Genomic DNA, 139,181 nt, shown 5'->3' with positions numbered 1-139,181 from the left:
GCCTGATGGGATGCATATTTACTCAGGAACAAGCCCCTTTCATTTCAATGGGCTTAATACTTCCGAGTACAACTTAGCTGGCATCAACCCACTCTACTCGATGAGACACAAATAGCCAAACAATTGTGTCCCTTCCTGGCTTTACACATGCCCCTCTGCCTGGCCATTGGCTTTTCCTGACTCCTTAAGGTCTGCTCCTGCATCTCTGTATTTATTTATTTATTGCTTTATTTGCACTTCAGTCTGGATTTTAATGTGTACAATTTTTACGGGTGGGGAGAGCACACAACTTTGTGTCTAATTCTGTTATGTTATGTTTGTATCTAAAATGGTATGCAAGCTTGGGTCTTCTCTAATTTTGTGCTTAATTGTGTTATGTTTTCATCTAAAATCGTATGCAAGCTTAGGTCTTCTCTAATGTTAATTGGTTTAGAGATTTGGTTTTTTTTTTTACAAATGAATGGATAAATCGAACGATGCGCATGATACATTTCGAACTTTAAATGTGCTGTAGAAATGCTTGATGTTGTTATATACCTCAAAGTGTTGGCTTGCTTTTTTGTTTTTGTTTTTAATTAAAATTAAATACTGTCCAAGGTGCTGGGCTGTAACACAAAACTCTATTTATGCTCTCTAACTTGGAGGGAGTTTGGGGGCCGAGGGAGGGGAATAGAGAGATTATTATTTCTCTGTAACAGAAATGTACTCCCTACGACCTCAGAAGCACTCTCTCCACTATTACTGTTATGCTTATGCATGTTATAAAGATGTTCTTTGGTGGGTAGTGGTGGTGTTTGGAGGGGGGGTTCAGTGTTCTGGAATTAGAGATGCTTTGTTTGTTTGTTTGTTTGTTTGTTTGTTATTTAATGTGTTTATACCCTGCCTTTCTCCCAGGCTGGGATTTGAGGTGGCTTCCAACATCTAAAAACATAATTATAATTTCTTTCTTTTTCTTTTTCTTTTTCCTCCTTTTTTCTTTCCCCAATATAAAAGGATGTGGTAAAAGGTAATAGGTCCAGAAGGATGAAAATATGACACAAACAACCATTAAGTATTGTATTTAATTTTATTAAAACTTTGTATTGGTTTGAGCTGGTTTGATAAATCACTGGATAAGATACTCATTTACATTTGATATGCATTTGCTATTTTGTTAATTTGAAATTTATGCGGGAACAAAGTTATGCTTTTGTTGTTCGTTAACTTGAATTTTCTTGTAAAATAAAACTATGCAATAAAAATTAAAAAAATAAAATAAAAACAAAAACATAATTATAAAACAATAAAAGTAATAAAAGCAAACTGGTTAAGAGCAATAGTTGAAACACTTGTAAAACCAACAATTAAAGTACAGTTCCCCCTGAAGGCAGCCCAGTTGTCAGCATCAATGCACCTTAGTTCTCAAAGGTTCCAGGTGCCGTACTAACCATCCTTTCTCTTTCCACCACCCCCACCCCAGGTTAACTGGGACTAAGCTTGCAATTGGCAATAGGTTGTGCTAGATTCAGAGGACCGGTTTTCGTTCTGTGCAATGAATGCTAACAACCTGAAGGCTTCTGGTTAGGACGAAGCCCCCCCCCACCTGTCTGCAGGACAGAAATTCAACAGGTGCAGATTGCCTCTCATCTCATATAGAGATGGGGAGGGACAGTTTCACCGGTTGGATTTCTGCCTGAGAATCAGAGAGAAGAGGAACGCAGCTTGAAGTGGTGGATGTAGAAGCCACCTGGGGCATCAACATCACTCCAATATCTGGTTTGATGAACACATGCCTTCAGAGCTAGGAATTAGATAGATACAACTGCAGCCGCTGGTTGCCATGCTTCCGTGTCCTCTGGGAAAGGATGTCACCTTAAGCCTGCCAGCTTCCTTACAGCCTCCTGCTTCTCTGTGCACCAGCGAAGATAATTAGCAACAGATTGTGCTGCAGGCCAGGTCAGGATGCCCAGCCCTCTTCCATCATCTGGCCCACCTTGCTGAATTTTAAGGGCATCCAAAGCTACATGAAGCAGGTTTTACTTGTACTAGTGGATTCAAATTACAAGGGAAGAGATTCCAACTAAATATTAGGAAGAACTATCTGAGCTGTTCCGCAGTGGAAGGGACTCCCTCAGAAGATGATGCGCTCTCCTTCATCAAAATCGTGTACCAAATCGTAAGGGAGACAGCCTTGCTAGAAAAGCTAACCAATAAACTGAAACTGACACGAGGGACAAATAGAAGAGGGCGCCTTCACCCCAGTACGGCTCCCCTTTATCACATACACAGCCCAACAAAGCAACAACAAGAACCCACCAACAGCATACAAGTCAATCTGGCTTACTTGACCCAACAAGACTCGCCTCCCCCCCCCCACTCACAAATGCAAACAAACCCCATTGTTGCAGCCAAACACAGACAACCAACCATACCCTGGGCCCCCAACCTCTCTCACTACCAAGGAAAGGTAACAAGCGAATAGAAAGGGAACCTGTCTAGTGGATGCCGACATGAAACCCCCACAAGTACACTGCAAAGAAATATAAATTTCGCCGCCACCACTCCTCTTTCCCCCCGACCTTATAGTGTACACAGCACTAAAGTCTCATAGCAAATGTAACGGATCTGTAGAAAAGACTGTAAAACTTGAAAAAAAGAGACAAGACATGTACTTTTGTAAATCAAGGGGGGTGTGTGTGTGATTTTTTTTTTAAGTCAAAGGTTGGGTGGCCATCTGTCAGGAATGCTTTAGCTGTGATTCCTGCATTATAAGGGATTGGGTGAGATGACCCTTGGGAGTCTACAATCCTATGATTCTAAGAGAGTTCTGCCTGATGTTGCCTTTGGAACCATCCCTCCTCCTGTGGCCCCGGTTAGATCCCATTCTGTTTAGAAAAAGGGAGTGCTTGGCTCTCTTCTTTTCACCCCACCGAATGCCAAAAGTGAGGCAGGAGAGCCTGGGGCTGGTTAATACAAGACCAGCTTTGCAGCCTCCTGTTTAATTACCTTCCACGGCTCCACCAAGTGGGCTTTTGGTCCTTTGGCTGGGCCTGCCGAAAGGGGCATCAACATAACAAGGCTTATTGGGTTGCTAATAGAGGATCCCTTTTGAGAAAGCCTTTTTTTTCAGGGGGAGGGAGAACCATGGGGGCTTTATGGCAAGGAAACAGATCATTAGCCAACAAATTGCTCCCGGAGAGGCAGGAGGTGTCCCTAACAAAGGCAGGCGCTGGCTAAGCCTCACCCTGCTGTCCTTTTCAGCCGGGCACCTCCGCCCACCATCCCAGCACATGCGGTCTCTCATAGAATCGTAGAGTCGGGAGGCACCCCCAGAGCTCATCTAGGCCAACCCCCTGCAATGCAAAGGTTCCTTCGCCATGTTCATACATGTGTATCTCCAGGACAGCAGAGGGTGGAGAAAACCAGTACAAAATCCCTGGGCCCCCGTCTATTTGGCATCCGTTTTATGCCGTTCTTAACAATATTTCAAGCTCAAACTCACGCACAATTATGACCACGAAGTGAGTATTTCCAACTGCCTACGGACATCCGCACCTGCCCTTTGCCTGTATGTGCCAACACAGCCTCATCTGTGTTTGTATGTTTTCAGCAGCAAACCCGGGACGCATAACAACAAAGCTGTCTCGTGAACCACATCACGTTGTGTTGCATGTACGAGTTTAATGTTTAATGTGTGTGTTGAGTTTAGCAACAGTCGTGTGGGTGCTTCTTTTATTGCTGTTCATCATTAGGATGGTAAGAGTCTGCACAGCTGCGAATATTACAATACAATACAACACCTTTATTCGCATAAATAAAACAACAAACATAAACCCTCTGTATATGCTAAAATTCTAAGACATGCGATGTAAAATAAGGGGAGGGGGAGAGGGGAAGGGGGAGAGGGAGGGGGAGAGGGAAAGGGGGAGAGATCTTCGACAACCGCTATTATTCAGGCCAGAGCACCCCAGATTTTACTTCAAAAATCCTGGTCAGAAAATGTGCCATAACTCTAGTGACTTCAGGAGAATCATCCCTCAACAAGAACTGGACTACGAGTTGTTTATTAGAGGGGGGCCCTGAGCCATAGAGGGTGTGAAGATTGCAAGCAAGGCAGGAGTAGGAAGGGCCTCGGCTCAGTGGCAGAACACCTGCTTGGAATGCAGAAGGTCCCAGGTTTCATCCCCAACAGCATCTCTCTGTAGGCCTTGGAGAGACCCTTGCCTGAAAGTCTGAAGAGCCCTTGCTGCCAGTCAGTGTGGGCAACACTGAGCTATATCAGCCAAGAATCTGACTCAGTGTAAGGCAGCTTACTCTGCTCCCAGAAAAAGGAGTTGAAATGATTTCTCCTTTTACTCTGTACCTAGATCATCCTGGGGTTTTCCACTATATGTTAACCCTCCCCCTTTTATATTTTGTGTCTCCCTTCTTATTTTAGGCAAACCTGTCTCGGATCAAAGAAATCAGACTTAACAGATTTGCTAACAAAGCAGTTTGGGGGTACAGACGCACCCACCAGGGTATGCCTCAGATTTGGGGAAGGGGTGCTGCAAGGGGTATTCTATGGGATCCTACCCTAAGCTGCTTCAGACTCCCCCCCTCCCCAGACTCTTCGCAGCAATTGAGCGGGGGGGGGGGGGCTGAATAACCATCCTCTCCACCCCACTTCACCCCACATTTGCTTTCTAGTTCACAGGCCCTTTATACAATACACCAACTGCCTCCCTCCTACTTTTTACCCAAGACCCTCCAAGAGGACGTCTGTGCAAGGAGGGTTGAAACCAAGCCCACTCACCCCCCAGTAGAGTGCCCGGTTTTTGGAGGGGGGGGTCTCTCAACTCACAACACTGAAAGACTGTGGGGCGGGCCACGATTTTCCACGGTGTAAAATGCTGTCCTTCCTGAGAACACATCAATATTCCCCAATGAAAGGGGCAGACAGGCTACCGGGGCGGGTGGGAGAGAAGCCCCCCCAATCTGTTTGGAGGAACACAGACAAGCCTCATCTAACCCCCCCCCCCCAAATCTCCCCAGGCACAGGCTGACTCTGGACTACACAGAGCAATCAGGGAGACTCCGGGTGGAGAGATTTTTTGGGGGGAGTGGGGACATGCCTTCTTCCTGATCCTCATCCTGCTCCAATACAGAGAAAAACAGGGTTCCTCCTGAAACTTCAAGGTCCATTTGGACAAGTAGGATGCAGAGTTTTCTGTCCAGTCCCCCCCCCCAAATAAAACCCCCAAAGAGGGTATGAGGTAGAGAGGTCTTGGAGAAACAGCCCTAGGCTGCGAGGGGAGCTTATAAATTGGAGAAATCTATCAATGGCTACTAGCCAAGATGACTATGCTATCCCTCCAGGGATGGAGGCAGTAAATGCTTCTGAATGCCAGTTTTGGAAGCCACAGGAAGGGACGGTGCTGTTGTACTCAGTCAGATCCTGCTCCCAAGTTTTCCCCGCAAGAGTCAGGTTGGCCGCTGTGAGACAAGGATGCTGAGCAAGATGGGCCATTGGCCTGACACAGAATGGCTCTTCTTATAGAATCATAGAGTTGGAAGGGACCCGGCCTGAGGATCATCTAATGAGGTTTCTAGCTAGCTACTTGTCTGTTCTCATCCACCCCACCATGCCCTGATCTGGTACAGATTCTATGTGTTACCGGGTAGTTGGTGTTTTAACCGCATTGTGCCAGTTTCTGTTGATGGAGGAATCTGCAGGCTTCTGAGAAACGCGGAACACCTTAGCAGGCAGAGGTGTCAACACCTTACAGGGCTGTTCTGAGGATTACAGAGGTGGATATATTTGCATGTCTGTATTCTTCCTCTGTTGCAGATGGAAGCTGACAGTGGTCCTGCCAACCTAGCAGTTTGAAAGCATGTCAAAGTGCAAGTAGATAAATAGGTACCGCTCCAGCGGGAAGGTAAACGGCGTTTCCATGCACTGCTCTGGTTTGCCAGAAGCGGCTTAGTCATGCTGGCCACATGACCCAGAAGCTGTATGCCGGCTCCCTCAGCCAGTAATGCAAGATGAGCGCTGCAACCCCAGAGTCGGACATGACTGGACCTAATGGACACGGGTCCCTTTACCTTTACCTTATTCTTCCTCTGTTGCAGATGGAAGCTGACAGTGGTGTGCTTAAGGCTGCTAGGCGAATAATATTGTGCCTTTCTACTCAGAATTAACCTTGAGATATTTTCAGTTGTGCCCCCTCCAGTTCAGGCTATCATGTACTTTGAGTGCTGATTGTGGAACTGGGAGCCAGGAAGAAGGAGCTGGGACACCAGCAGACCTCAGCTCATGCCATAATAAAATGGGTTAAGTCTTTTTAAAGACCACCAGACTTTTTAAAGACCGCCAGACTTTGTGTTTGTTTCGACACAGCTCAGGGCTGAATAAGGAACTGGGAGGCCCTTCAGCCTGGCTTGGAGGGTCCCACTTGCTGACATTGTTCAGCCGGATTGCAGGGAAAGCAATAAAAGTTCCCTTATTCCTTGTGACACACCCCCCATCCCACTTCCAACTGTAGTGTGTGTGGTTAGCAGACAGTATCCTTAAAAAACTGGAAGGGAGGGAGGACAAATTACAGGCAGGGGGAGACTTCCTTTGGCCACCTCTGGGCCATCCAATGGCCAGGAGGCCCCCACCTCCAGCCATGCCGGCTTCCATTTACAATTTCAGAGCAGGCGTGCCTGCCTTAGCTGGGGTGGGGGCATGCATGTGTGGGTTGCATAGTCATTGGCATTCCCCTCATCTGTTTCCCCCACCAAACCACCAGCAGCAGCAGCCCGGCTCCCACCGCCAGGCCATGCCTGGCAACATCTGGGGTTTTTGTCTGAGGCACCAAAGCGAATCGCCTATTATGGAGGCAGTGGCAGTGAATGGGTTCCTCAACGGGAGACTCAGGCTTCATGGGGCAGGCCTGGGGCGAGGAGAATTAGGGCCACGCCTCCCCCCTCCCCAGCCAAGCTCATTTCCCATGTGCACTTTGAGGCAGGGAAACATCCCAGCCTCCCACCCCCCCCCAAAAAAAATGCAGTCAAAAGGTCCAGGGGCAAGGAACCCCGAGATCATCGTGGCCTGCCTAGGAAAGTGTTATCTTCTTTCGATCTGCAGGGTTTTTCTTCTTCTTCTTGGGATTAAGAACATCGGCGATTATACAGATAAGAGAAAGCATCAAGCAATGTCCAAAATATAGCACTACTATAAAAAAGAGGGGGGATTATTCCAAACGTACACAGTTTCCCAGCTTTGCAAGAAATTAATTTTGTGAACTGCATCACTAGAAGAATGAGAGGTGCTCTGCAATATTGTCCTCCTTCCCTCGCTGTTAGTCACCCATTCTAAACTTCTTGCCTCAGTTATGCTCTCTTGCAAAAGCAAAGAATCAAAACCCTCCCACTATTTAATGTACAGAAAACTTCAGTACAACTATTAGTGCCTAAATAAAAGCATGAAATGCAAGGAAAGAGTGCTGGATCAGGGCCCAAAGGTCACGCTTCCTCACTGTGTAAGACAAGATGTCTCTGGAAAGCCCACAAGCAGGACATTAAGAGATCAGCTTTCCCCTCTAGTTCATCCCACTCCCAAGTATTTGTTGCTTCAAGGTAGACTGCCAGTCAGCATGGAAAATCCATCTTTAGTTAGCATCCTCTACTAAGGCCTGAGTGAAAGCACTCTGCACATGCTCAGAGGCACACATCATGTCTCCTGTGGCTCAGCCCTGGCACAAAGAAGCAGCTCTGATGCCATTCCCTGACCCCAGGGAAGAAAGTGTGGGGTGTGATGGGAAGAAAGAGGGCTCTGCTGTGAGTCTGGAAGCCCCCCCCCCCCCCGTTTCATCTTGCCTCTGCCACAAAGCTCTGAGGTGGTTTTGGGCAAATGACCACATCTCAGGTAACCACTTGCAGCATGGGGTGCTGTCACCCTTACTGGCCTACCTTGCAGGGGTGTCTTAAGCACCAGCAAAAGCAAAGAAGTGTAGAAAACGCTGTAGGAACATAGGAAGCTGCCATACATGGAGTCAGACTGCTGTGTTCCATCTGGCCCAGTAGTGTCACTCTAGACGGACTTGGCTCTTCAATATTTCAAACAGGGAGTCTTTTCCCAGCTCCACTTGGAGACCCTATGGGGAATTGAACCTGGGGCCTTCTAAGTGCAAGACAAGTGCCCTGCCACTGAGCTATGTCTTCCTTGCAGCCATAGAGTGAGTTGAGCAGAGTCCTATCCCCTGGGGGTTCCCTGGGATGAGAAAGGAGGACAGGGGAAAGTGAAGCATTCCTGAACACTTAACAGCAAGCGGTGTGCCTGCCCCCCCTTCCCCTCCTTGCGTCCTCGCTGCCATGCTTTAATGGGACACATGTCCAGGCGGAGCTCAGCGAGAGCGGCTACGCTCTTTTACAGTCACAAAAAGGCAGAAAATTGCTACATTGTCCAGCTCTCCTCCTTCGTCCCCAGCATGAAATGTGCGGATGGATGGCCGCTCAGGGAGACTCCCCTGAGAGGAAGGCTTTGGACCCACCCTGGCTCTTCAACTGCAAGGGAGCCTAAACATTTCTTTTATCGAGGCACTGCGCGCGTGGTTCATCCTTACAACAACCCTGTAAGGAAGGTTAGAGACCCAGAGGCTGTGACCGACCCAAGGTCACCCATTGAGCTTCGGGGCCGAGAGACAGGTTCTTGTCTGACACTCCTCGAACCACAGCACCAGGAGGAGGAAGGGCTGGGGTGAGAACTGGAAGGGAGCATACAACCCCCAAGCCAACATTTTGTGACAACGCAATTCTATATTTCAGGTCATGAGTTAAACGGGCTGCGCTTAGGGCTGAAGCCTGATTCAGCTTTGGGTAGGCTGCTTTGCATAGGATTTGTCCCCCAACCTCAGTCCACTGTATTTGGATTAAGCAAGCGCCAGGATCCAAGTGCCACAATCAACTCACAATTATTTGGCCTGGGCGTTTTTACAGGAGACAAAACAATCCCTACTTTTTAACCTGGAAGGACCCATTAAAGCAGTCGTCCCTGGGGGCAAGCAAGTGCTTAACTGATCAACAAAGAGGTTCTGGGGTCCGTTTGGGCTTCCTTCTTGATCCTAGCTTGTTTGTGGGCTGTGTAGTTATTCCACTAAAATGGGAAAGCGCTTTGTACGTGCTCGAGGGACATTACAACGAGGAACAATTCACCAGGGTCGTGGGGTGGGTGTTGCTGCCTTCCACCAGCAAGCCCCTCTTCCTCGCCCCAAAGGCCTGGATGTTTCTAAGTAGGCAAGGCGCATTATGACAAATCTGTCCTTAAAGCAGGACCTGAAAGCCGTTTGATGCAGCAGGCAGATCCAAATGCCTGTATCCCGCCCTCCATCTCTCTGCAAGCCCCTACCCTCTCCTCCACACCCTCCACCTCTTCCCTCCCCTTTGGGGAGTGGGGAGGTTCCCCAGCCTGAATAGACCCATTGAAATGGAAAACGACTCCGGAGATAAAATGCCACCTCCTTGGTGCAGGGAGGGCAAAGGATGCAGGATGGGTACGGACCACAGACTGCAAGAGAGGAGGGCGCTCAATTCCTTCCGCAAGGTTGGTGGGTCTGATGCTACAGATGGGAGCAAAAGGACAGGGGGCAGCCTACCTGTCCCCCCTCCCCAGGGTGGAGGGAGAAAGGGGTCCCTTTGCCATATGTTTTTGCCCAGGGGTTAATGTGTTCCCAGGATCAGCATGGCACCTGTTTCCAATGCCAGGAATAGCTGGATATTCCCCTGAGCTTATACAGAGTGCAGGGAGAAACTTCAAAAAGCCAGCATATATCACCCAATAGTCAATATCTAGACAAAAAAAAAAAGATTGCTCTGACCTCAAAGCTCTTCACCACCCACCCACAATCTGCAGGTGTCTGGCAACTCTCTGTAGGCAGTAGGGGTCCCAGCAAAAAAATATGGGGGGCACAGAAAGGGGAAAGTTTAATTCTAGGTGGGCAAGTTGTGCCCCACATGTTAAGATCTCTGAAAGATAATTAATAGTCTGTGTTAATGGCAGACGTCCAGCCACAGGAGGCAGACAAGTGGGGAGAGTGAGATCCTTTATGGGGGGTGCTTGCCCCTCTGCCCCCCCCCCCGCACCACCTATGTCTTTATTCTGTGGTGGAAAGAATGCACTCTGTGTACACTCAGGAAGCCCTTCATCTCTTCTTGCTTCAGAAATTGGATACCTTTTTTAAAAATTGCATTTGAGACCAAAAAAAATTGTAGTAAGCAACTAATAATAATATGTAATAATATGGTATTTTGTGATATAATGTGGTTTAAGTTCCAGAGTTAAGCCCAGGTGTTGGATAAGGGATGCCTGGCTGATCCTTGAGAGGCAGTATGGTGTAGTGGTCAGAGTGTTGGACCTCTAAGCATTCTAATTCCCTTCCCTGCCATCAAGCTTGGGGACCAGTCCCTGCCTCTCAGCCTAACCTACCTCACAGAGTTGTTGTTTGTTGTTGTCGTTGTTGTTATCGTTGTTGTTGGGATTAAATTAGGAGGGGGGGAAGTGGGATTGAAATGTAATAAATAAATAAATCTCCCCCCCGGTGCATTTTCTCAGGTCTCCAAACCCCTCATGGAGAAGAGGAGACGAGCTCGTATCAACCTCTCCCTAGAGCAACTCAAAGCTCTGCTGGAAAAGAACTACTCCCACCAGGTGAGGCTCCCCTTTCCCTTGCATTTCCAGGAGAGAGAGGGGGGAGGAGCCAGTTTATCCCCACAGAAGGGGGTTACATTTTACTTTGAAAATGACAGAGGCAGGAGCGCAAAGGACCCCCTGCTCCTCTTCACCCTTCTCCGTCTTTTTACCTTTCTCATCACACCAATTTTGGAAGAACAGAGCAGCTCAGTGGCGGACCACTTGCTCGGCATGCAGAAGGGCCCCGATTTTAATCCCAAAAGGCATCTCCTGGTAGGACTGGGGATGTCTCCTGCCTGAAACCCTGGAGAGCCGCTGCTAGTCAGTGGGGACAATAACACACTAGATGCATCAATGGTCTAGCTTAGTATAGGGCTGACTCTGATGTTCGTAAATGCAGGATGGGGTGGGGGGGGGGTCGGGAGAAGGGAGAAGGGAGGCGCTTGGTACATCAGGGGACAGGTGGTGAGACTCCAGTACCCTTGCTTTGGAACCAGCAACGTTGAAATAGGGGTCCATCTCATCCCCCTGAAGTGTAGAGGTTAGAGTTCCAGACTAAAACCTCGATTCAAATCCCCACTCAGCCATGGAAAATCTACTTGGGTGACCTTGGGGGCTAGCCACTGGCTCTCAGCTTAACCCACCTCGCAGGGCTGCTGTGGGGATTAAATGAGTAGACATGGGATAGAAATGCAATAAATAAGTTACTTCCGTCCTTCGACCCAGCTAAGAGAGAAGACAACAGGGTTATGGGGGGATGTCATTCACTAAGGGCAGGGCAGGCAGAAACGACCCCAGTAACCCCTTGGCTTTCTTTGGTTTGGTGGGGAAATTGCAGATCCGGAAACGCAAGTTGGAGAAGGCAGATATCCTGGAGCTGAGCGTAAAGTACATGAAGAGCCTACAGCCCTCGGCCCAAGGTAAACCACCCAAATGAAACCATGGAACCCAATTAAGGAAGCATTGGTAGATTAACATTTTAGCTGACTGACACAGGGAAAAGCAACACCTCAAAAAAGATGGATTGCTTCAGCTATAATGCTACACACACTTGGGTCTAAGCCCCCTTGAGCTCAATGGAGCCTACTCCTAAGTAGGCATGCACAGGGTTGCCCTGTCCCTTGGGTTTCTAGAATGATGTATCAAAGAAGCCATAGTCTCAGAAGAGGCATTCTCTTTCTGCACACACAGAGGCAGAGGTGCTGCTTGCTGTCCACAGTTAGTAGCCATATTTTTTAAAATAAAAAATAGTTTTTTTTTTCATTTTTAAAAGTCTGCTGACTGATCATTCAAGGACACATTTTCATTAAAAAGACGTAGTTGATTAACTGACTAATTGACCAAACACTACAAGTGCTAGCAAATTGTAACTGATCATCAGACCACCACAGTTCTGAGCAAAAATAAAAAAGGAAGATGAGCTGGAGTCCTGGCAGAGCTGTTTTTACACAATCGGCTCTTGCAGGACACAAATTAATAGCGATCCTGTGGCTCCCCAGGTGTTATTGGGCTACAACTCCCGTCATTCTTGGCTATTAGCCATGTTGTCTTAGGCTACTGGGAGTTGCCTAAGACAGAGACGCCTGAAGGGCCACAGAGACGCCTGAAGGGCCACAGGTGAACCTTCACTGCCTCTAACAAGAACAGCTTCTGATCATTAACCTCTAGTGGTTCCCTAAGTGGGCAAGAACACACTCTATGGGACAGTGGGATTAACTGGGGGAAGGGGCAAGGGAGGGGGGCAGCACTGGAAATGTAAAATACTACCAGATTTTGGAAAGTTGGTATCACTGGATTAAGCTAATTAATTTTGTTGAATTAATGAAACCAATTAGTTTTAATTTGATTTTGAATCGATGCACAATTAATTGCTCCTGTTCTGAATTTTATTCTTCCTCAGTGGGTCGTGCAAACAGATATTCTGAATAATGCTTTGTATAGAGTAGGGGACACTGTGGGTGAGTTTATGGAACCAAGAGGGCGGTAGCCTGAAAAAGTTTGCGAGCCACTGGCTTAAGCCTTAAAGAGTGGCCATCTCCCCTATCTTGACTCCTGGAGCGCGAGTGGGACTGGGAGCGTGAGTGGCTCAGTCTCTATCCAACTTCCTGACTTCTTTCCTCCTCCAGGGGTGCCGCTGACCAAGAGCGCCGACTACCAGGCCGGTTTTCGGAGCTGCCTGCAAGGAGTGCGCCAGTTCCTGCTTCGCTCCGAAGCGGCCAGCGAAGCTTCCTGCTCCTCTTCCTTCCAGCTCCTGCACCAGCTTGCCCGAGTTCTGCCCATGGCCGCCGCCGGAGGCGTCTTCAGCACCACGGACAGCGACCCACAGGCGGCGCTCCCCAAAGCCCGGCTGGCCGCGCCGGGCAGCCCCAGGGGGCCGACGACGACTCCTCTCAGGAAAGCGAGGCCGCTGAAGGGCCGAGGGTGCGAGGCCGCCTTCCCCGCGGCGGGAGGCCGCAGCCAAGCGAGGAGCGACCGGGGCCAGAGCGGGCAGGCGCTCCCTGAGCGGAGCCAAGAGCTGTGGCGGCCTTGGTAAGAAACAGGTGCGCCCTGGCCGTGCGCTCTGGTGCTGCGTCCGCGTGCCAGCCTCCGCCTGCGCGCTAGGTTGGGACTTGCCATCCTATGTATATTTACATGAGAGTAAACCCCACTGATCTCCATGCCGCTTGCTCCCGAGGAAACACGCATGGGCTCCGTGTGTGGCACTCGCCCTAGAACGCTGTTGGCACCACGGTTTGCTTGAGGGACTGGGAGGGGGGCTTTGAAGACTGGCGGAGAGACTATTTCTCGAGTTCTATCAACGCTGTGGACTCACAAGGGATACTTAGCTCTTCCTTAAAATGCATAAACTGGGTGGTTCCGATCCAGACCCCAAAGGCCCAGAGTCCAGGTTCCAACTGAACCAAGCGTTTAGTTCCAACAACGACCTGGTCCTGTCTGAACTGAGCCCCCATTCTATGTTGGGCACCAGATTCTGGCGCTTTAAAAATCCTTCCTAGCCCCGTGCCCCTATTTTGTATTAAAATCGGGCGGGGAGACAACGCAAGAAAAACAAAACCTGTCAGAGAGAAAAAAAACGTTTTCACCATGGACAGAGAGGCAGTGGAAGAGAGGAGGCTTCACCTGTTGGATTCCTGCCCATTGCAAAGCTGTTAGAGGCGCATAGCCCCCTATATTGGGAGCAGGAGTTGATATGACAACCCCGTTTTCAATTTTTTGGAGGGGGAGTCAGGAAAATTGGGAGGGATGAACAGGGCAGTATGAAATTGCCAACTGAGGAGGGGAGTCGGTGGGGGGGACAACAGAAGAACTGGGGCTGGATTAAATTACCCTTGGGGTCCCTTCCAACTCTAGAATTCTATTATTCTATTATTCTTATGCCCTAAGGAGCCACAGGATTCAGCAAGGGACACTTTTACATGAAAGCAGCATTGCCGCCAGATAAGGGCCCGTTGGAGCTAGTTTTTTTTTTTAAAGGTTGGCAACCTCTGCAAAGGATCAGGCCCACCTCCTTTTTTTGTAGCTCTGTGCATTTCCCCTCAGAGGAAGGAAAATGTAGCTTTTACGACCTTGACTTTTATATCAATAGCTTCTGTTTCTTTTTTTAAACTGTTTCTTAATAAAACTAGTGTACAGCTACTTTAAAACAATGTAATAACTTTAATAACAATAATAAAAATAAAACTGCCTTACCCCAAACTTGGTGTGAGTGAGTCTCCTCTTTTCCACAGTTCAGAAGGCTAGAATCAGCTACTGGTGCATCCATCAACTTCCGGCCTAGGTCACTGCTTGGACCCTGCCACCTGTGAGATGTAGTGACAGCCCCCAACTTGGGTGGTTTTCAATGGAGGACCAGGCTATCATTTGCCACTAGCTTCCATGATGTCAGAGGCAGCATCCCAGATGCCAGTTGCTAGGGGGCTCAAGTGGGGAGACAGTTCCTGTTATGCTCAAGTCCTGCTTATGGACCTCCTTGGCCACTGTGAAAACAGGATGCTGGACTAGATGGGCATGATCCATCAGGGCTCTTCTTAAGACTGCGAACCCAGCCCCCAGAGAGGAGGGTGCTTGTTGCAACTCTGCATGAGTCACCATTGTAGGGTTTTCTTGTTTGCGCTTTCTAAAACTAATGTGTGATTTCCCCTGTGCTATCTACTTCTCAGCCTGTGGCCAGTGCCTACAAAATGGAAAGGAGCTCACAGTTTCCCCTGTGAACAGACACCATCGAGTTTAAAGCCTTTTGCAAACTAAGCATACTTGGGATCAGTTGCATTACCCAGAGAGCAATCCTCTCATTTTCTTCCCCCATCCTTCCTTCACCTTACATTGATGAGAAAGAGAGCAATCCCCAGCCTGCACAATTGTCCCCAGTCCTTATTCCAGGCGGAGAAGGAAGAAACCCACCAAAAATTGCTGTGGAACGTGTTGAAATGGCCACATTGAAAGGGTCAGGAGTTAGAGTTGATTCCTTGTCTGTCACAGCAGCCTGAATCATGGGAGGTGAAGCTTATTCCTGAGTGCCAAAAATAAAGGAAGAGAGGAAACCTTCCCTTGCCCATTTGAGGCTCCCTGTGGGGCTTTTTTATATGAGGTGCTAATTACGGTTAAGATTGAGGGGGATTTACAAAGGGCACTTGGAGATGGTTGCTGATTAACTAGGTCATTCAGTCAGCACCTGAAGCCATTAAGGATCATTTGACTCAGAGGGTCTGTTGCATTTCCCATCCTGCTTTCAGAGGCTTCTCTTTGGAGAATATGGCTGGCTGCTGTGAACAAATGCTGTTGAACTAATTGGGCCCTTGGCTTGGTCTAGTTAGGACTCACACGAGGTCCTTAAGAGCTCATATACCAGGGGAGGGGCTGTATCTTCATGCATACGAAAGAACCTCAAGAGTGTTAGACTGCTCAGCCAGGAAGTGGGTTCCTTTACCTTTTGGAAGATTCGTGGGCTTCTGTTAGGCGGGTATTAACACCCCCAACTTTCTATGACTGCCTCAAACTCAAGGAATTTGGTTGGGTGCCTGTGATGCCCTTGCCAACCACTAGGTGGGAGTGACTCCATGCAAAGTTCCAGCTGTTTGCCAAACGAGAAGCACATTAAAAATCAAGGAACCTTTTCCTTCGTTTCCCCAGTCTTAATGCTACTACTAAGCCAGGGGTCAGAAAACTTTTCCAGCAGGGGGCCGGTCCACTGTCGCTCAGACCTTGTGGGGCGGGGGCGGACGATATTTTGGGGGAAAAAGAACGAATTCCTATGCCCCACAAATAACCCAGAGATGCATTTTAAATAAAAACACACATTCTACTCATGAAAAAGCACACTGATTCCCGGACTGTCCGTGGGTTGGATTTAGAAGGTGATTGGGCCGGATCCGGCCCCCAGGCCTTAGTTTTCCTACCCATGTACTAAGCTATGCTTAGCAGCAGCGGCTAAAGCCCCCACTCTTCGCAGCAGCGGCTAAAGCCCCCACTCTTCTCTCCTTCCGTTCTGCTGCTGGGAACCAGATTTCACAACCCTGCAGCTGCAGAAAGGAAAGAGGATCAGAGACTGGGCAATGTGTTTCTTTTACACCAGATGGGGTTGGGCTCCCCGAAGCCCCAGCGTAGCCCTTGGTAAGAGATTATGTGAGTTGCAGTCCAGCAACATCCAGTCCAGCAGTCCAGCAGTCCACAGGCTCTCCACCTTCGATGAAGACGTTTAAACAGCATGGGGGAGCCTCGAGGGACATCCATAGGTTAATGGGCCAATGCATTGGACAGCAGTCCACTGGGCCCCTTCAGGAAAGACCAGAACTAACACCAAGCTTCAGGTAGGTAGCCGTGTTGGTCTGAAGCAGTCTATATATATATGTGTGTGTGTGTGTGTGTGATGTCCAGTAGCACCTTAGAGACTTTAGCACCAAGCTGTGCTCCTCATCCAAATCCTGGTCACATTTGGATAAGGTGAGCCTGAAAAATCTCAAGAGGAAGACAGAAAATCACAGGAGGGGAGAGTGCTCTCGTGCTTAAATCCTGCCTGCTGCTTTCCCTCAGGCATCTGGTCTGCCACTGTGAGAACAGGATGCTGGAATAGATGGGCAATTGGCCTGATCCTGCAGGCTGCTTTTGTGCTCATGAAGCTTTTGTCTTACTGCCAGAATGACTCAATGAAAATCAGGTCCAAGAAAAAGAAAACGTCCAATTCTCAAAAAAAGGAGAAAAAAAGAGGGGCTACTTTGCATTGGTAAATTCAGACAAGCAGGCATTTTTACATATTCGCCAGAATATCCAACTGGAAGGAAAATCTGATAAGGTGGGACCTTTTAATGCTGGATACCATCACAGGAGAGCAAATGGGCCGGTTTAATTTTTGATAATAATTTTGTGCATCATTCCGATGTTCTGCCCCCTGCAACCAACATTTGGGTGGCCTGCAAGTAGGCTGGTTCCCTGGACATAAACCAAAGACTGTCCTTGTGGCAGTTTCACAAATGGTTTCTTAGGTTTTGGAACTCATTGCCACCAGAGATGGTGACTGCCACTAGCTTTGATGGATGTTAAAGAGGATTGGACCATTAGATGAAGGAGATTGGCATGCTGGCATACCCTCCAACGTTATGCTGATGAAAATAGGAATGTCAATAATAATAATTTTATTATTTATACCCCTCCCATCTGACTGGGCTGCCCCAGCCACTCTGGGCAGCTTCAGATGTCTTCTAAAGTTTGTATAGTTACTTATCTCCTTGGCGGGGGAGGGGGGGTGTTCCCTAACTCCACACCCTCCAACATTTCTCTGATGAAAATAGGGACGTCCTAAGGAAAAGTGGGACATTCCGGGATCAAATCAGAAACCAGGATGGCTTCTGTAAACCCGGGACTGTCGCTGGAATATAGGGACACTTGGAGGGTCTGTGCTGATTATGGCTTTTGTTGTCTAGTCCCCCTTCAGTAATTTGAAGAGATGTAGCTTACACACACACACACACACACACACACACACACACACACACACCGGTCTTTTTTCCAAGCTAAAAATCCTCAGGATGTTAGATTAGACCAATATTCACTAACCTACTGTCCTCCCGAGGTTTTGGACCACAAATCCCATCAGCCCCTGCCAGAATGGGGAGGGGCCATAGCTCAATGTTAGAGCATCTGCCAGTGCCTTGCTTTCATAAGGTCTCAAGTTCAATTCCCAAAAGCTCCAGGCAGGGTTGGGCGAGCCTCCCTGCCTGAAATCCTGGAGAGCCACTGCCAATCAGTTTACAGTACTAAGCAAGATGGACCAATTGTCTGACTTGGTAAAATGCACTTCCTATGTATTTCTGTGTGTTCCTTTTTTGGACTACAACTCCCATGAGCCCCAGCCATTTTTGACTACAACTTCATGCTTGCTGAAGGTGATGGGAGATGTAGTCCAAAACATCTGGAGGGCACCAGGTTGGATTAGATACGCTTGCCCTTCGGGTGGTGGTGGTGGGTTTTTTTTTTGTAACCAAAAAGAAGACCAATGAGGTTTAGAGACAAAGAAAATAACAGGCGGGTTTTTGTTTTCATTTTTAATTTGGTCTTTAAGAGAAAGGAACCCTCAAAGTGGTTGGAAAAAAAGAGCAAACTACAAACAGTTTGGAAAAACCCGATGAATAAAACTTTTCTTTTTTTCAAATCTGGTTTCAAGACAAATCCAGACACAAATCAGAAAGTTTGTCTTTGCACAGCGTGGAACGTCACCAAGAGAAAGGGACAGAACACAAAACAGAAATGGGAGTTTTTTTTCAGAGCAGGCCGAGAGAAGCCTCAACGCTGGAATAAACACTCCCCACCCCCACCCAGTGGTCCTCTAGCAGTAGAAAGGTATTGCCTGGTTGGGCCTATGAATTTTAGCAGCCATTATAGTATTCTTTATTAAGGGTGCCAAGGTGGTGGGTTTTTTCTTCTTCTTTAAAAAAAGTATTATTTCCCAAAAGGTCAGTAAAAACATGGGATCTTTTTTTCTGAGATACGGTGACCCTCCCAACAGGTTTGGAAAAGTATTGCCTCGTGACACTACAAAGAGTTAAAAAGATACAGTACGACAAAAGGGTTAAGCATCTCATCTTGCCCACCCTACCTCTTACCTGACTGCTTTTTGCAAAAAAGAAATCCAATAGGCTCATCAACTGGGCTATCGATATTCATCAGATATTACCAGCATCGTTATTGTCAAACCCTTAAAAGGCACAACATCCATAATATATTTGTGGGGAGGTGGAATATCAAGTGGTTGGAATAATAATAATATTAATAAAAACAGCGCCCCAGAAGTCTGTTGGTCACGCCACAGCGACCAAGAAGTCTGTTGGTCACACCACAGAGAGCCACAGCTGGTTTCCTGGCCAACATCTTTTTCCCTGTGGGGGGAGGCAGTTTTGTTCCAAAGGTGCAACCTCTACAAGTAGCCTTCAAATGATTAGTGCTCCTTAGGCCTTTTTTTTCTTCCCTTTTGCCCCAGAGATGGAACAGTCCCTCCTTTGGACATTCAATGGCAGACGCAGCGAAAGAGCCCCTTTCTGGAAACCACAACCCAAACTGACTGATCTCCTCTCAGCAACTGGCATCCTTCTCCCCCTTGCGAACCCACAATGGCGGGGGGGGGGACACCCCACCCTGTGGCCTGTGCGAGAACAAACTGCACTTGAGATGAAGTGAGGGACCATCACAACTCCTACCCTTTTTCGACAACGGGAGCTGCTGCACCGGTTCAGACGCGAGTTAGCAACTGTAAGCATGAGGACTAGAAGCATGCTTTTTCGGCGCTGCTGTTGTTTTTCAATAAAAGGAAGAAAAGCCGGGGGGAAAGATGTGCACTGAGCAGTTCTGGGCCCTGGTACCTGCCTTTTGAGATGTCCTGCCCTGATCCCGACCCCCTCTTTGTGGGTTTCATAGTGATGGGGTGAGGGGAATAAATCTGCTACAATGATTAAAACAGTACACGTTTCAAAGTGCAACCACCCCCACCCCACCCCACCAGATGTTTTCGAACCCTCCACACACCCCCACACCACAAATACAGGCATGCATATGAGGAAAATACTCATCCTGCTAAAGGCCCCATATTTATTCTTAAAAGCGCTGGGGAATAAATTGTGAATGATGCTAACCTACATTTTGGAAAGCTGTCTCCAGATTTGGCACCCAAGACAGGAGACCATCCTAAAACAGACTGGGGTAGGGGGTGGTGGGGTGGGGGCACTTGAACCAATGCATCAACTCTCCACTCCACATTGTTTTCTTTTTCAAGTTGTGGACCATACAATGGCAAGCAGGCAAGCCGTTGTTCATTCCTGTATCTCTCAAACATTTGTATTGTTATATGTAATAGCAACTGCATTGCTGTGTTATGTTTAATTTCAACTTCGTCGCATTGTCTTTCTTTATTTCTTCACTCCTTGTATGTTACTGAAATGTATGTCCTTTCTTAAATAATCAAAAAATCGAAAAGGAAAAAATAAGGAACACCCAACATGTTTCAGTGAGATGAGAATGTTCCTCCACAGCACAGGATTACAGCTCTGATATCAAGGCAGCATCTGCCTCGGATGTGTGGGGATGCTCAAATTTCCGGCATCCTAAAGTGGTACAGCCTGCTCTCCGCCTCTAGACTCTATCATCTCATTCTGCTCTGCTTGCAAAAGGTCCCAGGTCCAATCCTGGCAGCATCTCCAAGTGGGGTGCAGAGAATGTCCCCTATGCCTGAAACCCTGGAAGAACCATTGCTGCCACTCAGTGTGGACAATATACTGAGTGAGATGAACCAGTTTGGTCTCAGCACAAAGCAGCGTCCTAGGTGTAGATCTGCCCAGCGAAGGGATGACAACAGCCATGGACAATGTGGGTTGATTTTCAAAAGCGGTGTGCAAATTTTGAAGAGGGAGGAAAAGGGGAACCTCATATTTCTGCCTGCTCTTCGGCAGCTAAAAGGCACAGATCCCCCCCATTTCTGCTGCTCCAGGGAGTAGGGCCTGCACCATGGGATGATGATGATGATAATAATAATAATAATAATAATAATAATAATAATAATATACCCTGCCCATCTGGCTGGGTTTCCCCAGCCACTCTGGGCGGCTCCCAACAGATTCTTATTAACAATAATAATAAACCTCAAACATTAAAAACTTCCCTAAACAGGGCTGCCTTCAGATGTCTTCTAAAAGTCAGAAAGTTGTTTATTTCCTTGACATCTGATGGGAGGGCATTCCACAGGGCAGGCGCCACTACTGAGAAGGCTCTCTGCCTAGTTCCCTGTAGCTTCACTTTTCGTCATGAGGGAACCGGCAGAAGGCCCTCGGAGCTGGACCTCAGTGTCCAGGCTGAACGATGGGGTTGGAGACGCTCCTTCAAATGACGAGAAAGGAGATTCTGATGAAGAACGTTCTGACGGCAAGAGATGTTTGACAGTGGAATGGACAACCTCAGAAGGTGGTGGACTCTCCTTCCTTGGAGGTTTCTAAGCAGAGGTTGGATGGCTACCTGTCATGGATTCTCTAGCTGTGGTTCCTGCACCGCAGGGGGTTGCACTAGATTGGACTTGAAACGGTGGCAAATCCAGCCATTAGCTGAACGTAAACAAAGCACCGAATCTGGTTTTATCTTAGGTCAGGGAAGCCTCTCTCGTGACTCCATTGGGAGAACCTCCTGCCCCAGAGGGAGACTGTGCAACTGAAGACTGTGCAACTGAAAGCCAAAATGTTGAAGACTCTACAAATACTAACTCCCTCCCTCCCCTCCGTTCTCCACTTGCCCTCATTCCTTTCCCGGGCATCTATTTCCCTAAAGCAAACCTTTTCATCTCCCCTGCTACCAAGACAACATCACACACACAGTCGTGCACACGAGACAGAACTCAAGCAGGAAACTTTGTGCTGACCCTAATGGTCATAACATTCACTTGCCCCATGCTTAACTGGAAAAGTGACAGTGGCCAGGGGTTCAAAGCAGCCTGAAAGAGAGGCCCAGTCTCCCCACCCTGTCATCATATAATGTGCTTTCAAATAAATAACTGGGAGTGAACTCTTGGCGGTTTATTTTTGCTGCTGGGGCCAGCTGAACTTCCACTACCCACCAGTTGATTTTCAGGTTCAAAGAGCAGCATGGGGCTGTTTACAAAGGGGCTTTCAAACAGCCCTGTGCTGCGCTTTGAAGTCCCGACAACCAACTGGGCCTTCAAAGCACAGTGGCATAGTGATGGCAGGTGGGCAGCTGCTCCTGCCAGTCAAATTTGGCCCACCAGGAGGATGGGTTGCAGCTTTGGCCTCCAACCCTGTGCCTGCTGTGCTTTTTCGCCCCTGGAGAAACGCCTATTGCAGGGAGTTGGACTAGATGACCCTAGAATCATAAAGCAGAGTTTCTACCTGCAATCTGCTGCTTCAGATCAGACCAGAGGCAGCAAATCAACCCATGGTGTGGGTGGCAGAGCTTTGGCACTGGAAGGGGGGGAAGCTCCAAATGCCAACATATGCCTAGCAGCCAGTTTAACCAACAGTTTCTTCTCTCTCCTTGCCTATCAGCTGCCAGGCTAGATTCCACAGGGGCCTCATCCTGCAACACCCTACAGCTCAGGGGATGGGGCATATCAGCATGGAGCTTTGCACCTGCCTCAAACCCTTTGCTTGTGCAGTGGTATCATGGACAAATGGAACACAAACACACAGCTCTTGTCCCGCAAACCAGGACTGATGGAGGAAAGGGGAACACAGACTGCTTTGCCACCCTGCCAACAGCCCCCTCCGAGAAATTCGGCGACACCCCACCCCACCCCCACCCCCTCTTGCAAGCCTGTAGCTTTCGTCAGCAGCCTCACCCAGGGGACGCATCGCGGGGTCATTTGATACAGAAAACTCATGCATAACTTTACATTGTCTTAGAAAGTACCAGGTGCGGGGCATGGGATTATTAAAAAAATGGAAAATTCCTGATCGGGCCCAGCTAGCGGCTGCAGCTGGAAGTAAGGAAGGAAGAGGGAAAGGGGAAAGTGCACCCCACCGCCCTTCTACTGCCGAGGTCTGAGGGACATGGGTCTCCAAGCTGCTCCGCTGCAGCTCCCGAGTCCTCAAATTGTCCTGGCCGCCCTCCTCCTCCTCCATCCTCCTGCTTTTTTTGCAAAAGAGGCTGGAGTTTTGGTTTCTTTGGTGCTGTGCCCAGTCCTCTTTAAATAAACAACAAAAACCTGGACCACAAAGAGGAGGAGACTTTTCCCGAGAGAAAGAGAAAACAACGGGAGCCGCCAGTGGCTTCTGGTGCTTTATGCTTCTAGGAGCTTGAACCCATGGAATCCGAGTGGTACGTGGCGTAACCGGAGGAGGCTGAGGGCGTGCTCAGGAAGCTGCTGGTGCTGCCCTTGCTCCCGCCCTTCCGGAGCTCCTCCTGGCCCCCCCAGGAAGGGCTGAGGCCTGTCCGGAAGCCCTCCGGCTCGGAGCAGCAGCTGCTGGCCGGGCGTTCCTCGGGAGCCTCGTACAGCTGGATGCGGATCTGCTCCAGGCATGGCGTGCCGGCGCTGCCTTTAGGGAAGAAGTTCTTGGCATCCTCCTGAGCCAGGAAAGGCCCCGGGACAGTCAGGGAGCACCCCCGGCCTTGGGCCGAGAGGCGCCGAAAGCCCTGAGGTTCCCGCTCGAAAGTGGTCAAGGGGAAGTTGGCGTGGGTGGCTGAGCAGTGCCGGAACGTGTCTGGGATGAGGGAGACGGACGCAGAGCGCAGAGGGCCCTTCCTGTGGCTGGGCAGGGGGCTGGTGTCGATGAAGTTCACCCCTTCCTCCTTGCTGAAGCACCTGTAGCCTCCAGGCCCCCCACCGCCGCCGCCGCCACCGCCCTTGTAGTAGTCTTCCGGAGGGAAAGGCCTGAGGGACAAGGTGCTCTCGGCGGACTTCCGGCGCCTGCGGTGTGGGTGCTGCCCTTCCTCTTGGTAGGACAGGAGGCTGCTGCTGCTCCTCCGGCGCTCGTAGCTGTGGCCCCGCGGGAGGAGGAGCTGGGCCAGGCTGGCGGCCATGTCCCCGCTGGCCCCCCAGTGCTGGAGGTAGGCTGAGATCTGGCTCGTCGTCCAAATGTCCGTTTCGTCGTGGGAGAAGCGCCGGGTGGGGGGGACCTGGGGGAGGAGGAACGGAGAAGCTTCAGAGTGACTGCCGCCTCTGCGCTGGGGTCAAGGGCCCTCAAAGGCCACATTCACACCGTACCATTGAAGCACTGTGATACCACTTAGAACAGTCATGGCTTCTCCCAAGGAATTCTGGGAAAGGGGCAGAGAGTTGTTTGTAGGCCCCTATTCTCCTCACTTTGCTACAACTCCCTGTGGAGAGGGATTGGCCGTTTCACAACTCTGGGAATTGTAGTTCTGTGAGAGGAATGGAAGGGACCTCCTAACAAGCTCTCATCACCTTTTACAAACTACCCTTCACAGAATTCTTCAGGGGAAGTCATGACTGTTTAAAGTGGTATCATAGTGCTTTATATGGAAGGTGTGAATGTGACCCTGGAGCACCCACAGGTTAGCCACCCCTGTTTCACAATTTCTCTGGCAGGTGCCTTAGAAAGAGTTATTGGAGCTGTGCAAGGCAACACATTTGAACCATTATTCCACTTTATAAACAGTCATGTCCTCCCACCAGAGAATTCTGGGAACTGTACATCTCTCAGTCGTTAGAGCATGAGACTCTTAATCTCAGAGTTGTGTGTTCGAGCCCCACATTGGGCAAAAGATTCCTGCATTGCTGGGGTTGGACTAGATGACCCCCGTGGTCCCTTCCTATGTTTCTAGGAAACCCTATCCTATGCATGTTTGCTCTGAAGTAGGTGAATGGAACTTAACTCCGGGACTGAGCAGTCTCAATCCACGAAAAGTAAGCTGTGACGTGACACCTCTAATGTTTCTGGGCTCCTTTTCACACCATCCATAGTTGACAGCAGCTCAGCAGATGGGAACTGGGACTTGGAGATGGATGCATGTTTTTTTTTTAAAGACAGCTGAAAGTGAAAAGCAGCCGGAGGGGAGAAATGGGCCTTGTGTGGGGTGGAAGGAGGGGCAGAGCAGCACCATCCCTTCCAACTTGACAATTATATGATAACCTTCCCCCCATTCTTCTCCCTGGTAGGTGGTAGAAAGCAGTTACACTTTTTACTTCTCCTGTTTGCTGGGCTGCTACTCAAACCCTCTGCAGCTCACTGGTTAGAGCACCTGCTTCCCATCCAGAAGAGCCCAGTAAAGCTGGAAAAGATTCCCTGTCCAAAAGCTCGGAGACCTGCTGCCAGTCAGTGGAGGTGTTACTGATCTAGGTGGGCGTGTGATTTGACTCGGTATTTTAAGGCAGCTCCCTGTATTCCCCTCCCTTACCTGCAGATACTGCATCTTGTCCTCTGGGGGAGGCTTTGTAGGGTAGGCTTGGGGGAGGCCCCTCTCCAGGGCCGAGAGGTCGTATTTGGAAATGTGGTCCAAGGTCAGGGCGTCCCCAGCAAAGTTGTAATCGTAGGGCCGCTCGTACACCAGGTCTGTATGGATCACGCCGTCCAGGCTGTTTTCTGCAGTCCCAGAGGAAGCAAAGCTGCATTAAAAAGGGTGGGGTGGGGTCCACTGCTAAGAACTTTGGATGAAGGGGTCGGGGCCACAGCCATGCAGGACCCACTCCTCCAAGATGTCAAAGCCCACCTCTCCAATTTCTTTTTTTTGGGGGGGGGGGAGTAAACAGCAAGTTTCTCCTCTTTCACATTGTGTGGCAGGACTTTGGAACTCCCTGCCTATTGATACCAGGCAGTCTCCTTCGCCAGACTCTTTCCAGCACCTGTTTTGTTGAGGCAAGCCTGTCCAGTTATGTAGGATGTTGGCATGCGCTCCGATCCATTTTTTAATTGCCGATTTGAATTCTTTTCTGAACGTTTTAAGTAGTGGCTACCTTTATTAAACTGTTTTCACTGGTAATTCTTATTGCTTTCTTCCTTTTCGTAAACCGCTTTGAGGTCTTGGGTTTTTTTTTACACCCAAGTGAAATATATAAATTCCACAAACACCGTAAATAAAACACGTTATGGGGAATACATGGAAGGGTAGGTAGAGTCAGCATTCCACCTGAATGCTCACTAGGACATTAACAGATAGACTATGCTGGAGGGCAGGGATGAATGCGGACAGATATAACTGCACTGCAGGGAGCTGGATTAACTCACCCTTTGAGTCCCTTCCGATTCTACAATTCACTTGGGCCAGGAGGGGCACATGGAATGCATTTGCTGGCTGCCATGGTTTCTTCCTGGTCTCGTCCATCATTTCCTACTGCTCCCAAACATCAGCCTTGCAACTGAGGAGGACTGAGGTTCAACCAAGATACTGTCCTCTGTTCATGTAGGAAGGACACGGTGCCCAGGAGTGGCCTGGCCTGGCCAAATGCCCCCTATCTCCAGAATTCATGGGACTCCCCCCCCCCAAAAAAAACCAATCACCACTCACCTTCCCCGACATCGTCATTGGACATGACAGCCACACACTTCTCCCAGACGGACTTGATGTCTGCTCGGTAGCGGTCACAAGCCCAGAGGAAAAGCGGGAGCAGGAGGGACTGGATCACCGAGCACCAGAGGACGCAGAGGATCATCCAGTTGTAGGCCACGTCTGACTTCAAGCTGGCAAAGCTCACCACCTGCAGGACAAGGCACCAGGTTCATCGGTGGGGGGCTCCTAACAGGCCCTCAAGACTCTCACGGTGGGCAGTGGGCACATTGGCTGGTGGCATATCTAGTGCAGACGCATTGTGGAACCTTAGCTGGTCTCAGGCTGGTCAGGGCTTGGATGGGCGCCTGCCTGCCTGGGACCCCCATAGACCCTGACTTGAGTTTCACAGAAAATAGGAAGGGTATAAGTATAGGTTTGTGGGTTGTTGTTTTTTAAAGTCCTTCACGCAGCACATAGTGGAAATGCAGCACTCCCTCCTGCAGGAGGCAGTGGTGGTTTTACGAGAGAATAAGACCAATTCATGGAGGAGTGGGCTATTGATGGCTACTATGCTCTGCCTAAGTTAGATGCAACAATGCTTCTGAAAAAACCAGTTGCTGGAAACCACTGGAGGGGTTGCTGGTTTCCCTTTGGAGCACCTGCGAGAACAGGAGGATGGACTGGATCAGGCGCCTGATCCAGCAGGCTCTTCTTATGATCTTAAGTGGAGTGCAAGCTGATGGTGGAGCTCCAGAACAGCCTGCATCTGGTGACAGTTTCAAGAGGAAATGTGAAAGAAGGCAGATGACTGAGCAGATTGGCGTAGCAACATAAGGTTTCGGCTGGACCAGGCCAACTTGGGAGGCCCATCTAGTTCAGTATCCTGGTCTAAGTGTGGCCAACCAGATGCCTGTGTGAAACCAACAAGCGGGACCCAAGCACAAGGGCAGCACTTTCTCCTCCTGTGGTTTTCAGCAGCCGGTATTCAGTAACATGACTGCCTCTCACTGTGGTGGCAGAGCATAGCCATTATGGCTAGTAATCATGGATAGCCTCCTCTTCCTCCTCCACGAATCTGTCCAATCCTCTTTGAAAGCCATCCAAGTGGGTGGTCAACCCTGCCTCCTGTGGGAGTGAGCTGCATAGCCTAACAAAGAAGGACTTTCTTTCACCTGTCCTGGATCTTGCAGCTTCATCGGATGTTCACAAGTCCCAGTGCCACGAGAGACGCGACACTTCCCTTTGTACAGAAGGCACATCCTGTGCAAAGGTACGTACCTTCCTGCTGTACAAAAGGAAACAGGTTTCTACACAGGAGCAAACCTCTCTCTTCTCCATCCAAACAAGCAAGAGGCGTCACCAATGACACATGGATGGAGTCTGTCGAGTCGGTCTTGTTCAGCATAGCCTACATGGACTGGCAGGCTCCCTCTAAGACATTCTCTCCCAACTTTTTCTGTGGAGCTGGGAATTGAAGTTGGGAACTTCTGCGTGCAATGCAGATGGCTCTGCTACTGAGCTGTGGCCCTTTCCCAGCTAGGCAGAAGCAGTCAAAGAGGGCGTGGTCAGTAAGGGGGCGTGGCCTGGGCAGAATTCTGAAATCCAGGGAAAGGTTCCTGCCCCAAAGAGCTTACAGTCTCAACTGAGACAGAGGTATGTGGTGGCGACACAATACATAAGGAAGGCATTTAAATTCATTTTTTATTTTATTTTTTATTTATTCCAAAAGGGAAGGGACTCATTCCACCATTTAGCATCGAAGTCTCGCTGCAAAAAGCCTTTTCTTTCCCCAGTGGAGCACATTTCCTTTTTGTCAGCCTCAGCCCTGTCTGGAGACTCATAATCGCTGCACGGACATTCAGCCTGTCCAATGCAAAGCCATCCAATTAATAATATATTTGAATTTAAATTGGGGGCCAGAAGGGTGAGGGTGGTGAGGGTAGATGGGAAGGGAGCCAAAACTGGAACACGTGAACATTTATATCAATCAAGGCTAGAAAACAGAGGTTTCCCCCACTGTTAATCAATGTTTCATTAACACCCCCAGTGCAAGCCAAATTCAAATTAACTTAATTTGATCTTTATAAATTGAGTGCGTAATGTCTCTCAGCAGAACAGAGCCGTGGCAGTGAATCAGGCTTGAAGTACATGAGGGAGGATGTCGGTTTGCGGGTGGGTGAGTGGGAAGGAGGAGAACCTCATTTCCATTTTTATAAACAAAAAGGAACGGAGGAAGGAAGAGCTGCAGAATGATGCTTCCAAGAAGAGCAGCCCCCACTCCCCAATCAGACACATCCTACCCCCCCTCCTGCTGCAGCTGCCATACGTTTGCAAATTTTGCAGCCATGTGGGCGGAGGGAGTATGGCATAGTGGTTAGATTGCTGGAGAGGTGTGGGTGGATGAGGTGTGGAATCCCAGTTTAAATCCCCATCCCACCAGACATTTCACTGGGTGACCATAGCTTAATCTCTGTCTCTCTTATACTGTGGACTACTCTAACATGCTCAATGTGGGGGTGCCTTTGCAAAGGGAGCTTCAGCTGTTCCAGAATGCTGCAGCCAGACTGCTGATGGGAGCCAGTTACAAGGGAACAGAGGCAGCAGTCCCTAGTAGTCTAATAACAACAGCAAGCTCACAGAGATTCCACAGTCCAAAGAGGACTCTTTAAAAAGGCAGGGTTTGTTCTCCATTGACTAAGATGAACCCCTGATGGCTCAGATATCACATCTACACACAGGAAGAGTCCTCTATCCATTTCCATTGCTAGGCCCCGTTCCACTCAACTGATTCGCAAAGTCTCTTCTGAAAGCCCAAAATCAGGATACGGAGAGAAAACCTGCAAACATTCCACTTAGTAATGTTTGCTCAGAGACCCCCTTAAGGTTAACATCTCAGCAACACTCCCTTCACTGTGATGCCCAAGCCAAGAGAGCTCTTCCATGACATCGGAGCAGCTAAGCCAATGGCAGCCCAAGGTGGCTGTGACCTCAGAGCAGGCTGACTGCTTGAGGGTGGACAGCACGGCCATCCGCAGTTGTATGAGTTTTAGAGATGAAAGAGGAGTGATCTGCTGAATTCCACTCTGTCTTTTAGGGTGTAAACTGCAGCAGAGATTCTCCCACCCCAGTTCTTCCCTTGAGGCCCAGCACCTTTTCCAAGCACACACATCAAAGGAACACAGAGTTCTTTCCAGCCGCTCAAACTGTACATCCTTTCCCCCTCCCTCCTGGCCTCCAGGGAATGAGCAATCTGAAAAGAAATTCTGTTGCTGTCCAGCCCCCACCACCTTGGCAGCTAAAATCCGGTCAATCCTGTTAGGTTTAACCCTCTTTTAAAAAAGCACCAGAGATCAGCTAGGGAGGAAGGCAGCTAGTTACTTAGTTTGGGGAAAGTTTGGGCGCCAAAGAAATAAAGTAGACACACATTGGGTTCTCTCTGTTTTATGTCAATGACTTTCCCTTTGCTTTCCAAACAAGGAGAGGAAGTGTGGCTTCTTGGCTAAGAAGCCAAGATGCTGTGGATCCCCAAATCCCCACTTCAAATCTGGGCATACCGGTAGTCCAATGGGGGGGGGGAGCTTAGCAAGCCACTGTTTAGCCAGCCTCCAACTCACTATGTTACGGATTAGTCTTCAGAGGTCTGCCACCTAGCGGGTTATTCAAAGGAATCCTGGCAGACACAAAAGGAAAAAAGAATCCCAGTGGCTGATAGGAACTCATCTGCCTATATTGGGTTTACATTACAACATGAGAAACAGCCTGCTGGATCAGGCCAATGGCCCACCTAGTCCAGTATCCTGTTCCCACCTTGGCTGAGTGGGGAACCAGCAAGCAGGACCCAAGCACAAGAACACCCCCCCCCCGCCCTCCTTTAGCTGCCGGCAACTGGTATTCGGAAGCATTGTTGCACCCAAATGTGGCAGCAGAGCAGAGCCGTCACGGCTAGTAGCCAGTGATAGCCCACCCTTACATGAATCTGTCTGATTCTCTTTTAAAGCCATCCAAGTTGGTGGCCCTCATTGCCTCCTGCAGGAGGGAGTTCCATAGTTTAAAACTGCACACTGAGTGAGTAAGTCCTTTATTTGATCTGTCTTGAATTTTTCAACACTGAGCTTCACTGGACGGCAACGAGTTCTAGTGTTATGGGGGGGGTGCTTTTCCCTGTCCTTGGGGGCCCCTTCCAACTCTGCAGTGATGATTGGCTGGCCCCACATGAGGAAAAACCAGCTCTGCCCTGATCAGCCTATCTCAGTATTGATTCATTGGACTTTGATCTGCCACTGACCTTCCATGGAAAGGACTTGCGTGCTTGGCTACATGCTGCTTCCTGCCATTGTTTGTTCTGTTTCCCCTTGCATGCTCCTGATTTCCAAAGGAATCATATACAAACAGCTTCGCTGCCTGCACCTTGACTGGCAACCATCCTCTAATAAAACGATTCATCTGGATTAATTGGGAGAGCTGGAAGATGCTGCTTATTGTTCTGGAAACTGATTAGAAACTCTTGGCAGGCATCGGGCGTGATGCCAGAGAGATAAGAACAAGCCAGGACATGGGGCACCGGAACATAAGGCTTCTCCTCGTTGGGGTCCAGCCTCCGCGATGCCTTTTCTTGGTTTCCAGCCGATGGCGAGGCAACAGCGGCTATGTTTAGCCAGAGCTGTCTCAGTGGGCTGCAGGGAGGTCCTGGGAAGGGGGACTGTGGGAGGCTTGGAATTCAGTCTTGGCAGGCGGGCTGTTTTCCAAGGGAGTGGAGGAGGAACCACGTGCTCCTCAGGGCTTGCTTTATCAAATAAGGGAGGAAATGAAAGCCCCAGCAATCCAGGGGCCTCGCAATGCTTGCTAACTAGGGTAGATGTGCCTGAAACGTACCTCGGTTTCCAGAGAGGGACACACACAGGTCCCTTGTTGGCACTGGTAAGAGCCATCAGGGGACCCATTTTGTTTGAAAACTCGGGTTCTCTAGCAGAGGGGAAGGTATGGTAACCATTTTGGCATTTCTTGCTTGCAAGTTAGCCTGGTTCTGGGCATCAGCCTATTGATCTGTCACACCAGGTTGCTCTGCCCGGTGCCCTTCAGGTCTCAGGAGGCTCCTCCTGCCTTGGGAGGGTCAGACAATATCATCTGGGGGGACTGCTCAACATTCCCCAACCTAGCGCCCTCCTGATGTTATTGGGGACCAACTCCCATCTTCCCTGATAGTTAAGGATGACGGCCAAAGTTGATGAGAGTTGGGAGACCAAGAACACCTGGAAGTCTCTCTCTCTCTCTCTCTCTCTCTCTCTCTCTCTCTCTCTCTCTCTGTGTGTGTGTGTGTGTGTAGTCCCATCTGCACTGTACATTAAACCTGCATCATACCACTGTAAACAGTCAGGGCTTTCCCCAAAGCATCCTGCATAGTGTAGTTTTCTGAGACTGGTGAGAGTTGTGAGGAGAGCCCCACTCCCTTTACTGAACTGCAATTCCCAAAGTCCCCTGTGATGAGAGTTTGATCATTAAAGCACCCTGAGAATTGTAGGTAGGTGAGGGGGATATGGGGCTCTCCTAACAACTCTCAGCACCATTAAAAACTACATTTCCTTTCTCCTTGATAGTTCTGGTTGCCCTTTCCTGAACCTTTTCCTCTTTGAGGCAAGGCAACCAGAACTGTGCAGGGCATTCCAAACACAGTGCTGCCCTAGGATTGTATACCGTATTCATGGTATACATTATTAATACTGGCTGTTTTCTTTTCAATTCCTTTCCTAATGCTATGTGGAAGGGAATTTGCCTTTTTCACAGCCACTGCACACTGGGTCGACATTTTCATTCAGCTATTTACTACACTCGTGTCTCATGCCTGGTCCATCACCGCCAGTTCAGAACGTATAGATAAAGGTAAGATTTTTTTTCTCCAACGTGCATCAGTTTACACTTGTTTACATGGGATTGCATTTGCCATTTCCCTGCCCTTTCAATTGGTTTGGAAAGAGCTCTTTGCAAGCCCTTTCTGTTGCAGAGACCCTGGAAAACTTAGTACCACTAGCAATTGCAACCACACTCACCAGTATAGGAAAGCCCATGAGGAAGTCGTAGATGAAAACGATCCCCGCGATCAGATAGGTGATCTGCAAAGAAGTCTTAATGGGTTCCGAGCCATCAATGGACGAGCGCCTCTTGCCTTGAGCGTCCTCCACCACAATGGTGGGGACGTTGAATTTGTTCTTGTCGATATTGTTGCCCGCCTGGATGGAGAAAGTTTGGAAGAGGGCGATGGCCACGCATACCACGCCCATGATCACACTCCCGCTGATCAGGAGCAGGAAGCAGACACCAAAGCCCAAGCCAATCTCGGTGACGATGAAGCGGCAGTCCATGTCGTAGAAGCGCTCCGTGGTGTCATGCCAGCCCACGGCCGGCAGCGTGGAGAGGATGAAGGACACCATCCAGATACCCATGATGGTGTGGACCGCTTGCTTCTTGGTGTTGCTTAACCTAGAGAGGGGAGGAAAAAAGACACCTCCCCTTAGGACAAAGCCACATTCTCCGTATCCTTTCGGCTGAAAGTGAAACAGATTATCCCAGGCCTGTTTGGCGATGGCGACCATACAGTGGTGCCCCGCTAGACGAAAATAATTCGTTCTGCGAAAATTTTCGTCTAGCGGGTTTTTCGTCTTGCGGAGCGGCAATGACAGCCGCGCTCCGCAAAACGGAAAAAAAAAGACGAAAATTTTTCGTCTTGCGAGGCAGCCCCATAGACTTTTTCGTCTTGCGGGGCAGCCTTCCGCTAGACGAATGCCTTCGTCTAGCGAGTTTTTCGTCTTGCGAGGCATTCGTCTAGCGGGGTACCACTGTACAATCCTAGAATTGTAGAGTTGGGAGGTACACCAAGGGTCATCTTGTCCAACCCCCCCTGGAGTGCAGGAATCGCAGCAAAAGAACCTCTGGCACAAGGTTTCTCAAGCTTGGGTCTCCAGTTGTTGATGGACTCCCATCATCCCTAGCTAGCAGGATTAGTGGATGATGGGAGTTGTAGTCCAAAAGCAGCTGGAGACCCAAGTTTGGGAAACCTTTTTTTGCGGCAGATGCCCATCCAACCTGTTCAAAAACCTCCAGTGAAGGTGAGTCCACCACCTTCTAAGGTCATCCATTTCACTGCTGAACAGCTCCTGCCGTCAGAAAGCTCTTCCAAATGTTTATAGTCAGAACTTCCTTCCTTGTCATTTGGATCCATTGGTTTGGGTCCTCCTCTCTGGAGCAACAGAAGACAAGCTTGCTGAAGCTTCCATGGTGAAAGCCCTTCCCTAGCTGTAATTCCTACACTGCAGGGGTTGGACCAGATGACCCTTGGGGTGTTCCTCTCCACTCTACAATTCTATGATTCTGCAACCACTGTGGGACTCATCCAGAGACGGGACTTGCCTGTAGTTCACCGGCCAGCGGACCATCCACATCCGGTGGTAGGAGAGGGAGGTGACTGAGAAGCAGGTGACCAGCGTCAAGGTGTAGAAGGTGGAAACGAAGACTTTGCAGAGGCCCTCGCTCCACTGGTAGTCGGAGTTTTGCCGGCGGAGCTGGACGACTGAGTATATGGTGATGGGAATGGCAATGTTAAGGATGTGCGTCCCGGCCAGTGTGCAGATGAGGAACTCCAGGGGCTTCCATTTCTTCTGCTTGGCGCTCACACTGAGGATCCCCCAGGCGTTGGCCAGGACAGAGAGCCCTGAGCAAACCAGCCAAGCCACGGCATTCCTGTTCAAGGTCTGCTCGTCATCCATGGCGGAGGGAGGAGTGGCCATCTGGCGAGGCCAGGTGAGGATGACGTACCAGGAAGAAGGAGGGGAGGAGATGCATCCTACAAGCGGGCCGGGGCCATCAAGGGTGCATCAGGGAAGTGGGGGGATCCCACCCAAGGACCGATGGGGAAGCAGCACCCGCGGTGGTCCTATGGCTCATGGTTCTGGAAGGGAAACAAGAGACAGCTTAGGAAACAAAGAGAGCATTGCCGCATGCAAAAGGTTTGCGTGAAATTCACATTCTGCTGGATTGCAAGGCTCAAACAGAGAAGGAACAAAACACAGGAAGAACCGGCTGGATTAAACCCATCTAGTCCACCATCTTCTTCTTGCAGTGGACCCAGGCATGACAACCATCTCCCCTCCTGTGGTTCCCAGTATTTGAAGGCATAGTTAAACTGTGGAACTCACTTCCACAGCTCTCGGCACCCATGTTTTTGAGGCACGATGCAAAGCCCACTACCCCCATGTTAGACAGCTAGCAGCCGGCAGCCCAATGCTTGGAGTCATGATGGCTGGAAATGGAGTGTGCTGCCCTTATATCGAGCCAAGCTATTAGTCCCCCCCATGCCAGTAGCCTCTACTCTCCTTTTTTATTGGGAGATGCTGGGGACCGAACCAGGGATCTTGGCCTTGCCAAGCAAGATGCTCTGCCCCAGAGCCAGTGCCCACTTCCTGCGGCCTAGGTGAGCGTAAGATAATGGTGGAGTGCTAAATTCTGAAGTGCACCAGCTCAGCCAGGCAGCCTCCTCCACCATGGCCACGGCCCCCAAGGAGCATCCAAATACGCAGGCCACTGAGTCAACCCACTTGAACATTGCTGCCCACTCCCCCAGTACACAGCGCAAGGCCCAATTCATCAGCTGACAGTCCTTGAATACATGCTCCTGAAGTCAAACGCATTGCTAGCAAAAAGACCTTTGAAGCAGCCGAAATGAGGAAAGCTTGTTTACTAAGGGGTGCTGTCTGCGGGGGGGGGGGGCGCTACCTTTAAAGCTTGCTCTTAGCATTCCAGCATTTTGCATTTCAGCATTTTGCTGAAATCTCCACCCTTGATGCTGCCTCCATTGAGCTTTGGCAACCTGGTCCTGATCCGCTTCCAAATCCCCAATCTTGGCTTGGCCCTTCAAAGGGTCTACTTATTATTCTGTCTGGCTGAAAGAAAACAAAAAAAAAAACTTCTGCTCCAGGGGATCTTCAACAAAGGTGGTCAAGGAGGAATGATCAGAGCACCAAATCAGCTGCCAAGCACCTTACCAAACAGACAAAATGCCCATCATTTTGGATTCCTGTTGGGGTCCATGACCACTGCAGGGAGGCATCTGAATAACGTGGCAGAACAGTTCAGACTACAGGTGAGAGAACAGTCGGGAACATTCCCATACAACAGCGTTGCAGGGGGTTGGACTAGATGACTCTTGGGGTCCCATCCAGCTCTACACTTCCTTGACTCTATGACTCTAACTCTTCCAGAACGTACTGAGTAAGCAAAGCTTGGACAGCAGTTACTGGGAATCGCAGGTAGGCAGAGTGCTGTTGCACTCCTGTCCCTCTGGCTGGTTTCCCATTGGGGGCATCTGGGTTGCCATTGTGGACTAGATGGGCCACTAGCCTGATCCTGCAGGGCTCTCTTACTACCAATGGCTACTAGCCACGATGGCTATGCTCTGCCTCCCTGTTTGGAGGAAGTCATGCTTCTGAATGCCAGTTGCTGGAAGCCATGGGAGGGGAGAATGTTGCTCTTGTACTTGGGCCTTGCTTGCAGCTTTCCTATATAAGCCTGCTATATAGGATGGGGCACATAGTTCTCCCCCCCCCCCCATTTAATCCTCACAACAGCCCTTTGAGGTGCTCTCAGTGACTGGCCCAAGGCCACCCAGTGAGCTGACTTGAGTTTTGAACCCGGATCTCTCTCAGGTCCTAACCTGATGCTCTAACCACTACACCACACCAACTTTCATGACCCCTGCCCCAGGCCTGAGTTCCCACCCATGGAGAACTCAGCCAGCCCAACTCTACACAGCAACCACCCCCTTTCATCTGCCTAGCTCCACCCTTTTCTTGGTCACACTAGAGTGTGACAGAATGCTGAGAGCAGAGCAGTAGACAGTGGGAAAGGTTGTCAAGAACTGGCTCTAAGGCAGATTATCACCACCTCCTCACAGTATATGCACACCAGATTAAGAGGCTGGTTTTTTTTGTTTTGTTAACATTTACATTTTTCCACTTCTTTCCCATCTTTTGCTTTAAAAAACCAGAAATGCTCCTTCGACCTTCAGGATGTGACATTATCTGTCAGGGTGCGATTTAATATTTAATCTGCAAAGCCTCCTGCAGCTCTAAGCAAGACTTAATGAAATATGTCTTTTGCTATTTATTTTACATTTTTTCTCTGTGCACGATTCCCAAGGAGCAAGGCTGGGGGCGAAAAAGGAATGGTGCCGTTTCCTCCTGGGAGCGCTTGGCTGTTTGCTGCAGACAGACAGCTGCTCACCCTGCTGGGTCAAAAGGCATATGCTGTTCCTGGAAGAATCCACCATGCTGGCCCTCAGGACAAACTCCATTATCAGTTCTCCTGCCTCACAGCTGACCCTGAACACGGTGAGCCCAACCCTTGACTGCATTCCTTTTCTTGCAAAACTCCCATTGTTTGAGCAACTGTCTCAAGGCTCAAGCACTCTCATTTCTGCACCAGCAGAACTCAAAAGGGTTCCTAGCAACTGGCCTTAAGCAGGGGCGTTCCTAGCCCCTTGGCTGCCCGGGGCGGGAAGCCAAGGGGCACCCCTGGGGGGCGGGGCATCGCGGGGCGCGCACGCGTCATGACGTCATGACGCACACGCGCGCGGCAACGGCCCGGCATCCACGGGGGCGGGGCATCGCTGCATGTGCGTCATGACGCACGCGCGCGCAGCGACGCCCCCGCCCCTGGGGTATGCCGGGCGGGGGCTTGGGGGCATCGGCGGGCTACAAAGAGCCCCGAAGCCGCTGCCATAGCGCAAAGGGCTGCCAGGCTGCGGCTTCGGAGCTCTTTGCAGCCCACCGAAGCTCCGGAAGCGGCGGCCCGGCATCCCAGGGGGCGGGGCATCGCTGCGTGTGCGTCATGACGCACACGCGCGCAGCGACACCCCCGCCCCTGGGGTATGCCGGGCCGCCACTTCGGGAGCCTCGTCCGTGCAGCGCTGCTGCTCCCGGGGTGATGGAGGGAGCGGCGGCGCATGGGAGTGGTGGGACGCGCCGCCGCACCCTCCGTCACCCCGGGAGCAGCAGCACCGCACACACCCGCCTAGGGGCGGCACGAGGGGCGGCCCGCCCCCACCGCCCCCACCCTACGACGCCCCTGGCCTTAAGACTGCATTAGACCACTGCTCCATCTCGCTCAGCACTGTCAACACAGACTGGGGTTCAAAGCCGGAGGTCTCTCCCAACCCTACATGAAGATGATGCCAGATGCCAGGGATTGACCCTTCAGTATGCAAAGCAGATGCTCTACTGCTGAGCTATGGCCACGCCCCTAAAAATAAAGTAGGATGCTAGTCCTCATGGTTCTGAACGCTCTCCTGCAGGAGGCGGCGATAGCCTCTGACTTGGATGGCTTTAAAAGCAGCCCCTAAACATGATGGCTATGCTATGCCTCCACAGTTGGATACCTGTTGCTGGAAGGCAGAGTGCTCTTGTGCTCAGGTCCTGGCTCCTGGGTTTCCCCAGAATAGGTACCTGGTGATGCTGGACTAGATGGGCCAGTGGCCTGATCCAGCGCGCTCTTCTTATTTCCTTATGACATCCATTTCCCTTCCTTGGAGCAACACTTGGGACAGCATCACCATCTAGTCTAGCAGTGGAACATCCGCTTTTGAGGGCATCCCATCTCAGAGATGAGCAGGATGAGGGAGAGGAAGGATTCGGCTACCTGCTGGATGTGAGAGAAGCTGGCTAAAAATAACTCAGACTTGCAGTGTAAAGGGGGGGGAAGTGTATGGGTAGCTCTGTGGAGGAATTCGGCAGGCTTCCTTTGCTAACCCCCCCCCATTGACACCTCTCTCTTCGTTGACTGCCATGGCAACCCATCCAACACCAAGGAGATAAATATAGCCCGGTAGTTTTCTTGGGCTACATACAGTTCAGGTGCAAAGTGCACCCGCCAACACCCCCCCCACAACACTTCCGTTAAGTAGCAGCGAGACTTACGATGGCAGGCACCCCACGTATTTATTTATGCTGTCCCTGCAGAGTGGGTGGTGCTGGTGGTGCAAAGACCCGGCGGGGTTTAAAAAGAGAGACTATGAACCACAGGCTTTAAATAGACGCCTTGCGAGCAAACTGTCTGTATAGCTCAGTCAGTAGAGCACGAGACACTTAACCTCAAGAGTCACGGGTTTGAGCCCCACGTCGGGCAAAAGATTCCTTCCTTGCAGGGGGTTGGACTAGACGACCAATTCTATGACTCTATCAATTCTACCTGGAAAAGAAGACTCTCCCTTGCCCCAATCCGCCATCACCATCATCATTATTAATTGCATTTAGATCCCACTATTTTTCTCCACATGGCCATGAAGCCCAGCGGGTTGACCTTGGGGCAGTCGCAGCCTCTCAGCCTAGCCTACCTCGCAGAGTTGTGGTGGGAATGAACTGAAGAGGGGGAGTGCCGCGTATGACACTGCAAGCTCCTTGGAGGAAAAGGTGGGCTTTCAATGCAATAAATAAATCGGCCCCAGCCAGAAAAGCTACCCTGGGTGGCAATGGTTAGCTGACAAACTGATCGGCTAAAATCCTTTTGGACCTTGAAGCAGCTGAATGTCGGAAGATTCAGGAGAGGTAAAGGTAAAGAACCTCTTCATGCAGCACATGAACTGTGGAACTCACTCCCACAGGGGGCTGTGATGGCCACAAACCCAAATGGCTTTAAAAGAGGATTGAGCAAATTCATGGAGGGGAGGGCGATCGATGGCTGCTAGTCACGATGGCCTCAAGCAGTGGTAACCAGTATGGCGCCCCTCCCATACGATGCTGGACTCCCAACTCCCACCACCCCAGACCGCTGGTCATGCTGGGACTGCTGAGAGTCAACAACATCCCACTGGCTACCTCTGCCCGTAACAGCTTGTTCCTTCCCTGCTCTTTCTGCTGGGACTCTGGGACTCCTGGAGCAGGACACCTTGCCCTGCAATTCAATATGTTGGAGAGGACTGCTTAGTACCACTGTGCTGTGAGCAATAGGCACTCTGCACATCCTCTGGGGCTCATTAAGAGTTCACATGTTCTGAAGATAAGGTCTAGCACTGGAAATGGAATTTATTGATTTTTATATTTTTTTTATCCTAAGCTCTGGCAGAATTTCAATTGTGTGGAGTTTCTGCCCCCCCCCCTTCATTTTAACAGCTTGTTCAGGAACTGTCCCTTACAGGTTGCACAGCTGTAGGTTTGTGGTTCTCTCCCCTTCCCCTCCAACAGCGCAACCCTGAAGCAGAGAACCCAGCTGTTGCTCAAGAGGAAGCTAAAAAAAAAAAAGCAGGCAGCCAACCTCGGGCATCTCTCAGGCACCTTGGCCTCGCCTCTGTGTTCAAAACACGTCTGCACGCCTAGTGTAATTGAAATGGAATCGCAGGCACCATGTGGGGGCAAAGCGTCATCGAGCCCCCAAATAGCTTGCCTGGGTGATTAAGTGCATGGCATTCAAGCAAGCACCCGGGGAATTATTATTATGCCTCTTTGGTGAATAATGGATCTTTCGCGCTCTCCAGAAATATAATTCATACCCTGGCTGGCACTGTACGGGGCTGCCTTTTGTGACTGGGGAATTGGCAATTACAAAAAATAATAATTAGAGCAAGAGGGGCCAGGCGAGAGGTTTGCAGAGCGTTTTGGCTGGGGCAGGAAAGGGGAGGTGGGCTCTTTCGGTTCAGAGCAGCGATTCCCGTTAATGGCAATGGGCCTCTCCAGGGGCGGGGCGGGGGGAGGGAACGGTTCGGTCCCTGCTGCTGGCAAAGTGCCAACATTTGAACACTTCTAGGAGGCTCTGTGTTCACAAGGTAATAAGTTGTTGCATCGCTGCAGCTCTGCACTACTAGGAAAAGCATACAGAGCAGAGGCAGCTCCCCTGCACAAAGTGAGGCTGTTAGCCCATTAAAAGAGCCTGCAGGATCAGGCCCCTGGTCCATCTAGTGCAGCAACCAGATGCCCCAAAGGGAAACCAGGAAGCAGGATCTGAGCACAAGAGCACTCTCCCCTCCTGCGGTTTCCGGCAACTGGTATTTGAAAGCATTGCTGCTTCCAACTGTGGAGGCAGAGCCGAGCCACAATGGCTAGGAGCAATGAATTTGGCTAATCCTGTGGTAGAGAGTTCCATAGTTTAACTATGCACTGTGTGAAGAAGTCATTTCTTCCATCTGTCCAGAATGTTCCAACATCCAGCTTCATTGGATGCACACAAATTATTGTGTTATCAGAGTGGAAGGAAAGCGTTTCTTTATCTACTTTCTCCAAGCCATGCATAGTTATCTGAACACCTATCATGTCTCCTCTTATTCACCTTTTCTCTAAACTAAAAAGTCCCAAACACAGCAATCTTTTTTCATGAATGGAAGTTGCTCCAGCCCCTTGGTCATTTTGATGGCCCTTTTCTGAACCTTTTTCCAATTCTACAATTTCCTTTTTGAGATGAAGCAACCAGAATTAAAAAGTGCAATACTGCCCTCTCAAGCTAATACCAGCTCCCCAGGGTCTTTCCCAGGTCTGCTCTGATCCTGTTCACTGGGGATTCCATCACCCCAGCTAGACAATGGCTCAGGTGAGAGGGATCAAGACCACGCTGGTGCTAATCTGGACTAGGGCAGATTCAGCACCATGGACAGCACTGCAGGTATCGGCCCAGAGATTTTCACCATGCTTTCAGGACCACAGCCAGCAACCATACAGGAGACAAGTTGCCTCAGCACTAGCCTGGAGCACCTGCTAAGCTTTTACAGACCAGCCTGGAGAGTTCTTCACCCTCTCTGAGAGCCGCATCTGGCATCTAAAGGGTTAACATCTGGAGTAGCTGGCTCCTTCTAGAGCAGCCTTCTCCAATCTTGTGCTTTCCAGACATTTTGGACTACCACTCCCATCATCCCTGACCATCGGGCTAAGCTGGCTCTGGCTGATGGGAGTTATAGTTCACAAATATCTGAAGGGCCACAGGCTTGCGAAAGGCGACGGTCAGCAAAGAAGCAACCTGGCTGTAAATCCTTAAACGGCTCAGGACCACAATACCTTAAGGACCACCTCTTCCCCTAGGACAGGCATAGGCAAACTCGGCCCTCCAGCTGTTTGGGGACTACAATTCCCATCATCCCTAGCTAACGGGACCAGTGGTCAGGGGTGAGGGGAATTGTAGTCTCAAAACATCTGGAGGGCTGAGTTTGCCTATGCCTGCCCTAGGAACCAACCCGGACCCTGTGATCATCATGAGAACCTTGTTCATGTGCCTCCTCCACGAGAGGCCTGGATTGTGGCAACATGAGAGCGGGCCTTTTCTGCAGTGGCCCCCCACTTGTGGAATGTTCTCCCAAGGGGAGACTTGCTTGTCACCTTCGTTTCGTATCATTAGGCACCAAGTGAAAACATTCCTCTTCTCCCAAGCCTTTGACTAATTAGACAACCAATTGCCTTTTAAACTGTTACAGGTGGGTAGCCGTGTTGGTCTGCCATAGTCTAAACAAAATAGAAAATTCTTTCCAGTAGTACCTTAGAGACCAACTGAGTTTGTTCTTGGTATGAGCTTTCGTGTGCATGGTATCTGAAGAAGTGTGCATGCACACGAAAGCTCATACCAAGAACAAACTCAGTTGGTCTCTAAGGTGCTACTGGAAAGAATTTTCTATTTTGTTTCGACTTTTAAACTGTGTGAGGCTATTGTTTTTATTTGTTACTATGTTATGTGTTTTCGTGGTTTTTATATTGTAAACCGCCCTGTGGTGCTCAGATGAAGGATGGCACAGAAACAAACAAACAAACAAACAAACAAACAAACAAACAAACAAACAAACGGGAATACTCTCCCAGCCCCTCGCTGCTCACTGGAGAGAGTCTTGATTGAGGTCCACTTCTGAGGGTAGCAGTTCTTCTGTGGGTTTTAGTAGACAGGGTGTAGGGTCCAAAATGGAGGGACTTACTTAGGAAGAGCTGAGGAGCAGGTTGGAAATTTCTTGGCCCAGTACCACAGCGGCTTCTTGGCAGCCTTTCAACTTGCAGAAGCTGTCCTTGATTCCCCACTGCAAGTAACCCAAGCACCTGCAATCAAAATAATGCACCCTCTTCGCTTGTGCCTCTGCTTCCCTCTTCTTCCTCTTTTGCTGACTGTGTGTTGAATTCTAGACTGTAAAGTCCTTGGGGGCAGGGACCTGGAGAAAGCACCACAACCACTGGCATTCATTCATTCACATGCCGGAACATTTATTTCCCTCCTACCTGATCTAAAAAGAAATCCACAAGGGGGCTAGACATATAGAAATTCAAATTCAAAATATAAAAAAGTAAGTGAAGTGAATGGACTGCATTTTGAAGTGTTTGAAGAAACCATTGTTTCTGGGCACAATTCAACAGAGCTGGTTATAAAGCCCTTTTTGACTTAGGTCAAGGCTATCGGTAGGGCCATATTCTTCCATACAAACCCACCTGGGCTTTGAGATCTAGGTGGCTTCAAAAGGGATTTAGACATATTATTGGAGGATAAGGCTCTACTAGCCATGATGGCTCAGCCCTGCCTCAAGAAGGCTCTTCTTTTCTCCTTATGTTCTCCTTCCCTGTGGAAACAGAGTCTTGGGCAGAATTCTGCTCTGGCAACTATTTCAAATGCTGTCACTCTTTATAACTTGGAGCCAGATGAGTGCAGTGCCAAAAGAGCAACCAGCAGTGCGCGCACACACACACACACACACACACCCATTTCTGCACCGGATCAGTTGTGCCAGTTGCACACCCGCTCGAATCAAGAGAGCCATTGCTACCCTCGCAAACAACTCTTTAGCAGAAATCAAATAAAGCATTTACTCCTCGTCAATAAGTGATCCATTCAGGGTCCGTCCTGACTTAACAAGCCCTGGGAATTGCAGACAGGCAGTTTTCGAGAGCCCAGGCTGCCGGCTGCTTTGGGCTGGGGTGTCTTTTAGAATCATACAATTGTAGAGTTTGGAGGGGACCCCAAGGCTCATCTAGTCCACCCACTGCAATGCATGGGGGAGGGGGGTGGATGGGTATTGGTGCTGACTCCCCTCTCCCCCACCAAGCCAAAGGGTGGAAATGGGCTCCTGCAGAAGATACTCAGGGTGCAGATCGGAGTCACACACACACACACACACACACACACATGTATATGTATATATGTATATGTATATAGATGCAAGCAGAGGCTGACTTTCAGAGGTTGTGGGGGAGTGAAGCAGTGCTGTCAGGGCCGACTGAATTATAGGGTGCCAACATGCATTTCTAGGGGGTGGGCAAAGGGTCCAATCCACACACACAATCTATTGGCAAGAACAGTCAATTATGTACATATTATTTAAACTTTTTTTTTTTTTTTTTTAGGTCTCCGGAGCACATAGAGGCAGTGGTTTGTAAGGCACCCAGCTGCTCTGCAAGCACAGCAAAATAATACTAATGCTGCTGCTGCTGCTGCTACTACTACTACTACTACTAATAATAATAATAGAGGGAAGGGAAGATATATAAACCTGAAGGATATGCTGCCCTTTAGAGCAAACATTCAGCTCCTGCCTCATCTGTGGTCCTATGGGAAGAAGGGGAGGGGGTAGTAGCATAGATATAATGTTTGATCTACCTACAGATCTGAAAAGAAATGAGCCCTGAAAGTCAACTCTGCACATGCTCAGAGACACTGTGCACCATGTATGAGTGTATAGTGACACTTACTGCTCCGCCTCAGGCAGCAAAATATTTTAGTCTGGCCATGATCTCACTGTCCAATTTACATTAGGAAGAACTTTCTGACTGTCGGACAGTGGGACAGAAGGCGGTGACCTCTCCTTCCTTGGAGGCTTGTAAACAGAGGTTGGGTGGCCATTTGTCAGGGATTCTTCAGCTGTGATTCCTGCATTGCAGGGGGCTGGACTAGATGGTCCTTTGGGGTCCCTTCCAACCCTACAATTCTATAATCCCACCAGGGAAAAACCCAGGTGGAGACAGCTTCAAATTCCCTCTGTCAGCAGCCGCAAGTAAAGCAGACAAATCAATCACAAAACGAAGGGCGAGTTTTTGAGACCCACAGAGCATTTTCTCAGCTCCGAGGTTAAAGAAGAAGGGTTAGGGCAGAAAATGACAAACACACCCCACCAAATCCAGCAGAGCTCTTCCAAGTTGTAAAAGGCCTTTTTCTTACATCTGGGCCCTCGGGGAAGATTGTTGGGGGGGGGCGGTGTGGTGGTGGGGAGAGATGGCACAGTGGCCTGCTGCAACCAATTTGCAAGACACAGCGCTGATAAATCACTCCCTCTTGGATGCTCACAGGGCAGCCGGAGGCAGGGCTGGCTGAGTGGGCAGCGAGGGTGATAAATGCCTCCTTAAGAGAGGGAGGAACACCAGCGAAGCTTGAAAGAAACAGCAGTGGGATCTCCACACACACAAAAAGCCCTCACTTGCACTGCTTGATCTTAACTAATTAATTTTCTGCAAGTCCCCAGTACTGCATTTTCGGACAATATGCTTCAGTGGCAAAACCTGCATCAAAACAGATTATCTAGATTAGTTTCTACCTGGCTTGAGGCCTCTTTTTTCAGAATAAGACTGTAATAATAATAATAATAATAATAATAATATAGGTAGGCAAATCAATGCTCAAAACTGGACAGGGGGAGTGCTTTTGGGGAAGGGCCATAGCTCATTAGTAGAGCATCTGTCTTGAATGCAGAAGGTCCTTGGTTCAGTCCTCAATGGCACCTCAAGGCAGGGCTGGGAGAGACTCTCTGCCTGAAACACTGGAGAGTCTGAACTGAGCTGGATAGACCAGCGATCCTATTTAATTCGGCACTTTATTCAAAACCATGAGGATGAGGACCTTACTTTATTTTTTAGCAGGGAGACTTTATCTCTGTGGCAGAACATCTGCTTTGCATGCAGAAGGTTCAGTCCCTGGCGTCTCCAGGTTGGGCAGAGAAATATCCCCTACCTGATACTCTGGAGAGTCACTGCTGCCAGTCAGGGTAGACAATACTGAGCTCGATGGAGCAATGCTCTGACTCAGCATAAGGCAGCTTCCTGTGGTCCTACGACCACACAGTGGCTTTAAGATTATCAACAAGCGCAGAACCATAGAATTGTAGAGTTGGAAGGGACCCTAGGGCCATCTAGTGCAACCCCTTGCCTGGCACGATTTAACAGTAGCTCTGACCCTTCCTGGGAAGGGAAGTCAGATTCCAGGAGATTTGGGGAGGGAAGGAAGGAGGGAGACCTGTTCACCCCTCCTGGTTGATGATGCCAGGTTAGATGCACTGCCCCAGGCACTCTGAGATGAACCGCTGGCAGGAAGTGAGAAGCAAGGAGGCCATATTCATAGGACTGTAGTGTTGGAAGAGACTCCAAGGTTCATCTAGTGCAAGCCCTTCACAGCAATATGTGGCGGGAAGTTTATCCGCAGTTCTTTAAAAAGGTGTGGGGGGATTCCTCTGCTGCGGGAGAATCGCAAACCAAGCCCAAACAGCGAATGCCAAAGCAAACCAGGGTCCCCGGGTGTGTGGGTGGGTGTCAGCAAGTCAGCTTCAACTGCCTTCTTTTTGAGGGTTTAAATGGCTGTTGGGGTTGGAAAGAGCAATCGCTGTAGCTATTTTCTCCTTTTCATTCAGAACCAAAGTGCCTGCCGGGGTGGGTGAGGGAGGGTTTACACATTGCTAGAACCCCATGGGGTGGAACTGCCTGAGGGGTCTTTATTGGTAGCTGGAAAAGTCACTGTGCTGTCCCTGAGCACAGCACCTTACTGTCCTCCCAAGGTGCCACGGGAAGGAAATTAAGGGGCGCATCCCTGGGGGAGGAGCTGAATACACTCATTGGGGACACCCACTTCTTACAGCCACACATGTCACCTCTGGAGCGAGTTCATGCTCACCAGGCAGCCTGGAATCTTAAAAGGGGCTCATCTCTGAACAGCACCATCCCGGAGGCCGTTTACTTGGTCACACTAGAGCGTGACCAAGAAAGACGAGGGCTGCTTTTTATTGTAGGGTATCAAGACATGGGAGAGTGTTGTCCTTTTTCCTGAAGCAATTGGATGTGTGCTTTTGGATCCAGGCCCGTTTAATTTGATATGGCAGTCGTGACTCAGTGGTTATCAGTATGAAACCTGGAAGGGGCGTGGAGACCCTTCTTCTTCGCTGCCCCCTCCCTCAAGAACACACCCGGTGCAAATGCACTTCCATCACACAGTGTTGAAATTTAAAGAGATTTCAGCCGTCCGTCTCACACAACCATACCCAGAGTGACTGAAGCAGCCCAGTCAGATGGGCAGGGTACCAAATTAAATTTATTATTATTATTATTATTATTATTATTATTATTATTATTAAATATTATACATATGTGAAATTCCTTCCCCTGAAGAGTGGCTGTCCCCCACACTTTTATTGACCTTGGATTCAACATTTCTTGCACTATGTAGCCTTGTTGTATTGCTTTTTTAAAGGAAAAATGCAGTTTTTAGGTGTTCTACTTATCAATTTATATGCCTGTTGTCTTTGTCCATGGAGATTTCTTGGCAGGGATACTGGAGTGGCTTGCCAGTTCCTTCTCCAGATGGAGGGCACAAGGAGAAGGGGACGACAGAGGATGAGATGGTTGGACAGTGTTCTCGAAGCTACTAACATGAGTTTGGCCAAACTGCGAGAGGCAGTGAAGGATAGGCGTGCCACCGTGCTCTGGTCCATGGGGTCACGAAGAGTCGGACACGACTGAACGACTGAACAACAACACTTATCGATTGCATTTTTAGTATTGTGCACTGGACTTTAGGGTCAGGATGGTATATGAAGGAAAAGAAACCAATTAATGCATCACATGCACTACAGAAAACACCTGAAATTCCATGGACTTCAACATCCAGTTGAAAGCCTAGCCAGTGAATTGCATGTGCTTTAACCCACGGATCATTCTGTTTATGAGTAAGAGCATTTCCTTCCCTCCAGGAGAGAAGGCGAGGAAGAAACCAGTTCTACTCTTCCATGAGAGGGGTCTGTTGGTGGCTGTTAGACAAAAGCACCAAGGTCAGTGGCAGAGCATCTGCTCTGCATGCAGAACGTCCCTGGTTCAATCTCCAGGGAGGCCTGGTGGAACCTACACTGCTCCTGCCAGTCAGTGCGGACAACACTGAACTAGACGGGCCATTGGCCTGACTATGGGGCTTCTTCTTCTGTCCCCATCATCCATGGTGGCCATATGGAACCTTCATGTTCAGAGGCAGTCCATCTCTGAGCACCAGTTGCCCAGAAGCACGAGTGAGGAGAGTGCTGCTGAGCTCAGGTCCTGACTGCGAGGCTTCTGGTTGGCCACTGCATAAGACCACGCTGGATAAGACCATCTGGTCTGAGCCATCATCAAGGTTTGTCTTATGCTCTTAAGAAATCCACTCTGACAAGGTGTAGAGATGACCACCAACTTGGATGGCTTTAGATGAGGATTCGACAAATAAATAGAGGAGGAGGCTATTGGCCGCAATGGCTATGCTTGCCTCTGCTGTCACAGGATGGTAGAGTGGAAAGGGACCCTAAGGATCATCAAATCCAACCCCCTGCAATGCAGGAAGATGCAGCTGTCCCATATGGGGATCAAACCTGCAATCTTGGTGTTATCAACACCACACTCTAACCAACTGAGTTATCCAGGAGGCAGTACATCTCTGAATAGCAGAGGCTGGGTATTGTAAGCACGGAGAGCAACCATTGCACTCATGTCCAGTTTGTGGACTTCCCAGCAGGGCATTTGGTTGGCCACTATGAGAAGAGGATGCTAGACTAGATGGGCTTCTGGCCTGACCAAGCTGGGGGGGGGGGTTCCTCTTGCATTGCTAAGGTGGCCTCTATCATCAAGTCTCTAAGTACTTGAATTACACAGTTACGCATGAGCATCTGGTGCTATTGTTTTTTTTAAGTTAATCAGAACCTTGCAATCTATTAGACAAGTGGCTCCCAAACTCCCCCCACTCACAGTCCACTTGAAAATTGCTGAGGGCCTTAATGGTTTTTATGCCTGTTGTAGCAATTGTAATGAGCTGCACTAGATGCTGTATGATTATTAATTGAATCAAGATTAAACGTCTTAATTCTAGCCTCCCATTGACTTTGCTGCTAATCTTCTCCACTCCTCTCAAGTGCCGAACCTTCCCCCTGTCAATACTGGCCCTTCCCACTCATCTTCTGAATGGACCACCAGGTCCTAAGAACAACTGCTGGTTCTTCTCAGATATGGGATCACAGTTTGGGAACCCTCTTAATTAAACTAACTGATTCATCAATCAAGTAACACAGCCCTCATTCGCTGGGTGAACACAAAACATCCTCTTGGAGGAGCAACTACAAGAGTTTATGGCTGCTTCAGCGACTTTTCAGACATTGATAGCAGGTGCCCTCAGCAAATTCCAGAAATTCTTCGCAATGCTAACAGAGACATCTTTGCAAAATGTCTTAACAAAGGATCAGGGCAACTAAGTGACCCTCCCTCCCCCACAGTTGTCCCCTCCCTGGATTTACTTTGGCCCCCACACCCTTCCTTTCCTAAGCCAGTGTCAGCTGAGGAACTGGCTGGTTGGGAGAAAGAGCTGGAGGGAAATGGGGTAGAAGATGCCAATTTTGCAGCCTCAAAGGCGGAAGAGTTACAACAAAATGCAATAGGATTACAGAATCAGGACCAATGCCAGAAATCAGCCCAAATCGGCCGTTTGCAAACAAACAAAAGCAATCATCATCATCATTATCTTACATTGAGTACTGCAGGTGAGAGGAGCATGGACTCTGTGGCAGGCCTGGTTCACAGAGAGCGGGGAGGGATGAATGGAAGACCCTGAAGACCAGCCCTGAAGCAGCTGGATCGTGCCAAAGGCCCATATAGTCGAGCCTCCCAGCGGTGAACCAAAAGAGAAAGGCTTCGCCTTGAGAACTAGCAGTAAAGACTACCGGTAGGAGTCCTTTGCGCGCCTGCTCATCCTCGCCACCCCACCCCTAGTAAAATCTAGACGGAGAAGAAAGAAACTTGCGGTGGTTTGGGAGAGGAGGGGGAAAGGGAGGGGGGAGTCGCATTCCTTGCAGCTTAGGTGGCTGGGCTGAAAAGGAGGTCGCTCCCCCCACCGTCTTCAGCTGCAAAGGGGAGAGACCCCACCCTCCGCGGCCCCCAAAGAGCGCGCTGCCGGGGAAGGGGACGGGGAAGGAAGGGAGTGTCCCCGCAGGGTGGAAGGGGGTGTCGTCCCTACACCACGAGGTGGGGGGTTTGAAGGAACTCCCCCCCTCCACCGGAATCCATACCCCCCTAGCATCTTGGCGCGCCAGCGTGACGCGCCCTCGGGGCTTGGCTCCACGCGGGGCGGCTTACCTGCGAGAGCTCTGGGCTGCAAGCGGGCGCTTCGCTGCTGCCGCTCCTTCTGCCGCTGCCTGCCGCTCGCGCTCTTCGCCGCCGCCGCCGCCGCCGCCTGCCCGGGCTGGGCGGGGGTGGGGCGTGCAAGCGCATGCTTAGACTCCTCTCGCCGCCCCTCCGCCCCGCGCTCGTCCAGGATCGGGCCTGGGGGGGGGGTTGTTGCTGGGGGTGGAGAGGGGGCCTCCTGGCCGAGGCGCTTTGGACACGCGGGGAGGGGAGCTGCGTTTGTGTCTCCACCCCAGGGATGGCTCCTTTCCCCTCCCCTCTCCGTTCTCTCTTTTAGCCTGGGAGGGGGCGCACTTCCGAGACGGTCTGTCTTCCCCGCCCCGCTCCCCTCGGCTCCCACCGGTAGTCCCGGCCGAAGATGGCGATGGCGCACCGGGAGGCGCAGGAGGCTGACTCTGCAGCCCCCATGAATCATCCCACGGGCGAGGAGGAGGCGCACAGCCCCACTTTGCATTGCTGATGAACTCGGGTCTCAGGAGCAGGCGAGGTACGTGAGCGCCTCTGAGCATACGCAGAGTGCATCGCTTTGCACTGCTCGGGCCTCCTTGTTTGCGTGCGAGGTGCGTGGACGAGCTAGTGTGCCTCTGAGCATATGCAGAGTGCTTTCCCCGGCCACAGCAGCGAGGCGTCATCGAGACCCTTGCCCAGCAGAACTGGATATAAAATGAGGAAAGCCCCCTTTGTGACGCCCCCCTAGCTGGTGTCTTGAGAAGGCAGTGTGGTTGGGAAGAGGGTTTTCTTTGGGGGGGGGGGAGTGAGATTCCAGGCCCACTGCAGCCCTCACCCCTGGAGGAAGCCTGCTCTGAAGACATCTGAGCTGCTAAGAAAAGAATTCTTATTGGGTGTGTATTGCCCACCCCTGCTGGCTCACTGCCTCCATAAGCGCAAAACTCAATGTTGGCGACATAAACTTTGTACAAATCCAAGCCAGTCAAAACAGCTGAAACGGAACAGCACTATCAGAACCCCCAAACTCGCCCTTTTCAAAAGCTGCTCCCAAAGCCATTAAGTATTATTAGACACTGCCCGAAAGGGGAGCACTATGTTCACATCACACTACAAAGTGAGGCAGGGTACACCTCAATGTGGAGAGAGGGCAACAAGATGGGGGAAGCCACCAAAAAAGGCTCCATCTCAGATGCGAACAGGAGCCTCAGGGAAAATCTCAAAGGCTGGCCAGGCGGTTGGGCTTGCAAAACATTCTCTCCCTAACTTCCTAATTGTGCCAAAGAACCACTCCAAGACTGAACAAACTTACTGCAGTCCATCAGCCTCTCCCACCAGCATCAAACTCAAGAGATGGCCAAGTTGACCTTCGAGGAAGTCACTCTTCCCACCTGAACACTTAACCAAGCCTAGTCAGAACCTGTGGGCTCTCTGAGCAGAATTCCCAGAAAGGCACTCTGCAGTGCACATCAGCTGCCAACACATAGGAAGCTAGGTGCCTTTTACCAAGTCAGACCCATTGGTCCATCTAGCTTAGTATTGCCTACACTCACTGGCAGCTGCTCTCCAGGGTTTCAGGCAGCGAGTCTCTCCTAGAGAAGCCATTGGGTAGATGCACTAGTGCTGAGCTGTGGTTCTTCACACAAAACGGGGGTTGAGGAAGCAAACCGGAGAGATGCAGGAGCCCTGCCCCTTCCAAAGGAGTGCTGTAAGATTTGGCCTTCCACTTGCTTCCCATGTAGTCCCTTGCAGTTTGCTGACCACATATAGCTAGGAGGTCAGATTCTGGTCAGAATCAAGGCTGCAATATGGATTTTGGGAATGAGTAGCCATCCTTGGACCTACCTGCTTAGTTCGGATGAGGTGTTCTGGTCCAGAGAATGTTACTCCTCACCATCTCAAAAGTTACACAAGGGAGGCATCCTCTTTTTTTTGGCAGGGGAAGGGGGAATATTTTGCCCTGGCAGCCCTGCTTTTGCCCATAAGCCTGAGACGCATTGCTTTCATGTTACAGAAACTTCCCCTTTTCCTGAAGGGCAGCCCTGACTCATCCTTCAAAATGCATCTTGATGTTTAATTAGAAGTGAAAAGCCAGTGCTGAGCCTCGCTGAGCTGCTGGAGAATGTGGCCGTGTTGCTAGGCTGGCTTTCGGCCGAGGGAAGCGCAGGGCAGAGGCTGCGCTCTTGAAGAAGCTGGCCGTGAGGCCATCTGCCTGGGACAGGCACTCTCAAGGAAAAAGACAGAAAAGGGGGGAAAGGGGCCCAGCCCAGATGAGCTTCCTGCCAAAAAATATTTGGCTGACACAGCAGACATGTGGCTTCCAAATCCCATGTGGGACCCCTGCTCAAGTCACCGCAACACCATATTCCAGGTACCAAAGACACACTTCTTTTTAAAATAATAATAATAATAATAATAATAATACGGTAATACCAAAATGATCAAGGTAACAGAGCAACTCCCGTATGAGGAAAGGTTGCAGAATTTGGTGGTACTTCTTTTTTAGGACAAAAAGCGAGTAAGAGGCAACATGATGTAAGTTTATAGAATGATGCATGGCATGGAAAAAGTAGATAAGGAGAAGCTTTTCTCCTTTTCTCAACTCTAGAACTCATGAGCATCCAATGAAGATGAGGGTTGGGAGATTCAGGACAGATAAAAGGAAGCCCTTCACATAGTTTAAGGGTTGAAGTATGGAACTCACTCCCACGAGATGCAGGGATGGCCACAAAACTGGATAGCTTTAAAAGAGGATTAGACAGATTCACAGCAGAGAGAGAGCTATTGATGGCTGCTAGCCATGATGGTCATGCACTTCTGAATCCCAGCTGCTGTAATGCTTCTGAATCCCAGCTGCTAGAAACCACAGGCGAGGAGAGTACTTCTGTGCTTGGATCCTGCTTGTGGGTTTCCCATAGGCATCTGGTTGGCTCTGCGAGAACAGGATGCTGGACTAGATGGGCCATTGGCCCGATCTAGCAAGACTCTTATGTCATTGAAGTGGAGGCAGGCAGCATTATCCAACCCCAAACTTTAAACATAAAAAAGAAGAAGGCCGTGAGCAGCATTGGAACTCCATTTACCAAGGAAAGGTGGCATCCCAAGAAATGATTATATATTGCATTTATTTTCCACCTTTTCCTCCAAGCAGCTGAAGATGGCTTACATAGATCTCCCCCTCATTTAATCCCTACAACAATCCTATGAGGTGGGTTAGGCTGAGAGGCAGTGACTGGCCCAAGGTTATCCAACGAGCTTCATGGCTCAGTGGGGATTCGAGCCCTGGTCTCTCCCAGGTCCTAGTCTGACATTCTCACCACTATATACCACACTGGCTCTCATGACGACGACGACGAATTAACTTAGAAAAGCTGGTCCCGGGGGTGGCTAATCTTGAACTTCCAATTGTTGCTCAACTACAGCCCCCACTATCCCTGGTCACCTGCTCTAAAAGAGACTGTGGATTCCTGTAGACCTCAGTTTTGTGAAATTCACCTGTTCATCCCTCCTCCCATCCACTGGTATTTTATAGAAATTATTTAAAAATTTATACACTGCTTGATGGTTAACAAAGAAACCTCAATGCAGTTTGCAAAGAGAATAAAACAACAGAGTTATCAGTAAAAAAAACCACCCCGTTAAAATGACTCTTTAAATCATTCAAAGCATAAAATCAACAATAAACTAAAAACAGATTGGAACAGACATCCAGATTCTACAGGGAGAAGAGGTGATTGGGAAGAGGACCTCCCTATCACTGCAAAACACTTGCCAATGACTTTGTGTCTCTGTCCGTCTGTTTGTCACACACACTCTCCTCTGCCTCTGAAGGACTCACTCCATCCTCAGGGGAGGTTGCCTGCTGTGTCTCTGCAAGAGTTACTGTTCTGCCTTTGCTTCCACTTTCAAAACCCACATCTTAGCCATTGGGCATTCACACAGAGGCTTGATCTGGCCATACAAAGCTGAGGAACAGAGGTTGCATTTTATGGAAGAAGTCCAAATCTTAGCTTCTTTTAGGACGGATGTAGGGCTGGGTGGGTGCTGCCCTTAGGAAAGAATCCTGTAACAGTTAAAGCACCGCACGACAGAGACACAGCAGAGGCTCAACATTGAGATGTGGGGGCTCCCTTCTCCCACCTGTTATCTGCCTGAATTTTGTCATGACTCATGCGACTGGGAATTGGGGGGTGGGGGGAGGAGAAGGGGAAAGGGAGCGCTAAACAGCTATTTCACTTAGAAATGTCACTCCTCTCCATGACTAAAGCCACACCGCTGCCCACTCGAGTTGGGGCTATTTATACTCTGCTTAATTGCAAGCTCCCTGATGACAATTCCAGCTCTGAGCAGTGGGGCTGGGACCATCTTCTCCCACGCTGCTTTGTGGGTGGGGGAGAGAGAGAACTCCTAAAAAAAACGGTAAACGGCTTACATTATAGATGCAAACAAATATGCTGCTAGGACCTAGGAACCAGAGCAGGCTTGCCTGCGCAGCCTAGAGAAATAAAAGGCCTTCTGAACATGTGCAGAGCACCTCTCCATTAGCACAGGGGGAACATAAGCAGCACAGAGCCACCTGGAATGAGAAGAGGGGGAGGAGGATTGCCTAGGAACTTCAGAACCTGGCTGCTGGTTTTGAGGCAGTGCAAACATCCAAGGGCCAAGGTGTGTGGTGTTTATTTTCAAATTCAAAGTGGAAGTAAGGACAGAATGGCACCTCTTGCAGACACTCGGCAAACAGCCTTCCCTGAGGATGGAGCCCTTCTTAATGACAGTCTTGGCTGGTGTTCTTTCCTAGGCACCCACCAACTTAAACAGATTTCAGTTGTGTTATAGGAATTCTAAGGTCCTAGAATAAATGTTCATAAATGTACAAGGCAAACACACATGCCTAAGTATAGTGTCTGAAACAGTACAGGGGAGCAATCCTGAAGCCATTTTGACTCTCCCAAATTGACCTCAAATATTTCTCTGCAAGGAGGAAGGAAATGGGAAAAGCTTTCTAGCTGTCTTTGGGCTGAAGGGGCTTACACCTCCCTTTGCAAATACAGGCTGGCAAGTATCTGTTAAGCTGAGCAAACTATCAATATATGTAAGAGATTCAGGAACTAAAGTATTTAGCACCACAAAAGAATGGCCAGACTGCCCAGGTTGAGCAATGATTGACTATTATCAGGCATCCTGGCAGACAGGTTTTCTGCTGTAGGCTGCCCCCCCCCTGATGTATGTATGATGTTTTAGGGGGTGGTCTTGAGCTACAGGGGAGGCAATTTCAAAAGTCTATATAAGAGCTTGCACACCATTGTTCAGGGTTCCTCTCCTCCCTCCCTGCGTGGGGGGAGTGGGGGACCCTGTTGCAACAGTTTAATGAAGATCATTCTTAGCAGCTTCTTTGCTTCTCAATATTCACTGGTTGGCCTCTGTCATTTTCTTCTACTGATATAAGGACTCTATACAGTACAGGCTCCCATAAGGGATAAAGGAGCAGTTTTTTTTTCTTATAACAGTTGGTAAAACTCACATTTTCTGTAGCTCCAAGGAAACAGCAGCCTGTTTAACCACAGAAAGCATAGCTAACCATAGTTTTCCTTTCTTTCTCTAGGTACTTCATTCCTAGCTTGGTCGAGGGACACTTCCACTGACTGCATTGCTCTTATACGATGTGAAACTGCTACGAAGGCCTGTAACTTCCTTTCCTTTTCTCCCACTTGCAAGAGCCCAAGCTTCCCTGGAACCAGTTGTTACTGGCCAAGTTGGGCTCATTCCACACTCAAAATGGTGGCAGCTCTTCCCTTTCCGCTTCCTGGCTTACTTACCTGGTATTTGTTTGTTTGTTTGAATATTTATATACTGCTATGGGGAAAGACTCCTGCCTGCAGGAGCTGCTGGCAGTCAGTGCAGACAACACTGAGTAAGATGGGACCGATGGTCTGATTCAGCATAAGGCAGCTTCCTGTGTTTCTACAGAGTCCAAGCCTGCTGGATGTTCCATCAGCTGTGCAAACGTCTACAGGTAACTCGCGATTTGCACACATTTAACTTGTATGCGCCTGGCAAATTTAAGAAGAAAAAAATTAAAAGGGGGCGGGCGCCCAGGGGGAAAAAAACCTTTGGCAATCCCATTCACCATTGCGCTCCGTGTGTTTTGACTATACGGAATTTTGTTTTTGCATGCTATCCCTGGAATGTAGCCCCCTGCGTAAGTTGAGAGTCGCTTGCATATTCTACCTGCCCAAAGCAATTTAACAGAAACCCATCACTGAAATAAAGGCATAGAGTCTTTATTCACAATAGTCATTAAATAAATTAGGCATACATATACATATATATATGTATAGTCAAGAGGAATGGAACAGGACGAAGAGAGACTTCCAGATAACAATACAGAGAACAGCGTTGTTTTTTAGGCTTGTGACTGTCATGAAGCAGCTTTTGGTGTTTGCTGAGAGGAAGGGAAAGGTGTGAAACAAGAGCATAACGAAGACACAAGGCCCTGGAAAAAAATCTGTGCTAACGGTCCCATCATTCTTCCAAGAGAATGCTAGTGCCTTTTTGGGGGGTCGGGAGAGCAGCCCCCGTAAGTGCAATGAGTAGTCCTTGTGTTCAGTTTGTCTGCATGTAACAAGGGTAGCCTGCCTCACAATCCTGGTGTCCTCCAGAGGTTTGGACTACAAGTCCCATCAGTATTGGAAGCCCAAAACATCTGGAGGGCATTAGGCTAGGGGAGGCTGGCCAGGATTTTTCAAGGCAAATCCCCCCCATCCCCGCAAAAAACCTTGTTAACATACAGCAGCCCTCCTAGGCGGAGCAGCCTTCAAAATAATGAAGCCCCATAACCCCCCAAGCAGGATTACCACCCCCACTCCCTTGTCCCGAAGCCCCCCAACCCACCTTTCCAAGGGCATCCCTGGTCGCCTAGCATGGCTCCTAATGTGTCGGTTGGACTAGCTACGACAAGTACAGATATGACAGAATGGTGACTTTCTCTGGGGTGCCATGAGGGCTCTATGTGCTACCCGGTCCGGTTCTGCTATTGAAATGCCCAAAGTGAAGATTTCTGAGTGGATGTGCTGATGGTGGCTCTCTCCTCCCGGAAGGGGCTCCGGCTGAGATCGGTCATTGCTGAGTGAGCGGCTGGGTCTGTGCCTGGCGCTTGGCTTTGGTCTGGAGGTAGCGGCCTTTCCCCTCCTCAAAACGCCTCTTCTCGTCTTCTGTTTCTACCTGCCGAGCAAAGACAGAAGAGGTGTGGCAACGGTCAAGGCTGGATTAAGTTGGCCCTGGAACCCAACACACTGTATACCTGAAGGAGCGTCTCCACTCCCATCGTCCAGCCTGGACACTGAGGTTTGGCGCCAAGGGCCTTCTGGCGGTTCCCTCACTGCGAGAAGTGAGGTTACAGGGAACCAAGCAGAGGGCCTTCTCGGTAGTGGCGCCCGCCCTGTGGAACGCCCTCCCAGCAGATGTCAAGGCAATAAGCAACTATTTTACTTTTAAAAGACAACTGAAGGCGGCCCTGTTTAGGGAAGTTTTTAATGTTTGATGCTGTATTGTTTTCAATATTTGGTTGGAAGCCACCCAGAGTGGCTGGGGAAACCCAGCCAGATGGGTGGGGTATAAATAATAAATTGTTGTTGTTGTTGTTATTATTAGAGGGACAGACAGGGTTTTCCCAGCCACTTATTTCACTGTGTTTTAAATCTTCGACAAAAGTGGTTCTCATATTCTTACAACCACTCATCCTAACATTGGCTGGCTAGGTTAAGGGGAGGATCTTCCTTAGAGACATCAGCACAGACAAGAAACATCTATCAGTCCTCGTCCACAGCTACAGGAAATCAAGGGGTACCCTGGAATCCACATTTCAAAATGATCTTGTTAAGGGCACATTTCCAGGTAGGTGTTTTGCAAGGGATGCCCTCCAGATCCTTAGAGCTCTCCCATTCCCTTCAGCTCCCTTGTAGGTCTCCTGTGCCTCTTTGGTTCTCCTTGCAGTTTCAGCAGCAAAGAAAGATGCTAGAAGTAAGGGATGGTGGCTCAGTGGTAAAGCACCTGCTTTGCACAGGAAGTCCCAGATTCAATCCCCAGCAGCAATCTCTACCTGAAACTCCAAAGAGCCATTGCTGCCAGTCAGTCTAGAGTGACTATACTGAGATAGGTAGACAGACCAGTGTAAGGGCTCTGATCATTTCATCTCCCAACCCTTGTTTCTGGGTCCCAACAGAGCTGCTCACTTGGGGTTGCTCCCTAGGGCCTCCAGGTTCTGCTCCTTTCCGTCTCAAACCCCTGTTCACCATGGCTGGGGGGGGGGTGGTCACTCACACCCACAGTGAGGGATGCAAAGGAATGTCATTTCTGTTTTGCTACCACCAGAGGTAAGCTATTGCCCCAGCCTTGCCCCAACCCTCTGCTGGGGTGGCGGCAGCATTGTTTTTGCTGCTACATGGATGTATTGTATTGTATTTTGTTTCAGTGTTTATTAACATGAAATGTTTGCTTGCCATATTGATATTAGCATGACTTTTTATCTTGAAGTGTTCGAATTTATTCTGCATGTTGTTGTGAACTGCTTTGAGCATGGTCCCACCATGGAAAAGCAGCATACATATAAATTCATGATGATGATGATGCAGCTTGAATTCCACAAAACACTTTTTTTTCCTTGTTTGCTGTGGCCAAATTTACATGCAATTAAATTGTGATACTGCTACGTCGTTTGTGTCATTTTGGGGAGGGGCGAGTGGCAAAAAAGTGACAACAGTGAGTACACAATCACATTTGCCTGCCTGAACTCTGTTCCTGTTTGAATCCACATAATTTCCGGTACCGTTTCCCATTCTGATGAGATTCCACAACATCCCTACCTCCCACAAACCCCACTTCATTTCACATACCTAAACATCACACACTAGTCACTGAATCACACTGCCTCTTGGACCAGCAACAAGTCCACCACTGTAGATGCAAGACAGAAGGAAAATGCTCATCTGCAATCGTATTTGCTGTGGTTCCTGCATTGCAGGGGTTTGGACTAGATTACAGGCACGTCCAACAGGTAGATTCTGATCTACCAGTAGATCACAGGACATCTGTGATAGATCACTGGCTCCCTCCAAAGAAGTTCAACAACTTTGGCTCCCCTAAAAAAAAGCTCAAATTTTTGCCCTGCACCCCCCAAAAACGGGGCTTTCCCACTCCCTAAAAAAGCTCACCAACTTTCACCTGACCCCCCAAAAAGGGGGTAGATCACTGCCGGTTTTTAACTCTGTAAGTAGATCGCAGTCTTTTGGGAGTTGGCCACCCCTGGGCTAGAAGATCCTTTCGTTCCCTTCCAACTCCACAAGTCTATGATCTGCTTTGTGCCAGCTGGTCATTATACAAAGAACTGAATTTGTCCCCGAGTGTGATCCTCCTGCTTCCCTCCCTGTCCATTTTCCTTTGTGTTTGTTGAAAACTGTAAGCCTGAGTGGGCAGGGCCTGTCTTGTTTTAATTGACTGTATGTAAGCCAATCCAGGAGCCTTTTTGACTGAAGAGTGGGGGTCCAAGCACTCCAAATCAATAAAACAAGAACCTGCTTGATTTACACACACTCTCCCCCAATATAATATTTGAGCCTGCACAGAATCTGTGGCGACTGAAGGGGTGCAGGCAAAGAGGGTCAAAGGATCAAGCTCCGGTCTTGGCTTCTGCAAGCACTTGGTTTTCCGATCCTCTGTTGCACATCAGAGACAAGGACATTCCTGGCACACCTGCCAGTTGATGCGACAATCCCATATGCAGGGACGTGTTTTACACGCAGAGGACTTGTGGCTGAACCCAGGTACTTAATCATTCGTAAAAAGGCACAGGCTAGGTGGCTGGCAGGCTCCTTGGTGGTTTAGTCGGAGGCAGCCGGGGGATGTTTCTGGATCACAGTGGTTATTATGCACCAGCCTGGCAGGATGATTCCCCCAGGAAGAGTGGTGGCGTTAATGATTCGCTCCCTTCCAACTGAGTCCTCTGTGTTTATTTGCTGCCAAGTAGTGTTACATATCTTCCAGCTGGAAGGGAAGATCTTTGGCCCTGCATTGCTAGATAAGTCCCTTGCCCCCCACCCCCCAAAACACACACATTTCACTCAGGAGCTTCCAAGAGGCACCTGGTTGGCCACCACAGCAAAGCCAGAGCTGGAACAGATGGGCATTTATTTTATTGATTGCATTTATATCCCACCTCTTCCTCCATGGCGCTCAAGATGGTGCCACGTGGTTTTCACCCGGTTCATTTAATCCCCACGACAACCCTGCGAGGTAGGCTGAGAGGTGGTAACAGGCCCAATGTCACCCAGTGAGCTTCATGGCCTAGCAGCAGATTTGAACCCTGGTCTCTCCTGGGTCCTAGCCCGACACACTAACCACTACACCACGCTGGCTCTCGGTAAGATCCAACTGCGGGGCTTTCCCAAGCCTCCTTCCCAAACTTGCCCACCTTTCACCTCGATTGCTCTTCCTTCTCTGCCCCTTTCACCCCGAGGGGCCTCTCATCCTGGTGGTGAGGAACATTGTGACTCTCCAAGGATTTCCTTCCCCCATTGTGGAAACCATGCAAACCTGCAGGAATCACTCACTTTGGGGAACTTGACCACACTGCTTTAGAATGCTAACGTTTAACAGTTAATTCAGCCAGCGCTGCAGAACCTGCAGCTGAACTCTGTGCTGTTATCTTAGCTGCCTTCCCCCAACCCAGTTGATGCCCCTCTCCGGTGTTTTGGACCACAACAGCCACCCACCCCAGCCAGCATGGCTCGTGCTGATGCGATCTTTTGTCATGGAAGCCTGCAATACAGAGCAGAGCCCTGGTGGTGTTGGTGCTGCTTAACCCCTTTCCCCTAAGAGCAATTCCCCACTTGATGTAAGAACATCAGAAGAGCCTGCTGGGACATCCCAATGGCCCATCCAGCCCAGCCTCCTGTTCAAGCACCTCCACAGATGACAGTCTCCTGCTACTACTGTATTTAAAGAACTTCCTGTTGCTGGTCTTAATCATAATGCTTTTAGCAACATGCCCCCCCCCATTCCCTTTTTAGCATCCCTTGCTGTCTGCCTGCACTCCTTTTGCCAAAGTTCTCTCCATTTGGACAAGACTTCTGCTTTTTAAAGGAAGCCTCCTTGCCCCAATAGATCCTTTGACTCCATCCATTAATCGCACTGGCATCCTCTTGCCCTTTCCTGATCTGCATTACACACTCCTTTCTACCAGTCTCCTTGTTCTGAGGAATTCTTTGAAATCAAACGTGACAGTGCTGGGTTGTCTTGGTAATTGGCCATTTACATGGATATTTAATTTAATAGTCCTATGGTCACTGTGCTCACAATTGGCTCAACAAACAACACTGCTATAGGCACCTGCAAGGCTGGGGGGCGCACGTGACAAGAGCTTGGAGGGGCAGGAAAAGGTCCAGCAGCCCCCTCCTGGAATTTTCAGCTTCTTGGGACTGCTTTCCATCAACAAAGGTTGGAGTAAGTTCCATGCAACTGTGTCTAATATGAACCTTGGCCTGCATTAACTCTTCCCAGCATCATAAGGTAAGCCCAGTTTCAGAATATTACAGGTGGGTGGGTGGCAACCCAGCAAGTTACCGGTACATTTGAACCTGGGATTTCCTGGTAACCCAGCCTCATGCGGCACAGTTCAGCAGCAGCACTCCTCCCTCTGCCCCCTGCTGAAATGACCCAGTTAAAATGCAGAACAGCCACACAGCTTGAAGAATTCCTGCCAGCTTTGCCCCATGCCTGCCAAGCCTCCCCACCCCCGCTCCGCAGGAGACCAAACTAAAAAAGTCACCACAGCCCCTTGCATTGCAACTGCCTGGAGGCTTTCCCCACCCCCAGAAGACCCAGAGTTGACCTAGAGAGAGAATATTTTAAGATGGAAAATGGCAGGAACTACCCCCCATAAAGTAACTGCAGCTAAAATTCCAACACACCCAACCATCCCCTGCAGAAGTAAACTCAAGCCAGCATTCCTCCAACACAATTGGTGGTTAATCAGAGCCAGGCCTCAAAGCTCAGCCCTGGAATTTGGAAGAGGACCCTTCCTTTATTTATCACTACTGCCTCCTGCTGAGATTATACCTATTGAAGCCAAACAACCCTGGGGGACAGGAGTGGGGCTGACCCAAAGTCAACTAGCAAACCTGGGCCCGTCCTCTCCCTATTTCAAGCTGTCATTGAATCCTCTGCAGCTGAGCTGGTTGGGTGCATGAGGTCCCAGGTCCAACCTTGCCTCCCCCCTCCCAAGTTTAGAGATGCGCTTGTTCAGTTTAGATTTCAAACCATGCCTGCAGAATAGCTGGCCGGAAAATTCTTTTAACAGGCCAACCAACTTTGTAAGTGTGGATCAGGCCAGACCCACATTCTGGCAGCTCCAACACCTGAAGGGTGCAACTGCCTACCCCTGGGCTAGAGAGAATGGAATGGCCTGGGTGGTTGGGGTGATGTTGGATCAAGGGAGGGAGCCTGCACTGTGTCAGTCTCGAGGTGGAATGTGGGTGGAGACAGCAGACAGGCACTCATATTAATACTGAAACTGATGATGTGCTAAATTTCATAACCTCACAGTTTGCCTAACAATTTTCTAGCAAGATAGGCCAGTATTATTCACGAGACGGGGTGACAGCTGCTAATTTAGACATCAAAACCGTCTAAAATATTAAAGGGAATCAGACAAATCTAGAGAGGGAGATCGATAAACTGCTGTTGGGTTCAGAGGCCACAGAATATCCGATGCTGCGGAGGGCAGGAGAGACAGCTTTGCCTTCATATCCTGCTTGCTAGTTTCCCCAGAGGCATCTGAGCTGCCAATAGCTGGGAGCAGAAATCCACACCAGAGAGGCTTTTGCATGGCGTTCTAGGGAGCTCATGGGCAAGGCAAGAGTTGAACTAAGGAGCTCAGTCTCTTAGCCAAAGGTAGCTTTGGAACCCTGCCCCAAGGGACAAGGAATTGGCTACATGGGCCGTGAAGTCATCCTTTGGACACCTACATTCTAGTACTCAACATTTAATTTGCCTCTCACTACTCGCTGCCCTCAGACAGGCCCAACAGCAGTATGTGGGCACAGCAGATCAATGGAAGATATGGATTCTCATTAACTAGGTGTTAATGCAGCTGAATCTCTGGTTAGAAGTGGTGGTGATGGGAAATAGTCTTAGGAAACTCCCCGTGCTTAGGGGAGTTTGGGCTAGATGACCCTTGGGGTCCCTTCCAGCTCTAAAATTCTATGATTCTCTGCAGCCTGAGGCAGTTCTGCTTTGCAGACGCACTGAGCGGCAAGCAGGAGGAGCCCAGTTTGGTTTGGCAATGCGAAGCAGCCCTTGATGTGCCCCCTGGATGCCACAGCAGCAGGGAGCCTGGGATGAGAGACCTTCGCCTGGAAACTGCACAGCAGACCAGCCTCAAAGACAAACACATCAGTTCAAGGAAATCGGAACACTGCAATCCAAGAAGATTAGCATCTCCGCGTTGCTCAGCATGGGGTGGGGAGCCCGTTTGCCAGAAATTTAATTCTGGCTCGAGGGAATACAGCGGCTTAGAGCAGAGGCAGGAACACAAACCCTGGAAAACATTAACATGCCAAGCCAGGTTCCATTGCATCTATCCAGCCCCCACTTTGTCCACTCTGACTGGCAGCAGCTCTCCAAGGCCAGAGAGAGAGAGAGAGAGAGAGAGAGAGAGACCTACCCAGCTGTTCTATTGCAGGTGTCAGGGATATAACCTGAAGTCTTAGCCATGTCAGTCAGGCCCCCTTTGCTTCTAAACTTCCGGGACTTACTGAAGACTTTATTCCAGCAGGCATTTTAACTGAGGTCTGATTTTATAGTTTTAACCCGATTTTTAACCTTTTCTGTGTTATAATTTTTGAACGCCACCCAGAGATGTTTGTACTTAAGCAGCATGTTAAATAAATAAATAAATAAATAGTTAGTGGCTTTAGGAAAACACAACACAATGCTAGCCAGGGAGTTGTGTGTTTCAGTTTGGCTGATGCTGGAAGCTGGAGAGACAAGAGAAGGCCTGCTCTGTGCTGGAGGGACCTAAATATGTGACTTGGGGCTCCCCTAAAACCCTAATGGGGAAGAAGCAAGATACGTTGGGGTGTTAAGGCTCCCACTGGGGTTCCTACAGAGAATAAATGCTTTCCCAGCTGGCTGATAACATACTTTCAGCTGCCTTGCTATGCAATTGTTGTGGCCGTTTTAAGATGTTGTTTTACTGGTTGTTATTCCTCTTGTTGATGTAAGCTGTGGTTTGGAATATGGTGTGTAAGAGTGGCAAATAAATAAATAAATAAATTTTAGGCTACATCAACAAAAGCCTTGTGCTCTACTCTGCCCTGATCATACCCCACCTAGAGCCCTGTGTCCATTTCTGAGCACCACAGTTGCAGAGGGATATTGACAAGCTGGAAGATGTGCAGAGAAGCCAACCAAGATGATCAGGGGTCTAGAAAGCAAGCCTGATGAGGAACAGTTGAGGGAGCTGGGTATGTTTAGCCTGGAGAAGAGGAGACTGAGAGGTGATATGATAGCCATCTTCAAAAATTTAAAGGGCTGCCACATGGAAGATGGAGCAGGCCTGTTTTCTGCTGCTCTAAAGGGTAGGACTCAAATCAATGGATCCAAATTACATACAAGAGAGTCTGACTAAACATTAGGAAGAACTCTCTGATGGTAAGAGCTGTTTGACAGTGGAAAGGACTCCCTCAGAAGGTGGTGGTCTCTCCTTCATTGGAGGATTTTAAACTGAGGTTGGATGGCCATCTGTCAGGGATACTTTAGCTGTGATTTCTGCATTGCAGGGGGTTGGGCTAGATGACCCTTGTGGTTCCTTCCAGCGCTGTGATTCTACGATTCTATGAAATACACAAGAAATAAATCAAAGCCTTGGCCCCGCCAACAGCCTTACAAGAATGGAAAGTTACATGAAGTGGAGCTGAGCTGACTTTAAATTCCATGAAGGCAATAACAAGCTCCAGAAATAAAGAAGTGAAGCACATTCGGGGGGGTGCCCCCCATTTACTAGCGCAAAGAAATTTAAGTGGGGTGTATCTGTGTGTTTCGTTTAATGTTAAGAACAAATTATATAAACTCTACTCCGATAGCAAAACCAAGCCGAGTCGACTAAATGCTTTGAAACACTGTGGGGGAAAGAGTTGAGTGCCGTAGGAAATCAACAAGGCATAACATATTAATCGAGGAACAACTCTCTCACTCAGCTGTTTCTCTCTCAGCAAAAGAGCGGCTGAGTGAAGACAGCTAAAAATAGGCAATAAAAGGGAAGCGGGACTGACAATAGTCGGTAGGAAAAGTAAGCCAGGAAGACTTTTTTGGGGAGGAGGAAGAGGTGATGTTCAAACATTGATAGAAGCTGGAGGCCGGTTGGCTCCAAATTCTGCACCAATCCTACTTAATGCTTATAATTAAAAAATATTTCAAGAGACAGTAATGAAACAAACATTGTAGAAACGGTTAGGTGTTTTCTTATCATAGATTTTAAGGGTACTCTTTGGAGACACTAAGGGTGGACAGAGAAAAATATACAGGGTTGCCAGCCCTGTATGTTCAGCAAAGAGGCATGTGTATGAGTGGGATAAATGATGGTGGTCCAGCAGAGAAGTGGGTAGGATGTTTAACCCTTTCTCAGCTGGTTCTCGCACACAAATGCTCTACCAGCCCACTTTTTAAAAAATGCCCCCCTCCCTGTCTAAGCCAGGCTCTGACTGGAAAGAGATGTAAACTCAGTGGAGGGGAAAGCAGTCAAGAGGTGGAGATGCGGCAACTGTTGGGAAGAACTGATGGGCCCAGGAGAGATTATGCACGCCTCCTTCCCTAGAAATGCCCCTTCTGCCCTCATATTTGTGTTAGGTTGGCAGAAGTAGGTCTGGGAAGCTACACTTGCTTAGGCAGCAACATGCAGTTATGGTAAAGGACTGGAGAAATAATTTTAGAGACGTGAAAATCGTTTGAGGGGGGCATCTCTCTCTCTCACACACACACACATCTTTTTTATTCAACTGCTTTCTCTAGCCAAATAGGTTTGGCAGGTTGCTTTAAAACAAAAAAACCTGTCAAGCCCATTTGGTCAAGGGCAAAACCAAGATGACACCCCCCCCCCCATACACACACCATGAGCAGTAGATCTCTCTTTCAAACCACTTTCAGCTCTCTGAAAAAACAAAACAAAATGTGTCTTCAGCCTAATTTAAGCAGCTTCTTCTCTCTCTTTTTTTCTATGCTGAATTAAGAGAACAAGATTTTGCTGGACGGAACACAAAAAAGCCCCAGGGACATTGCATAAAGAGCTCAACTGCGTAAGACACATCATCTCTGACAAACGAGAAACTTGAATCCATGTGACCTCTCCACCCTGGAAGCAGAGAGGGAAAACACAACCCTGGAGGGCTTTCACAATGCTGCGTGTTTTGTTTAAACAATACATTGAAATGCAGCTGGAAACGGCTAAGCAGGAGGGTTCTGTGTTTGCTTTCAAATGCTTCTCACCAACAGCATGAGTGCAGAGTCTCCCAGGATGCTTAACATCTCTGAAGTCATCTAGGAACACGTGCCAAAATGGGGGGGGGGGTGGAGAGAGAGAAGAGAAGGACTCGTAGCCAAGTTCTGCAGGACCAAAAGATGGGAGGGGGGACTCATAAGGCTTACCACCAGCTGTGGGACAGGGAGCGGCCTCCCCTCCTTGCTTAGGGACACATAGGTGAAGAATGCACTGACAGCCCGATACCGCTCCTGAGACTCGTCCACAAAGGGGTCAGCATCCACAAAGACCTCGATCTCCATGGACTTATTGCTCGTGAAGGTCATGCGCCCAGAAATTGTGATCACGCAGCCTGCAAGACACAGAGGAGTTCATCAAGCTTGGCCCACAGTAGTTCATGCCTGGGTTACTGCAGTGGACTCTATGTGGGGCTTCCCTTGCATCAGATCCAGAAGCTGCAGTTCGTGCAGAATGCTGTGGCACAATTGCTGACAGAAGACTTGTCCGCACCTCTGCTCAGAGATCTGCACTGTTTGCAGATTTGCTCCCGGGCCAAGTTCAAGGTGTTACTATTGGGATACTAAGACCTGAGTAACGTGGGACCAGTCTACATCTGCAAGATTGTCTTACCCTATATATGCTCACTCGACCGCTTCGATCTGCAGAACTGGAATTGTTAGGAGCATCACCTGTTCCGCTTTTGCAAGAAATCAATCTTTTGGCATGGCAGCACCTGCACTTTGGAACTCCTAGCGTATTGACACCAGACAGGCGGTTTCACTGTACTCTTTTTGGTGCCTGCTAAAAGCTTTTTGATTTAGACAAGCCTACCCAGATATTTAGAATGCAGATGTCTTTTTAGTTTGTTACTGGTTTTTTTAAAAAATGTTATTGCCTTTACTAATAATCTAGCTGTTTTATTCTTTTTGTAAACCTCTCTTGATATTCGCTACAATCATGCAGTATATAAATTTTATGAAATCAATAAATCAACCAGGTTCTCCAACAGAAGGCAGAAAGGGTAGGTGAGGGGCCAGAATGCCAAGTAGCACTTTTGATGCAGGGAATCACACAAAATGAGCTCAGGGAGTCTCTCTTACAGCACCTCATGTGGGTACATGGAGGTCAAGCAGCTCCCCTTTACATAGCAGGGTCCCAAGGAGGAATTCCATGCTTCTTGAGTGTTTAGGTCCTATAAGAACATCAGAAGAGCCTGCTGGATCAGGCCAAAGGGGGTCCATCTAGTCCAGCATCCTGTTTTCACAGTGGCCGACCCGATGACTGATTAGGAAACTCACAAGCAGCATCTGAATGAAAGAGTCCTCTTGCCTTCTTTGACTTCAAGCAACCAGCATTCAGGTGCATTGCCGCCTCTGACTGTGGGGGAAGAGAATAGCCATTGTGGCTAGCAGCCATTGAGAGCCTTCTCCTCCACACCAGGCTTTGTCTGTTCAAAGCAAGTTTTTTTTTACCAAGGGTAAAATCAGTAACGGTGGGATTCATGTCAGTGCCATGCACAGCAGCACTTTGGGTACGTGCAAGAGGTCCAGCAATGAAAAGCCAGCTGGGGGAGCAGGGAAGGGTGCTGGGTGCCAAGTGGAGTTTGGTAGCTCAAAGCTGTTAAGTGTTTGGATCCTAATGACAAGATGAACTTTTACCAATTAAAGCAGGTTTGTTTTTCAATTTCCAGTTTTATGTCATCATTTGTACTAGATAAAAACCAGTAGAACAGAGCTTGACTTAGAAGCTACAGGCACTATAAACACTATAAAATAAAATAAAACAAGCTGTAAGAGGGCAATTCCAGCTTGGGTAGCTTTTTATTTATTTATAACTTCTTCTTTTTTCCAAAGACAAAGATCTTGTCCAGTGCTGGGGCAAGGAAGGCGCTGGCAGCGAGTCAGCAAATTCCTGAGAAGCAGCTCTGGGCATCTTTTCATGGGCATCGCTGGGAAATGGCAGGGCCTGTCACACTGCAGGAGCCGCACAACCAGGCAAGATTGCAAAACTGACCCTCGTCAGAGATGCCAAAGGTGTTTCATGCCATTGTGCTGTAAAATCCATGGGCCATTCCCATTAACATGAGGGTGATGGAGCAACACATCAGAAGTAGCATTATAATCTGCAATCTGCATGCGGGCCCTGAAAAGTTAGCTAAAGTTCAGTGGATACAAAGCTCATTTCGAGAGGTGATACGATAGCCTGCTTCAAATATCTGTAGGACTTTCACATGGAAGCCCATTTAAAGTTTTTTAAGGAGAGGTTGGATAGCTGTGTGCTAGGCATTCTCTACAGGACGCGGGTGGCACTGTGGGTTAAACCAGAGCCTAGGGCATGCCAATCAGAAGGTTGGTGGTTCGAATCCCCGCAATGGGGTGAGCTCCAGTTGCTCAGTCCCAGCTCCTGCCAACCTAGCAGTTCGAAAGCACATCAAAGTGCAAGTAGATAAAGAGGTACTGCTCCAGCGGGAAGGTAAACGGTGTTTCCATGCACTGCTCTGGTTCATCAGAAGCGGCTTAGTCATGCTGGCCACATGACCCGGAAGCTGTACGTCGGCTCCCTCAGCCTATACAGCGAGATTAGCGCCGCAACCCCAGAGTCGTCCGCGACTGGACTTAATGGTCAGGGGTCCCTTTACCTTTAGGTGTTCTTTAGCTGTGATTCCTGCATTGCAGGGATAGGGGATAGATGACCCTAGGGTCCCAATTCTACAGTTCTATGATATGGGGGAATCTGTGTTCAATTCACAGCTCAGCTGTGGCAGCAGCCCAACGATGATCATGGGTTAGTGTCCTACCCTGCTTAACACATCACAAACATGCTGACAAGACCTACCTGTCATCTTCTAAGCAGAGAGGTCACAGAACTGCCTTGACTGTGGTTTGCTTGTTGCAGATGTACCAGTAAACCATGGTCCCTTACACACACACACACACACACACACGGAAACATTCATTGCTTTTGTATCCCCACAGTACTGGGGATACAGTACAGGGGAGCAGCGGGGAGAATGATTCAGCCTGCAGTCTCCCCCTGGGAACCCAGGCCTCCACAAGCTGACCTGATGGCTACAACATTCAGCCTATTTCATACCCACCCATCCATCTACCCCTCCCTGCTTTGCCTGATTAAAAGTTCTGGAGAACTTTAGAGTATATATATATATATATATATATATATATATATAGAGAGAGAGAGAGAGAGAGAGAGAGTGTCTGCCTTTCCCCAGACCAGGTTTCAAGGTGGCTCACATGGACTGAAACAACACAGGTAAAATGCAAAAAGCTAAAAACACACATAAAAGACAATTATTAAAAAGTAATTAAATTCTAACAGTTGTTGTTTTGTTGTTGTTGTGTTGTTGTTGTTACAAAAACCTGTATCTACTGAAAGTGTGCCATAATTTTCACTCATTTGGCTGTGTCCCATTTGGCTGTAGATTTTTGGAGCATCTTAGGGACCAACACACAACCCTCCTGATTTTATATTTACTGTATCTGCCATGACAAATCTTTTGTTCTGTAATTTTTGCTTCTATTATTTTGTTCAGATGCACGTATTAAGTGTGTCATAAGTCACCTTGATCTTTAAAAACAAAACCTAAACAAGCAAAACGGAAATGTGGGATAAACACATTTTCACTAATCAAATGAAGCCAAAAATGCATTAACGGTGAACTTGTAGTTTGCAGCGCCATCATTTATTCCATGGCAGCAGCTGGGGGGGGGAATTAACAGAAAGGTACCATTTTCCAGCACAGCTATACATTCTGTGCTCTAATTTGTTCATCTAAGTGCCCTACAGATTATCCAAAATTGGCTTAGACTTCGCAAATAGATCTCAAGCAATCACTCAAGTGAGGTTTACAAACACAGGGATAACTCATGGCCCACTAGGGCAGACCCATCTAGTCCGCCGTCCTGCTTCCCACAGCAAAGATCGCCAAGGGGGCTTGAAAACAACATCCTGCTCTCGCTGCTGTTGCTTGGCAACCAGAACCCAGAGGTACACTGTCTCTAAACATGGAGGCTCCATACTCTGAAGACACATAAGGCCACCGCCTTGATGAAGGCTAAGGAGGTCTGGGTCTGGGCTTTATTTATTTTTAAAATGTATTTCCCACCCTTCCTCTCAAAGGAGCCCAGGGCAATGAACAAGTGATAAAAAAACAGATGCAGAGTGGGAAAGATCTCAGCTTAAAAGGCTTGCTGAAAGAGGAAGGTTTTTGGTAGGTGCAGAAACAGTGCCTGTCTAATATTCAAGTAGGGGGGAGTTCCAAAGGGTACATGCAACAACACTAAATGCTAGAATCCCGCACTATGCAGAACAGAGCTTCTGATAAGATGTCATTTGCAGGAGGCCCTCATATGCAGAGCACAGTGATCGATTCGGTATATAAGAGGCGAGACAATATTTCAGGTATCCTGGGTCCCAAGCTGTATAAGACTTTATACACCAGAATTAGCACCCTGAACTTTGTGTGGGTGACTTCATGAGCTGCCTATGCTACGGACAGTCGTGACACCTTCTGCCAGTGAATTCTGCAAATTAAATTATGATTTGTGTGAAGTTCTGCTTCTGCTGCAAGACAATTTCCCTGGATGACCCTGGGTTCTGGCATTACAGGAGAAGGAGTGTGGGGGGGAGCTTATAAAAGTATGCATGGCATAGAGAAAGGGGATAGAAAGAAGTTTTTCTCCTTATCTCACAACACATCCACTAGTGAAGATGAATATTGGAAGATTCAGGACAGATAAAAGAAATGACTTCGCCATACAAATCATAGTCAAACTATGGAACTCGCTCCCACAGGAGGCAGTGATGGCCACCAATTTGGATGGTTTGAAAAGAGGACTGGACACATTCATGGAGGATAAGGCTATCAATGGTCACTAACCATGATGGCTATGCTCTCCCTCCACGGTTGGAAACAGAAATGCTTCTGAATACATTGCACAGGAGGGGAGAGGGCTCTTGTGCTCAAGTCCTGCTTGTGGCAGACAACTGGTTGGCCACTGTGAGAACGGGATGCTAGACTACATGAGCCCCCTTTGGCCTGAACCCACAGGCTCTTCCTGTGTTCACACCATTCCTAATTTTAAGACTCATTGCAACAGCACTGATGTGTTACCCCAGGAATCAATCTAACATGCTCCTCCAGAGACACCCACGTTATATAACCTGCTGAGAGATTGTAGCTGACAGGGGGATCCATTCGGGCACAGGAACTTCTCTCAAGCAGTTGCTCTTTACCACCCCAGGAAGAGACAACAAGAGGGTGTTTTGTAAAATGAGCAGCGTTGGAGGAAAAAGGCATGCAGTGGCAAAACCTTTCAGAATAGGTTCATGACGTGCTGTATTCAGTGTTGGACCTGCTCAGCCCATTAATTTCAAGTGGTTTACTCAAAGTATACCTAAGCTAAATGCAGCCCAAGGGATGTGTGCGCCAAACAGCCGGGTGCACATTTCAGCCTTGAGCGCATCACACCAATCCTGGCTGGAGGCATTTTATAAAATCATATTATTAAGTCAAATTTGTAGGCTGGTGCCCACTTCCTTCCACCACGAAAGTCACGAAACACAAAGACCCTGCCCACATCTTGGAATGCTCTGGCCTGCTCATTTCAGCACCTGTTCTCCTGCCACGCCTCACCACCCTCTGTGCATTTGCCTGACGGGTTGCAAATGTCAGGCGTGTTTTTGAATTACTGAAACTGGGGTTGTAGATTTGTGCTCCCATGCACTCCCTCCCTTTTTTAGGTTAACAGCCTGAATCTGCTGTTTTATTCATGCACGGAACAGCCTACTCTGCAACTTTAAGCATGGGGGGGGGGGAAGAGAAGAGAGGGAAAGAGCCAATCCAGAACACATGACTATCGTTAAAACACACACACAGGGGGTGGGGATGGATGAGGAACAGTAAAGTCAGATGGTTTTTCCACATCTCTGCGATTGAATAAGAGCACCTAATCAGTTTTGACATTTAAAAGAGAAACAGCAGGTTCCATCTGTTAAGAGATGCTATTATCTGTAATTTCAAGCCTCCTTTGTGATGTGAAGGAAAGGAAACGGATCCCTTAGCATGGAAAGCAAACAAGGCTGATCCCCAGAACAGTGTGTGTGTGTGTGTGTGTCCCCTCCCCCTCCCCAGACACACATCTGGTTGGGAAAGGAAAAACACAGCTAGTGCCAGACATCCCTCCCCCTTAGATACAGAATTCCAGCTGTTGAGAGGGGTGGCCCAAGTCAGCCTGGAGCACTCCAGATGTTTGGAACCACAACTCCCATTACCCTCGGTCAGCAGGGTCATGCTCCTGTCACCCCCAGCATCATACAGCTATGCTGGCTAAGGCTGATGGGAGTGGTAGCCCAAAACATCTGGTGAGCCCCAGGCTGTCCCACAGCTGGGTTGCAGCCTGGTCTAAGATCGGTCACAGCACCAGTACCACAGAAATACTGTGGGGGAGTGAAATAAGAAGTGAGTCCCCAGATGCATGTCTGGGTTCAAGGAAGGAGCCAGGTCTGAAATCACTGAAGTCCACTAGGCAACATTGAGGCCACTATCCCTTAGTTTCACTGCTGACCTGCAGGAACTGCCATTCAGCAGCATCCTGTCTCTAAAACATGGAGGCGCCATTCAGTATCAGGGAGCAAATATAATCACAGATGATACATCCTCCTCCATTAATTTGTCTAATCCTTCTTTAAAGACGCACATGAGCACACCCCATGGCAGTGAAGTACAAATTTCTGCACTGTGTGAATGGACAGTTCGTTTGTTTTTGTCTGTCCTGAATCTACAGCCCAAATCTCCTTTAGAAGAGGGTTGGACAAATTCATGGAGGATATCAATGGCTACTAGACAAGATGGCTATGTTCTGCTTTTACAGCGAAAACCACACGGCGGGAGAGTGCTCTTGTGGTCAGATCCCGCTTGCAGGTTTCCTTTGGGGGCAACTAGTTGGCCAATGTGAGAACAGGATGCTAGGCTAGATTGGCTGCTGGCTTGATCCAGCATGCCCTTCCTATGTTCTTATTTCACAACATGATCCTGAATTCTTATTATGAGACAACTTCTCTGCAAACATTGCATAATTTTATGCACCTCCATCATGTCAACCTTCTCCTACAAACTAAAAGAATCAAATGCTTAACTGCTTCCTCATAGAGGAGGTGCTACAATCCCTTGACAATTCTCGTTGCCTTATCTGAACCTTTCTCAGCTCTGTAACAAGATGGCACACTCAGCACAGCATGCTCTGCACACACATTAGATGTTACTTGGTTAACGCCAAGCCTGATAACATTTGGGAACTGCTGGTATTTCTCCACAAGGGCAGCTCATCTCCAGTGCATGTCTAATACTTCTTCATAAGATCTATTTGGGCAAAATTTTAACAGGTTCATGATTTCCTTTCTTTTATAGCAAATACCCCAGAGACAGGTAAAAGCAGGAGCAAAGACACCCGGGAGGTGTGGAAGCCGTCTTGCAATGTTATTGTCTTCTTCTGCTTCAAAAGGAGCGCTTTTGGAATTACACGCAGCTGGAGGCTCAGTCACAGAATGTGTCATGCCAGAGTTTGTTGCAGCGGGTGTATGTGCTTCTAATGGTGGTTTCTGTGAACAAAGGTATCCAATACCCGGGTGGTCAAAGCCAGATGAAATAATGTGGCTCTTAACCTTCCTCCAATAGGCTACATTCCAGACACACGGAAGTCTCTATACACATGAACACATCCCTCTCCATCCACGGAAGCAGGAGGCATTAGCACAATTCAAGGACATGTTCCAGCCAGGCAAAAGCATGTCAGGAGGGTGCAGAGCAGGACCAATGAGGGGTGTGGCCTGGGGAGAGTTCCAAGGGGCTGATAAGAGAGTTCTGGGGGCCACTTTTGGGCCTGAGACCACAAATCTCTGCATTAACACATTTGAAACAGCCAACAGAGGTAAACAACAATTAAAAGTCATGGGGGGGGGGTCTTCGTACCTAAAAAAATTAATGTTCCCATCAAGCCTTTCTGCAGAAGATAGTTCTGCAGGAAGGGCTCCCCCCGGGGGACAAAGCCGCCTCTTCAGTCACCACCCACCTCACCTGGCAGGGGTGCCTAAAGAAGGCCGGCCTCTGGTGCTGTTTGTGGGGCCTAAAAGCAGGTGGACGGGCAGGTGGACAGAAACATGGCCTACCCAAATGGTTTGTACCACCCTGCACAAGACCCCCAACAATTTTGCAGTGGTGGCAGCAGGTTTATTTGTTAACACATAAACGTACTAAACTGCTCTGCAACCACTCAGTGTTTTCGGGGTGTTATGGATGGCTTTGTGCTAGCAACTGAGGCAGGATCAGCACTGTTGGTCATCTCCTGCTTCCGCATTCTAGAACGCTCAGCAATTTTTCCCTGAGTGCAAAAATTAGAACAAATAACTTGCTATTTTGAAGGTTACTGTGGTCAGCTAGACCCCAATTAATTTAAGTGGAGGAATGCAACACTGCCGGACCAAGGCATCAGCAAGGGGGAAGAGAGGATCTAAATGTTTTCAAAGTAGTGAAACTCTCATCTAAACAAAACAGCTCCTTTATATTGAAGCCGCAGCTAAGGTTTAACTGAGGTTTTAGCCCCCATGTATTGCTTTTTTTCAATTCATATCTTCAGCAACCATACGAAGAAGGGGACAAATGAATCAGCAATGTATCAACATTGAAATTTACATTGACTTCCAAACCCTGCATAACTGGCCAACTTTACTGTAAACAACAAACCTTAATACCTTGTCACACAAACATGCCCCCCCCCAAAACCAAATACTTTTCCTGGTTTTTGTTTTGTTTTTGAACTGCGACTTGACAGGGGCCTATCTGATTCCAGCATAGTAGCATAAACATCCCCTACAAACAAACAAAAACTCTAGAGGATTAAGCACTACCTTTGGTGATCCAGCAATAGAAAGAAAGCAGATAAAAATGTCAAGAAAGGAACATATCCTGCACGCCTCCATTCTCAACTGCATTGTGTGGTAGGTAAATAACACAGATGTAAAACATGAAGATGGGAGGGAAATCGCACTGCCTCCCTGCCCAGCTGGTTGCTTCCATGCCCAAATGTCCAGTTTGGATAATAAATTTGAATTTTATATATATATATATATTTAAAAAAACATTGACAGAGAAAGAGGCAAGTCCCAGGGTTCATGTAATTTTAAAGTCAGCTGTGAAAGGCGTCCACCCCAGTGACTTGCAGCTGGTGAGCTGTCACTTCTGGTATGAATTCGCCTTGGGAAAGGGACAGACAAGCGGCAATTATTCCTTACTGTGCGCCCCGGCGTGTGTGGGAGGGAGCAAAAGGCAGCTTGCTTTTTCCAAGTTCACCCCTGAGAAGGAAGAGCACACAGCCTGGCTAGGCAAGAAGCTCATCTCCATTTAGGAAGGTTTTGGCTTCCTAGCACTAGATTAATACCTGCAAGGCTGAAAAGCCCTACCGACAGCAAGGCACCCCAAGAACCAGCAAGTCAGGCTGGGTCATTTTAATCACTTCCTATTTCAGAAAGCGGGAATGGACAGATCACTATGCCAATTGTCCATTTGTCATTGTTTAATCCTAATTTTGTCCTGCCCTGTTTCCACATTAATCTGCAATCCACACACAAACAAATTAAATATGTATTTAGATACATATTGTGATGAAGTATTTTATTTCAAGCTTCAAAAGGTATTTTATCCTAACACACACCTTTTTCAAATGCATTTTGGTATGTTTTTTTGAGGAGAGAACTGTCTAGCAAACTCTAAAGGAACATTACAATCCGATCTGTATATTAGGTTTGGGAGGTGTGAATTAAGATATGCCAGCTTTAAAATTTGGAGCAAACTAAATTCTCTCCCAGTTTTAATGGAGAGAAGGCTATGTGCATATGTGTGTATTGTTGTTTTTTTAAAAAAAGGTTTATTGTGGTAGGTCAGAGGTGTTCATTACAGATCTCAGATTAGCCTCAATGTTGCCAGGAAAAAGCTGGCGGCTCAAAGAGAACAACGGTGAATTGGAACTCTATGAACCCCTGCTGAAATTCGTGGGATTTTTCCACTGCAGTAAGAGACACAACACTGGTTTGGAAAAGTCAGCCTTTCAGGAGGCTGTTTCTCTCCACACAGGGGTAAACACTTCTGACCCACATTCTATCCCATAAAAATTTTGAAAGCCAATTTAATCCAGTCAAGCTTTCAGAAACAGAACATGCTCGAAAGTCAACGCAGCAACTGACAGTCAGAAGGGAAGGGCTTGCTTCTCAACTCAAAGGTAAATGTCACCGAGTCAAGGGGGGGGGGCTCCTTCCCACACCCTACTAATGTTTTCTTGTGTATTCCTCAAAGGGTCTCAACACTACCCACACGGTTTGCTGGGTCACACTGTGGATCAAAAGAAACAGCTGAGGGCTCCTGTGACCCAGCTGGATGTGCCCATAAGGGAGGCTGCCTGCTGCACTCCTGCATGGTTCAGTGACAGGATGCCATTGTGTGTAGCACCTAGTATTTAGGTAGAAGGAAAAAGCTATCATGCTCTCATCCTGCCTGCGGCTCACCCCTCTTAGGAACAAAAGCTGGACTGGATGGCTCTCTGATTCAGCAGAGAGATGGGGGGAAACAGATACTGACCTCTAAGTTCTGTCTATACACATAACAGAGCATTCAGTATTGGTTCAGTATGGTGGGAAACGCAGCCCTGCTTGGAAGACCACTGACACTCCATGCCCTTGCTGGAAAACCAGGCATTTCTCCCTCCCTGCTAGGAGACAAGGTGTAGCAGCTTTCAAAGATCCATGCCGGGATCACCTTCCTTTGCTGCATTTGAATGCAATGTACACTCTGTATTTTCAAATATATATTCATATTATTTTAATTCTATTGCAGTTTAATTGTTGTTTCAATGATTATCTTTCATATGCTTTTAGCTTTTTGGACTGTAACTAAATACATGTAAGCTGCCTTGCATCCTGGTCCAGGAAAAAGGCGGGATACGAATAAATATAATACATAAAATAATAATAAAAATCATGTAGGATTCTGCAGAGCAGAATCTAGATCTCCCTTCCACCCAGTTTCCCCTTTGTCTTTGCATGGCAAGTGTATCTGGAACAAAAACCCAGCGGAAGAAGCAGTGCTCTGCCAGGGATGCTCTGGGCCGGGCACAGGCAAAAAGTGCAGGCTGGGCGGCAAGTCGTCAGGACCAGAGAGAGCTCCCTGTGGGCTGGCAGCACCTTCAGGCCAGATGCGACTGGCTGACCAGCAGGGAGCTTGGAGTGTGGCTTGCCTGAAGCCAACTCAAGGCTGACATGGGCCTTGCAGAGAAAGGGACAAGGGACGTGTCCCCTAGGAGAAGGCATGCAGTTCCTCAGGCGTGGGATGCCTCCTGAAGCCCCAAGCTGGTCACGGTGGTTTACAGGGATACAAAGGAATCTGGGGAGGTGAAACTGTTTTCTCAGGAGCAGAGGAGACCTCACTGCCTGCAAGGACTCTTCACTGGGGAATTGTCCATAGTAGAACATCACTGGGGAATTGTCCATAGTAGAACATCAGCTTTGCATTCAAAAAGCCCAGTATGCCATTCCCAGCACCTCATGATAGGGCTCCATGCCTAAACCCCTAGAGATACACTGCTGGTTAGTGCATACAACACTGAGCTGGATCCACCAATAGTCCGACTCAGCATAAGGCACCTCCTTATGTTCTTCCTTCCCTGTGGAGATCTCCAGCAGGGTAGCCAATTTGCTGTCTCCTACAGCAGTTCAGGCATCTGGTCTTCTCCTTCCTCAAGTCTTTGGACCCTCTGTCCGACTTGGGAGTAAGGCCAGTGTCTTGGGCCATGAAAGTGTAAATGCAACGGAAAAAATGAAATGCTTATGTCCACCCCCACCAATTTACCTTTTTTAATCTTTTCATGGAAATTGATGGCATCCACAGATGCAGTGACTATGTTGGTCTTGCAATGGCGAGCAGCAACGATCCCAGCTACCTCATCCATCAGCTTCATAGTAACACCTGCAGGAAAGAGAATGGCCAGTTATTAACTGAGGCAGCCACAAGAGGAGGAAGCCTGCCCCATCTGACTGGGTTGCCCCAGCCACTCTGGGCAATAAGCTACCCAATCGCCCTCTCCCACCCTCAGCCACTGGGCTCCCCACATTCCTCCTCTGGCTCCTAAGTCTTGAGCAGAACCTGGAAAAAGCATTTCAGATTTTTCCTCTTCAAGGACTGGAAAGCTGCTGTTTGGGAGCATGCAAAAATTACTCTGTTCTATCCTGGTGGCCATTCTTCCAGGCTGCAGAAAATGAATCCTGCAACTTCTCTATGGAAGTGCAGAAACTGGTACAGCCCACAGAATTCTGCAGGCTGAGTGTCTCATTTTTCATGGTTCCAGTAACAGGTGGGCAGCCGTGTTGGTCTGCCATAGTCAAAACAAAATAAAATAATTCTTTCCAGTGGCACCTTAAGACTTCTGTTTCAGTGTATCTGAAGAAGTGTGCATGCACACGAAAGCTCATACCAAGAACAAACTTAGTTGGTCTCTAAGGTGCTACTGGAAAGAATTTTTTATTTTATTTTGTTTTCATTTTTCATGTTATTTTAAAGCATGCATGTTTCTGACTCTTAAGGATGGGGGGGGGGAGGCTCTGAAGCATATGGTGTGCCTCTGAAGCCAGAATGGGGCTTCCTTCATATCTGGGCTTAGAGGCACGAGCAAGGATGCATTCAGACGTGGTAATATAGCCTTAGTTTTCCTGATTATAATGCTAGCCCTTCAGTTCCCTTCTAAACATTCCCTTCACACTGCAGGTTACAGAACTCTGGATATTTGACCGCTATACCAGCATGCTGCGCTACATTTTATTCATGCCAGTGGGCACAGGTGGCATAAAAACAAATGTCATTAGACAATGTCACTAATCTCTCCCTGCTTTCCACACAGGCATGTTTCTGTTCCCCCATGATCCCCACACCCACAAAAATAGCAGGAAGAGTTGTATGCCGGTATACTGCCCCAAATTTTGTCACTTTGCTCCCACAATTTTCCAGCTTAAGGGGGTTGCAAACAGATCTCTGCTGGAATCAAACAACATGGAAATGAGCGCTAAACATGCACAATGTTCCATTAGTTTTCCAGAAGTGGCTTTTACGCCATGTGAAGGCTCAAATACAATGCATAAATCAACAGTTTGGGGGAAATCGGGGAAATGGAATCAACTGCTGTGTGGACGCAGCCCTGGTAGAGCTTCAAAAAGCAGAGGTTATGTCTTCCCAGCAGCCTTGAATTCTTATCTTAGGAATTAGCTACACATGATTAGCTAAGGTTTTCAGCACTCAGTAACACCACTGAGGAAACACCCCAACTTCCCTCCAGCAGCTGGATCTTTTCCCCAAAAAAAGTATTTGTGTGTTGGTTTAAAACAAAACAAAACAGGAAAAGCCACAGAACAAAGAACATAACGACGTTCCAGGAGTCATACCATGACATAAACATTGAAATATTCCATGATGACATGGCAGGCTCAGCCCGGCAGGCCATTAGTTAGTGTTTTGTCAAAGAGCAGATCCTCCAAACTTTTATCTGTGAACCAGATGGGAGTATACAGATTGGTGCGTTTCACAGCAGATACTACAAATGTGAACCAAATTCTGATGAATAAATCTTGTTTAATTAGGCCTTTGTGCAGCCTTCTTTCATTTGTGAGCTTTTCTGCCAGAGAGACAAGTTTGAGGCTTGTTTCCAGTTTTTAGCAATTTCCTGTCGAGGAGCAGCAGCAGCCAGTGAGTGCTATCAAGCCTTTCTGTGCAAGCTTGTTATTTGCATTCTAGAAAGTGGTTGAGAGCTAAAGACAGAGATCCACAGCTAGCTAGACCGTAAAGGACCACATTCTCTTAATATCAATATCAACTCTTAAGAGTGCCAAAATCCTGACCGACCAGAGAGGCCTTTGGGGGTAGGGCACAACCAGAATTTAGAATACCCATCCCAAAGAGATCTGCCTCACCCCTTCCTGGAGGGTCTTCCACTTGTTACTGAAGAAACCAGTGGGTTTATCCCTAAGGGCCAGGTGGCTGGGCAGTTCCACACCTGGGATTTTTCTTTTACATACTGCAAGATGAAGACCTATTTTAAGGAATGTCTTTGGTTGCTAGTGATCTTAGTGAACTCTGGAGTTTACCTCTGCTCTTTTATTGCTGTTTCTTCTTTGAAGTAATAACATTTTAAGCATTTTGACTGTATTTTCAAATTCCTTGTTCTTTGTTGGGCCCAACAGCCATTTTTGGAACGGCAGGACACAAACGTTTTAAATAAGTGCACAATACATACTGCAGCTTAACAAGGCCCTAAGATCTTCAGAGAAAATGTAGCTGATTTTGGAAGAACAATAAAATGCACTGAAATTTTAAGGTCTGCGGGGGAAACAGAATTCCTTTCCTCCAGACTCTCCTTTGGAATGGTCTCTGATCAAAAGGAAGCCTGCATTCTTCCTCGAGGCTTCAATTTCCACTTCCCCACAAGGTTTAAGGAACATAAAAGAAGAGGCCAGGCCATTATTCTACAGGGGGAAAACCGGCAAAGCAATTTAAGGCAAAGCACAGCAAGTGTTACAGGCAAGTGGAGCATTCATCACAGCAGGTAAGAAAGGAGGTAAGGGGGAGGGGGAAAGAGGAAGGCCTGTGACTTATGCACAAATCAAAATCCATTCTGACAAGACTTTTAAGCTGCATAAAGGCCTTTGGGAAGGGAGGTTGTGAAGTAGCTTCTCTCACTTGTAGCTGAGTAAGATTGTCTTCCATGAAGACAAAGTAAAGCCTGTTCTCCAATTGGAGTGCTCGCAGGCCAATGTTTCCCAGTTATCAGTGCTTATACTATATTTTAAGACTTGCCTTGAGAGCATCATCAAAACCAAATGGGGAGATGAATTGCTTGAAATTTTGGTGCTACCTCTTTGATCCCCGAAACTTGGAGAGTGGGGAAGAAATTATTTACTTACAGTGCTTTTGAGACATATATGTGATACAATAATGACAGTTTTCTGGGACAAATTAAAAGTAGCTGTACACAAAAAGGACACTATGAAAATCTAATGCAGCACAAAACCAAAAAGGTAACCACAACACAAAGTTCACAGCAGCACTGAAGATTTACAGGCCTTTAAAATTCCAGGCGTACCTATATTTGAAAGAGGGAGATTAAAAAAGAAGACTGCCCAGGGTCTCTCGGTCCTGGAAGTATAATAAATTAGGTGACAGGCAAGCTACCGGTACTCTGGGTAGTGCATTTTGAACAGAGGGGAGCTCCAAGCATCCTGCTCTCTTTATCATTAGCTGGAAACAACAGAGGTAGAGACAACTACCGTATTTTTCCATGTATAAGACGCCCCCTATTTTGGGGGGCTCCAATTCAAGAAAAAAAATCGTGTATTTTACTATCCGTGTATAAGATGCCCCCAAATTTTTGACATTATTTTTAAGGGGAAAACCTAGTCTTATACATGGGAAAATACGGTATATCTGGGACTGCATCCAACCATGCTCCTAAGCACCTCCACAGGAGAGGATGGCTGGGTAAACCAGTATGGGATAGTGCTAAAAAGGTCAGACTAGGACAGAGTGAGATAGGGCCACTAAAGCCTCCTCATTTCTCCATCCCATTGCAGGCCCCAGGCCCCCTGCCTGTGTCCCACTGGGAGGCACAGGGAGCTGTAGACAGCAAAGCCCCCTTGTGTAGACAGAATTTTGCTCTCACTGAGAGCCAGTGGTTGCCGCAACGGTTAAAAATGTTAGACTAGGACCTGGGAGACCGGGGTTCAAAACCCCACTCGGCCATGAAGCTCACTGGGTGGCCTTGGGCCAGTCACTCTGGGTCTCTCTGCCTAACCTACCTCACAGGGTCGTTGTAAGGATAAAATGGGGAAAAGGGAGAACCATATGTGCTGCCTTGTGCCCTTGTAATCAATTAAAATAATCTCCTCATCCAATCTATTGCATTTGGTCTGACACTGGTTTTCTGAAAGACTGCCTGCATGCTACTTCATTTGGTCCACGTGGGTAGACACCAGGCTTTTTAGAATGGGGCAACAGAATCAGATTGACATGGGGATATGGCTTGCAAGTCTCTCTCTCTCTCTCTCTCTCTCTCTCACACACACACACACACACACACACACACGGTGTTCTTCGCATCATAGCCTGTGAAATAAATGGCGTACAGGTTGGGAAGTCAGAGAGAGACGCAACACTATTTCTTTTACTACCTGCTTTCAGCGTATTCCACAGAGATGCAGCCCCCCCCCCCCCCGGCCTGAAGCAAGGCAACGTGGCTCCGACTGACAGGGAAGCTAATAGTTACTAAAAATACCCTGGCAAGTGCACGCTCACTAGAACCGTGACTTCCTTCCTTGCACTGCTGTTAAAGCAACAGGAGGAAGAGCATGCTGTCTTCCTAAAACATGGACCGTCACTTCCCCCCATCATGCTGTGTGCTTCCCTAGAAGCAAGGATGGAAATGCACAGTGCACTCATATAGCAGCACGGAGAAAGGGACAAGTGATCCTATATGTTATGGGGGAATCATGCAATAAAGGGAAGCAGTTTAAGTGGAATCTGCGTCTCTTGCTTAATGTGGGGATCTGTCCTAAGCACAGCTCATCATCAGCAGGTCAGGTCTCACGGACATCCCATGAAGCTGAACACTGGAGGATTCGGGGAAGATAAAAGAAAGTCCTTCTTCAAATAGCTAAACTATGGAACTCACGGCCACACTGGCTACTAAGTCAGGATGGCTATGCTCTGCCTCCATGGCTGGAGACAATAATGCTTCTGAACACCAGTTTCTGGAAGCCAAAGGAGGGGAGAGTGCTCTCGTGTTTAGGTCCTGCTTGCTGGTTTCCTACAGGCATCTGGTTGGCCACTGTGAGAACAGGAGGCTGGACTACATGGGCCATGCTTATGTCTGTCTCAAAACATAGCCAGGGATAACACGTGAGAGCTTTAAAAATCAGAACTGTATTCTCAGACTCAAACCATGATATTATCTTTGCACTCATGGTTGTGAAACTGTGCCAGCATTTAGCTATGTTTGGCAGGGGCAGCGGCGGCCGGGGGGGGGGGGGAACAGTACAGTGCCAATCTCTCTCTCTCACCCCCCTTTCCATGTGACCTCAGAGAGGACGTCTGGAACCAGCGTCACAGTGGTATGAATTGGATGTGGGCTAACAAACTGAGACTTAAACCAAGTAAGAAAAAAGTTTGGTAGATCCCGATTTATAGGGACACAGGTGGTCCTACAGGGCGAGAGTGCCCCCACCCACCCAAGAGCAGCTTGCAGTTCTCCTGGACCCAAGCTCTGCTCCTTGATACAGTACATCAGGTGAATAGTTGTGGCATGACATGCTTTTTGAAAAACTTCAGCTTGTGCGACAGCAATGCCCTTTCTTAGAAAAAGCAGGTCTTGACACTGTCACACTTGGATCACATCAAAGCTACACCGTCTGAGGCTGGCTTTGGTAACTTCAGCAGGCACAAAATGGCCAATTCTGTCTGCAACAGATAGGGTTGTTCCCTTTGGAACACCAACTTCAATGTTATCAGATCTCCGCTGGTTTCTGATCAGCTTCCAGGCTTCCTGCTTTATTAATGTTTGGTATATTGTAAGCTCGTTTGCTTCACCGTAATTTTGGAGCAGATTAACTTTTGTTCCATCTTCCTCCATTCTGCTGCTTTAGGCTTTTACCATTTAATTTTTTTTCCAATCGGACTAGCTTTGAGTAGGAATCAAACCTGGTTGGCTTTAAATGAGGATTAGACAAATTCATGGCTGTTGATGGCTATTGGTATTCAGAAGCATTGCTGCCTCCACAATTGGAGGAAGCAATGCTTCTGAATACCAACTGCTGTAAACCGCAGGAGAGGAGAGGCATCTGGCTGGCCACTATGAGAACAGGTTGCTGGATTAGATGGGTCACTGTCCTGATCTGGTGGGCTCTTCTTATGACCTAGGATGGGGAGGGGGACTCCACATGGGACAGAGTTGATGAAATAAAAATTAAAAATAAGGCAAGGGGTGCATAGCAAGCTTTGACCTGCAACATGGATCGTACAGGCCACACATTGTTTAGTTTCTCAAAAAGGTGTCTTAGGATTTTCCCTTCAACAATGGAGCAGAGATTTATTGCCTGTAGACACCAGTGGTCACTGGCCACTGGTCCCATCACCTCCTGGCAAATAGAAGGGGAAGAAATGGAAGCAGTGAGAGATTTTACTTTCTTGGGCTCCATGATCACTGCAGATGGTGACAGCAGTCACAAAATTAAAAGATGCCTGCTTCTTGGGAGGAAAGCAATGACAAACCTAGACAGCATCTTAAAAAGCAGAGACATCACCTTGCCGACAAAGGTCCGTATAGTTAAAGCTATGGTTTTCCCAGTAATAATGTATGGAAATGAGAGCTGGACCATAAAGAAGAATGATCACTGAAGAATTGATGCTTTTGAATTATGGTGCTGGAGGAGACCCTTGAGAGTCCCATGGACTGCAAAAAGATCAAACTTATCCATCCTTAAAGAAATCAGCCCTGAGTGCTCACTGGAAGGACAGATTCTGAAGTTGAGGCTCCAGTACTTTGGCCACCTCATGGGAAGAGAAGACTCCCTAGAAAAGACCCTGATGTTGGGAAAGATGGAGGGCACAAGGAGAAGGGGACGACAGAGGATGAGATGGTTGGACAGTGTTCTCGAAGTGACTAGCATGAGTTTGGCCAAACTGCGGGAGGAAGTGAAAGATAGGTGTGCCTGGCGTGCCCTGGTCCATGGGGTCACGAAGAGTTGGACACAACTGAACAACAAAGACACCAATGAACATCACATAAAACTGTTTCCATCCCACAGTCCCAAAACTGTCCAGAAACCTTCACCCATTTTATAAAGAAGTTCATTTAGCAGGATATGTGAAGGTATACATCCCTGCCCTTCCTTTCTATCAGCATCCACATTTCCCCAACATTTACAGCCACTTCATTCAAGCTGTCACCCAAAGAGAGCAAGAATAATTACACAGGCATTTCTCAGTAATTTTGTGTTTGGTATCAGAAGAGGAGATTTGTCATTTCATAGATGGCAGCCAAATTACAGGGTATCTATTTGACAGGCAACTCACTCCAGGTTTGGGGGTGTTTTCTTTTTAAATACAAGATGCAAATGGGCATGGGCACACACATAGGACAGTAGCCCAGAGTTTTTTGTTTCTGCTTTGAAACAGAGAAGTAAATACCAACAGAGTAGGGAAAGTTGCAGCACACACAACAGCACAACAGAACACCAATACAGTATATCACTAAGCGATTCTCTGCTAAAATATACCTAGCAAGGACAGGGATGGAAAACAAAACATACTGACCACCTTCCAAGTTAATTCAACTCTTATTTCTCCATGCCAAATAATACATAGCCATAGTGCCTGAAGCGGGATAAAAGTCCAAAAATTGGCAGGGAGTTACAGCTCAGTAGTAGAGAGCAAGCACTGCCTGGATGGGACCACAGGATTTAGTCTGCAGCATCCCCAAGGGGTGCAACATGAGGTTAAACAGGTTAACCAACTGCTACTTTCTTGGGACTGAGCTACTCTTCAGGCATAGGAAGCTGGCAAATACTGTGCCAGACCATTAGTCCACCTAGCCTAACATTGCCTATTCCAGGCAGTATTCACCAACCTGGTGCCCCCACCAAGCCATTTTGGGTGACAACTCCCACCAGCCCCAGCCAGCTCAGCTGTCGCTGCACAGCTGATGGAAACAGTAGCCCAAAACATCTGGAGGGTATCAGGATGGTGAAGTCTGGTTCATTCTTATTGGTTCCCCAGGGTCTCTAGCAGGAACCAGCTCTGCTACCTCACAACCTTTAAACTGAAGATGCTGCAGACTGAAGCCCATGACCCCATGAAGGATGACCAGGCTCAACTCAGAGAGAAGAGCCACTCCTTGACCCCTTATTAGAACAGATCTTTTGCCAACCCGAGAGTTAGGCCTGTGGTTGCAAGGAGCTGGGTAAAAATGCAAGGGAATGATTTGCTCCCGAGTCGCTTGGAAAGCGATGTCTCCCGAGCGCAGCTCTCCTCTTGCCTGCTTGCTGCCCTATTAGTGTTAGCCTGCCAGAGACAGATGAAATCGCATTAACCCCAATTTGCAGAGGAGGCCTTGAAACAAAGCATCCATCTCCCCTGCCCTGCCGCTGCCCCCAACCAGGCGGTGATGGCCAATTAATCAAGCCACCCTGGGGACTGGCTGGCCTTGCATGCATCACGAGGGCAGCAAGGCCCTGGCGAGTAACAGCACACACACAAACACCACCGCCCCTTGTGGGGAAAACAATAAGATGAAGACTGCCAGTTAAGCCATTACTCCCTGCTGGCGGAGAGCCTGTGGTGTACTGTGAGAGGCAAAAAAAGGAGAGGAGTACGTGCAGTGTGGACCAGTGCTGCAATGCACCTAGGGTGGCATGCTGGGGGAGCAACCTGGAACAATGGAAGCAGCTGTAATGAGTGCATTTTAGGCTGAGTTAAGTGTGGGGGAAGAGGGGCTGTGGAGGAACAGCAAAAGGGAGAATGGAAAGCAGCATAAGCCTACCCACATCAAGAGTGCTTCGTGGCCACAAACAACAAGCAGTGATTCCAAAGTATGTGCAAAAAACCCCGCCTTCCAGGCCAGGGCCCATCCATCACATGTGCCGCACCCCAGCCCAGAAGATTCAGGCCACATAAAAGAAAGGACTTCTTCATGCAGCACATAAAATAGGGAACTCCCTCCAACAGGAGACAGTGATGGCAACCAACTTGGATGGCTTTAAAAGAGGATTAGACAAATCATGAATGTGTCCACAAGGCTATTGATAGCTACTAGCCATGATGCGTATACTCGACCTCCACGGTCGGTTGAAGAAATGCTTCTGACTACCAGCTGCTGGGCCACAAGAGTGCTCTTGTGCTCAGGTCCTACTTGCCAGTTCCTCATAATAGGCACTTGCTTGGTCACTGTGAGACGAAGATGATGGACTCGGTGGCCCACTGGCCTGATCCAGCAGGTTCTTCTTATGTTCTGACATTGTAGAAAAGATATCCATGAATGTGCCTACCAACGGCTGTTAGCAATAAGGACCGGGCGGGAACTCCATATTCAGCTCAGTTGCTGGAGGGGCACACCTGCCATCCAAGTCTGCTTGTGGGCTACCTGAAACCATCTGGCCAGCTACTGTGGGAGCCAGGGTGCTGGAGAGAGGGAGACACCTTGTTCTGAACCAGCTGGTTTTGAGAGAAGGCACTGGATCTATAAAATAAACTGGGTTCACTGGTGGTGGGTGTACATCCTTCCCCCGAATTTTACTTCCTGTATTATATACCCACTTTACAAACCACCCCTTAAAAGCTACAGACCCACAACCATTCAAACTAAGAACATGAGAAGAGCCCTGTTGGATCAGGCCAAAGGGGGCCCATCTAGTCCAGCATCCTGTTGTTCTCACAGTGGTCAACCACCTACCTGTAGGAAACCAGCAAGTAGAACTCAAGCAGAAGAGGACTCTCTCCTCCTGCAATTCCCAGCATCTGGTATTCAGAAGCATCACTTGGTCAGATTTTCCTAACCACACTTACTAGAGTCTTTTGTGGATAAAAAATCTGTCTGTGTGTGTTTGTAAACAGGTGGAAAGGGTGAGGAGGACAGAGAGTCTTTTTCTAAAGTTTATTGGGTCACTGGGAGTCAATGCCTTGAGGAAGAGGGAAGGTGCTTTTTAGATGCTTGAATTCATATATGCTCAATACAAAAGACAACTCTGCATCATGATTGCTGGTTCCCTGTGTCAAATGTCTGCACAGCCTCTTTTTGGTTCCCAAGTACAGAATGAGCAGTGAGGTCACCAGGGCTTAGCATCCATCAGCCATTCTATTCCTAAACCAGCTCGATGGGAGAAGGTGTTACCAGGATTCTACTCTAAGTCACACATATACTTTTCTTTCTTTTTAGAGGGATGAAACAGGATTTTTAGCGAGTCAGTTCCATCTCTGGCATAATCCTCCCGGCTAAAGGCTTCCACTTAATTTGCGAGACTTGATTTTAAAGTTGAGAGCCCCCTCCTTCTCCAAAGTGTATGTTTTAATTACACAGGTCTAGATTACTAAGAGGAGTCTTCATAATGAAGAGTTTCTATAGCAACCACTTCTCTTCACTGGCACCACTAGAAGCACCACCTCATCTGCATTCAAGCAGATTTAAATTTTGATTAAAAGAAAACTCCCAACAAATGGCATTATCATCACATCTATCTAGGTTACTCTGCTTCAGCCTTTTGCCAGCCTGGTGCCCTCCGGATGTTATGGGACTGCGGCTCCCATCAGCCCCAGCCAGAATGGCAAATAGTCAGGAATGATGGGAGCTGTAGTCCAGCACCACCTGTAGGGAGAACTTTGGCTAGCCTTCCTCTAACACGCAGGATCTCGGGCAGCTGGAAGACCCCAAGCCAGACACAGCTCAGCCTATCACAGCCTCTTCCTACCTGCACTGTCTGCACTGCAGCCTCTGAACAACAGAGCACAGTCTGTGTGTTGCTTCTGCAGCCCATGCCAGCACCTGCCCATTTTGTCTTCCTCCTGCAGCTTTAATTGTCAGAACATATGAAGAGCCCCATAGCTGGATCCAAGCATAGGCACCCTCTAGTCCACCATCCTGGTTTCTACAATGAAATGCCTCTGTGGAACTCACTTGCAGCGCCCAAGCCAAACAGTCGTCTTCCAAGCAACTGGAAAACAGAAGCACACTACCTCTGACCATAGAGGCTTTATTCAGACAGCATTCATTTGCAAGCTGCTGTTCCACAAGGCTGTGTCCAAAGTGGCTCATAATCTGTCAAATGATGGATTAACTGGTGTCAAACATCTTCATCCATGAATTTAACCCTCCCCACCCCAAAAAGCCAGTGAGAATCAACACAACTGGTGGAAAAAAACTCAAAAATTAATAATTAATTTTTTAAAAAACCCACCATGTGTTGTGCGGAGAAGCGCTTTCTCCACCCAATCTTCCTCACTGGATGACCACCTACAGTAAATGCCAGTATTATGAAACACACTTGTTCCTCATCATGCGTAATTCCACAGCCATATATCATATTATCTGCCCATGTTGCCCCCCAGTCATCTCCTCTCCCCCCTAAACTAAGAACCCACAAAGACTTGGGTCTAATCTTGTGAGGATCACTCCTGCTGCCTGTGTCGGTACCATCTGCAGATCTACAATATATATTTTTTCAGATGAGGAGACCGGACCTGCACACATAACTGATCCTGCCCTACTGACTTATTTCTATACAGCCCCCTGGGCGGTTGGAGCTGATGGGTGCAGCAGCAGTCCAAAAATATTTTGAGGTCACTAAGGTTGGGGAAGTCTGCTTGATTGAAACCAGTCTGATCAGCAGAGGAATCTGAGACACAGCTCTTCTGTGACACATGCTGAGGCCTTTCCTCGTGCTGAGGATGGAACCTGGTGCTTTATTAAGAACACCAAGCCCACCCTAACAGTGACAGCCCCCTCGGTTGCTTGCGAGAATCTATTAAGAGTCAACAGTGGATTTTAGGACAAGGTTCTCACCTTGAGGCCTTGGTGGGATCTTTCCTAGATCGCGTGACTTCCATTGCCTTTTAAAAATAGAACACCAAGGCAGGGCTACGCTCTGTGCTACATCTGTTGCCTTCTGCCAGTCAGGCCCTCCTGGCTGCCAATTATGTTGCGATTTCTGCTGATACTCAAAAGTTTGAACTTGCACATCTAAAGCTGCTACACTGAAATGACAGGCACTGCAAACTGCACCCGAAACACCAAGCAGTGAGCTTGACAAAGCTCCCATTATAACTTGCTTCCCAACTGCTCCATCTGGATGCCTGGGAAAGGCATAAGTCACACAATGGCCACCTGGAAGCCAAGGAACTTTGCAGCATGAAGCCTGCAATCCTATACCCACTTGAACTCAATAGGATTTACTCCTGAGCAGATATGCAGAGGAGTGGACTGCTAGCCAGACTGTACCCCAGTGAGAACGACTACTGAAGCCTCAGTTTCAGAGAAGCTGATGGCCAGGGGGGGGGGGGGTGATCTTTTTATCCAGTGCCTGAAACCTGCATTATATTCTCATCTGCCCTCTAAAGTGCTGCAAATCTGGATTATTAGATCTAGCTGATAGCTCACAGACCAACATGGTTGCATTTTTATATTGTCTCAGCCCTGCTAACAGAACAGCATGCAGGGCCGGGGGGGGGGGGGGAGAGCTCCACAATATTTCACCCTTCTATTCCCCAAACTCTCCCTAGCCTTGAGAAATTCCACGTTTTTCACAGAAAATGGCACAAGGCAATTTTGAATTTTTTTTAAGAAGAAAGTTCCAACTAGGCCTAGTTTGGCCAAAAACCAACCTTACCATAATATGATTAAAACTGTTCCTTCTAAATCACCCGCACACATCTGCCAACATTTTATTCAAGAGAAAATCAATTCTGCTAAACTGTCAAGTTGCAGGTGCAGCATTTTAGGAAAGAGGCAGCTGTTGCGAAGCATCAAAAATACCAGCAGTTATGGTTTTACTACCTCTATTAAGAGCAAACCATTTTGCCATCCACCCCTCCACTGATCTCTTTCGAGGTAAAGGAGAAAAAGGCACCATTCCATTCTCTTTGAGCTGCTCTGTCTTTTCCTCCTTTCTGTACACACACACACATACACACACACGGCTGATGGGAACTGAAGTTCAAAACATCTGGAGGACGCCAGGTTGGGGGAGGTTGGTTGAGGATTTGTCAGCACACGTAGAATAAACTGTGCAGGGCTGATGTAGGGCTGATGTAGCCGCCAGTAAGATGCTGAGCTACAGCTAGAAAAGCGAGCCTGTGCCAAATGAGGCTTTTTGCATAAACCGACAGATGTTGCATTTTGCTGGGAAATTTGGAGCAATTCAGTCTCTCAACACATTTCCTAGAATGGTTGGGGGGTTTTTTTGTTTGTTTTTTTGGCTGAACGGTTGGCTTAATGTAATGGATCCATCCAGTCAATGCAACTGGAAGAAGGCCAAAAACCAAAGCCACTGGAACTCTACATTGAGAACAAACACAACATACAATGGTATTAAAGAGATCTTCCTTTGCCTCCTTGGGACTGGACAGCAACTTGAATCCCGACTGGGGGGAGGGGGGGCAGTGGCAGAGCTTCATGCTCCGGCACCGGGGGGGGGGGGAGGCGGAGAGCAGGCAGGCGCGTGGCGTGGCTGGCACGCATCCCGGGGCGGGGCGCACCACCTGTGGGGGTGTGGCGCCCAGCACAGGCGGGAGGGCACCCACGATGGCACCCCACCGGGACCGGGCTGCCGGGGGCAATGCGCTCCCCCCGCACTCCTCTTCCTCCGCCAGTGGAGGGGGGGACCCTCTCCCATTCAGGATCCCTGAAGTAAGTTGCCTGAGCTGGTAACTGAAAAAGGTGATATCTGAAGCACAGCAAGCAAGACATACCATTCCATCCTCTCACCCAGAGGCTTTGTAACACAGACTGCCAATTGCAGGCACCAGCGTCTACACAACCTGAGATTGTGTGTCAAAAAGCAAGAATTTGTATGGTTCTAGCCAGCTTACCAGATAAGATCCTATCCCTGAATCCTGAGGTTCCTGATTCAAGCCTTCCAAGCCCCTGACTAGTTCCAAAACAGGTGCAGGAGACCTCTGTGGTGCTCATGCATTACAAACATACAACTCCTGGCCAGAAAGCCTCCAATGCAAGACCAACAGAACAAAGGGGCATGTGGAAGAGTAGGCAGAACTTGACAGATAGGCCTGGGTGCAGTTAAGGAAAAGGTTACATGGCAGCTGATGCCAAGGAACTGCTTAGAGATTTCTGCTGAAACAGGAAGCAGTATATAAGTTAATGAATGAAACCAGAATCAACAGGCACCTCCTCAAAGGGTTCACCCAGGACTTTCTAGCAAATAACGTGACATCTGGCAGAGCCATAGTGAGGCACCAAAAGAGCACATCAAAGCCATGCTGGACACAGACTGGGAACTTACCTCCGTGCACAAATCCATGCATGGTGCAGTCAGATGGTCCCACCAGGTGGATCAAGCTGGACTGGCTGTAGCCAACAGTATATGGCTCTGTAAGGGGAGGGAAGAGAACAGACCAGGAGAAGACTAAATTAATTCAGCCCCACAGAAAGGATGTTTTAGAGTTCACAGAAGCGTAAGGACAGAGGAAGAGATCTGCTGGATCAGACTAAGGGTGCATTCAGACTTGGGGAATATTGTGTTAGCAGTTTTTGCAACTATGTCAGGATCCTCAGTAAGAATAATAATGGCAGAGAAGCTTCCCTGAAAAACAGCTTGCACCTCTCTGATCAATCTCCACCTGCAATTCAGTTCCAAGGAAACACTGGGGAACAGGTCACAGCGTGATGCCCTGTGTACACCACATATCAATGGAAGACTCCTTGAAGCAGCAATGTTTGACCCCTGCCTTAAAGGGGTCAAAACAGACTATGAAAACCCACCTGAAAAGGCAGCAGTTTTGAAATCTGTGTATTTACCAACACGGATGACATGTGAAATCAAATGTATAGCCACTATTTGCGACCAGTGAATCCTTATGTATTTTTAAAAATCATCTGCTCATCCAGCTATATAGCTTTTAAGCCAAGGAACAAGCATTTCTCATCCAGAATGTTTAGCACCAATGTCCTTCCCCAACTAGCAGAGGAAAGGCACCCCCTTCACCTGAGCTCTGGCTGTCAGATCCTCTCCCCTCTTGCAGCAGCTGCCTAAAGAGGGGGGAAATCTGATCCACCTTGGCTAGCACAGTACCTGCCCAGTCCTCCAGTGCTAAAAGTTAAAGAAATCTAGCAAACCTTAACTTTTTAAAATTATATGCCTCTTCTAAACCAAATCCATTCAAGCCAACTTGCCTCAGAGAGGTCTGTGTGGCAAGAACATTTCTTTTTTAAAAAAAGAATGTATATAATTTGCTTTAAGCAATTGTAATGAACTTTAAAACAATAAGGGGATCTGCCCCCATAGTGCCAAGCAGAGAGTTATTTCCGTTGACAAATCTTACAGCCAAGAATAAGAGAGCCAACACTTAGAAGCTTCCCTATCTTAACAGTGTTAATTAGTCTGAACAATCTTACCTTTTCTTTGTCTATCTGTGAAGCAAGGAGAGCAAGAGAGACAGAAAGGTAAACTGTGAGCATTCACTGCAGGATTACAAGGCGCAATGGGATATGAGGGTCATGTAGCCTCACCCCAACCTTCAGGCAATATCTCACACCAATCAACCATGCCAAGACTTTCACTCTCCCAGAGATTAACCTGATCACCCAGATTAAGTAGCATGCCAGGAGTTGAAGGAAAAAGCAAACACAGCAACCCCCATCCCACCACAAGACAGACTTCAGAGAAGGACCTGCTCAGTAAAACACAACCCAAGAGCTGAGAAAACAAAGGCCTCAGATAGCTACAGGCCAAAGGCCAAATATAGAGGAAGGTTTTTGCCTGGCGCCTAAAGATATATAATGATGACACCAGGAAAGCCTCCCCAGAAACAGCATTCCACAAATGGGGAGCCACCACTGAAAAGGCCTGCTCTCATGTTGCCACCCTCTGAACCTCCCATGGAGGGTTGAAGCACATGAAGAAGGGCCTCAGGTGACAATCGCATGGGTTCCTATGGCAGAGGCAGTCCTGGAGGTATTGGGATGCAGAGCTGCATAAGGCTTTATAAGACAATACCAACACTTTGAATTATTACACAGACCCAGCAATAATCATTTCAAGCCCCTGCCATTCCAAACCTTGCTCGTACTAACTCAATTTCCATATGCTCCCCACCCTCCCACCATGTAGGTTCTATCAATGTCCAGCCATCCTCAAAGCTACCTTCTATTAAAGTCTGTTCAGCCCTTGCACACAAGTGCAGCAGCCCCCAGCCCTGAAGATACAAACAGAAGCACCATAATACAGTGCCTCCAATACCCATCACACTGAGATGGTCCAGGCGGATTTCACAGTCAAGGGCAGCAAAAGCCCCTGAGAGATTAAGCAGAAGTAACACAGTTGCATTCCCCCTGTCCCTTGGGTGACCAAGGGTGATTCAGTTACAAAGCCTGGTCTAAACACAGATAGTAGTGGATCTGGGATTGGGGAGCTGCCTGAACCCTTATATCCAAGTTCCAGTTACAGGTGGGTAGCCGTGTTGGTCTGCCATCTGAAGAAGTGTGCATGCACACGAAAGCTCATACCAAGAACAAACTCAGTTGGTCTCTAAGGTGCTACTGGAAAGAATTTTTTTATTTTGTTCCTTATATCCAAGCTCTGAGATCATCAGCAGGAGCATCGTTGGTCATTCCCAGAGTTGGTGAGGCTCACTCGATAACAAGAAATACAGTCTTAGTGTCATCGTCACAGTATTGTGGAATGCTCTGCCAATAGATTCAGCAGGTACCTTCTGTTTAAACTTGAATGAGTTTTAGATTTTTTCTCTGTCTTGTTTTGTGCTGGTTTTAATGCATATGTTACTTATTTATTGTTGTTCAGTCACTTTGAGTTACTGTTGTAAAAAAAAACAACCCTCTAATAAGTTAAATGAATAAAAACCACCAAGGATCTCTGTCATCCATGGATGGAGGCAGGACTTGAGCTGGACCCTAAAGTGCAGCAGGTTAATAGCCTTGCTCTGCTAATCAGGCCAAGTTCCTGGTGTTTATAGCCAGAGGTGCCAGCCTGCCACCCACCTGCAGGGGCAGAACCTGCATTCCTCTCTGCTGTGTCTGCATGAGGCTCTCTCCCAGCACAAGTCCTTAGAGACCTCACTTGGCAGGGAGTTCCCAACACACCTTTAGTCTGGAGCACATCAAGCTTTAAATGTCCTTAACGCAGACAACGACCTTTAAGTAGAACATACAGTCTATTCACTGTGGAAACAGACAACTGTGCCCCATCCTAAAGCTTCCAAACAAAGGAAGCCCGCTGCCATTCTGTAGAAATTTTCGTCTTAAAAGCCTCCTGGACATGACAAAAGAGATCCAAGCTCTCTCTCTCTCTTCCCGCCCCCCAGCCCTTTGTGATGGGTTGCTAGGCAACTGCAGCACAAATCCCCTGTGCTCTTCCTGCTCTAAAAGACACCTAAAATTAAGCTAGTGGGGAAGGGGGAGGGCTCTGTTCACAGAGACAAAAATAGTCCTGCAGGTCACCTCTTCGGAGCTCCTACCTCTGCAAGTTCACTCGATCACATGCTCTGGCAGCAGCCTCAGCTTTAGAAAAGGCATGACTGTTGCCACTCACAGCTCTGGGAAGAAATCCACTGAACAGTCTCCTCGAGTCGATGGGGAAAGGGGGAATGACACGTTCCTGGGCTGCATGCACACCGCTGCATGGTCATCTATAAATACCCGAGTGCAGACAGTCTGAGCACTAAAATAGCTGGCTTTGAACCCAAATGTTTTTGTGGTAGAAGGAAGACGAAAGCATCCCTGGAGGACAGCTCTTGCTCCAGGCACGTTGCGCCGGTTGGGGCTCTTCACTCCCCAAAAGGCAGGCTTTGGGCTTTCACTGGAGCAGGAGAAAGGAAGTCTGTCTTTATGCATACAGGTGGAGTAGGTAAAGAGGAGCACGTGCCTCTGGGGAAAGTCCCAATGCATGGCATGGAAGTTCTAGACCTCCAACCTGGGATTCCCAGCCTGGGTCCCTGTGAGCTTCTACGAGCCAAATTGAGAGACTGAGCCTGTTCAAGACATCAGGAGGAGATGCCAGGCCCCATCCAGGTTCACACACAAACTGGCACCGTCATCAGACAGGCTCTGCAGCAGGAAATGCAACATGGATCCAGCTTTCATGGTGACTAGCTAAGAAGCTGCCTAATCACAGTCAAATGACTCCCAGGAAGCACCCACTGAACTACAATCAGATATCCTATCTCTGTAGCAAAGATACCACCCATGTTTCAGGTGTGGGCAGGGGCAAAGGAAGGCTAACCAGCACCTGGTGCAGGGTGTCGGGGCAAACTGCCCCGTGGCCCATGTGCGGTGCCACTATGTACTGCGCATGCGTGGAGCTGTAGTACTGCGCACATGCACGCGCCATACGTAGCGGTACCACGCATGCGCCACGGGGCGGTTTGCCAACGGAGCTGCTCGAGCACCGTACAGACAGTGGCGGGATCCTCTGCTTGCAGCTGCAGCGGAGGGATCCGTAGGAGCTGCACGAGAGCCATACAGATGCCGATGGGATCCCTCCTCTGCCACTGCAACCGCGAATGGAGGATACTCCGCACACGGCTGCGGCGGTGCCTCATGCCACCGCGCCTGGGGGCAGTGGGGCAAGCCCCCCATGGAGTGCCTTGTTGTCACCCCCCTTAGAGATGGCACCTGGGCAGACTGCCCTGCTGCCCCCTTCTTCCGCCACTTTGTGTGGGCAACCTTCAGGCTGAACCTAGGAGCCAGCCAGAGGGATATGGGCGAGAAAAGGCCTAAAATGTTCCTGTTTGGAGGAAGGACCAGGAAGCAGGTGTGACATGTAGTTGATAAGGATTTGTCAATTAATGGTGCATCATGGGCATGATTCATGGAAAGGTATAACATTTTAGAAATCAGTTAGTAGTTCGGGGAGGGGTTGCAGTTGCTCACTCACAAAAATACCTGCCCCGAAGTTAGTGCTTCTGGCTTTGGCAGCAAACTAATCAACAGTTCCATGTAAAGATGCAAAGAATTCTGCTAAGCCTCACCATGTCCTTTAGAGCTGGCGTTAACTCAGACTGCCCATCTTACCTGGGTTGATTACTGGCATGATGACATCCCCGTTCCTCTCCTTTGTTTCCAAACGTTCCAGCTTCTGCTCTTCATAGCGCCTTCTCCCTTCCTCCTCCTGAGCCTTCTCTGCAAACTGAGAAGAAACAGCAGGGCCACCTGGTCATCCCAAGTCAGAGGGGAAGGGACAAGGACTGCTGCCCGACTGGCCACACCACCACTACCATTGCTTCATGTTGCTATGAAGTGCCACTGGAGGCAAGAAAATGTCCCCTTGGGCCACCAATGGAGAAAGGAAGTTGTTGGAGAGTTTTTCTATACATGGCAAGAGAGGACTTCCCTCTAAGATAATGGGAGTGGACAGGAGCAACGTGGATCAAGTGTTAAATCTGGTATGCCACAATATGTTGGAGCAAAGGAGGGAGTTAGAAAAAGTTTGTTCAAAGGAAATCTGGGGGGAGAAGAGGACATCTTTCTAGGAGAGTCTCAGCTACAGTGTGAATCAAGGCAACAAAACCAGATTATACAGTACAATACAGTACATGATTAAGCAAGTGGATGTAAACATGAAATGGGCATTGTTTATTTTGTTTGCAGAATCTGGACTAAAGCCTGACTCATATAGAGCTCCACCATCACCCTTGGAACATCCCCTTACCTGAATAGGAGGGACTTCCAATACTTTGTTCACGTTGTTAAGAGAGAGGGGCACATACCACAGAGTTGCCTTGTTGGTCACCCTCTTGGCACCTTTTTAGGGAGGGAAAAATATCTGTAAATGAACAGACCACAGAAAACTGCAAAATATGGAATAATAACTGAGTCATCAAAGCATCTGTCCTGAAGAAATGAGAAAGCAAAGCAAAGCAAGTGATATCAGTCAAGGAGGCCTTTATCCAGTGTAACTACCGGCAAGGGGACCTTTTCTGCCATGGCGCTCAAACCATGGCAACTATCTTTGTCCCATGTCTGATCAGTGCCATTGTTAATTAACTTGCAATGTGAGTATGATTGCATTGCATCAGCTATTGCTGTTGTGAGTTATCACTGTAACATATCTGACATATGTTCATAATTGAGTTCTCGCAACAATTATTTTCTGCATTTCTTTGTTATTTGACAGCACTACCTACATTCCCAACCCCATGCCCCACTTATGTCATAACACATATGTTAGCCTCTATGGTGCTACACCTATAAGGCTCTTTGCAATTGGTGCACTGGCTCAGGCGGAGGCAGGGATGGCCACCAACTTGGATGGTTTTAGAAGCGGATTGGACAACTAATGATGGAGATGGAGGAGGAGGAGGAGGAGGATGCTACTAGCCATTATGGCTATGCTCTGCCTCCACTAACAGAGGCAGTCATGCTTCCAGAATACCAGTTACTGCTAACTGCAGGAGGGAGAGTGCTGTTGTGCTCAGGTGCTCCTTGAAGGTTTCTGGTTGGGGCATCTGGTTGGCAACTGTGAGAAGAGGACGCTGGGCCAATTGGGCCACTGGCCTAATCCAGCAGGCTTGTCTTATGTTCTAAAAGGAGGGGAACTGACACTCTCAGATATTCCAGGCTCCTCCTTGAATGTTCAGCTTCCATTTTTGAATAAGTCCCTTTTACATTTGCAGCAATAAGGAAAAGTGTGCTGGCAGTACACTTCCAAAAAAAGTGACCATTACCTAAGTTTGACCCTATGGAGCTATATGTTATGGCTGTTCAGTTCCTGCCACACACATCCTCCCCCACTGATTTCTGACTATGGGCCTAAATTTGCGGGGGGGGGGGGAGTCTGCTCAGATTTTGATCTGGTACAAACAAATGCTTTCAAAACTGGCCCGACTGCTTGAAAAAAACACCACGCCTCTTTTCATCCGGAAGATCAGAGGGGCAATGCTCCCAGTACTCTGGAGGTGGTGTTTCACTGCAGCATCTCCCCCTCCTTGTTCAAAAGGAAAACAGAATTTGTGCGGGAAAGTAGGGCTAATTTGCAATACTTCGGCTCTGTGCACAGCTTTTCACTGTGATGTGACAACCTTCTCTTGGGAATAAGATTTACTGCTTAAACCCAACAACAACAAAACAACCTGATAGGCTGGATTCCACAGCAGCGAACCTATGCCCCCCACCCCACCCAAGGCTACCACACTCCTCCCCAAACAACACAGAATGACTATCTGCACATTTTCCTGGGTAAAACTCTGATCAAAAGAGCGGCAATTCCCAAGGCTGCTGCTTTCAGAAGCTTCCACGGCTGCAGTCCGCCTGTACCAGAGCTGTTCCCTCCTAATTGCATCTAACAGAAATTAGCATGCAGACATTGCGGATAAGTCAAATGAGCAGCACTGGCAGTTTAGCTTGGTTGAGCTGGATGGGCCATGTCTGCTGGGAGTCGGCAAGAAGGGGACCAAGGCACTTCTGACACCGCTGGCTGTTGCTAACTGGCAACTTGAAATGGGGAAACAAAGCACAAGCGAAAGGATCCTTGGCACGACCTCCCTAACCCTTCAAAAAATAGGGGCAGGGAACATACCACCCTCCAGCTTTTGCAGGACTCCATAATCCCTGAGCATTGACCATGCTGGCTGATGTCCACCAATATCTGGAGAGCTGCTCATTTTCCACCCCTTGGCTGAGCACCAATTTGACAATCTTTCCTATAAAACAAGAGCACTGACCAGAGGTTTCAGTAGCCTGACACAGGGTCACATAAGCACACGTTTGGAATTCAATTGCCACTTTGACCCGCCTATCTATTTTCAAGGTGCAATGCACTGCAATGAGGCATCTCCTGCAAGCACTGCGGCCCCATTCACACCGTACATTCAAAGCACTTTGATGCCACTTGAAACAGTCATGGCTGCTGTTTGTTAAGCTAAACTAAGCTAGGTTAAGCTGATCCTGGGGAAGATGTTGGTGCAAGCAGCCTCCCAACTCTGTCCCTGCTCTGGGCAGGATCAAAGTCAGCACACTCCCAGGCCTGACGGCTCCCTTGTTCCTCTGGATAGCGTTTTTTTCCCCACAAACCTCACTGCAAAAAAATCTCCTTGTGCAGTGGAACCGGTGAAAGCGTTGGTTTAAATCTTAATTGCAATTTGGAGGAGATGAAAGGCAGCCCAAGCGTTTCATTCCATGAGTCCAATTTTATTAAAGGCCTCTCCCATCAAAGCTGTCCAATTGGCCACAGTCACGCAGGGCCTCTGAACTGTGATCGTCTGTGGGAAGAGAAGGTTCTCCCTAGTTCTCCCCCATCCAGCGATATATGCAGATTAATCTTTAGAAGCAGCCTCAAGGATTTGGGGAGGTTATAAAAAGGAAGTCACAGGCAGGGACTCGATTGGTGCCACTCCTCGCAGTGGCCCACAGTTAATCAGTGGTGTCTATCACCGAGTGGGATGAACTTTTGGCTCCTGGTTTGATCTGCATATTCTCTTTCAAGGCACGGTAACCATGGAAACACATTTTCATCTTCCCAAACGTCGGCCAAGAGCATGGGGGATAGACATCTGGTTTCTCTGCACCTGCTTTGTTTTTACAAAACCCAGCGTTTGCACTGACAAAGTCTCAACATCCCAGTTGGTCAAAACCATATTCTCTTGGCAGGAAGATGTTCCAAGAGAAGCTTGAGGCAGGGTCAAATATTGGGAGGAGGAGATGAGAAGAGGGTTGCCAAGAGGGCTATCATTTGTAATGCCACACATGGGGAATCTCGTGCCAGACTGGGTATCTGGGGAAGGAGCTGAAATGCTGAGGGCCATTTTGGGCATTCCTGTCTCCTAAGTAGGCCCCCGACTCTTGAATCCTGGCACACGTTTCTTCAAACATTTGTGCTGCAATGTCGAGTTGAGTCTAACTGTAAGTAGCCAAAGGTCATGCCATGATGATATAAACATAAAACACCTATGTGTGAATCACAGGGGGTGGGGGGAATCCTCGGTTCAATAAAGCAGCAATAAACCCTGAGATGGGTTTAAAATATGCATTTAGTTTAAAACCTCCCTTAACATTTAGGAACTTTTTTTTCACTTTTAAAAAACTTTTCTTGTTTTATTGAGCTTATAGTGAAGGGCAGGAGAGAAATCGAATAAATAAATAGATCTATAGGGCCAAGAAAGCCGGAAATTTGCAGGTTTGCTGCAGACAGATTCCCTCTCGTGAGCAATGAAGTATGCGTTCGACTGCACATCCGCCGGTAATGTCACTTTGGCCAGGCCTGGAGGGAAGGAAAGTTTTGGAATGCAACAGCTGGGAAAAAGCCACTTCCAAAGAAGTTGGATTTGTGAGCCAAGGAGTGAGGCATCAAGTAAGAGGCAGGATGAGCATTATATCGCTTCTTTTTTTCCTCCAAAGAGCTCAAGGTAGTACACATAGTTCTTCCCTCCTCATTTAATCGCCGCAACAACCCCGGAGGGAGTTTAGGCTGAGAGGCAGTGATTTGCCCAAGAGCACCTACCAAGTTTCATGGCTGAGTGAGGGGATTTGAACTCTGGTCTCCCAGGTCCTAGCCCAACACTGAATATTTTTATTCACTTTGCATGAGACTGGCTTTGAGATATTATTGGGAGGGAGGGCCTAGAAATTTTGGCAAGATGACAGGAGGGTCTACTCCAAATACAAATTAGTAGGATACAACCACAGTTTATTGTAATATAGTCTATACCAGTGTTTCCCAACAGGGGGCCCCAGGATATTACAAGGGGGCCACAGGTGAAAATTGCATAAATGAGGGACCACAACACAAGGCTAGGGGATCACAAAGGGAAGTGAGAAGTGAAAGGGGAAAAGCTTTTGGTTGTTTTTTTTAATCCTGATTGACTGGCTATCTGCTTGGCCAATCACAAGTAGGTAAGTGGGCGGCCTACCAGGGACTCGGCTCTGCAAGGCAGGGTGAAATCCACCCCAGTGCCTAGCCAAGCGGGGTTGTCTGGTGCTGCTGACTTGCATCTAGTAAACAGTGTCAACTCAGAAGAAAGCCACACTGAGTTCAGTAGGCTTTACTCCCAGGTAAAGGTATGGGGAGCTTTAATGTTTTATCTAGGCAGCCAGGGCTCCTCCGGATGACAAGATATTTTTGCAGCAGGTCAGGGAGGACCACTTGCTTTTTAAAATTCTCCCATATATACAGAACTCCCTGTGCGCCTTTTGGACTGTATCTGTAGGTTTTCCCCGTCTGTGTCAAATAACTGGGGTCAAATAAGTGTTGCTTAATTTTTATAATACATGAAAGATGGATCTTCCTCAGGAGGTTCTGGACACTCCTTCCTTGAAGGTTTCTAAGCAGAGGTTGGATGGCCATCTATCATAGATGCTTTAGCTAAGTTTCCTACATTGCAGAGGGTTGCACTAGAAAGATGGTGAGCTCCCGTTGCTCTGTCCCAGCTCCTGCCAACCTAGCAGTTCGAAAGCATGCCAGTGCAAGTAAATAGGTACCGCTGCAGCAGGAAGGTAAACGGTGTTTCCATGCGTTCTGGTTTCCATCACAGTGTTCCATTGTGCCAGAAGCAATTTAGTCAAGCTGGCCACATGGCCTGGAAAGCTGAGATGAGCACCGGAACCCCCATAGTTGCTTTTGACTGAACTTAACCGTCCAGGGGTCCTTTACCTTTTACTAGAAAGATGTCCCTTCCAGCTCCATGATTTTTCCAGCTCTATGTTTTTCTACTTCAACAATATCATTTTATGTAATGGTACTTTGTATAAATTATAAAAATTATAAATAAAACATGTTCAAATTACAAAGAAACATTAAAATAGCTACCTTTCTACCAGTAGGATGGGGGCGGGGCATGGGCATAGCCAGGATTTCTGTTAGGGGGCAGGCTTTTGATAGGGGAGGGAAACCTCAGATTTGTATTGATTTTTACTTATGGGGTAGCTGCCCCCCTGCCATCACTTGGCTAAGCCCATGGGGGGGCACAGGAAGGAAACAAGGTCGGAAGGGGGCCACGGTAGGAAAAAGGTTGGGAAACACTGGTCTATACAAACAAATGGAAGTTCTTCATCTCATATACAACTTAATGTATCAAAGTCAGCGCATTCTGTCTCTTGTATCCTGGTGGATTGCTTTATTCTGTGTTGCTATTCAATCATCATAATTGCTCCGCAAATCATAATAAAAAGCTTCAGCGCTGGATATATCAAAATATTGTGAATCCATCAAGACCAACCTCCTCCTACTGCAAAACAAAATGCATCCATCAATTCCTAAAATAACATAGGCTTCATTTGCCTTCCTTACTTCTCGGGTAATTAGTTAACTTAGCCACTTTTTAACGGACGGGATAGGAGGTTATCTCCACTTTTTCACATCAAAAATTCCTGCTCCAGCTAACAGGTAAGAAATTAATTCTTTATGTTCAAATCCAGTTTTGAGGGTGAAGTATAACTGCCAGCTGTGCATGGTTAAACATGCACTTTGAGAGAAATTTATTTCATTAAAAAGAATGATAGACACAGCAGTTGCCATTTACCCTCAAGAAAAATCTTGGGAAATGAAAGATTTAAGAAAGCGAAGAAGTTAAGCGCCATCACGTGGTTTAACCCTTGTTCAGCAGGTGACCACAAAAGGTGCTGGGGTTCTGCTTACCTGTGAGAATGTTTTCCGACTCCACATGCACTTGGACTTCTACGGAGTGCTTGGATGTGTAGCTGATCTCAGCGCTGACGTGAGCCACTTCTCCGATGCACATGGGGGAAAGGAAGTCTGTGCGCTCCACGCGGGCCAGGGCGGCCACGCATCGCTCCTGAGAGGGGCAGGCAAAGCCACTGTTAGTGAGTGAGCAAAACATCACAGGCAGGTGGGGTAAATGGAAAACAACACACACCACTGGGAGCAAAGGAGGAAAAGAGCCCAAAACGGAAGATGGGTGGAAAAAACATGAGGCTGCTCCTGAAGTCTACAGACCTGCTACCCAGTTCTACTCACTTTGCAAGGGGCGAGGGAGTCAGAGGTCTGGGTCCATTAGCATCACAGAATGCTTTCAACTGTGTACTTATGCAATAAGCTCTTTGGTAGACTGGCATCCCATCTCCAACTTTGGTGGAGTCTCCCACTCTTTATTTCCCTCTAATTATCTATCACTGCCACCTACTGGCCAGTCATACATTACATTTGGGGTTTTGTTTTTTTGTTTTTGTTTTTAAAGGAAGAAATTGATTAAATAGGGTGACTATCCACAAATTCTGGTCGTCCAAGAAGTTTTAAAGGACAGATTTGGAAAGAGAGGAGAGGCACCCACCACCCTTGGGCTTTTCTCCAGTCATGGTGGCAAGAAGGTCAGTGTCCATTTCAGAATCTGGATTTGTTGTTTCTGCCCTTGCATAAATAAAGACCAGACCTTTTTATTATGGATTAGGGCCCAGGTCCACAGAGCCTAGGGCTTGCCAATCAGAAGGTCAGCGGTTCGAATCCCCGTGACGGGGTGAGCTCCCGTTGCTTGGTCCCTGCTCCTGCCCACCTAGCAGTTTGAAAGCACATCAAAGTGCAAGTAGATAAATAGGTACTGCTCCGGTGGGAAGGTAAACGACGTTTCCGTGCGCTGCTCTGGTTCACCAGAAGCAGCTTAGTCATGCTGGCCACATGACCTGGAAGCTGTACGCCGGCTCCCTTGGCCAGTAAAATGAGATGAGAGCCGCAACCCCAAAGTCGTCTGTGACTGGAGCTAATGGTCAGGGGTTCATTTATCTTTACCTTACCTTGTTCAGTTGGTGGGCATGGGAGGCAGATGTCTTTCCCCCTCTGCTTTATCTCACAACCACACCCCTCCCCCACTAAAGGTGAAGAAGGAGGGGGGCATAATGGGCGCGGACACTGCTTTTGTTGACCCTGCCCCCCCCCTCGCACCTTCACTGGGCTCTGGCAGGTGAGTAAGCAACACCAGCACGCATGCGCAGCCAGTGTGGATCCAAATGTGGGGGGGGGGAGCATCTACATTGAAAGGTCTAGCCCACATTTCCTCTGGGACGTTCCAAGCCGGCTGCCTCGTTCCTGCGTCCCTCCTGTTTGAACAAGGCCAAAATGTTTGGCAGCGCTGCCCCAGGCTTGCTTAGCTTGGAAATAAATTTGTAAAGTGACATGGGACCTAATCCTGCGTAGGAGCGCAGAGTCCAGACTTTTTCTTATGCCTGCTTTCTTTCACCTGATGCATGCCAACGGTTGCACAGCACTTCCCCCACCCGCAGCACTCATGATCATCATTCAAGGTGCCGCAGGGCGCCATGGCACATCTGTTGAAAACCACTGGCTTAGGTAGTGGACAAATGTATCTTGTGTTCTTTTCTAATCCATTTATTTTTGCTAAAGTTGGAATTTGTATTCCCTTGTCATGTATCTTTAAATTTACTTAACTTTTTTACTACTCCTTCATTATTAAGCTGGAAACTATTATATGACAGTTTGAAAAATAAAACAAAAGAAGACAGGAGCATTATAAACCTCAACATGCAGAGCAGGCACTTGAATCTACAACGGAGGCGCAGGGAGGCAACAAGACTTTGCTCCTGCAGCTTTGTCCCATCCCACAATTGCCTGCTACTAACACTGAAGGCATCACTGGGAAGAGCCTCCTCCACATATCATGGCTGCAAACAGCTTCACTGTTTGAACATGTACTTACACCAGACTGAGAGTTGCAGTGCCGAGTGCTGATGATGGCACCTGCCTCCTCAATCATTTTTAATATGGTCCCTCCATGGACGTTCCCAGCAATGTTGGCATCATCAGGGCCCATAATCCTACAGAGAGAAAAGAGGATAAAGAGGCAGATTAAGAGGCAGTCAGCTCTAACTCAGGCTGAAGAGACAGAACAAGTGTCAACAACATGGCACCTTACAGATGATGTTGGATTGCAGTGTTCGAAATTAGCCAGGGGCCAGGTGCATCTTGCACCTGGCTATCAGCCACTTGTGACCAAGTGAAGAAGCTTGGGCACCAGAATGGCACCTGACATCTTCACCATCTGGTGTGCATACCTGGGTGTCATTGGATCTTGACTGTTTTCACACACTAATACCACATCCTGTACAATACTGTAAGTTATATTTTATCTGCACAATCAGAATTAATTTCAGGAACCAAAATGTTTTGTCAGTGCAGCCTGAGCAGGAGCAGTGAAGAACATTATAATTAGGCAATTGTTGCAACTTGTCTTCACTTACCCCACCCCACTGCCCTGCTCACAGTTATGAAGATTATGTTATTAATGATCCATGTCACCATTAAGAAAAAGAGGTAGGAATAGGCTGTTATTCCAATGGAGGACAAAACAGAGCCAACTTCCACAGGTAACCCAAGTGCGCAGACAGGTTCACAGGTGCAAAGACCAGGAGAGGGCACCTGCTACAGGGATCAGCAAGCTGCATGAGTCATTGCCAGTACTTACTACTCCAGTTTCGAACACAATCTTTCTCTCATTTCTAACCTGGACTACTGACCACCCTCAAGAGTGACACCATATAATCCTATAATATCTAATTGTGGATTAACTTCCTGCCAGATTTAGGAGGGGGGGAAGGATTAGGTCAGGGAAGAACTGGACCAAGCAGCTGCTGCTCCCCAATCTGGGTCACCGGTTGAGCCATGGAAAGAGAGAAGGCATAGGTATGTTTCCCCAGAGGTGCTCTGGTAGTCCTTGAATTACTGAAATTCTCAAGAGTAACAGGAAGTAGTAACAGAAAACTGAATGGCTGAAGCTGCATCTTGAAACAAGAGATAAGGACAGGTTCTGAACCAGGAACAAAAGATACAGCAGCAGCTGTAGGGAACCGTAGGGCAGAATCCATCTCTTACAGGCCAGTCTATCATGATGGCCATGAGTCTCTCCTCAGGTCAGAACCTCTCTCATGTCTGATGTTGGGCTGAATTCAGGAGCAAGACATTTTGGGGCAGGACATTTTTTTAACAACAATTGTCTGCTTTCAAAGATAGCAGTCTAATATTCTCAATGGCCAAGGGTGGGGGCTGCTGCAAACTGTAAAATTAAATCTCATGATTGAAATGTAAACCATTTTTGCCACAAAACCATGATGTGAAGTCAGTTACCAAGCCATAGTTTGGAAGCAAATTAATTGCTCATGCTAAACATAATTCATCTGATTCAGACATCATGGTAAAGAACGGTCAGGCCAAACTGGAAATGTATGAGCAAATCAGCCACATGATCTGGAAGATCACTAAAGTGATGTTCAAAATGAGCCCAGATGATGCACACCATTTTCTTCCCAGGAAGAAGTCTCTGAACCAGGAAAAAATCCAGGCAACAGGTTGCCAAGGAGCTTGAAAAGGTGTCAACAACTCCTAGGAATACGAAATATTTCCCCACCTCTGTTGTCTGGCCAGTCACTTCTATTCTGTAGCTCTTCCTCCTCCTTCAGCCCCAACCATGGGAAAGGAAAACCCTTGTAGAAGACTTTCCTCCCAAAGCTATTCCCCCTCCCCATTCCACCTGCTGTAATTGCAGCCTAATTGTAATTAGAGCCCACAATTCACCCTTTCCAACTACCTGTCTTCTTGTACATACAAGCTTCAAGTCAAATCCTTTTCAATCATAGCATAATCCTAGATTCATATTCCTCCTTTTGAAGTCCCAGCCACTTCTTGCAAGCCAACTAACTGCTCCACTTTCTCCTATAACTACTGTCTGGCACTGTGCCTGACTGGGAACTAGAGAAGCAACTGATCACAAAAGAGGGTCAATCCACAGATTTCAACCACACAGGGCCTACAAAAAAAAAGGATGAAGGTTGTCATACCAGCTAAGTTGACCTTGCATCACGAGGAGGAGACATAGAGAGAGTCCTCATCTCTGTTAGAAAGCACTCTGAACTGGTATTTTCCAGGCATTATCTGCACTAGGCTTGGCACACACACACACCCTGCCTCCCCCTCAAAGGATTTCCTGCCTTGGTCCCCAACATAGTTGCAGAATGAGTCACCCTAGACACCCTGCGGTCTCATACAAAAGGGGAAGGAAGAAGCCCAGCAACTATAACATCTTAGGACGTACATGGCTGACATTGTTCATGTACAGCAGCCTTAACTCAACTTGGTATCCCCCTCCAGATGTTTTGGACTACAACTCCCATCAGCCCCACCCAGAAAAGTGTTTGTAGTCAAAACATCTAGAGGGCACCAGCTTGGGAAAGGCTGCTGTATAGGTGGTTTTTCTAAAACACTGCAACGGTGCTGAGAGATGAACCCATGGGAAAATGCTGCAGGAAGATAAGCAGACCTTTGCCTTTATCAAGCTAGCAGAAGTCCTACTTTGGTCCTCTGCAGGGACAAATTGTTCACATACTTTTAGCAAGAGGACAAAGAGAACTTCCCACCCACAAGTAAGTAAAAGCTTGAACTCCCCTCACCTTAAATTCAGGATCTACATTCTTCAGCTTGCTTGGCGAGGAAGGGGAGGCTAAAAATATTTTTAAAAATAAAAACCATTGCTGCACCAGCTCTACAATTCTGAGATTCTATGATTAGGAGCAGGTACAGCAGAAAGAAGAAAAGGAGGAGATGTTTGTGGGGGGCTGATTGCTCTCCCACTGGAAAGACTGAGAAATGAAGCACAGAGAGTTTTCCTCCCTTCATGATCCAAACTGGCACTCCATCAGCCATCAAATGAAAAAGGAGTGGGAGCAAGGGAGGAGGCCTGAAAGAGGGCCATCAAGAAGTGGTGCAGTACTTCCCTTCTGATTGGAGAACTTGTTCTCTAGGACAAAGGTATCCCTGCCATAAAAACACCTCTTGCAATACAGAAACTGGCTTGAACAGGTTAAGGGTTCAACAGACTGGACAGTACATAAAACAACGCACCTTTTGAGCTCCTTCTTATACAGGCCATCCAGAGGGGAATGGCATCACACCCTAATTTTAGTATTACATTTTCACCATATGTAAAGTTGGTATGGGAGCCAGATCTTAAGGAACAATTTGAGGTATCTCAATGGATGAGATACCTCACCCTTTTAGATTGTCTCTGCCAGCATTGGGGGGGGGGGGTTAAGTCTTCCATCAGTAGTATTTTACCCTAGTATGTTTGGCTCACATTCCTTGTGCTAGCAGGGCTGTGGGGAGATAGGATTTTACTGTCTGGCACATGTGATGAAGCTGTTCATAAATTTTGTAAACAAGTAAATTATTCAATACACTGTTAGGTAAAAATGTGATCCTGCACCCTAAACTATGTATTTTTCCTATTTTTGATAAAGGTAATGCAGATCCTATATGTAAACAGCAAACTGTATATCTTCTAGTAGCAGCTTGATTAGTCATCACTCAGGGCTGGAAAGACACGTCATAGAATCATAGAGTTGGAAGAGACCACAAGGGCCCTAGATAGCTGGTTCAAGAAAGTTATGTTCATTGCTATTTCAGATATATTGAGATGTAATCTTCCTGTGGCTAGGAAAGACACTGATTCTTCTGCTTTCACCTCTGCTTATGGGTTATTTTTAATCAATATTTGTTTATTTTATTAAATTTATATATGACACAGGTGGCAAATCCCTTCAGAATACGATTTTATTTGACCATATCCATAAACAGGCAAGACTTTTTTCTCATCATTGTACAGTATAAGTTGTGTTTTATACCCCATTTATAATTTTATTTGTGTCCATTTCATTCACTCCTGATTTTTTTTCTTTTGACTTTATTATCAAGAGTTCCTTAAAAAAAGTTCCTTGCACTGAACTTACATTATTTTGTTATTATTGATTGTTTCTCTCTGTGTGTGTAACGTTGTTCAATATTTTTAAATTAAAAAATGTATCCTGCCAAACTGTATCCAACTAAGCTTTACATGGAGTAGATCCACAGAAATTAATAGATCTAAGTTAGTCACGTCCATTAATTTCAATAGGTCTACTTTTTCAAAAGTTGTAAAATAATGAAGTCAACTTAGCTTAAGTATTGATTAAATTTTGCCTTTCCTGTTTTAATAATTGTAATGATTCAAATATAACTGTGTTATTATTCAAAAACATTTGACCAATCAACTGACAGAATCTTTTTTTGGACATCCTTCCCACAAATAATCCTGGGAACTATAGTTTACCCACCACAGAGCCATGGTTCCCAACACCATTTTAAAAAACTACAGTTCCCTTTTCTTTGTTGCAGCTTGAGGCTAGAGAACTTCCCCAGCCTAAATAACTTCCCCTTGAAGGGGAATCTCTACCTCTGACTTGCATATGGGACTCCCCTATGGTGGGGTGGGCTCTTCCATTTTACATATGTAAATCTGACACTACAAGATCTATAACCCACCAACCCACAAAGCTGAGGACAGGCGGTGCCATTCACTTCCTTGGTCTCCCCCAGGCTAGATACCCATTTCCAAAAAAGAGGTGAATATTTATCTAAAGGCCACCTGATGAATGTGTATCTAAGACGCAAGTTCTAACTGGCCAGCCCAAGGGCAACCCACTACCCAAGACAACACCCAGCCTCACTCCCATACTAGGGCAGCTTAAATTGCAGGATACTCACACCTGATCACTTACCGGTACCTCCTGAGATTCGCATTCAGCTGGAAGAGCTTTGCTCCCACCCCCCGCCACATCTTCAGCATGGCTGCTCTAAAAGTTGTGACCGCTCAGGTACAGAAAGTGGTGTCCAGGTGATGTCTCTGCTCCCTTTGCACACACAACTATATTGCTCTTTATATAGTTGTCTGGAAATTTAGAAATGCCCTACACAAACATCATCAGTGCCACAAGCCATCAATTTAGAGAACAAACTGGTCTTGTGCTATTGACAGAAGAACATACATGAAAAAAAGAATTCCTCTGAATCCAGACAACAACAGACTCTAAACACAACCATCAAAGAGACTTGACCTCCCCCTAGGAAACAGGAGATGGTTGACAATTCATATGGCTGGTCTCCCTAGTTTAAGGAACTGCTTTAACATCTAACCAGAAGCTCTGGAGAAACTATTGACAGCAAACTATTTAGCAAGAGCAAGAATAATGTACTGTACCTCCCTTTATCTGGAAACCAACTATCAATTAAAGTACTATTATCAGATCCATTCAGCAGCTCTCTCATTGATGACTTAGCCCAGGAGTGGCCAACTCCCAAGAGACTGCGATCTACTCACAGAGTTAAAAACTGGCAATGATCTACCCCCTTTTTGGGGGTTCGGGTCAAAGTTGTTGAGTTTTTTCAGGGAGGAGGTAAAATGTTGAGCTTTTTTAGGGGAGCAACAGTTGTTCAGCTTCTTTGGGGGGGAGCCAATGATTTACCAGTGATCTACTGCAGATGTCCAGTGATCTACCGGTAGATCAAGATCTACCTGTCGGACATGCCAGACTTAGCCTATTGCTTCAGTTGCTAAAGCAGGTTTTCAGGTAACTTACAACAGAATGAAAAAAATGGGAGGCGGAATCACCTCGCCTCACTAAAGGATGTTGCAGAGCTGGGAAAGGTTTGGTTAAGGGCAACCAGATTGATCACAAGGATGGATCAAAGGACGCAGCACTTGGAGCTTTCCAGTTTGGATAAAAGCCAAGAAAGAGGAGAGCATGATGGAGGTGCATAAAATTACAAAACTTGTGGGAAAAGTGAATAGCGAAACTTTTTTCTCCCTCTCTCACAGTACTAGAACTCAGGGCGATCCAACGAAGCTGAATGTTGGAAGATTCAGGACAGACAAAAGAAAGTGCATCTTCACACAGCATACAATGGAATTCACTTCATGGAGGATAAGGCTATCAATGGCTACTAGCCACTATGGCTAAGTTCCAGTGTCAGAAATCAGCCATGTGCCTGGCATGTGTTTTTTTCGACTAACACGGGTCAACTGTGACAACATGGAGATCTCTGGATGCCAGGTTGGTGACTGGAGAAAGCAAAATGTCACTTACAGAAACATCTGAAATATTTTCCTGGAAGCTTGAATTAGTTTTATTCTGGATTGTTTTATTTGATGTTTTAATGTGATGTAAACCGCTACTGTAAAGCAGTATAGAAATGAAAATAATAATAATAATAATAATAATTATTATTATTATTATTATTATTCCACTTGGGGGTGCGTAGACATTCCATTGTGGTGAGTGTAACCTAGGTTTAATGTGCCATTTGGTGGTTAGATTATATATCTGACTTTCTAACATTGCTATGTTCTCTCTCCACTCCAGAAGCAGTATGCCTCTGAACACTGGCACCGCTGGGAATCTCACGTGGGAAGAGAGCTTCTCAATGGGGCATCTGTTTGGACTCTGTGAGAACAGGATGCTGAGCTAGATGGGTCTTTCGCCTGATTCCGCTACAGGGCTCTTGCATTCTAAAATGGTGACGTAAAGTTCAACTCCTTCTGTGAGCCAAAGAAGACATACTAAAACGTAGGTTGAAGAGAAAAGCGGAATTCTGCTAGGTAGCAGGTAATGAGTACAGTGCCTATTCCAATAAGGAGCGTTACGGAATGTGGGACAATTGAGAAAGGGGTCAAAAATATGGAAGAAGGTGGAATTGAGGGAATGTGTAGGTTGGCCAGTGGTAAGTTACAGTATGGGAGGTGGAGTGAAAAATGTAGAAATAGGGAGAACTACTGAGCCATGAACAAACAAAATCAGAGGAATGAAGTATCTATCTAATGAAGGATGCTTGGTACCATTAATTAGTTGCTATTGGGTTCATTATGTGGCTTCAAATATCCACATGCATCAGTCATCACCTAGGACACAGGTTTCACCTCATTGCTGGTTTCACCATCAGCATTAGGTCATGAAATGTGGGAGGCACAGGAGGGAGGTGTCAGAGAAGGAGACATTCAAGTTAAGCAAGCTCATGAAACTGTTAAAGTCCAGGAAGGTAAAGCCACAAAAGAAATGCTCTCTGAGGCCACAATCCTGGGCACACTGATAAAGGAGCAACTGGCAGTGAACTAAATGGACGGCTTAATTTCCAGATTGATGTGAGCAGGATCAGGTGGCCAGGAGCCACTTTGACCTGCAATATAGAAAGCTTCCCATTTCCCCTGTCTCAATAGGAGAGCCTCCCCCAAAGCCACTGTCCGGGAGGTTCCAGAGAAGGAAGGGTTTTGCCAATCCACCCATCCCCAAACCTGAAAGGATCCAGAATCTGAGATGAGGAAGAAATCCTGCTTTTAAATTGCTATTTTAAAGGGTTTCAAGCCACCATTGGGAAACGGGAGGGAAAGCATGAAGTGGAAGAGATGAATCCATGAAACTACGTAAACAGTTGTCAATATAGTACAAGCATTGTGCTTTCCAGAACCCTGACACCCAACCATATAGAAATCTGCTCCTAGCATTCAGCAAGACAGTAAAGATGCAAAAGCAGAGGAAGACCGAAAGCTCATTCACTTGAATGAGTTCCACCACAACCAGTATTTTTTTTCTGTTTGAAAAGGCCATATCCAAAATAAAAACGTGAAACAAACAAACAGGCAGCATAGCTTGACAATTAACTAATCTCACTTGCCTAGAAGAAACATTTTATGGAAAAGTGGCTCAGAAAATCAATCCAAGCACCCTGTGGCAAACAATAAATGGGAAGCGGTTGTAGCAGTTTAGTGGCAGAGCATCTGCTTTACACGAAACCCTAGAAAGCCACCTTCACTGTCAGTGAAGGTAACACTGAACTAAGCAGGCCAAAGGTTTGACTCGGTACAGTACGATCACATCTTGCGTGCAATTAACTTGCAAAATTTCAGGCTTGTGCAGCTGAAATTCCACAATTTAACTGCACACGAGGTAGAGAACTTAAAACCTCCTTTAGAGCAGGGCTTTCCTAGTGTGGAAAGAGTTGATAAGCTCTCAGACTTGCTTACAGAGCTCACAAAATCTTGCAGGAACTTGAACAGTCCTGTGAGTTCTCGCGAGAGCATCCCAGAGCCTGGTAAGCAAGTCAGTCTTGCTTGGAAGGTAAGGATGGCTGCACAGGGGCAGTTCAGGTCAACACATTTTTTGTATATACGTACCATTGCCAAAACATACCCCCCACGCAAGACATGATCATGCTGTGTAAGGCAGCTTTCTTTAAAGAAAGAAGCAGCGGCCTGCCTCCAGCTCTTGAACATTTCCAAAAAATGTCCTGTAGAGGGCAGAGCCTGCTCACCTTCTGCCAGACAACACTACAAGAGGGACTTTGTCCAGGGTGACCTTCTCTGCAGACTCCAGAACAAATTACAACAACTCACAGGATTACAAGAGGCACCTGTTTGTTTGTTTTTGTTTTGGCTACTTATTCCACACCTGAACCTTTATGAGGACAGTTTCCCCACATATATCTTCGGCGCAACCAACTTGGTCAGACCCTGCATTACAAAAAAGAAATCCAAGCCAACAATCTTTCATCCTACTGAAGGATGCCAAGTAATATTATTTCTGCATTCACCCAATCTCTTTTTTTGAACAGTGAAAAAAAGAATTTGATCAACTCACCAGTCAAGGTGTCTTACATGGTTCTTCCCCTCCTAATTTAATTCCCACAGCAACCCTATGAGGTAGGTTAGGCTGAGAAGCAGTGACTAGCCAAGGTCACCTAGCGAGCTTCATGGGCAATTGGGGATTTGAACCCTGGTCTCCCAGGTCCTAGTCCAACACACTAACCACTACACCACACTGGCTCTTTATCAGAATAAATACTGTATATCGTCCCTGCCCTAGGCATTTTAAACTGTGTCTGCTTTAAGATGTTTTCACTCTGCATCCTGTGTTAAGATGAATCTAAACTTCTATTGTTAGCAAACATTAAATTGCATTACGTATTGTTGGGAAGTGCCCTGAGCAACAAACATTTAGGCCAATCCAGTGCAGAGATAAGACAAAAAGTCAAAAGATCACAGGCACCTGGATTTTTTTAAGGCACAATCATTTGCATTTTACTGATGGATAATTGAGTGTCCATACATTACACAGGAGCAAATGTGGTTTTTCTATATACTCATAAAAGATCTGCAGTTAATTTTGGCTCTCTCTGATATGCATACCTGTTCTATATGTCTTTGTTGCAGTCACACTTTCTCATTTTTTCAGGAGACATTTATAGATTAAAACTGAATCTCTATGGGCAGAGTGTGCCACAAGACTGGGCCAATGACACCAACATTACTTGTTTTTGTCAAATGAGCATTGCCAAATCGGGGAACAACCAAGAATGCTCCTGTAGATGATATAAGGGTTCAAGCATTCCCTGAGGTACCCTGGACCTAGGAGGTTCAGGGCTTTGTCAATTAATACAAGGACCTTGAACTTGGCTCCGTAATAGATGGGCAGGCAGGCCTAATGCTTCAACAATGGTGTCCCATGTTTTCAGCCAGATGCCCCCATCAGCAATCTGGCCACCGCATTCTTCACCAGTTGGAGCTTCTGAACTAGCACCAAGGCCAGCCCCACAAAGAATGCATTGCAGTATTTCAACCTCAAGGTAACCAACACATGTACTGCAATAGTCAGGCTATGAACTGGGCCGGTGGCTTTGACAAGGCTATGCAACTGCATTGCCCTTGAGAAAGTCAGGATTTAAAGCCAGTTTGTTCAAGCCCAGCTGTCCACTCTGTTTCTGTTTATTGGAATGCCAGAGTGTCAAAGCAGATTTTACCATCAAACCAACAGCTGAATTTAACTGCAAATATAATGATTTGCAAAGGGATACCAGAGGTAAAGAGGACTGGGCTTGGTCAGGAAATGGTACATTTATTTTAAAACAAACAACAACAAAAAACAGAGACTCTCACCTAAGAGATCAGAGAGAGACTCTCACCTAAGACAGAGACTCTCACCTAAGAGATCTACAGACAGAGACTCTCACCTAAGAGATCTACAGCAAACCTTTTTAGAACTAAAATATCCACCTGATGAAGTTAAACAACAGATCGACAGAGCCAGACTGATACCCAGAGAGAACTTGCTGCAAGACAGACCCAAAAAAGAAAATAACAGAACACCACTAGTCATCACATACAGCTCCCAAGTTAAAACAGTACAACGCATCATCAGAGATCTACAACCTCTCCTAGACAATGACAGTTCTCTTTCTCAAGCTCTGGGAGGAAGACCCTTCATCGCATACAAACAGCCACCCAATCTCAAACAGCTCCTCACCCACAATAATACAAAAACAGGACTCAACATGGACACTGGTACCAGAGCCTGCAATAAACCCAGATGCCAACTTTGCTGCCACATAAACCCGGATAACACCATTACTGGTCCCAACAACATCAAACACACCATCTCAGGACTATTTAATTGCTCATCTTCCAACATTGTGTATGCAATCAAATGCCAACAGTGCCCTTCAGCTCTCTATATTGGACAAACAGGCCAAACCCTACGCCAAAGGATAAATGGACATAAATCTGATATCAGGAATCACAAGACAGAGAAACCAGTAGGAGAACACTTCAATCTCCCAGGACATTCTATAAAAGATCTCAAAGTAGCTGTCTTAATACAAAGAAATTTCAGAAATAGACTGGAAAGAGAAGTGGCTGAATTGCAACTAATCACCAAACTTAAAACCATGGAGAAACCTGGTTTGAACAAAGACATTGGATTCTTATCTCACTATACATAACAAAGCCATCTTTAGCCATCTCACCCCTTGCCTTTCCCTGCAAGACTAATTGCAGCCGTTTAGAGTCGTCAACAGGTTTTCCACACTTATCAGCCTATCACCCATTCCCACCACCCTTCTCAGTAATACCCCTCCCCACTCCCCCACTATATTTAAGGATCTGGTGACTTCTGTTTCAGTGTATCTGAAGAAGTGTGCATGCACACGAAAGCTCATACCAGGAACAAACTCAGTTGGTCTCTAAGGTGCTACTAGAAAGAATTTTCGATTTTGTTTTAACAACAAAAAACCATAGTAAAAGAAATAAATAAAAGAAAAATGCTTCCAGAGGCTGTATAAATTAAAACACCAACAGCCCAAGGGAGATGTTTATGAATGCAATTCCCAATGCACTTAGTTTAAACTTAGTCTGCAAATGCACAAAGCTGAGTGAAAACCTAGCAAGTCAGCACAACTGAGAAGAGCAGATATACAGAGAACAAACTTCTCTCCTAGATCTCTTAAGTGCCTTTGGTGTAAACCCCACCCCAGAGAGTAAGGAGATTAGAAAACCTCACAGGTGGTGGCAGCCTGGTTAGTGTAATTATTCTCATATGCCTACTGCTAATATGACACCAAGGGAAGGCGAAAGCTGGAGCCATTTAAGTGATTTCCCTGTGTAGGTTCCATTGATCAGAGCACAAATATTGCATTGAGAGGATACACAAAGTCGTTCCCCCCCACCCCATTGACAATAGTTTGAATCCAGTAGGAGAAATGTAACTTCACAGCCGCCACATCTTGCTGATGGAACAGCAGCTCAATAAAAGCTGACCGTCACACTGAAAATTAAACAGGCCTGACTTTCTCCATTTTCAGGAGAGCTCAGGATGGTAGTAGAGAGAAACTAAACTACGGTACATCACAAACCTGCACAGCATCAATTTGTGGATTAACACTCAGGAACGTGTGTGTTTCTTTAACCCAACCCTGAAGAAACAGGTTAGCCCCCACCCAGACCAAACACAATTTATGCCTCCAGGTCATAAAATGCTGAGTAAAGTATTTGCCATCTAAGTGACAATAAGCACTGTTCAAGCAGCAATACCCAGGCTACATTCACACCATGCACTATGATACCACTTTAATAAGTCTTAAAGGGTAAAGGTACCTCTGACCATTAGGTCCAGTTGCGGATGACTCTGGGGTTGTGGCGCTCATCTCGCTCTATAGGCTGAGGGAGCCGGCGTACAGCTTCCAGGTCATGTCGCCAGCATGACTAAGCCGCTTCTGGCGAACCAGAGCAGTGCACGGAAACGCTGTTTACCTTCCCACCAGAGCAGTACCTATTTATCTACTTGCACTGCGTGCTTTCAAACTGCTAGGTTGGCAGGAGCAGGGACCAAGCAACGGGAGCTCACCCCGTCGCGGGGATTTGAACCGCCAACCTTCCGATCAGCAAGCCCTAGGCTCTGTGGTTTAACCCACAGCGCCACCCGCGTCCCTTAATAAGTCTTAGCTTCCCCCAAAGAGTTCTGAGACCTGTATTTTTTTAAGATGTTGATAGTTGTTAGGAAGACCCTATTCCCCTCCGAGAGATATAGTTCCGTGAGTTCCCTTAGAAGAGGGAGTGATTGTGAAACCACACTGAGAACCATAGGTCTTTGAGGAGAATAGGGGCTCCTAACAACTTTCATCACCCGTATCAAACTACAGCTCCCAGAACTTTTTGGGGGAGGGGGGACCATAACTATTTAAAGTGGCATCATAGTGCTTTAAATGTATGGTGTGAATGTGGCCAGTATGAAGTGAGGCTCAGGGGGATGGGGGAGACAAATAAAACAATATTTAAATTACCTGTTTAATCAGACTGTCTATAATAACCCTCCCCACTCAATGAAAGATTCTCCAGCAAAGGTAATGAACCACAAGTTAACACATAGAAAACAGGGAATACAGAAACAGTATTAAAACCCACAACCATTAAAAGCAAGTAAGAACAGCAAAATCTTTCCCAGTAAGCTGAAAACCACCAGCAAAGGCCCTGGCAACCGAATAAGGAGAGAGAGTTGTAGAGAGAAACTTCCATAAATTCCCCCCACATCCTTTTGGCCCCCACTACACCTGATGGTGAGCCAGTAATTGAGCAGGTGGTCCACCAAGCCTTCACTTCCCAGAGCCTCTTTAATGTAAAGATTTTGATGGTAAAACCAACACTTTTGAATTTGACCCATAAACAGTTTGAGCATCCACTGCGCAATTCTCGAAGGAGATGTGAGCCTCCGTACCAGCACTAGGCAACAGCCTTGCTGTTGCATTATGAAGCAACTGAAGTTTCCAGATAGCCTTCAGAGGTAGTGTATTACAGTAATGTGATCTGCAGGTTATCAAGATGTAGATGACTGTGGACAAGTTCCTTTCCTGCAGTTGACACACCAGGTGAAATAAACAAGAAGGGGCTGCAAGCCATACAAAGTACCTGAGCATCCACCACTGAGGGCTGGATCTAACAGCAGCTCCTAAACATCTGATCTGTTAGTGGGTGAACAATCCCAGAAATAAAATGGGCAACAGATCCCTCCCCTAGACCCCACAAACAATACCTTGGTCTTAGCTTAACTCCCATCCAGCACAAATGGATAACAAAAGCTGCATTACATCAAGCCAACTCCTTGCACTGAGACATGGGTTTACTTAAAGCCTGCTAGGATCAGGCCAGTGGTCCGTCTAGTCCAACATCCTTTCCTCACAGTGGCCAACCAGATGCATATAGGAAAACCTGCAAGCAGGATCCAAGCACAAGGGCATTCTCTCCTCCTGTGGTTTCCAGCAACTGGTTATGCTGAGAGGCAATGACTGGCTCAAGGTTACTCAGTGAGCTTCATCCTGGCTCAGTAGGGATCTGAACCCTGGTCTCCCAGGTCCTAGTAGTCCAATACTCTAACTACTGCACCATACTGTCTCTCTGTTCTTCTCCTGCCAATCCCCATCAGGCTCAGGTGTTTACATAATTTACACAACAGTAATTTTTTTGAACTGATTTATAATGTTGGCACTTTAGAGTGAATTCTGAAATGTGGCATATACTAGCATCTTGGAAGTCCCATGCAAAGCGTTAGCATTCATTGCATACTAATGCTAAATGTCCATAGTGGCAAAATATTTTTCTATTTCTGGATGTTCACAAAAGTAATCTGGGATTGTCAGCATTCATAGTGACAACTGACTTTACCATGCCAACAACTTAACCCCTATATCCCGCCACCAGTCTTCTGCCCTATTTACTTCAAATTGATCTCCATGAATCCTTTCCTCTGCCAACACTGACAGATGGCAAGAGAGGGCGATAGCAAGAGAGGGTGGATGAATAAGGACATACCCTCTGAACAGCCACACCTTGAAGACAAGACAACCTTTGAGCATACGAGTGCCACTTCCCTCACTACATATATTAACAGCAATCTAAGTGGGTTCACTCTCAAAGCAGCAGAACTTTGACTGGCATAGTACCACTGCCATGGAGTGCCCTTCCCAGAGAGACTCCCCAAACTCCCTTGTAATGCTGTAATGTCGGGTGGAAATAAAAACCTAAGGATAAGTTGGACATGTGGGTTAGGCCAAACAGAGCCCATTGAGTCCAGTATTCTGGTCTCACAGTGGACAACCAGATGCTCCAAAGGGAAGCCCACAAGCTTGAGTCTAACAGCAGTCTCCCCACACAATCCCCAGCAGCTGGCATTCAGAGCTACACTGCCTCCAAGCCCAGATGTTTTAATCTAGCCACCATATGTAGTAGCCATTGAAAGACTCACAAGAACCTAAGAATAGCCTGCTGGATCAGATCAGCAGATTGTCTAGGCAGCAATGTTTCTGAATACCAGTTGCTGGAAACCACAGGAGGGGAGTGCTCTTGTACTTGGGTCCTGCTTGTGAGTTTCCCACAGTCATCTGGTTGGCCACTGTGAGAACAGGACAGTGGACTAAGACATAGCTGTCAACTTTTCCCTTTTTTAAAGGGAAACTCCCTTGTTCCGAATAGGATTCCTCGCAAGAAAAGGGAAAAGTTGACAGCTATGGTCTAAGTGGCCACCTCTGGCCTGATCCAGCAGGCTCTTCTTATGTTCTATTAACAGTGGCCACTCTATTGCCCCAGCAGGAAGCCCACAAACAGGATTTGATTGCACAGCAATAGTTTCCCAGTTTGTGATTCCCAGCAGCTGCTATTCAGTCACATTGCTTCGGACAGTGGAGGTAAAACCCAACCATCATGCCTAGTCATCATGGATAGCTTTCTCCTCCATGAATCTGTCGAAATCCCCTTTAATGGTCTTCAAGCTGTTCGCCAACATATCTGTTCTGCAAGGCCTCACTAGCTGAAGTGATAACTGAGGGTTGCAGCCAACAAAGTTCCACTTAGCACAGATCCATTGAAATTAATGACTCTAAGTTAGTCATGTCCATTAACCTCAATGAGTCTGCTCCAAGTAGGATTAGCATTGGACACAACCCCGAACCTCCTCTTGACCTTAAGCAACTCATGGGTCAGTTGTTCCTGTTGATTTTCGTCCCGCTGATTTCTTCTCTTTCAAGCAGAGGCAATGCTCTATTTCAGCTCCTTTGGTATTTTAGGGTATTACATCATTTTAACGGGGCAAATCCAAAATAAGCCCAACTCGGGGTGCGCTCACTGAAATTAATGGGGATAGGGCCAATTGAGGCCCATAAACATCCATGGTTCTACTCTGAGTAACGCTTAGCTGGATACGACCCAATATAGCATATCACTAAGCCGTATTTGTGGTGTCAATTGGCTAAAAAGGGTGGGGGATGTGAAGTTTAGAAACAGATGTACTGAGCACCCCCTAATGAGGGAAGAGGCCTTCCGCACGTGCCCAGGGGCCCTCTCCCTCCCCCAATTTAGGCTCATAAACTTTCATGGGTCTACTCTGAGTAAGGCTTGGATGAGTACTGTCCAATATCGCATCTCACTAGAAGGTATCTGTGGTGTGTCATCTGGCAGAAATGGTGAGGGTCTAATGGTGGTATTGAGCCCTCCTTTCCCCAGGCCTTCTGCACATGCCTAGAGGCGCCCTCGCCCGCCCTTTTATTCTCTCTACACCTTCCACAGCAAAGCCTCCCCCCGGGGGGGGAGGCGGCGTTATCCTGACAGGACGAGCCCAGTGGCTCTTGGCGGCGGTACCTGCAGATCTGGATGGCGGCCGGCCCGGAGATTGGCGAGACGGCGGAGGCTTCCCCGCTGGCGGGGCCCCTGGCGAGCTGCATGAGGGAAGCAAGGATGGCGGGAGAGACAACGGGAACCGCAGCAAGAAAAACCGGCCGGCCGACTCAATGACTGACAGGCGGACTGAGGGAAGGTAACGGAGGGGCGGTGCCTCCCGAAGTAGGACACGCCTTCCCACGCCGCCATTGGCTCTCCGCTCCGGCACCTCTTCCCTGCCCGCCGCCCGCCCGCCCCCAACTCCCTCCTCATTGGCCAGACTCTCTCCTCATTTCAAACCGCCGAGCGACCACCTCCCTGGCCCACGTGACGGCAACAAAAGAGCGAAAGGAGGGGGAAGTGGGAGAGGTCGCGGTCTCTAGGGAAGTCGACGGTCGCTTCTTCCGGCTCCAAACGGAACACGCGAGGAGAAGCGTTGCCAAGCGACGGAGGCGCCATAGAGGTGCGTACGGGTAGAGTGCCCCCCTAAAAGAAACTCGGGTGTGATTAGGCGGCTAATGTCCTGTGCCTAATAGAAGATGTGACATCATCACCATTACAATTTTTTTGTGTTATTATTATTTATTGTCTTTTCAAGCACTGTATGATTTACTGAGTGTGCGGTTATAAATCATAATTTATAAGATTATGAATTATTCATGTTTCTCAATTATTTATATTATATTTAAATCATTAATTAAATGCCAAAGGCATGGCAGAAAAATATTTCTCTGTAGCACCTAAAGCTATGTAATGATGGTGCCAGACGGGCCTCCCGAGGGAGAGCATTTCATGAGTCGGGAGCCACCACTAAAAAGTCCCTGTTCGAATGTTGCCACCCCTTGGACCTCCAAAGGAAGACTTCAGATGACAATTGCAGAATCTGGGTTGGGAAGAGCTGGTCCTAGAGGTATCAAGGTCCTAAGAGTTTAGGGGTCAAAACCACATTGAATTGGGCCTGGAAACACGTTCGCAGCAGGACTAGTGCTATGTATGGGCTAAGACTGACATGCGCTAGGGAATAACTTGGCAGCTGAATTCTGTGCCGGCTGCGATTTCCAAACCACCTTCAAAGGCAGCCCCACATATAATGCATTGCAGTAATATAACCTAGAGGTTACCAGAGCACAGGCAATAGAAGTTAGGCTGTTTCTGTTCAGATAGGGGCTTAGCTGGGCCACCAGCTGAAACTGATGAAAGTCACTTCGTGCCACTGAGGCCACTTGAGCCTCAAGAGAAAGTGATGGCTCCAGAAACACCTCCAAGCTACATACCCACTTCTTCAGAGGGAGTGTAACCCCATCAAGACCAGGCAACCTCCCATCCATCAGGTCTAGTGAATGCCCCACTAACAGTGCCTCCGACTTGTCTGAATTGAGCTTCAGTTTCTTGCACGGGTTAACAACCTTTTTCAGCCATGGGCTGGTCCACCATCCCTAAGACCATGTGGTGGGCTGGACTATATTTTGAAGACAAAAAATGAACGAATTCCTATGCCCCACAAATAACCCAGAGATGCATTTTAAATAAAAGGACACATTCTACTCATGTAAAAACACACTGATTCTCGGACCATCCGCGGGCTGGATTGAGAAGGCGATTGGGCCACATCCAGTTGCCTACCCCTGGTTTATTGGCTCTCATCCAGTCCATTAGCTAGACAAGACATCAGTCCAGTATTTCCACTGCCATCTCTGTAAATGTAAAGAATTAGAGCTGTGTGTCATCAGCATTTTGCTGGCAACATATTCCAAAACATACTCCAAAACTCTGGATTACACCACTCAGGGGTTTCATGTAGGTGTTAAAGAGCATGGGGATAATATTGCACACTGCGAAACCCCACATTGAAGGCTCCATGGGGCTAAACAGCACTCCCCAAACACCAGTCTCTGAAAGCAACCATCTATGCAGAAATGGAACCACCACAAAGCGGAGTGACCCACCCCCAATTTGGACAGCTGCTCCAGAAGGTTATCATGGTCAATGTTATGGAAAGTCACTGAGAGATCAAGGAGAATTAACAGGGACTCATTCCCCCTGTCTCTCTCCTGACAGAAGTCATCTTATGGGGTGACCAAAGCAGTTTCCATGCCAAAATTGGACATAAGCCCCAATTAATATGGATCTAGAAAATCAGTTTCATCCAAGAGAGCTGTAAAAAAGAAAAAAACCACATCAATGATCAAGACTCAAAAATCACAAACCTTCATTGCCATCAACATCTTCATGGGGGTGAAGAAGGGAGGGAACCCTTAAAAATAACCCAAACTCCACAATTGGGACCCAGTTTCCAAAGAGGGTAGCCCCAATTGTGTTGTTTGCCAACCTTCCCTAGCCCCCTGCCAATCCCACCATCACCTCCCTTTACCCTTCACTCCATCCCCCCATTCCCTCACAGTTCCTTCAAGCACCCCGTATCCTCGCAGCTCCTTCATGTTCCTCCAACTCTGCTTTATTTAAACCTCTGCTGCTGTTTAAAACCACCATTTTAAAAGCTGCCCTCTCTTTTGCTTACTATCTCCGCCCTGATTTCATGCCAATCCAGGATTGTGATGTGGCACTACAAAATCTCCAACAAGGGTTGCATGATGACAACATTTCATTTGTATGTATATAGGAAGATAAGCTGTCATGGACTACAGTACACTTCATGAAACATACCCTCCAACATTTCTCCATTATTATTATTATTATTATTATTATTATTATTCTATTTATACCTCACCCATCTGACTGGGGTGCCCCAGCCACTCTGAGTGGATTCTAGCATATATAAAAACATAATAAAATATTACACCTTAAAAAGGCTTCCCTATACAGGGCTACCTTCAGATACTGTAGCTTGGGGGTTGGAGAGTTCCATTCCCACCAACATTTCTCCAGTGAAAATAGGGGCATGCTAAGGAAAAGTGGTTCATTCCAGGATCAAATCAGAAATTGGGATGACTTATGTAAATTGGGGACTGCCCCTGGAAAATAGGGACACTTGGAGGGTCTGCATGAAATGATGGGATGTGGTCCTCAGTTGTCATGTTGACATGACTCAAAAGGGTGCGGGGAGGGGAGGTTACTAGAATGGAGGAACCCCAAAACAACTCACAGCAGCACAAGTATTTCATGAGTTTTAAATGTCCATTGGATATGCTTTAAATGGATGGTGTGAACAGGAGTGTTGCAGGTGCAAATCCTTCTGTTTTTCTGAAGATATTTTCCCTCCCAGTCCCATCTCACCCAAGCAATAAATTGCTGGCTGCTATAAGGAACTGTATGTCCTGATTACCGGTACCCCCATTTTACAGATTATTTTTTTTAACGCTGACCATTATTTTAAAATGGGGAGGGATAAAGCTAATAGGCCTGGCATGACTCAGCAATTTGCCTCCATCTTGCCTTCCAGCTGGTCTTCTTCTCTAAGTGCTATTTTTAGACTTTTGGAGGCAAATCAATTATTTAATGCCTCAAAGGAGTTCTTTCAGGGGATTGTTTTTCCAGTGTGCCTTTTCCTTTTGTTTATTTGGGTATGTTTGTTACAAAAAAAAAATTCTGCTGCAGAGTTACCTTGTGTTAATTTCACTTTGTCTTAAGTTTGACAGCCTGATTCAAAGCATATTCACTGAGAAGTAAATCCCTTGTTCGTAACCGTGTAACTGTTGTGTATTGATTCCCACGTTACAACAGTAACCGTAATGACATTTGGTGGCTGAGTATGTTTTAGAGGGATTGGAACAAAATCAGAGACATCCAAGCAGAAGTCGCTGCGTCAAATTCATGACTGCCGCATGACCCAAATTCACTTACGCTATCTGCACATTTAGCAGCTGAAAATGCAGAGGCTCCAGGAGTGCTTGAGTTTATCTGGAGTTTGGTTTCCTTGGGATGGAGGGCAATGGAGATTGTGGTGTCTTTAGGATACAGTATATAGTTCTATTTGCACATACATGCAATGTGAGCATATGATGAAGGGGCTCACAGCATTAGCACCCCCAACGAATCATGCTTTCCCAGTAGGGTTAAGGTGAAGTCCCACACCACAGCTCTTGGGTCGGGTGCAGCTCAGAGAAACGCAAGCTTCTTTGTTTCTCTAGCTACCAGAAGCGGCTATGTATTATTGGGGGAACTGTGAATTAGGTGAGCTTGCATTAAAATGAAAAGCAAAACAAATGATCCCTCTGTCCCTAGGCAAGACCTCACAATTGACCAGCTGTGGAGCAGCAGCACCTCTCAGTTTCTTGCCTCCTATTACATCCAGTAAACAAAAGCTAAGGGGACTTGGAGTTACTGCACTCACTCCTACTGGTTCCACTAGATGGCAGGCAAGTGCAAAATAAAGAAAGCAGCCCTTCTTTAACTTCTATAGTAAAGGTAAAGGGACCCCTGACCATTAGGTCCAGTTGCAGACGACTCTGAGGTTGCGGCGCTACTCTCGCTTTAGTGACCGAGGAAGCCGGCGTACAGCTTCCGGGTCATGTGGCCAGCATGACTAAGCCGCTTCTGGCGAACCAGAGCAGCACATGGAAACGCTGTTAACCTTCCCGCCAGAGCAGTACCTATTTATCTACTTGCACTGTGACGTGCTTTTGAACTGCTAGGTTAGCAGTAGCAGGGACCAAACAACAGGAGCTCACCCTGTCAAGGGGATTCGAACCGCCAACCTTCTGATCGGCAAGTCCTAGGCTCCGTGGTTTAACCCACAGCGCCACCCGTGTCCCAACTTCTATAGTAGGGTTGCCATATTCCCCAAAATGAAAATCAGGAGAAAGTCATCGAACTTTTTTGGGGGGACATCTCCCCCCTAAAAAAACAAAAACCACACTTCTGCAATTCATTCAGGTCATGTTGATTAAAAACTTCAATGCTGGTTGGAGTTAATCAGATGACATTAGGTTCTTGGGTGATACCCATTACCCCTATTGTTGGGCGCTGCAAAATGCGGGGTTTTCACTGCAAAACACTGCAAAACTTTTACCAAAGTTTGACACCAGTTTGGAGCAAATTGGACAATGTTGGGTTTGGGGGCATTAACTACGAACCCCTTTTTGATGTATCAGTTACTCTGGGGTGTGCAAAATGTGGAGTTTTCGCTGCAAAATGCTTTCAAAACTTTGGCGCCGGTTTTGAGGGGATCCCAGATTTTGGGGTTCATAGTTAATTCTATGGCAAGGTTCCAGAGTTCCGAGTTAGAGGCCTGAGCCTCCACTCTGCTCATGCTCAGGGGCCCAGTACTTAAGTATTTAGAAGATCAGAGTCAATAGATGCATGTTTCCATAGCATGCATTTACTAATTCTTGTACATAAATGCAAATTGTGGTGTAGCAATAAAACCGCTAGCACATTTGCAAAGCTAAGCAGGGGCCAGTTTAGTTTCATATTGGATGGGCAACCATGTATTGAGATTCCTGCATTGTAGGGGGTTGAAATAGAGGTCCCTTCCAATTCTACAATTTGATCATTCCGTGCTAAACAATGTGTTATGTATTGAAGTTCTCACCCTAGGCCACTAGGGGTGTGTGTATATAGTTCATTCTGCTGCAGTTTTCACTCAGGTCCGCATATGCAAAAGAAGGATTGTAAAGGACGTTCAGGGATTGGTTAACTGCGGAAAGTTGTTACTGTTGCTTTGTAGCTGAGTTCTATATAAGCAGGCTGCTGAGGCCTTCAGCTCAGTTCTGTTCCAGCCTGAGAATAAACAAGAGCTGTTTGGAAATCACTGTGTCGTCTGCTGTGTCCACCCACGACTTAACACAATGACTAGTTACATTTTACAGAGGGCAAGCCAATGAACTGCCGAGCCAAAATTACCTCAGGAATTTTTTTCACCACAACCCAGATTTCCCAAATCAGTTATTCAATGGGTGCTGAGCTGAGTGGCTCTATTATAGCAAGAGAAGGGGAATTTGTGAGGGGAATAAGGAAGGTTTGGGCAGTAGAGTTTGTGGAAAGGTAAACATCATTGGAAACAAGTGGGAAGCTGGGAGGTGGCTGTGGATACTGAGGAAAGGCGAGCATGAGATGATAGTCACCTGTCAATGGCTACAAGCCATGATGGAGGCTATGCTCTGCCTCCATGGTTGGAGGTTCTGAATGCCAGTTGCTGGAAACCGCAGGAGCGAAGAGCTCTCTTGTGCTCAGTTGTGAGTTTCCCATTGGGGCATCTAGTTGGCCACTGTAAAAACAGGATTCTTGACCAGATGGGCCATTGGCTTGATCCAAAAAGTTCTTCTTGTGTTCTTCCTTTTCCTTATTCTGCAAGGCTGGAGTTCAGTGGCAGGATGCAGTGGAGGTGAGACTACCTCTTCTCCGTGCAGGAAGTAGAAGCAGAAAGGAGAGGGAATGGAGAGTTCCTGGGCAGAGAGATGAAAAGCATGATCTCTTATGCCTAAATTTGGGCTTGAAAATTAGCATAGAAACAAAGACTGGAAATCCTAACAATGAACAGATGTTAAAGGTTTTAAGATGGTGCCAACCACCAACTTAAAAAAAAAGTTTGTTGATATGGCTTCTGGTAAAATCTTGTTCTGCTGTCCAGGTGAGATGAGGAAAAGAGATTAGGCTATTATTGGGGCTCTGCTTGCAAGAGCCTTGAGGCTATTGAAACTTCTCCATTAGGTACTGTGAGGAAGGGGGACTGAGTGGCCAAAAAGCAATCCTTTCTTGCCTGGACATTCCTAATAGGAGCCTGATGATCTTTTCCATTTGCAAATGATAAGGGAGGAATGACAGTGATTGACAAAAGGAAGGAGACAATGAATTGACCTGCTGATATTGCACCTCAGTTGGCTTGGACCATGCACACCTGGCTTTCTGTAACAGAATTTCTCTTGAGTACCCCCCCCCCGCAGGCCACAATCCGAGGTGCAGGCTATCATAGCCCAAACTGGATATTTTAGAAGAAGTGTGCATGTACACGAAAGCTCATACCAAGAACAAACTTAGTTGGTCTCTAAGGTGCTACTGGAAGGAATTTTTTATTTTGTTTTGTTTTGACTATGGCAGACCAACACGGCTACCTACCTGTAACTGGATATTTTAGGGGAGCTTCAGAACACCCTGGCAGATGAGACTAAAGGACCATCAAGCCCAACAGCCTGCTTCCATCAGTGAGCAGAAGGCAACCACACTCTGCTGTCACCCTAGCAAGTGTGCCATGCAATGCCATGTCCAGGATTTGTGGGGCTCTTGGGCTTGGTAGGTGCCCTTTCCTCCTGGCTGCCACCACGGTCACACACTTCCTCACCTTCCCTTTTCTGGGCCCAGTTCAGTACCTGTTGCTCCTCCCTCTCCATGGGGACTCGGGGAGCTGGTAGCACCAGCGGCAAGGAGGGAGGGGGGCAGCCGGGAGGTGGTAGGGAGACCATCTGAGGCAGTAGGCTGGTCCTTGGCACAGAGCCACACAGACTGGAGGCCCTGCAAGTATTTCTCCTAGAAAATAGCACCCCCAGTGGTGTGGATGTACCATTTTAGGGCAGGTCAAAGTCTAATTTGGAGTACCTATTATTATTTGCATTTATATCCCACCCATTTCTCCAATGAGCTCCAAGTGGTGTACATGGTTCTTTCCCTCCTCCTTAAATCCCCACAACAACCCTGCGAGGTAGGTTAGGCTGAGAGATTGTGACTGGGCCATGGTTGACCCAATGGCCAAGTGGGAATTTGAACCCTGGTCTCCTGGTTATAGACATGCATGAATAAGCACAAAACAATGGAACCAAGAGGGGGAGTGGAGGGAAGTCAAGGGATTTTTGAAATCCCAGGGTGTGTTGATGTTATGATTTGTATATACAGTTGAGCTACGAATTATGGTTCGAATTTTTGTTTGTGATGTTTTTGTTATTAGAAAATTAATAAATTGTATTAAAAAAAGAACCCTGGTCTCCCAGATCCTAGTCTATCACTCTTAACCATTAGACCATTAGGGGAGTTGGCAACCTGAATTGAGTGGGATGTGGTTGAATCCCACCTAGAAATAACAACCGCCTGGAAGCGCCCTGAAATAACCTGTATAAGAACTTTGTCACTGAGAATTTGTGCATTGGTTTTCTTTTTGACTCCTCCATCCTCCTCCCTTTTTGTGTGTGTGTGTTGGATCTTTGAGGTTGAAAGCCTCAGGGCAAGGATTGTCTTATTACTAATTTTTGTAAGCTACCCTGGAAACCTTTTCTAATTGAAGCATGGGGTTAAAATGCCCTAAATAATTTCCCCATGGGGCTGGCGGCGTGTTTAAGAGTGGCGGCCTTGAAAACAAAGCAAACAAGGAACTGGAAATTGGGAACCAAATTCCGCCTCATAGTTTATACATCTGGCTGAGGTTAGTTTGAGCAGGCAAATGGGGTCCAGAAACCAAGGCAGGATGCTGAGCACTTTGCAGAGGAGATGCTTAATTGCACAGACATAATATCTTGGGGGGGGGGAGTTCTTGAAGGGAGCAACAGCAATCCATTGCCTAGAGAAGGAGTTTGAATCAAGGAGACATAGGAAAGAAAGCAGACCTAAGAGAATAGGGATCTGGAATTCTTCTGAATGAATGCCGGTTGCTGGAAGCCACAGGAGGGGAGAGTGTTCTTGGGCTCAGATGCTGCTTGAGAGCTTCCCATTGCTACATCCAGGGTAGGATCCTGGACTAGGTGGGCCTGATGCGAGCAGACTCTCCTTGCATCTTTATAGGTTGCATGACAGAGGGAAGGGTGGCTTCTGGCTTGGGCAGAATATCAAAGCCAAAATAGCTGAGAACAGGCCAGAAAGGCCATTTTATGAATTAAATCACTTTTGTGCATCATGAAAAGAAGCAGGACCTTTCGAATCAGGCTGGGTAACCTGTGGCCCTCCAAATATTGTTGGAATCTCAGCCAACACAGCCAATAGTCATGGATGAACTCCTAAAATCCCTCTTCTGTGCATCTCTTAAAGGCTGAAGAATGCAGCTATTCCCTTTGGCATCTGACGTTGCCTTTGCACCAGAGCGCAGTCCTGCTGTGACCCCACAGACAGCAGCGGCTTATCATCTCGGCTTGAGAGCAAAAGCCACGCCAGACTTTCCTGCCACCACCACCAGTCTCTGTTCTCTCCCCAAGCCTGGGAAACTGTTGCTCCAAGGCAGCTCAAACCTGGCGCTCCTTGCAATTTTCCCACGTCTTGTCTTCGGAAGCGTGATTGCATAGCTCTTGAGTGCCGGGAGGGAGGGAGGCGGGGGGGGGGGGAGACAGATGCTGACATGTGTTCCAGCTTGTTGCGGTTTGAGTGCGCCTATAGAAAACTCCTCCGTCAACCAGCTCCTTCCTGGTGATTCATAGCGACGCTTCCGGGCAGCAGCCAGAGCGAAACTAGGAGACTGCCTGCATGTGCCTGCAGGCCTAGGAGGCTGTTCTCGGGCTCCAGGGGTCAGACCTGCTGCCTCCAGGTAGATCCACCTCCGACTGATGCCAGTTATTATGGGTGGAGGTTTCCATGGGTTGGCACATCCTTCCTACCCTCGGGCACGTCAGGTGACAAGACCGAGGATGTGGGGAAAGGTCATGGTGGAGACAAAGGCGCAGTCGATTTATTCGTTCCCAGTTCCTTGTCTGCACGGCGCTTAGACACACAGCTCATTCGGAAAGCTCTCAAAAGTGGAGAGTGAAAAGTTTCCCTCCCTCTCTCAGAAGGAGCTCATGACATTCAATGAAGACATGAACGTAGTCAGGATTTATTTTTTATTTTTTTATTTTTAACTTATTTTAATAGTTCATTTTAAAATTATTGTAACCCACTCCGGGACTTCTTTACAAAGGACCTGTAAGAATCTAATACTTACAAAGTTAATTCTGACGGCAATTCTGGCCCCATTAACCTTCTTTTTTTTAATTAAAAATAAACTTTATTTAAATTCAAGATTTACATTTTCAAATGAATACATAAGAATTACATAGACCAACATAACTTACATAAACAAAACATAAATCCTGTGTCACAATTACATTCCCTGCCCTTACCCCACCCTCACTGATTGCCCTCCCCCCTCCCCCCTGTTACTTCTCAACTTCCCCATTACAGCATTAGTATCAATCTTTACTCTATCTACATGCTCTTTTGTCCCTAATATCCATGGATAGTAGTCAGGATATTTGTTAGGGGGTCAGGACTTTGGGGGCAGAACCAATGTTAGTTAAGTTAATTAACTAACTAATTAATAAATAGTTAATTAAGTTAAGTTAGTTAAGTCAGTTAGTTAAGTATCTCTATTGTTTTACACCACTGCCTCCAGTGGGAGGGAGTTCCAGTTTGAGTTTGGCCTGTCTGCGGGAGGCAGTGAAGGATAGGCGTGCCTGGCTTGCTCTGGTCCATGGGGTCACAAAGAGTCGGACACGACTGAATGACTGAACAACAACAACAATTGTTTTACTTGATCTAGGGAGGGCAGGTACCCTCCCGCCCCCCTGGCCACGCCCATGAATGAAGATGAATGTTGCAAGATTCAGGGAAGATAAAAGAAAGGACTTCTTCATGCAGTGCATAGTTAAACTGTGGAACTCCCTCCCACTGGAGGCAGTGGTGTTCAACCAACCTGGGTGGCTTTAAAAGAGTAATAGACAAATTCATGGAGGAGGAGAAGGCTATCAATGGCTACTAGTCATGATGGCTATGCTTTGCCTCTACAGTCATACACAATAAATGTTTTTGAACGCCAGTTACTGAGAATCGCAGGTTAGGAGAGTGCTCTTGCACTCAGGTCCTGCTTGTGGGCTTCCCTTTGAGGCATCTAGGATGTTAGACTAGATGGGTGATTGGGCTGATCCAGCAGGTTCTTCTTTCATTCTTAAAAAGAATTGATATGTCCCTAAACCTTGGAACAAGTGATGGAGGAGGGGACTGTCTCCTTTGAGATGCATAATGTACACACACACACACACACACACACACACACACACACACACCATACCAAAGCCGTTGTGTTTGCACAGAGTGCTCAGGCACATATGCGATGGCCCCATGTGACAAAAACAAATAAGGAACTGGGAGTGGGTGTGCCCCACCATAACTTTCAGAGGGAAAGCTGCCACGTCAGCAAAGTTACAAATATCAAATAAATAAAAAGCAGAAAGGGTGGGAGATCTGGATCGTGGCCTCTGGCTGGTTCATTGGCTGAGACCCTTCAGTGTGAATTGGCTCATGAGGAGCTGGGCCTTAAACCTACATGGGAGAAGGACCTGCACACACAAATAAAGGATTTAAAATGGTATGCACTATGGTCATCTAAACCATATAGACCACTCTCAATGGAAGTGAGAGAGTGTTCTATGAAAATCTTTCAAAGATGGCACCACACAATTGCCTATATAATATCACAATCTTCTCAGAATTGTTGGAGGGGCTGTGGGAAAAGAGGGACCATTTTCCACCTATGGTGGAAGGAACTGCCTGCAGGTTTGTTTGTTTTTTCAAATCCTGGAATATGGTTTGTCAGGAATGACCAAAATACTCAAACATCGCATTCCTACTTCACCACAGCTTTGTTTACTAAATTTGTGGGACAATCAGCAGAAGGGTTTCAGTGCTCAGGAACTCTAGACACGGACACTGGTGGTTGCCAGAAGCTCAGTTCTCCAAAGCTCATACCAAGAACAAACTTAGTTGGTCTCTAAGGTGCTACTGGAAGGAATTTTTTATTTTTTATTTTGTTTTTCCATAATTGAAAACTTTACAGAACTTGCGAATTCCACTTTGGTGTAAAAATATGTGGAGTTTAGCATCAGCTGAAAAAATAACTCCTAAAGTGCATGTTGCCAAAGGCTTGGAGGCCCCTTGAGAAATTCTGCGCTGCTTGATGGGGGATTTTATCTTATAGGCAACAAACAGACACACAGGACTCCCTCTCCACAATGCAACATGAAATCTGGCTTTCCTAATGGTCTTAGATACTTTCCCAACCGAATATCAAGTCTCTTCTGGATTGGCTAAAGTGTGCTGCTTTCTGTGGCACACCTTGGCCCAAGCAGCCCAGAGAGTGCATTGTTTGCCCAGGGCTGCAAGGCAGACAGGCATGCACAGCCAGCCACGTGGGTTGAGCAGGGGCAAGGCGGGTTGCTGCTTTCCCACAGTGCTCAAATCAGTGCAGGGCTTGCCAGTCGGATGCCGATCCCTTGGGGGCCTGGAGGCCTCGCCTGGTTCCTTGGAACTGCCGAGCGAAACTGCTGAGTCACGAGCTCCCTGCGAGCCCTGTGGGTGGCTGGCTGAGCGGCCTGTCTCCCCAGAACATGCCCGGGCAGCTTTGCCTGAATGCCACAGACACCTCCAGCAAATCTCTCCCATCAAGGAAAGCACTCAGGGAGGGAGTTGCATGCATCCCCAGGGATGGCCTTCCTCAAGCAGGTGCCCACCAGATGTTGCTGTAGCCCAGCTCCCAAAGTCCTGGACTATTGGCCATGCCGACTGTAGGGGTCGATGTTTATTTGATTTACTCATTCATTATATTTATATGAGAGGTAGCTATCCAACCCCTACTTAAAACCCTTCCTTTGAGGTTTCTAAGCAAAGGTTGGGTGGCCATCTGCCAGGGAGCCTTCAGCTGTGATTCTTGTATTGCAGGGAGTTGGCCTGGATGACCCTTGGGGTCCCTTCCAACTCTACAGTTCTGTGTTTCTATAGCCCATCTTTCCTCCACTACAAGAAGTAGTGTAGTTCTCCTCCTCCCCCCCATCCTCCGAACTATCTTATTAAGTAGGTTAGGCTGAGAGGGCATCAGACCCTCCAAGTGTCCCTATTTTCCAGAGACAGCCCCGGATTTACAGAAGCCGTCCCAGTTTCTGATTTGATCCCGGAACGTCCTGCTTTTCATTAGGATGTCCCTATTTTCATCAGACAAATGTTGGAAGATATGGAATAGAACGTTCCTATTTTCATCTGTGAAATGTTGGAGGTTGTGGTGAGTGACTGGCGAAGGTCACCCAGTGGGCTTCATGGTTGAGTTGGTATTTGAACCCTGGTCTCCCAGGCCCTAGTCTGACACTCTAACCACTACACTACACTGGCTTTTGGAGTCTATACAGCTTTTAAAGGTTCACCAGCTCTATAATCCTCTCTTGCACTTGGCCAACTTATAGTGGTGCTATTTACCCTCACTGTTGGCTAAGTGGGTTTGGAGTCCATCTAATAACACCTGAAGGACTATAGATGTTCCCTAATAGACACCTCATCTCCATGTATCTGTCCAGTCTGGTAGTGAATCCCACCAGTGCATCACATGATGAATGAAGACCAAACATTTTCCTGTCTGTTCTGAATACCTCTTACTAGTCAGCCTCATTCAGTGACCCCAAGTTCTAGCATTCCAAAAAAGAGAGGAGACCATCATTTTCTCCACACCATGAGTATTTCTGCAGAGCATCTTCCAGAGGACTCATCTCCTCCTGCTTACATAGGAACATAAGACGAGTCTGTTAGATCTGGCCAATGGTCCATCTAGTCCAGCATCCTGTTTCCACAGTAGCCAACCACATGCTTGTAGGAAGCTTGCTAGCAGGACCTCAGCACAAGAGCATTTTCCCCTCCTGTGGTTTCCGACAACCAGCATTCAGAAGCATTACTGCCCCTATGAGGGGAGATAAAAAATAGCCGTCAGGATTAGTAGTCATTGATAGCTCTCTCCTCCATGAATTTGTCTAATCCTCATTAAAAGATTGGTGGCCATCACTGCCTCCTGTGGGAGGGAGTTCCGTGCATAGCTGTCAACTTTTTCCTTTTTTTAAGGGAAATTCCATTATTCCGAATAGGATTCCTCACAAGAAAAGGGAAAAGTTGACAGCTATGGTTCCGTGGTTTAACAGGGAGTTCTGTGGTTTAACTATGTGCTGCAGGAAGAAGGATTTTATTTCTCTGAGTGTTTGAGCATTCAGCTTCACTGGATGTCCATGAGTTCTTGTATTTCTTCTCTCTCTGAGGTTGGAAAATAGTTTTGCAATAGCCCCAGGTTTTCAGGAAAGGGTAGAAGTGAGAAGACATGAGCAACTGGTAATTGAGCAATTGAACCAAGTGCTCCCTGCTCAACTTCATGAGCTAAACACTGGGGCACCCCAGCAGGAGGATAAGATCTGCACTGGTGTTTCAACTTTACTTTTCACCTTTGGGCGTTGGTCGGTCCTGCTAAACTTGACTTTTACAGCACAGTTCTACACATATCCCCTGAGAAGTAAATCCCATGGAGTTCAGTGGGGCTTACTCTCAGGGAGGTGGTTTAAATCCCACTGAATTCCACTGGAATTGCTTCTCAGTAGGTATGCATAAGATTGCATAATTTGCATTGTTAATGTTCTGCAATCTTACCCATGAAAAGAATTCGGATGGGGCGCAATTTGTGGCTTATCATCAACCTTCATCTGCAGAATCTAGTGCAGGAGTAAAGAACTTGTGCTTGATGGAGATGATTTAAGGATTGAATCTGTAAATTAAAATTCAAAGCTTCTATCCTGGGGGGGGGGGGGGAGAAATATAAGAGTAACCAGGCTGCGAAGCCCCTTTAGCAGTGTAAAAACACCTGTGTGCTTTTGCAGCTTACTGGAAGTGAGGAGTCAGGCAATTACACTGTTTATAACTGTTTATTTGAGGTCTGCTGACCACTTTGTCCCCATTGCTAAGAATGAGCTGCACATTTTAGTAAGATAAACAAAAGGTTTACTTACATTTCAATGCAGGCAGCAAATACATCAAAGTAGTATGAAGGTAAAAGATACTTCTTAGTTACAAAATATATAACTAGTTTCCAACATGGAATCTGGGCCCTAAGCAGAACCCAGGCATGTACATCTGCTGACATCACTGGCTTAAAAGAAGAGAGGGAGTTCAGGAAGGAAGAACATAAGATTATCTCCTTTGTTGGTAGTTCCCACCAAAACATTAAAGAAGTGACCTCATACAGTACCTTCTATAGTGATTCAGAAACTCCATGAGTGTCAGCCCCTCACATGCCTGTCTGGCAATCTTGCATTTTGACTGGAGATCCCAAAGTGGTCCTGTAGAGGATGTCAGTCTTCAGCACCCATCAGACCCAATCAGCAAGCTGATTGGTCAGCAAAAATGGTAGTTGGAATCTAACAAGATTTGGTGAGCTATAGGTTTCTCACCTTTGCTATACCAGATTTGAGTGTGTGTGTGTTGGCTATAAAAATACAAAAAAATAATAAAGGACAACTGTCACAATAAGAATGGAAAGAGAATATTATTATGTTGAATACTGTCAGGTTTAAAGTTGTATATGGAATTCTTTAACTAATGTGCATTTTCATTGTAGGTATCAGCCCAGCTGACCAAGGATGGCTGAAAGAAGTTTCTTTGGTGACATCTGTAATGAAGGTATACCATGTATTCTGAAATTTGTCTGACTCGGTTCCTTCCCTACATGCCGTCGGTCTCTGTGTTAATTTCTCCATTTCTTAACAATCAAGTTTCTAGCCCTCATGCAGTAGAGATGCAGTACATTTGAACGGTGTTCCTGAGCCTCCAGACATTTTGGAGTACGACTCCCATCAGCCCCAGCCATCACAGCAGTGCAAACTGAGGCTGGTAGTAATTATACTGTACCTGGGGGTGGCAGAACTGCCTGGCACTACACACTACAGTTTCCAGCAAATGCTGAAGACACAACTCTTTACCCTTGCCTTTGACACTTGAGGTGTATATTTTTTAGGACTCGACTGATTTCTGTGGTTGCAGGTTGTTTGAAACTGTTTTCAATATTGTGTCTTGATGCTGTAACCCCTCCCCCAGGACCTTAGGAGGAAGGGCAGGTAAAGTAACGATGCTAATATGGATGGAAAGACCAGGAAGTGCCAAAAATCTCTGACTGGCAAAGTAAACTACAAGAATTTGCTGAAATGGCCCTCTTAACAAATAACCTAAGAGGAAATACTAAGCAAAAATTCGTGGGAAAATGGGATGTTTATAGGAGATATGTGTTAAAATACAACAATAGTTTTGTTTCCATGCCAGCATTTGAGGGATAAAGGAAGGGGGGGAAAGATGGGGGAATGAATATGGAGGTATAATTTTCTAAGAATGTATTGGAGAGTACGTATATGAGGGTTTATTGTGTTGTAAACATTCAAAATTAAGAAAAGTGGATGCAAAGGGATTTGACAGGAAGTCAGATCTGAGGAATTAGAAGTAAAGTGTGTGAAGAATAAATAGAACAGAATCTCTCCCCCCCCCCTTTTCTCTTTTTCTCTCTTTTTCTCTTTTTCATTCATTAACTTAGTTCATTCTTTACCCTATGTAAGACTGTGAAATCAAAACACAAACAAACAAAATATTATTGTATGTAACTTTATTTTTTAAGTGTATTGGTCAACGGGTTGGACTAAGATATTTCTTTTTCTCTCTCTCTCTCTTCTTTTGTAAATCAAAACTATTCAATAAAAAAATTAATAATGCTAATAGTAGCCGATAGATCTATCCATCATGAATTGGTCCTACCTTGCCGTGTCGTTGTTCTTGGGTTGTTGTTTCACAGCTTGGAAATTGACTGGCATTTCTCTGCCTCTGCTGGAGTTTTGGTGGTGGTTGTTTTTGGCCAATCACCAGGGCACGGCCGTCTTGATGAGAGGGAGTATCTAGCAAGAGCTCCCACGAGGGCAGAGACTTGTCAGTCATCAGGCAGCTGCTTCCGCATCTCATGACTTCCCTGCTGATCCAGCACTTTCAAGGTGCCAGCAGGATAAGGAATTTGTGCACTCTTGAGACAGAATCTACCAAGATGTCTCAGGGTCTGTGTGCAGCAGGTCTCCAGGGTTTTGAGATATTCCCAGCCCTACCTGGAGATTCTGCTGAGGATTGAGCCTGCGGCCTTCTGCATGAAGAGCTTTCCCTAGAATTGTAGTGCTGGAAGAGACCCAAAAGGCTCATCTAGTCCAACTCCCTGTCCTTGCACTGCCGCACAGAGCCACAGCCCATTATTTCAGCTCATTTCTTCCTCTAAAACGACGTCTGCTTTCCTCCTGTCCTTTCACCATCTTGCTATTTAAATGCTTCTGAATACAGTACCAGTTGCCAGGGAACTGCAGGTGAGCAGAATGCTCTAGTTCTTGAGTCCTGGTTGCTGGTTTCCCAGAAGGGCACCTGGATGGCCACAAGGATAAAAGGATACTGGAGTAGATGGACCATTGGCCTGATCCAGCAGCCTGTTATTACGTTCCAAGAATCTGTGTTGTTTTAATGTCTCTAATGAAATGGCACCACTTCTCCCAGGAGGTGGTGGACTGTAATAAGGGCAAAGGGACACTCTCACTGAGGAAGGCATTGCAGGTCTCTTGCTTGGGAAATTGGGTGCTGCGGAATGAGCCCCTTGCAAGTCTCCTCTGTCACACCCTCACATACTGTCAATATGTGGCTGGCAACACATTTCACAGCACCGTAGGCTTGCAGGTTGGGGACAAGACCGGGCAAAGCCCCAGGAGCAGAGGAACCCAGGCGATAACCGGCGCCGTGGCTGGGACATGTTTGGGCAACCAGAGCAAAGTTCTGGGTTGAGGGGGGTGGCTGCCAAACTCAGAAACTGACATGGATCACAAAGCAGGCAGGGCATGTTTCTTCCCCTCTACCACCAGTTCTTCCCTATCTTGGAGTGTATCTAATGTACTAGGAGGGACTGGTCTTTCTGGGAAAAACCTACAGGGGGAGATGGTGTAGCAAGGTGTTTAAGAAACCCACCCAACCAGTGGTTTGAAAGTTTATCTCTGTTCAGAG

General features: G+C 47.5%; 3 protein-coding genes across 4 annotated transcripts; 1 reads left to right on the top strand and 2 right to left on the bottom strand.

The window, feature by feature from the left end:
• The first annotated feature begins 9,418 nt into the window (after nucleotides 1–9,418).
• Nucleotides 9,419–13,163, top strand: HES3 (hes family bHLH transcription factor 3). The gene is made up of 4 exons (XM_033157030.1): nucleotides 9,419–9,544; nucleotides 10,553–10,648; nucleotides 11,469–11,550; nucleotides 12,757–13,163. Exons 1-4 carry the CDS (start codon nucleotides 9,428–9,430, stop codon nucleotides 13,161–13,163), a joined length of 702 nt encoding a protein of 233 aa, XP_033012921.1. The 5' UTR covers nucleotides 9,419–9,427.
• A 9,569-nt stretch (nucleotides 13,164–22,732) lies between these two features.
• Nucleotides 22,733–49,587, bottom strand: GPR153 (G protein-coupled receptor 153). The gene is made up of 6 exons (XM_033156555.1): nucleotides 49,390–49,587; nucleotides 33,461–33,998; nucleotides 32,104–32,533; nucleotides 26,078–26,267; nucleotides 24,971–25,155; nucleotides 22,733–23,728 (listed from the first exon to the last, which is right to left on the bottom strand). The coding sequence occupies exons 2-6, from the start codon at nucleotides 33,835–33,837 to the stop codon at nucleotides 22,901–22,903; spliced, it is 2,010 nt and encodes a 669-aa protein (XP_033012446.1). The 5' UTR covers nucleotides 33,838–33,998; nucleotides 49,390–49,587; the 3' UTR covers nucleotides 22,733–22,900.
• A 6,680-nt stretch (nucleotides 49,588–56,267) lies between these two features.
• ACOT7 (acyl-CoA thioesterase 7) lies at nucleotides 56,268–121,695 on the bottom strand. Of its 2 annotated transcripts, XM_033156553.1 has the most exons (10): nucleotides 121,455–121,695; nucleotides 105,345–105,462; nucleotides 103,316–103,472; nucleotides 97,397–97,488; nucleotides 96,760–96,874; nucleotides 93,127–93,141; nucleotides 92,015–92,101; nucleotides 77,823–77,939; nucleotides 66,079–66,263; nucleotides 56,268–56,604 (listed from the first exon to the last, which is right to left on the bottom strand). In XM_033156553.1, the coding sequence occupies exons 1-10, from the start codon at nucleotides 121,535–121,537 to the stop codon at nucleotides 56,500–56,502; spliced, it is 1,074 nt and encodes a 357-aa protein (XP_033012444.1). In that variant the 5' UTR covers nucleotides 121,538–121,695; the 3' UTR covers nucleotides 56,268–56,499. The 2 variants fall into 2 exon arrangements, with proteins under 2 accessions (XP_033012444.1, XP_033012445.1); XM_033156554.1 differs by lacking the exon at nucleotides 93,127–93,141 and having other exon boundaries at nucleotides 56,269–56,604; nucleotides 121,455–121,693.
• Nucleotides 121,696–139,181: the final 17,486 nt, after the last annotated feature.

Source organism: Lacerta agilis, chromosome 8, assembly GCF_009819535.1.
Source record: "Lacerta agilis isolate rLacAgi1 chromosome 8, rLacAgi1.pri, whole genome shotgun sequence".
NCBI classification, from domain to species: Eukaryota; Metazoa; Chordata; class Lepidosauria; order Squamata; family Lacertidae; genus Lacerta; species Lacerta agilis.
The sequence above is the reverse complement of the archived record's forward strand: the minus strand, read 5'-3'. Positions and strand labels throughout refer to the sequence as shown.

What these genes read in the sequence shown, in the direction of transcription:
- HES3 (XM_033157030.1), top strand. Translation starts at nt 9,428, where the DNA reads ATGGAAAACGACTCCGGAGATAAAATGCCACCTCCTTGGTGCAGGGAG. An exon ending in CGCTCAATTCCTTCCGCAAG is followed by an intron (nt 9,545 to 10,552) that starts GTTGGTGGGTCT and finishes GCATTTTCTCAG; the next exon opens with GTCTCCAAACCCCTCATGGA. An exon ending in AAAAGAACTACTCCCACCAG is followed by an intron (nt 10,649 to 11,468) that starts GTGAGGCTCCCC and finishes GGGAAATTGCAG; the next exon opens with ATCCGGAAACGCAAGTTGGA.
- ACOT7 (XM_033156553.1), bottom strand. Translation starts at nt 121,537, where the DNA reads ATGCAGCTCGCCAGGGGCCCCGCCAGCGGGGAAGCCTCCGCCGTCTCG. An exon ending in GTCGGAAAACATTCTCACAG is followed by an intron (nt 97,489 to 103,315) that starts GTAAGCAGAACC and finishes CTCCCTAAAAAG; the next exon opens with GTGCCAAGAGGGTGACCAAC. An exon ending in TGGAAGTCCCTCCTATTCAG is followed by an intron (nt 96,875 to 97,396) that starts GTAAGGGGATGT and finishes GTTTCTTCTCAG; the next exon opens with TTTGCAGAGAAGGCTCAGGA.
- GPR153 (XM_033156555.1), bottom strand. Translation starts at nt 33,837, where the DNA reads ATGGCCACTCCTCCCTCCGCCATGGATGACGAGCAGACCTTGAACAGG. An exon ending in CGCTGGCCGGTGAACTACAG is followed by an intron (nt 32,534 to 33,460) that starts GCAAGTCCCGTC and finishes TCCCCTCTCTAG; the next exon opens with GTTAAGCAACACCAAGAAGC. An exon ending in ACAAGATGCAGTATCTGCAG is followed by an intron (nt 23,729 to 24,970) that starts GTAAGGGAGGGG and finishes CTCCTCCCCCAG; the next exon opens with GTCCCCCCCACCCGGCGCTT.